Source organism: Chelonia mydas, chromosome 3 (assembly GCF_015237465.2).
Source record: "Chelonia mydas isolate rCheMyd1 chromosome 3, rCheMyd1.pri.v2, whole genome shotgun sequence".
Taxonomy (NCBI): domain Eukaryota; kingdom Metazoa; phylum Chordata; order Testudines; family Cheloniidae; genus Chelonia; species Chelonia mydas.
Window position 1 is genome coordinate 201,023,860 of NC_057851.1, and position 105,023 is coordinate 201,128,882.

At 51.0% G+C, this 105,023-nt stretch overlaps 4 protein-coding genes and 1 long non-coding RNA gene across 17 annotated transcripts; 2 read left to right on the forward strand and 3 right to left on the reverse strand.

Moving 5' to 3' along the window:
• The first annotated feature begins 4,658 nt into the window (after window positions 1-4,658).
• On the forward strand, window positions 4,659-11,373 carry LOC102929675 (transmembrane protein 121). Of its 2 annotated transcripts, none has more exons than XM_007058930.3 (2): window positions 4,659-4,806; window positions 7,997-11,373. In XM_007058930.3, the coding sequence occupies exon 2, from the start codon at window positions 7,998-8,000 to the stop codon at window positions 8,940-8,942; it is 945 nt and encodes a 314-aa protein (XP_007058992.1). In that variant the 5' UTR covers window positions 4,659-4,806; window position 7,997; the 3' UTR covers window positions 8,943-11,373. The 2 variants fall into 2 exon arrangements, with proteins under 2 accessions (XP_007058992.1, XP_043400112.1); XM_043544177.1 differs by lacking the exon at window positions 4,659-4,806 and adding an exon at window positions 4,979-5,073.
• A 14,578-nt stretch (window positions 11,374-25,951) lies between these two features.
• Window positions 25,952-52,104, reverse strand: RRP36 (ribosomal RNA processing 36). The gene is made up of 8 exons (XM_037896296.2): window positions 51,819-52,104; window positions 49,410-49,909; window positions 42,011-42,149; window positions 36,567-36,633; window positions 33,645-33,749; window positions 33,433-33,507; window positions 32,379-32,496; window positions 25,952-26,324 (listed from the first exon to the last, which is right to left on the reverse strand). Exons 2-8 carry the CDS (start codon window positions 49,876-49,878, stop codon window positions 26,185-26,187), a joined length of 1,113 nt encoding a protein of 370 aa, XP_037752224.1. The 5' UTR covers window positions 49,879-49,909; window positions 51,819-52,104; the 3' UTR covers window positions 25,952-26,184.
• A 745-nt stretch (window positions 52,105-52,849) lies between these two features.
• On the reverse strand, window positions 52,850-56,031 carry LOC114019317 (neuronal PAS domain-containing protein 4). The gene is made up of 4 exons (XM_037896291.2): window positions 55,805-56,031; window positions 55,212-55,321; window positions 54,507-54,648; window positions 52,850-53,837 (listed from the first exon to the last, which is right to left on the reverse strand). Exons 1-4 carry the CDS (start codon window positions 56,029-56,031, stop codon window positions 52,850-52,852), a joined length of 1,467 nt encoding a protein of 488 aa, XP_037752219.2.
• LOC122465276 lies at window positions 52,951-57,473 on the forward strand. The gene is made up of 2 exons (XR_006290002.1): window positions 52,951-53,070; window positions 55,765-57,473. It is a non-coding gene; the product is annotated as an uncharacterized LOC122465276 (long non-coding RNA).
• A 10,614-nt stretch (window positions 57,474-68,087) lies between these two features.
• KLHDC3 (kelch domain containing 3) lies at window positions 68,088-103,673 on the reverse strand. 12 transcript variants are annotated; one of them, XM_037896292.2, is made up of 12 exons: window positions 103,509-103,673; window positions 101,593-101,716; window positions 88,911-89,147; window positions 87,107-87,283; window positions 84,413-84,528; window positions 81,817-81,888; window positions 81,363-81,576; window positions 80,911-80,997; window positions 79,018-79,126; window positions 70,366-70,439; window positions 69,740-69,818; window positions 68,088-69,058 (listed from the first exon to the last, which is right to left on the reverse strand). In XM_037896292.2, exons 3-12 carry the CDS (start codon window positions 89,062-89,064, stop codon window positions 68,992-68,994), a joined length of 1,149 nt encoding a protein of 382 aa, XP_037752220.1. In that variant the 5' UTR covers window positions 89,065-89,147; window positions 101,593-101,716; window positions 103,509-103,673; the 3' UTR covers window positions 68,088-68,991. The 12 variants fall into 12 exon arrangements, 9 of the variants coding, with proteins under 9 accessions (XP_037752220.1, XP_043400117.1, XP_043400119.1 ...); XM_043544182.1 differs by having other exon boundaries at window positions 101,571-101,716; window positions 103,509-103,662; XM_043544180.1 differs by lacking the exon at window positions 68,088-69,058 and adding an exon at window positions 69,088-69,236 and having other exon boundaries at window positions 101,571-101,716; window positions 103,509-103,662.
• Between the last annotated feature and the right edge of the window lie 1,350 nt (window positions 103,674-105,023).

A 105,023-nucleotide genomic window follows, 5' to 3' on the forward strand; every position in this document is an offset into this window, starting at 1 on the left:
AATTTCAGACAATGCTACCACGGAGGTCCTGGACTGTAATCTTACCTAGCAGCTGAAATTTGGCCTCCAGCAATTCTCTTACCTTTCCCTATGTCACTGGTACCTACACGTACCACGACCACTGGCTCCTCCCCAACACTACACACAATCCCATTGTCTCAAGTGGTCTGCAACCTTTACACCCAGCAGGCAATTCACCAGGCGGTTCTCCCAGTCACCACAATCCCAGCTATCTGTATTTCTAATAATTGAATCCCCCATAAATATTACCTCTCTCTTCCTAATAACTGGGGTTCCCTCCCCCCGAGAGGTATCCTTAGTGCCAGCAGATACCATGACATCATCTGGAAGGAGGGTCCCAAATATGGGATTGTTTCCCTCTGCTCCAGCTGGATGTTCCCCTTCCCCGAGACTTTCATCCTCCTCAACAGCACAGAGGCTGTCAGACTGGGGGTGGGACCGCTCTGCTGTGTCCTGGAAAGTCTCCTCTATGTACCTCTCTCTGTCTCCCTGTGCTCCTCCAGTTCAGCCCCTCTGGTCTCCAGAGCTTGTACAGAGTCTCCGAAGGGTGTGAGCTCCTCGCACCGAATACACACACACACCACCTGCCCATAATCCACGCTGCATTCAGTGCAATTGACTGGCTAGCCCCACTCTGCTGCTGGACTTCTGCCTGCATTCCTTTTACTCCTGCAGCTTTCTTTGTTGGGTTGGTTGGTTTGGGGGATTTTTGGAGGGGGTGTTTATTGGCCTTAGAGAATGTTAATCAGGTGTATCTGGCTCTCTTGCTCCCTCTCTAACCTCCCTTGCAAACTTCCGTTTGCTGGGCCTCTTCGCTAGCTCCAATGTATCCGGAGAGCGCTCCGGAGGCAAAGGCAGTACAAACTCACACTCAGGGCGTCAAAAACTCATTCAACTGGCGTGACAAAGAACGTGAAGAGAAGTTTTTCAATTGCTTCCATCCCAATGCTGGGCATCTGGGTAACGAGCAAGAGGAATTGGAAATTCTCACTGATGAGAAGAAATCTGATACAGCTCACACCACTGAAACCTGGGGACAACTGGCATGATTGGAATGTTACAATCACTGGGTGTAAACTGCTCAGGAAGGACGGGAGGGGGTGGGGGAGACATTCTACACTGAAGGCATCATTACCTGCTTTAAAGTTATTGATAACTCAGAACCACAGGATCTTGAATGCACATGGGTCAATGTGCTAATGTACAAAGTCCAGGTAGGCGTGCTGGTGGGGATCTGTTGCAGACCTCTGAATCGCACCAGAGAGCAGAATTACTTATTCCTTCAGCAATGGTCTTTAATATCTGGAAAGAAAAGCTGTGTTGTTATGGGGGATTTCAGTTGGGAGACATATACGGGAGGTCTCAATAAAACATCAGTGAGTTTCTAAAAAGTATGGATGATAATTTCCTGACACAAAAGGTATTGCACCCAACACAAGGTTACTCTATTGTGGACCTAATTATGACAGATAAAGATGAATTGGAATCACTGGGCTGGAAGTTGGTGGTGCCTAGGAACCAGTGATCATGACCTGATTACATTCAGTATGCCGAACAAAGGACAGTGCCAACCAGTAATACACATATTGGGTACTTCAAAGGGCTAATTTCCCAGAGCTGAGGAAAATGATGAGTGAAACATCAGACAGAAAAATGCAAATTAAAATTGGGACTTCTTGAAGTGGAGACCATTAAGTGGCCAAAAAGCCATGATTCTACAGTCAAGAAAGAGCATAACTCTGGCTAAAAGCCCATCCTGAGTAAGTGCAAAAGTGAAGGCAGGAATTAGAAATTAAAAAGGAATACATAACAAATGGGAAAAGGGGTAAATAGATAGCAATCAGTATAAATTAGAAGTTATGAAGTGTAGAAAATTGATAAGGGAAACTGAAGCCATCAGGCAAAAATCCATGGCTTGCAGGGCTAAGGGCAATAAGAAGGAATTTTTAAGTATCTTAGGAACAACGGAACTCCAAGCAATGGTATAGGCCCATTACTAGATGGAGATGGTAATATTGTTAATAATGATGCAGAAAAGGAAGAAGTATTCAATAAATATTTCTGTTCTGTATCTGGAAAAAAACAGGATAATGTACTCTAATCACATGAGGCTGATGAAGTTCTTTCCAGCTCATTATCAGAAGGCCTGGATAACTTGCACCCAAGAGTCTTTAAAAAGTTGGCCAGGTTCTTTTCAGGTCAACTTTTATCTTAGACAATATTTCTTAAACCAGGACATTTTTTTATTCTTAACAACCAATGTATTAATTCACCCAGAATCACATTAGTAGAAAATCAACAGTTCTTCAACCAACTGTAGACACAACCCCCAATGTTCTAGGCATGAACAGAACACACCAACAGTAGTCTTGCAAGCAATTGTGATGTCCTAGCGATTAGGCTTAGCAGTTACAGCTTTATGTTCTCCCAGAGTGAGGAACTAGTGAGGAAAGAAAGCAGAAGAAATACAGCCTTACGCTGATACGAACACTGCACCGTTATTTTGGGACCAGCTCCGCTGAAGAGTTCAGAGGCATCCACCTAATTCAAAGACAAAAATGGCATCTCGAAAAGATGGGGGGCAGCATTTTGCCAAGCTATTCCACTGTCCCTCTAGTGTCAACTCTCGGATGCTAGAGGAGCTAAGCCAGCACCCCACACATGAAGAAATTGCCTCCTCACCTACTGTTGAGGAAGTGCAAAAAGTTATCAAACAAATGAAGTCAGGAAATTGCCAGGCAAAGACAACAAGCCAGTGGAAATTTTTCAACTTGCAGGCCCCCAAACGGTTAACTATCCGTATTAACTTATTAAAGATATCTGGGAAACTGAGAACATTCTCCTGGATGTCAAAGATGCAATCATAGTTACACTATACAAAAATAAAGGCAACAGATCTGACTGTGTATCTCCCTGCTCTCTGTAGATGGTAAATCCTTGCTCATATTTTACTCAATCGTCTTGTTGAAACATTATCTGAGAAGCTTCTACCAGAGAACCAAAGTGGTCCATGGGGCCCTACACAAGCCTATCACAACATGTCGTGTACTTCATCCAGTGCACTGAATGTCCCAGCAACAACTGCTCTTGGTTTCACCCACTGTGTGTGGGTGAAACCAGACAATTGCTGCGCTCTCCAAAGAAGTCACAAAGAAAAATGATAAAAAGACAAAAACACTGTCTCACCAGCATGGTGAACACTTTTCACAGAAAAAAGAAAAGGAGTACTTGTGGCACCTTAGAGACTAACCAGTTTATTTGAGCATGAGCTTTCGTGAGCTACAGCTCACTTCATTGGATGCATAGCATATCGTGGAAACTGCAGAAGACATTATATACACACACAGACGATGAAACAAAACTTCCTCCCACCCCACTCTCCTGCTGGTAACAGCTTATCTAAAGTGATCATCAAGTAGAGCCATTTCCAGCACAAATCCCAGCCCATCCCTCTTTGAAACCTCTCTTTATAATGCGCATGATAATCAAGGTGGGTCATTTCCAGCACTAATCCAGGTTTTCTCACACCCCCCCCACACCCCCCTCCAAAAACCACACACACAAACTTTTTTGTTTCATCGTCTCTGTGTGTATATAATGTCTTCTGCAGTTTCCACGATATGCTATGCATCCGATGAAGTGAGCTGTAGCTCAGGAAAGCTCATGCTCAAATAAACTGGTTAGTCTCTAAGGTGCCACAAGTCCTCCTTTTCTTTTTACGAATACAGACTAACACGGCTGCTACTCTGAAACTTTTCACAGAGGGATCACTCTAGACCTGACCTCTCAGTCTTCATCCTCCAAAGGAAACCTGCACAGCACCTTCAAATGACAAGCCTGGGAGCTTAAATTCGTAACTTTGCTAGCCACTAACAACCGTGGACTGAACAGGGACACCGGACGTATGGCTTACAACAATCTGTAACGCACTAAACACCCCCGCGCTTTTTTTTTTCTCCTTGACCGCTGTGGCAGGAGGGGTGTTAACCGGCCACTTCACCTTGAAAGGTCCCTTGAAATATGTGCTAACTACTTATGCCCAAGAAGCTGTTCCACCTTGTATTTAGCCGTGCCCTCTCCCCGGCCTGACGATGAGCTCTGGGCACGCTCCAGAGCCTGTCTCTCTTTCCAGCAGAAGTTGGTCCAGTAGAAGCCATTCCCTCCTCCACCTTGTCTCTCTGCGATCCTGGGACCCAGCTCACCGCTCCCCACGTCCCTGTCTGCAGGGGCGCGGGTGGGTGGGTGTGTCCGGAGGAGCAGGTGTCTGTCCTGGCGGCCAACCGGGAGCCAGGCAGCTGCCGCCAGACCCTGCGGCCCCAGGCGGGAACAGCTGCCCTGTGACCCTCTGCCCAGCGGCAGCGACCACGCCGCCGCCTCCCCGCGGCCCGCGCGCAGGAGGGGAGCGGAGCCCGGCGGGGGCCGCGCTGCAGGGCCGAGCGAGGGGCGCCTGGGACGGCGGCGAGCCCGGGCGCCGAGCTCCGCGGGGCCAGCGCGCAGGCAGCCGGGGAGGGCGCCGCCGGGCCGGGCCGCGCTGCAGCCGCAGCGCCGGGGCCGGGCATGGACCTGGCAGCGCCGCGGCCGCTCTCCCAGCCCCGGCTCGCCGCGCGCCCTGGCGTCCCGCTGCAGGGGGAGCCCGGGAGCCGCCGGCAGCTGCCCGCCCGCGCCCGGCCTCCGGCGGCTCGCAGGGGCCCGGAGCCGCGGGGAGCGCCCGGCTCCGGCCGCCCAGCCCGGGAGCAGGCGCTGGGCGCGCCGGGGAAGCAGCAGCTCGGCGGAGACCGGCGCTAGGTAAAGCCCCGCTCCGCGCTCGGCTCCCCCTTCCCAGCGGCCGGGGCTGAGGCCGGCACACGCCGGGGCCGGCTGGGAACCGCCCCCGATGCAGGAGGGCGAGGGGCTGGGGCTGGGGCAGACCTGAACCTGCTGCCGTGGCCTGGCAGGGCAGAGAGCCCCTAGCCTGCCCCCTGCACAGGGCAGAGGAACGGGGCCCTGGAGCCGGGGGGCCCTGGTGGATCGGCAGCCGTCTCCCCAGGGTGCCCCAGGGTGCCCGCTGCGTTGGTGGGTCTGGCTGGCGGCTGGCACTGCCTGGCTGGGCTGGCGACAGAGGAGGGCAGGCAGAGGGCACTGGCCCCTGCCCCGCTGTGGGTGCACCCGCGTGGGGGGGGATAGGGGGTTGTGTGAAGTCCTGTCCCACCTGGGCGACTTGGCACCGGCACAGCCGTGTCTCTCCTGGCCAGGGCAGTCCTGGGCCTGGTGGCGCTGGCGGCAGCTAGTGAGATGCCAGACGTCTGCAAGGGACTCGGCGCCTGTGCCCTGGCCAGTCTGCGCCAGCAGTGCGGGCCCAGGAGCCGGTGGGGCCTCACGGAGCCCTGGCCGAAGAGGCGGGCTGGTGCTCCAGGAGCTCTGCTCCACCCGCGGGGGTCTGGAGCACGGCTGTGGCTGGGCAGTCGGGGTTCAGTGGGGACAGGAGTGTGGCCATGGCCAGAGGAGAGTCATAGGATCAAGTGACATATTAGAGCTGGACAGCGTAGGACAGGCCCTATGGGCCATTCTCCAGGGCTGTGGCCAGGCAGGTTTGCAATGGCCCAGGCACTGGAGGGCTCCTGGCCCTATCCCTGGGAAGTCAATTCCCCAGGAGAAAGCCTCTCCGGGGCAGGGACTCTGTTTCTCCTCCTCTCACAGCCACAGCATATCTGCCCTTGCTGAGCTGAGCTGGACTAACTGAACTCTTAACCCTTTAGTCCCTGATCATGCTGTGGCTCTTCTCCGAATTCCCTCCGGCTGTCAGCATTTTTCTGGTAATGTGGTGCCCACAATGGAGGGCGCTGGGCCTGGCCCAGCTGCGCATTCAGGGGCCATCCCCTGCTCAGCAAGCTGCTGCCTCTGGGCCTGCAGCCCTCAGTCGCATTGCCATTTTCGCTGCCACGTTGCATTTCCGGCTGGGGTCTGCGCTGACGTCCACTGTGCCCCCCAGGGCTCTGCCTTTGCCTGACACTTCCCCGCCGGGTTCAGCTCCTCCAGAGGCAGCTGCTGGTGTTTAACCACGTCTCGGCTAACCCGGCTGGGAGCAGGCCTGCATGGCACCGTGGCCCCCATGCAGGAGGCCAGGGGGCTGCCCCAGCGGTGAGAATGAAGGGAAAGTATAAGGGGAGACACTAGTGTAAGCAAGGGCTTCGGCTCTCTCAGCCGCACTGTCTCCTAGGTTGGTTTCTCCCCATGGCGGGGGGTGGTTTAGCTTGTTCTCCCCAGCTGGGGCAGCTCCATCCATCCCAGCTGCGTCTCAGCTTGGTCATTTCTGCCCACAGTGTTAATCCTGCTGGGTCCCTCGGGCTCTTTTGTTCTGTCTTCATTGTTGATCACAGCTCCCTATTTAGTGTTACCTGCTGCTCACCGCTCACTTCCAGATCACGGGTGAAAATGCTAAATCAGTGTGGACCAAGCCCAGGCCCCTGCTGGGTCCCCCCCAACCCAGCCCATGCACTGGGGGATGTTCGTTTACCTCTGCAATCTGGACTGTGCCCCTTGGGTACATGCATTAGGCCACCGCCTTTACCGGCATGATCACATGCTATTTTTCTCTGGGCACAGGTGCTCAGCAGGATTTTAACTTGGGACTTTCAGGGCGCAGCCAGGGCGGAGTGTGGCTCAGCATGCTATGCCCATAGCCTCAGACTGCTCCAGGCTTAGTCACCAGCCATGTTGGTTAGCAGGGGGCTTCCGTGCCTCCACTGGGCCAAACACACTCCCCTCCTCCTCCTCCAGTCTCAGCCCTGGTGCTGGCTTCTCTCCAGGGCAGCTGCGGAGCAGCAGCAGTCAGGATCCTGGCTCTGCTCCTCCTCTTTTCCCCATGCAGCAAGCCGCAGCAGCTGCACCAGTGCCATGCCCAGGCCAGAAAGAGAGACAGAACCAGAGTGGTGGCATTCTCCCTGGTACCTGGGGAGGACACTACTCTGCACGGACGGAGGAGGAGGGGGGCATATCAGGCAACACTTCCCTGCCCCAGCAGTTGAGGAATCCAGAGCACTAAGCTAAAACACAGGGCCCAGATCGCAACACCCTGGATGTGAGGGTTGGTGCCCTGGCTGTTTGAGTCCTTGCTCTAGGTTTCTCTGTGCACAGCGTGAGAGGTCTGGGCACAGGAGGAATTTATCAAATCGAGGCCCTGGGATGTCACAAGGCAAAGTGACACTACAAGACATTTATCAAATAACGGGACCTCGCCCCTTCACATTCCCGCGTGTTACAGACTAGTGAAAGGTGCCCCTACGAGGGTCAGCGGGGACACAGAAACCTGGAGCAGTAACAGCTGCATCGGCACTAAGGGTGCCACAGGGTTTGTTTAAAGCAGAGTTTTGCATCATCTCCAAAGTTCACATACAGAGACATTGAAAACCAATTTGCCATTTCGTGATCACAGTCTCGACTTGAACAAAAATTTGATGATGGGCTCTTCATTGTAGCAAACGAAAGTCTAACAAGATGCAATGGCTGGAAATTGAAACTAGACAAATTCAGACTGGAAATAAGATTACATTTTAACCATGAGGGTAATTAACCATTGGCGCAATTTACCAAGGGTCATGGTGGATTCTCTGTCACTGGCAATTAGGGCTGTCAATTAATTGCAGTTAATGCAAGCAATTAACGCAAAACAAATTAACTAGATTTTAAAAATTAGTCATGATTAATAGCAGTTTTAATTGCACTGTGGGTTGGCAGGGGTATAATGGGGGGCACGAGGGGCCTGGCACAGGGATACTGTTGGGGGGGGGCAGAGGGGGACCTGGCACAGGCATGCTGGGGGGGGAGGCAGACCTCAGCAATGCAAAGCAGCACCCCGCCCCCTGCTGCCCACAGCTGACTGGGAGAGAGGTGGCAGGGAGGAACGTGCTGCCCACCAAGCCCGGGGAGATTTGAACAGAGCAGAGAGAGCCCTATAGCAAAGTAGCTGCCTGCCTGACCCATGTGTTCCTCCTTCCAGGATGGTTCCTCCACCGCCCGTCAACAAGCCCCATGTCTGCCTCTCCACCGTCCTCATCATGAGCAGCTTGGTGCTGATGGATGCTTACCTGGTGGAGCAGAACCAGGGCTCCCGGAAACTGGGCATCTGCCTCATGGTCTCGGTGGGCGACCTCTGCTTCCTGCTGGTGCTCCGGTACATGGCGGTCTGGGTCGGGGCCGAGGTGAGGACAGCCAAGCGCGGCTACGCCATGATCCTCTGGTTCCTTTACGTCTTTGTGTTGGAGATCAAGGTCTACTTTGTCTACCAGAACTACAAGGCTGACCGGAAGACCCTGGACCTTCTGGCACGCAAAGCCCTGACCCTGCTGTTGTCTGTCTGCATCCCAGCCCTCTATGTGCTGCTGGTAGCCACCGAGCATATGGACTACGTCCGGACCTTCAAGAAGAAGGAGGACCTCCGCAACCGCCTCTTCTGGGTCATCATTGACATGCTGGACGTGCTGGACATCCAGGCCAACCTGTGGGAGCCCCAGAAGAAAGGGCTGCCCCTCTGGGCCGAGGGCCTCATGTTCTTCTACTGCTACATTTTGCTCTTGACTCTCCCTTGCGTGTCCCTGTGCGAGATCAGCATGCAAGGGTTCAGCATCGTCCCGCACCGGATGATGCTCTACCCTATACTGAGCCTGCTCACCGTCAACATCGCCACCCTCTTCATCAGGGGGAGCAACATGGTCTTCTTCAGGGACGCCCGGGTCTCGGGCATCTTCATGGGCAAGAACGTGCTGGCCGTCGCGCTGAAGCTCTGTATGTTTGTGCAGTACCGGAAGCAGCTGCGCCACATGCCAGCAGGGTTCAGCGCTGAGCCGCAGCACAGCTCCATGCCCCAGCCCCAGCCTGCCCTGCAGCTGCTGAAATCCCAGAACCAGACGCCCGGCCCCAAGGCTCTGGGCCAGGGGAACACGTGACCTGAGGCGGGCACTGCAGACTGGAGCCTAACGATGGCAGAGTACTGGCACCTGCCGAGTTCCCGCCCAGTGCTGGTTCCTCCAGGCAGTCTGTGAGCGACCCCTCCTTGCTTTGCACGGACAAACTGACCAGCCATGTCCTCGCTGAGCACGGGGCTGGGGAACGGTCACTTCCGGGGCAGCATGGCATAGAACAGGGCCTTGGCACCACAGCCAACGGTAGCCAGCCCCCAAGGCCAACTTGCGGACCTTGTGGAGAGGCTATCGACGGGGAACAGGCAGTGCCAGGCAACAGGGTTGCTTCCCTGTATTCCTTCAATTGCAAGGGTGTCGCGGCACGATGGCTCTGTGGTGGGCCTGCTGGGAATGTCCTGGGGGGACACAATCTTCCTGCACTCCCTGCACCGTCTAACGGTGCCAAAGGGGGCACCCGTTCTGCCCACGATTGTTTCTCCTGGGTCCCTCTCTCTGCGTGCCCACACGTTCCGCCGTCCCCCTCCCACACACACACACATCGCTGCCTGTTCCCTCCTCGGGAGTGCAGGATTCCCCAGGGGAGTGGTGCCGGTGCCGCCCAGCTCCCAGCCCCAAGACGTCCAATGGGACTCACTGGCTTGTGGGCCTTCTTCATGAGCATCTTCCTTTTTCCAATAAATGAGAGTCCAAGCCCTGCAGCCTCCTGGCATCTGTGTGCAGCTGCTCCCTAATGCTGTTAGTATGGAGGCCAGTCGGGATGAGCATGAGTCCTGCTCTCTGTGAGGGCCGACAGAAGGCATGGGGGGTAGGTAGGATTATAGGACAACAAGAGCTGGCTCACTGTTAAGGTTGCACCATGGCTTCTGTTTGAATTTTCCATCCTCTCTGAAGCCTACGCCCCCAGTCAGATGGGCTTGGAAAGTGGTCTGCTAGTTCCAGGCCCAGGGGAGAATGTGGGGCACTTTTGGGGTCACTGGATCAAAGGGTGCCCAAGATACAGCCCTCCAAAATGATTGGTTTTGTAAGACCTCAATTTCTTATAACCCTTTGTTGCAGCTTAGGGACGGACGGGGCAGGTTTCTCACGGGGACCCCTCACTGAGATCTAGAGGCCGGCCCCAAGAACAAGCTCAGAAACCCAATTCAGAAAGAGTTCTTAGCCTGGATTTTTGGTTCTCCGAGCCGGTGTGGCAGATGGCAGTGCCTTCCCCAGGGATGGCCAGCACCGTGTGCAGTGCTAGAGGTTCTCTGCCAAAACAGCCTACCCTGGCCAGACAGGCACTGAACGAGGAGCCAGGAGACCCTGAGTTCAAGTCTGCTCTTGCACTGATTGCTACAAACATTCCTGTGTCTTTCACCACCCGGGCTAGTGACCAAGGTCTTGGACCCCCCCACTAGGGGAGGTACAACAACCAGTTGCTCCATTTTGCAGATTGGGTAACTGCAGGTTGAAGCTGGTCTCTGATATGGCAGACCCAAGTCTGATTCGCTAAGCCACGCTGCCTTCTGGAGAGAATCCAGGTGCTTGGCCAGCCTGTCTGACCCCTGCTGCGATCACTAGATATAAGCTTCCTCCTCCCCATTTCCCACAGCCAGCAGTAGGAACCAGGGTCCCTTCCAGAGGGGAACCAACACTAGCCACATGCTCGCTGAGTGAGCCAAATCCCTGGGCTTGGCGGTGCTGTCTGCACTGGGGGCTGCTCCGGCACACCCACCTCCACAGAGCTCCGAGACTCTGCAATAGGATCAGAGCACCTTACTTGTCCCTAACAGACACTTTCTGTGAGCTCAGCACATCCCAAAGCCGTACTCCTATTCAAACAGCCCCCCAAGCCCCTCATCGCAGCCTGGGCAGCAGCAATTGCCCAGGGAGCGCTGGCTGCTGGCAAGCAGAGATCAGTGTGGGGCCAGCTGCACAAGGGGCGAGCGGAGCAGTACGGCGGGGCCTGCAATGAGTTACTTCCAGGTTAGTCTCTGCTCCCAGAAGCACAATCCAGCAAGGTTCTGCCATCCATGCAGGGCAGCGCTGAGGGGGTGGCGCTGTGCCAGGCATGAAGTAGCACCCTAACTCTACACTCCCTGGCTGTCAGCACTTTGGGTGAGTCGGACTCCCACCTCCAGGCCTCCACTCTCTAACCCCGAAGTCCCGCATCTCGGGGGCCCCGCAGCGAGGCCATTACTGCAGCTCCACCTCAGGATGCTCTGAGTGAATGTCCTCTGGGACGATGCTCTGTCCCTGGAGCTGGGGAGCCCCAGGAGACCTGGAGAGACGCCAGCTCACCTAGAACCTCGGCCCCATGATGGCCATGGGATAAGTGGGCTTCTCTCACTGATCCTGACACAAAGGGAAAGGCCGAGGCTTCCGGGGCCTAGAGTCCTGATTTCCTGCGCCACCCCTGGCATGGGCTGCCCCTGCCACGGCTGTAGCAGTGGGCCCTGGGCTGGGGCGCCGGGCCCTGGGCTGGGGTGCCAGTCCCTGAAAAATGGGCTCCGTCCTCCCAAGCTTTTGCTACAGCTGCCACTGGCTCTTTCCCAAAGGTCCGGCACAGAGCTGCCTGCAGGCAGCCAGCAGGGCAGTGAATTTATGCCATGTTCTCCCCCTGCATGGCCGGGGTTAACGCACGGAGGTAAATTACTGCAGACGCTTGGAGCTGCCTGTTCTCTGTGCACACAGTGCCACAGGATCATGCCCACCATGTCCCCCCTGAGACACTCAGGAGAGCACCCACCGTCCCGCTGCTCCCGAGCACCCCAGCCCAGGAGCAAAACCTGATCTGGGGGGATTTCCCAGCACTGCTGTCCTCTGAGCAGAGCCGGCTTTGTCCTATGCAGAGGCCAGAGGGGCCGCATGAGCCCCAGGTGCAGCCGGTGTGGGAAGGATGCAAGGGAGAGACGCTCAGCAGCCCGGGAGATAACACCGCACAAGCAGCAACGCTGCAGGCCAGCCCCGAGCTAGCTGTGTCCTAAGCCAGGGCAGGGGATGCTGGTAGAGAAGAGGGGATAACGCTGGCCATGGCACAGGGGTGGGGGAGTGCTGGGACAGGAGGGGATGGGGGGGGGGAGCCAGTGGTGCAAGCAGGGCGGTCCGGTCCGTCCACCCCGCCATACCGGTAAGTAGGGTGACCAGATAGCAACTGTGACAAAATGGGACGAGGGTGGGGAGTAATAGGCACCTTTTTAAGAAAAAGTTCCAAAAAACGGGACTGTCCCTATAAAAACAGGGCATCTGGTCACCCTACCAGTAAGCTAATTATAGCTGGTACGTCGTACCGGACAGACACAGGAGGAGCAGAACGTGGGGCCACCGGGTGGCCCCATGCCGGTAGCGCCTCTGGCATGGCTGTACTGCCCCCAGCCCTTCCACGCAGCTGCATCTAGCGTCTCCTGTCTGGGGTCTGCAGGCAGCCCCGTCGGAGGACAGGGCTGGGGGCGGTACAGCCGTGCGGAAGCCCTGGCTCTGGGGCAGGAAAGCCGTGAGGGCGCTGGCTGTGGGAGGGGACGGACGTGGGGAGCCGGCTGTGGGGCAGGAAAGCCGTGAGGGCGCTGGCTGTGGGAGGGGACGGACGTGGGGAGCCGGCTGTGGGGCAGGAAAGCCGTGAGGGCGCTGGCTGTGGGAGGGGACGGACGTGGGGAGCCGGCTGTGGGGCAGGAAAGCCGTCAGGGCGCTGGCTGTGGGAGGGGATGGACGTGGGGAGCTGGCTCTGGGGCAGGAAAGCTGTCAGGGTGCTGGCTGTGGGAGGAGATGGCGTGTGGGACACTGGCTATTCAGAGATTCCAAGGCCCCGAAGGGACCATTCCTTGTGGCCATGTAGTCTGACCTCCTGTAGAGCGCAGGCCAGGGACCTGCCCCCTGAAAAATTCCTAGAACAGATAGAAAAACAGCCAGCCTTGATTTGACGATTGTCAGTGATGGAGAATCCCCACAATCCTTGGTACATTTTTCCAGTGCTTAATTACTCTGACTGTTAAAAATGTACGCCTTATTTCCAGTCTCAGTCTGTCTAGCTTCAATTTGCTTCAGACATTGTCTCGAGTTATGCCTTTCCCTGCTAGATTGAAGAGCCCATTGTTAAAATATTTGTTAGCCATGTAGGTACTTATAGACTGCCATCAGGTCACCCCTTCACCCTCTCTTTGTTTAATTAAATAGATTGAGCTCCTTGAGTCTATCATTGTACCGCATGCTTTTAAATCCTTTAATCATTTTTTAATATTCTCTGACCCCTCTCCAATTTATCAGCACCCTTACTGAACTGTAAGTATCAGAACTGGACACCGGATTCCAGCAGCGGTCACACCAGTGCCAGACAGAGATAAAACAACCTCTCTGCTCCTACGCAGGATTCCCGTCTATGCATCCCCGGCTCCCGTTGGCTCTTTTGGCCAGAGCGTCACGCAAGGAGTTCATGGTCAGCTGATTACCCACCCCCACATCTTTTTCAGAGTCGCAGCTTCCCAGGATAGAGGCCCCTATCCTGGAAGTGTGGCCGGCGTTCTTTGCTCTCTGAGACAAACATTTACATTTAACCATATTAAAACCCCTCTTGTTCGCTTGCACCCTTTTACCAAGCAATCTAGTCACTCAGAATCAGTGACCTTCCTCTTCATTATTTACCCCTCCCCCAATTTTTGTGTCATCACTTTATCAGTGATGATTTTATATTTTCTTTCAGGTCCTTAACAAAGTTGTTAAATAGCCTAGGGCCAAAGAACTGCCCCCTGCAGGACCCCACTGGAAACGCACCCGCTCAATGACAATTCCCTATTTACAGTTACATTATGAGACCTATCAGTTAGCCAGTTTTTAATCCATTTAATGTGTGGCTGCCACGGGGTTCACTGCTCACTGCTGGTGCACCTCCTTACGGCTCATGTGGGGATTACCTCACCGCCGGTCGGATACCCTTTCCTGTGGTCGCTCAGCCCGTTGTCTCAGTCTCACGCTCCAGAGCTCTGGGTCGTCGTCTTCTTTGTGCCTCGGCTGCTCCCTCTTTGTGGCTTAGCCCTCCAGCCAGATCGCTATAGGCCTTCCCTTCTGGGGTGTGTCAAAGGCTCTCTGGACAAGCTGTCTCTCTGCTGTTCCAGGCAGGCCTCCAGTCTACATCCAAGGCTGTGCCATTTCCCCAGTGGATGGTAGGGGAATGCGGGCCTGCCCTCTGCTGTGGGCTCCAGCCCAGGGACCCAATGCTCCACCACACATTTTAACAGCTGCCGCCAATTCCCCTTTTAACCAGGCTGATTTTTAACAAGCACAACCCTCTTTATCAGTTGTAGGGTTGTGGCTCTTTGGGCATCTAGCAAGGTGTTCTTAAACAACTCCCAATTCTCATTCACATCTTTCTGAGTAAACTCTTCCTCCCAGCTGATTTGGCTCATAATTGTTTCCAGCTTTGTGAAACTGGCCCTATTAAAGCACCAAGTATAAGAACCTAAGAACGGCCTTACTGGGTCAGACCAATGGTCCATCTAGCCCAGTATCCTGTCTTCCAACTGTGGCCAGTGCCAGGTGCTTCAGAGGGAATGAACAGAACAGCAAATATCAAGTGATCCATCCCGTCATCCACTCCCAGCTTCTGTCAGTTGGATGTTTATGGACACATATATCATGGGGTTGCATCCCTGACTATCTTGGCTAATAACCATTGATGGACCTATCCTCCATGAGATGGACCTATCTTTTGTATATGTCCCTGGTCTGGACTTTATTCTGCTTGCACATTATAAAAGTGATCAATTCATGATCACTTGTACCTAAAATACCATTAACTTTTAATTCTATGTTCAGTTCCTCTTTCCCTGTCCCAAAGTCTAATATAGAACTCCCCCATGTTGGCTGCACCACTTTTTGAATTAGGAAATTGTCATCTGTAATGTTTAGAAATTCCAAGGATGTTTGAGTGCTGTGAGCAGGAGACCCCCCAGCATATATCACTCAAATTGAAGTCCCCCATGATGACACAGACTTCCCCCCCCTACACATTATACAGAGGTGCGTGAGCAGCCAGTCATTCTGTTCCCTAGTGTGATTTGTTGGGCTGTAGCAGGCACTGACTAATACCCCATCTTGTGCTTTATCTGTTAGGACTTTGATCCATAAGCATTCAAGGTCATTTTCTTCTGAGTTATCAGTGATTTGGAACAGGTAATACCATTCTGGACAGAGTGCCACACCCCCTTCCCTTTTGCCCACTCGATCCTTCCTAACTAGGTTATAACCATTGATTTTAACATTCCAATCATGCAAATCATCCCACCCGGTTTCATTAATCCCAACTAGATTGAATTTATGCTCATAAATGAGCAATCCAATTCCTCATTTGTTACCCAGGCTCCTAGCATTAGTGTATTGGCAATTAAATAATTCCTTCTCTTCCTGTCCTTTGGTATCTTGATTCATTTTCTTCTCAACATCTCTGTTTTGTGCTAACTCAGTCCTCATATCTTCCATCTTTTTACCCTCCCCTTTTGCTATTAGGTTTTTTTTTTGCTATTAGTTTTGCTATGAGGAGATTGTTCCCCCTACTATTGAGGTGGAGGCCATCCAAACTATGCAACCCCCTTTCCCCATAGAAGGTGGACCAATGTTGCACAAAACCCAAACCCTCCACCCTACACCACTTTCCTAGCCAGCAATTTGCTTCCAGAATATTCTGTCTTCCTTTGTTCATGGGAATGGAAGGATCTCAGAAGGTTGCTTGGACATTCTTCTTCAGCATGCTTCCAATTTCCCTGAAGTCATCTGTTATCTGTGAGATATCGTGCGATGCAGTGGCATTAGTGCCAATATGAACCATCACTAATGGATCCTTGCCTGTACACTTCATGAGCCTATCCAGTCTTAGAGTGACAGCTCATGTCTTGGCTCTGAGAAGGAGGCATACTGTCCTGTTGTCTGCCTGTCACTTGCAGAATGTTCTTTCCATTCTTCTGAGTATTGAATCTCCAACAAGGATTGTCTGTCTTCCATGGATGGTTGGAGAATTCTTTGCGGGTAAGCTTGCTTTTCTTACACGTTGGGCTGAGCTGCCATCTGCATACGTGACCTGTACATCTCTTTGTTCCCCTTGGACCTGCTGGATCTTGAGAGGCATCTTCCATAGTTTCCACTTTGAAACCCGATATTGTTTGAAACTCCTAGCTGTGTGGAATTCCTCCTGCTTCTCTTCTCTCTGCTGGCCCCAGTTTGCCCATCCTCACCTTTCTCCATCTGTACAGAAAGCCACTGTGACCTCTTCCTCTGCCAGTTACAAACTGCCAGGCCTCCTGTCTAACTCCCTAGCTCACCCATTTCTTGGTGGTCAGCTCAATTCTTCATTGAATTTGGGGTACTGGTGTTTCCTAAATCTGATTGTCTAGAAGCTCCTCTAGAAGCTCTCTGATTCTTAGCAGTGTCTCAGCTTGCCCCTCCAGTCCAAGAATCTTCTGCTCCAGCACGGTCACCGACTTGCACTTCATGCCCAGGAAAACCCTCCTGGCTTCAGGCAGGAAAGAGAACATGGCACTTTCGCTGCAGGTCACCACCACTGTTCCATTTCTGGCTATCTTTTTATCACACGTAGAGCTGAACCTGGAAGGAAAGCCTCTCCCACGCCAAACGCCCTCAGTATCTCCCGTTAGCTGCCTCTGTTTGTGGCTCTTGAGTTCACCTCACAAGTGACTTTTTATACCCAGTCGTTGCTGCTTAGCTGAGCTCAGCTCCGCCTCTCACCACCAGGGAGTGATTAACCACTCCCGAGACTTCAAACGGTGCAGCTCATCAAAGCTCCCAGGGCTAGAGCTTTGGGGTCTTCAGCAACCTATGGATCAAGGGGAGCTGGCTCTGGGAGGGGATGGCGTGTATGGTGTTGGCTGTGGGTCAGCGATGCTGTCAGGGTGCTGGCTCCGGGAGGGGCACTGGCTGTGGGAGGGGGCTGCTCTCAGAGGTTGCAGGGTGGTAGCAGGTTTGATGTGGTTCAGTTTCCTTGTGACACACCCAGGGTATTTTCAGTGTCGGCACGGCATGCCCACACAGCCCGGGGCCTCAGCCATATGACGTGCAAGAAGCCCAGCTAGGATCCCACCAAGTCCACCTCTCTCGGGGGTCTCTGCTACCTGCTCAGCACACTCCGTTTTTCTCTGCCGGCTGGGCCCTGTCCGTTCCCTGGGGGACTGCTTAGCCCACCAGGCCTGGATGGCATGGCCCAGTTCCTGGCCATTAACCCTCCTCGGGGTCAGATGCTCTACAATGCCAAGGGGCTTCAGAGCCAGTGCCCACTGAAGGCAGCTTCTCTGCTAGTTCTCTGCTAAATCCCCCATCATCCCATGAACAACCATCCCCATCTGGGCTGCTGTCATGGATCCGCAGCATCGGTGCTACGGCCCCAGCTTTGGAACAGTCTCTAGGAGGAACCCCTGCGGTGTGCCAGACCCACTAGGGTCTCGCTCTTCCTCCAGGTGAGCCACGTGGCTTTACCTCCTCCTTAGACAAGACCACCGGGCCTACAGCACCCTGCTTCACAGCATGAGCTCCATTCAGCAAGACCAGCTGAGACAGACCCTGCGGGAGACGTGTCCGCTCTGCAGGGATTCATTCATCTCACCAAGCATTTCTGGTGAGACTCACGCAGCATTGTCAAAACTGTCGGGTTTATTTGTTAACTGGAACATAGCATAGGAAGTCCTTAGGGTAGTCCAGAGAAGCAAAGGCTAAAGCATAGGTCATTCTGGTTAGCCCAGAGCTCAGCCAAGCTGTAGGGAGCCCCTGGCTCAAGCTATGTCTGTCCCTCTGTCTGACCTCCGACCTCCTCTATCAGACTCCAGGCGAAAGCCCTGACTCCTTCCAGCAGCCATCTCTTGTCCCCCACCTCACACCTTCCCACTCCTTGCTCTCCAGCTCGGGATTATTGCTCAGCCTCCCTGCTGAGCGGTGGGGAGATCCAAATCCTTCTGGGTCACTGGTTGCGGAGTGTCAATGTCTGGGCAATTGGATTTGCTGTTGTCTTTTCAAATGCTCCATTGATCTGGGGACCAAGCCCCAGACAGCTAGGTGACACCTATCCCCATGTCTCAGCCTGCGCTGGGAGCAAACAGCCCCTTCCCACCACTGTGTAACAGTGTGGCATATAAGGGAAACGGGGGCACAAACAGAACTCATAAAAATATTCCCACTTTACCAGAGCCCCCTTGGGCCAGGTGTCAGCATTAACCCTTTGTGCAGGGTCCGGTACTTACACATCCATAAGTCATCTCATCAGCAGCTTTGCTATCGCTGCCCAACCTCCCGCCAGGGCTCTGGGCAGGTCCCAAGCCCCAGAGACACAGGTCACAGGAGCTGGAAATGCAGCCTCCACAGCTCTTCCACTGGCTCCCTGCCACATCCTGGGAAGATCCTGCCAGACTCCAGCTTCGAGCTGGGCCAGGCCTTGGGGAGATGCTCAGTAACATGAATCGCCACTCACTGAAGTACCATTCCCTGCAGCCCATGGCTCAGTCCCAGAGCCTTCCCCCCTCCCACCCTACCCATCTTCTGCTGACCACTGGGTCTGCTGAGCTCTCACACCCCTGGGCTGCTTGTTCCCTGGTTAGCTGTTTCCATGGAGATGCAGTCTGGTTAGCAGGAGACCCAGTTCTCTCTCTCATGCAGCCATCTAGCCTGAGATCTCGAGGTCTGTACTGCAGGAGGATCAGAGCCAGCCTGAGTAGGAGGCATTGCACCCCTGGCTTGCAGCTCAGGCCAGCCCTCGTCTCTCCAGGCTGGCAGGGCTGGAGCGCAAACAGAGAGAAGCAGCAGCAGGTGCCCGAGGCAGAGCCACACGAGCTTCATCCATCTCACCAATTAGCCACTCACTCGTGAGTGGAATACAAAGCACAGCGTCGCTGCACACTGACAGAGTGATGGGGGAGCCCAGCCTCGGTGCTGTTAACCCTATCCCTGGCACATGTGGAGCAGCCCACCTCTGTCCTCACTGCAGAGGGGAGGCATGTGGCAGGGTGCATGCAAGGGGGCTGCCCACTGGTAATTCACTAGTGAAACGGGTGCACACAACCCCCACACCAGCGGCTCTGCAGCTGGGGCAGAACAGGCCCATACGCATCGCACTAGCAGACCTTCCAAGAGCTCGGAAGGGACTCGCACTGCTGCTCTGGGCAGGGGCTCCTCAGGGGCAGCTTTCAGCCCAGCTGTTCCCCTGCTCAGCCAGCCGTGCCGCCATCCCCTGCCCCTGGGCACAGCGCCCAACTCCCACAGAGCCGTCCCCGCTCCAGCCTAGTGCTGCTGGTGATGCGGTGCTGGGCCAGGCCCTCGACGATGGACATGCCCCCAGGCGGCAGTGACGCATGCCAACGCTGGGTGCTGGGGTACCCTCAGAACCGCAGCTTTCATTGAAAAGGAGGAGTCTGTTTCTAGCCCTCCTAGCTGGGAAGGAAAGCTTGAAACCATCCTCCCCTTCCTCCCTCCCCAACACGCTCCAAAGCAGAAGGCAAATCAAAGCCCCCAGTTTACCGTGCTTTCACATCTCCTGACACTGAAGGCCAGCTCCAGCTGGCTGGGGCTCGCTCAGGCATCTGGAATTCTTAGGGATGCCAACGGCATGTGACCAAAGCAAAACCCGAATCCCCTCTGCAGCTGGCACTGCACCACCCATTGGACCGGGGGCCTGGCCCAGCCGACTCTGCTGGAGGCAGAGCAGCCAAGAGGGCAAAGGGCCACAGGTGTCTGGCACACTCCCTGCCAGGGTAGGACCTTTCAGCTGGAGAAGGGATCCCTCAAGGGCTGGAAGGAAGGAAATGGGCGGGGGCAGATTGAATTAGTCAGGCCTCATTTAGCAGGGAAAGGAGCTGGTGCAGGAAAGAAGGGGCTCTCCCTCAGCTGGAATAAAGAGGGCAGCCCCTCACCCGACCCGTCCTGCTTCCCCACCCCGGCCCTGCATGACTGGCTGAGCTGGCAAACGCTGCTGGGGTGCATGTCACTAAGAAGCGGCTGCATGAGGCTGGATGTGGGGCTTCAGATCAGGGCTGCAGGAGTGGAAGAGTGCAGTGCTGGGCAGGTCAGGCCTGTGGTGCATTAAGGGAGCTGTGTGAGGCTCACGCGTTAGTCTCCCGGGGACAGCCCAGGGCTCGGCCCTCAACCGTGCCCTTGGGATCCCTATTGGGACACTTACCTTTATGGCTGTAGCCCTGTGATGGTCTTTGCCCATAGGGAGCATTGCCTAGTGGTCAGGGGCTTAGTCCCTTCAACATACAGGGGGTGGGGTGAGGGGCAGTTTTGGTCATGGAGCCTGCCACTTCCTACCACCCTGCTATTGCCCGAAGTTCCCAGTCTAACAGCAGAGGGGCGTCAACTCACCACATGGCACCCCTTCGTGGCCAGGCATGGTGTGGTAGCTCTCTCCCTCTTGGGGCAATGGCTGCCTCCTCTTGGGCCTTGGACCTTCGGCCAGGTCATTTCCCAGTCTCTCCCCTTCAGGGCCAGTCCTAACCACAGCTGGGGAATCAGCACTGACTGGGGGACCTTTGGGCAGCTGTGGATAGGGGAGATCCTGCCTTCCCTCAGCCCTTTTCTCAGGTATGTGAGTTGCAGAACTTTTGTCTTCACTGGCCTGCCCACAGGTGAGCTGTTCTGCTCCCTTTTAACTCCTCCTCCAGCCAGTACATCTCCTGCGAGTGCGGTGGGGCAGGGCTGAGCCCAGAGCAGCTCCTGCAGCCCCCCCAAGATAGAACCTGGGGAGCCAGGATGATCCAATTGCTCCCCCCACTCCCTGGAGCAAAGGTCAGCATTTTGGTGAGCTTTTCTGGCTCTGCTGAATTTGGAAGGCATACGGCTGGAGAGACCAGTACCAGCACATAAGCCGGGGGTTGTGTCCTTCATAGCGTTCAACCACCTCAAGGGGGTGCAGTAGGTAAGAAGCTTGAATGGGTTCCCCAGGAAGTAATATCAGAGAGCGCCCATGGCCCATTTCACAGTGAGACCCGCCTTTTTATGATGGACTATGCCTGTTCCCATGTGGCTTGAGGAGAGTAGTGGGTGTTCCTCTCCGTTTGCGTCCTGGGACAAGACAGCGCCCAGTCCCACGGCTGAAGCATTGCTCTGTAAAATGAATTCTCCTGTGGAGCTGGGACTGCCCAGGACAGGCTCTTTACCCAGGAGTTATTTCACTGTCTGCGAGCCCCCAAACCTGTCTGACTTGCTTCTTTATGGTGGGCAAAGGCATGCTTTGAGGGCTTGGACTTCCCTAAAGCATAGCCCAGATAGGTAGTTTCTTTCTTCCCAGTCTTGCACTATGCTGGGTTTGCCGCTAGCCCAGGCTACCGCAGGGACCAAAGAATGTGTGTGACGTGCTTTAGACCTTCCTGCCCGCTGATTTGGCTCATGACTGCATGGGTGAACCTGTCCCTTTTAAAGCACCATGTATCTATATTACCGGTTTGGCCTTTATTCTATAGGCACATTATAAATGTAATGTATTGATTACTTATACCGAAGATACCCTTAGCTCTGCAAGAGAGGCTTTGATTCTATTTTCTAGCTGGCGCACCATCCACAGATTGCAGAACCTCTCTGCTCGGGGGAAGGGTGGGTCAAAAAGAACCCAGCTGTGCTGTCACATTTCAAGTGGTGTTTCTGTGGCTGGTGGTTAGAAAAACCCTCTCTTTTTCCTGTAAGCTGAGCAGGTTTGCTCTGGAGAGTGCACAAAACCTTTGTTGTGTCATTTGGAAAAGCACAAATGCAGGTTGTTTTCTGGCTAGGACTTTTGTTAGAAAGCAATTAAACACGCCTCTGTTTGAACGGCCTCCAATTGCTAATATTTAACGCTCGGGTAGCCCGCACTTTCATTTGCTATAGTTACAGCCACGTCAGTCAGTGGGAAACAAGACAACCCCCGCTGCCACCCAAACCTGCTGGCGTGAATGTTGTAGCCACTGAAGCTGAGCAGTCCATCAAATGGGATTTACAACTGGACCAGCACTCCCCGACCTGCCCAAGCAGTCAAATATTCTGCACTGCAGAGCTAGTGCCTCCTAAAACAAGCTGAGCGGCCCAGAGAGGTTCCTGTGCAGTATGTCTCAACAAACCCCCCCTGCGAGGTTTCTAGGCCAGCTCCCCCCAGCTGTGGCCTGCCAGCAGAGCATTAGAACAATGTTAAGAAATGAATTAAACCTGCTTCACGCAGCCATTGTCCCCAGTCTTAAATCTCAGAAGCCACTTGTTCACGTCCCCTCCTATCCTGCCTCCAAACCCACCCCTGGCCCCAAACCACATGGGCAAAACGTTAGGAGCAATAGACGTGGGGAGACCTTCCTGATGAGCGGAGAGGCGCTGGGATCCCCAGGACACATGATTAGCTGGAGGGGGCAGGGCAGAGCCAGTAGAGTTCTGGAGGACAGGAAGTGGGTTTAGTCAGTAAAATTCAGAAAGGAGTGTGAGAAAAGACAGCTGGAAGTGGGAGTCGGGCAGCCCCAGGGCAGCAGGGTTAAGCACCCAAGCGTGTGGGGGTTCTGCTGTGCCAGGAGAACAGGGGGTTACTCACATCAGGGGAAGGAAGTAGCAGTGCCAGCACCGAGGGAATTAAATGCCCAGGAGGAATATCAGATAGTGCCAGGGCAGCAGGGGTTAAATGCCCAGGGGTGGGTGGGGTTGTTGCACAGTGCCTGGGCAGTGGGAGTTTAATGCCTGTGGAGGGGGTTGGGGTGCCAGGGCAGTGAGGGTTAAACATGTGTGTGTGTGTGTGTGTGGGGGGGGGGGGTTATCAAGCAGGGCCAGTGTAGTGGGGATTAAACACTGGCGGCAGGAGGTTAGGCATGGAAGTGGCAGCTGGAATGGCCCTGGGCTCAGGGTTAGGGGCATTCCTGTGGACAGGAACTGCAGACTCTGTAGAGAGGAGAGGGGGCAGCAGATCTCTGGCCATGCCTCCCCTCGCACTGCAGGAGGCATCACAGCAGGAGAACCACTCAGGGTGTTTCATTCCTGCAGTGGTGCCATGGCTGGCTCTTTGGAATTACAGGTTTACACACCTGCCTTCAGGGGGCAGTCAGATCATACGGACTCTCAACTTCCAGCCCTCAAGCTGGTGAAGATCACACTGAAAACACGTACTAGCGCGCTGAACTTGGTCTCCCCCCTTGAGCTCCTAGGGTGGCAACTTCAAATCTTACGACGGGACTTTAAACATCAGCATGAACTACCTGACCATTTCAGCTAAAGGAACAGGGCCAAGGGCTTGGAGTGGAGGAACTTGCAGCGGCTGCAGCTAAGGCAACGCACAAGGGAGAAGAACAAAGACAGAGGAGGGGGCGAGAAACACCAGAAAGAGCAGTGATCCCCAAAGACCAGTGTATTTTCTCACTGGGTGACGCTGGAGGTAACAGGAAGGCAGTGAAAAAGCAATACTCATGGTGCAGCTATAGTTACACCACTGCTAAGGGGCAAAAAGGCTTGTTTCTATTCTTTCTAAAATCTACATACCTAGTCACACTGGCTAGAAACAGGGGCTGAGGAAGAGCGTGGGGCAGGGGAGGATAAGATTGGAGCTCATCAGTACTGAGATTCCCAGTTTCAGAGTCCACACGTCAAAAAGGGCATGAGGAACTGAACCAAATTCATAAGAGCAACCAGGATGACTTGAGATATGGAAAACCGGCCTCCTAGTAAGAGACTAGTTTAGTTTGCCCCAGAGAATGCTGAGGTGATTTGATCACCTGGGGAAAGATTTCTGGTAGCAAGGGGCTCTTTACTATGGCAAAGGCAGCACACGATCAATGTCTGGGAGCTGCAGCCAGACAAATTCAGACTAGAAATGTGAAGCTGTTTTTATAAATGGGAGTGTCCTCATGTTATTTTGCTCACAGCTGGAAGGGAGAGGTGGAAGGCTGGATTATTGGACAGCCTGAGGCTTCTTACCTTAGAACTGGTATTACTGGGAAGGCCTTGGTGCCTTCTAGTGTCCAGCAGTAGTCAAATATTTCAAATGTGCAGCCTAGACCATTCTTTTGGGTCTACACTGTGGTACATTCTCCTATGGCTCCTCGGGGGGGTGGGGAAGGGACACACAAAATGTCATTTAGCCTTGGGGAAAGCGCACTGGACTGTAAACCAGGTGACGATGAATTCAGCTTGCCTCTTCCACTGGCTGCTGGTGCTTCTATGTACCTGTCAGTCCTCATTATTGACCAAGGCCTCATACCCGGGAGGAGACAACTACCCTTCCTCTTATCTGACAGAGAAGGTAAGAGAGGTTGCACAAGATCACCACAGCACGGACTAAAATCCAAGACTCATCCACTTACACTACTTTTCAGACTGAATGTGCAAACAGAGTGCTTGGGCAGCCTGTCTGTAATCACTAGACCACACTATGCCCCCCATGTCAGGAATAGATCAAAGGAGTCGCGATTCCCACTATTCTCCTGCTGTCTAGAAAAACACTGTGTACCCAATTGTTAAAGGTGCGTTCACTCGAAGGGTAGAGGGCTGTAGCCTAACTGCGTGCCTGTGTGGGTGCACGCAATCCCCACTGCTGATGCAGGGAAGTAGGCTGTTATGGCTCCATGAGACAAAACGTTGGTTTTACCAGTATTTTGAAAGTTAAAGCAAAATTTGTTTCAAATAGAATTCTGCATCCTCTCCAAACTCGACCCCCCCAAAGTCAGATTGTACTGGCACTTCTTACGTCACGGGCCTGAGCCAACGTCACCTCTAGCAAAGCCAGCAATAGAACCCAGCTCCCCCCACGTACCAACACCAACCCTTCGCCACGCTGAAAGAGTGGGCCACCCCTCTGTGCTTGGCAACGCTGTCGGTGCAACAGGGCTGCTCCAGCACCACCACGTCTACCCCCCGCTGAGACCCAGCTGGCCTGGCCAAGCAACCAGTGGCCTACGATGGAATTTCTGTGTAGCAAAGGCGGAAGGGCACTGCCGCTAGAGAAGGGATGGTGCCATACTTAAGGAAATGGCCTGGGACCCAGGACAGCCAGGTTCCATCCAGGGCTCTGGGATGTAGGGCACGTGACTTACAGCACAACCTTAGGAGGTGGCAGCTCATTTTTAACTTATGTGATGTAGATAGTTTCAGCAACACTAGCGATGCACAGAAAGCTGGAGGGGTCCTGAAGGTAGCTGAAGCTGCCACAGAATCTCCACCATCTTTCACTCAAGTCCTGGGGAATGCAGGGGGAGTTTGCTGCAGGATTCAGGCCATAAAGACAGCCATATAGGGTCAAACCAATGGTCCAGCTAGCCTGTATCCTGTCTCTGGCTGTGGCCCATGCCAAATGCTTCAGAGGCAATGAACAGAACAGGGCAATTTTCAACTCGTTCATCTCCTGTCATCCAGTCCCAGCTTCTGGCTGTCAGAGGTTTAGCGACACCCAGAGCAGGGGGTTGTATCTCTGACCATCTTGGCTACTAGCCACTGATAGACCTAGCCTCTGTAACTTAATCTAATTCTTTTTTTAAACCCAGTAATACTTTTGGTCTTCACAACATCCCCTGGCAACGAGTTCCACAGGGTGACTGTGCACTGAGTGCACTACTTCCTTGTTTGTTTGAAACCTGCTGCCTATTAATTTCATTGGGTGACCCCTGGTTCGTGTGTAAACAACACTTCCTTATTCACTTTCTCCACTTCATTCATGATTTCATAAGCTTGCTATGAAGTGAGACTGTACTTGCAATTTTGCCGTAGCCCAGTTGATTTTTTCCACCCTGTAATAAGTGTTCCATTAGAATTTGTGACTTACCCTTTTCTCCCTACTGGCTGAAGTTACATTAAGACAACGTGGTGGTGTTACAGAAGTCAACGATGACCACAGGAAAGAGCACCAGCTCTGGGGTGCATAAGTAAGGCAGGATCAATTGATCATGATCGGCATGATTCTTCATTCTGGTTTTTCCCCTTGTGTCCCTGCAAAGCCCCCTCCAATTCTACGGATTGTGTCTACTGCAAAGTGGAGGCGTGCTTGCCTGAAGCACAGAGCTCCCCTTATTGGACTCCCCTGATGTACGGACGCAGAATTATAGATAAGGTTTGACCTTTATGGAAGATTCGAGGTGGCCTTGTGCAGGAATGGGTCAGAATTTTATTTTGCTCAGACTCTGACTGTCTAGATGGATGGACACAGTCCTTGGTTCCGATGCTAAAGAGATACAGGACAGACTTGAGCCAGTCAGGAAGTGGGGCTGCTGGCTGTGGCCACAATCCAAGGCCCAGCTGCCCATCGGAAGTGGCTAAAATCCCACCATCAGATATCCACCACTCAAAGAGCTGGTTGCTGACCCCACCCACCCAGAAGTCACATGTCCTTCCGGAAGGGCAGTCTGCGCTTGTCCTTAACGGCGTTCCTCTTCCGCTTCTTGCTTAGGAAGCTCTCCAGTTTCCCGCTCCCCTTCAGCGCTTTGTACTTCTCAGCCAGCTCCAATTTCCACTTCTCAGCTGTGCAATGCCAAAGAACAAGGAGGTTTATACTCCAAACCAGCACAGCCCTCTCAGGACCTGCTTCTGCTCTGCCCTATCCGCCTGCAGCCCATTCCCTAACCCTGGCCAATGGCTCCACCCTCTCGTCTTCCACCTCCCTTGTGACAACATGCTTCTTCCAGGCAGCCCATGGTCCGCCTGCCACTCCATCTATACACAACAGTGCTGGACACATGCAAAATCCAGGAGCAAGGTGCTGCCCCCACTTGGCCACCACCCTCCTCCCACCCGCTTGGGCTTACACTGTTCTTAGTAATACTACAATTATGCCCAGATGCCCCAGCTGACACCAGGGCCCCACTGTGCCAGGCACTGTACATACACAAACTGAAAGACAGGCCCTGCCCCAAAGAGCTCGCCATCTGAATAACTGACTACTAGCCCCATGGTACAGGTGGGGAATTGAGGCACAGCAACATGAAGAGGCACAGGCAGTCAGTGACAGAGCAGGGAGCTGAGCCAGGCCTCCTGAATCCCAGTCAAGGGCCTCATCTATGAGCTCTGCCTTCCTCTCTCAGGCCTATGGTTCAGGAACCGTGAATAACATTTTTAAAAGCACCTTATGCCCCATTGACTTGGAATGAGGTTCAGGCTCTTAAGTGTCTCGGTCACTTTGGAAGGGTTCACCCATTGGTCTTCCCCTGTCTAACGTGCTTAGCACAAGGGGAGTGCTAGGGAAGGCCAAAAGACAGTTATCTTTTTCTGTAACTGGGGTTCTTCGAGATGTGTTGCTCATGTCCATTCAACCTAGCTGTGGGCGTGCTTTCCACATGCACCGGTGCTGGAAGTTTTTCTCTCAGCAGTATCCATAGGAGACCGGCTCTGGCGCCCCCTGGAGTGGCGCGCATATGCCACGGCATATAGGGCGCTGCTGGCCCCCCTCCACCCTCAGTTCCTTCTTGCCAGAAACTCCAACAGTGGGGAAGGAGGGCAGGTTGTGGAATGGACATGAGCAACACATCTCTAAGAACACCAGTTATGGAAGAGGTAACTGTCTTTTCTTCTTCGAGTGATTGCTCACGTCCATTCAACTTAGGTGACTCCAAGCAGTACCCATGGAGGCTGGGGAGGGGTTCACGGACACGTACATTGCAACACAGCTCTGCCGAACCCACCGCCGTCCCTGGCTGAGTGATGGCGTAGTGGGCCGTGAACATGTGCACCAAGGATGTAGCGGCTCGACAGATGTCCTTGATCGGGAAGCGTGCCAAGAAGGTTGCCAAAGATGCCTGCGCTCTCGTTGAGTGAGCTCTGACAATCAGCCGCAGTGGGGCTCCTGCTAGCTCGTAACAAGCCCTTATGCAAGAGGTAATCCAGTTAGAAAACCTCTGCATGGACACCGGGAGGCCCTTCATCCTATCAGCTGTAGAGATGAAAAGTCGAGTCGACTTACGGAAAGCCTTTGTCCGATCTAGGTAGAAAGCCAGGACACTTCTTATGTTGAAAGCGTGGAGGCGCCTCTCTTCCCTCGTCTCACGGGGCTTAGGGCAGAATACCGGAAGGAAGATGTCCTGGCTCATGTTGGAAAAGTAGGCACCACCTTGGGAAGGAAGGCCGGGTGGGGCCAGAGCTGGACCTTGCCCTTATAAAAGACCGTGTACTGCGGTTCTGAGGTCAGGGCTCGCAGCCCCAAGACTCCCCTCGCCGACATCACTGCCACCAGGAGAGTGACCTTCCACGATAGGTGAGACAGGGAGCACGAGTTCAAAAACTCAAAGGGCGGGCCGGTGAGCCTGGACAGAACCAAGTTGAGATCACACTGAGGGGCCGGGGACCAAACTTGAGGAAAAAGTCTCTCGAGACCTCTGACTGTCATGTCATGGGAGAACACCGTCTGCCCCTGGACAGGCAGATAAAAGGCGGAGATGGCCGCCAGAGGCACCCTGATAGAGAAGTGTGCCAGGCCCTGATTCCTCAAATGAAACAGGTAGTCCAAGATCGACTGCATCAAAGAATGCGAGGGGGAAATGCCCCGTTCAGCTGCCCAGTGGGAGAACCTTGTCCACTTTGCCAGGTAACTGTCTAGTTGAGGGCTTTCTACTCTCGAGGACGACCTCCTGTACCCCTTCTGAACAGGCCCTTTCCTCAGGGTTCAGCCACGCAGTGAGTATCGTTGCGGGAATGGTGACGACCTTTTCTAGATGGTGCCTGGACTGGGAGTAGACAGTCGCCAGCCATTGCTGCAGGGGTCACATCCAGAGCCTGGTATTGCACAAGACACATGTGCACGCTGCCATGTGACCTAGGAGGCGCAGGCAAACCCTGGCCATAGTCAGGGGAAACGTGGAGACTTCTGCGATGAGGTCGGCTATTGCCCTGAACTTCTCCAGTGACAGGAACGCTGTGGCAGAGGTTGAGTCGAGCACCACTCCGATGAACTCTATTCTCTGTACTGGAACTAACGTGGATTTTCTGTTGTTCACCAATAGGCTGAGGCGACGGCACGTGGCCAGCAGCACCGCAACGTCTCCTTAGACCTGGAGATGCCCTTGACGAGCCAGTCGTTGAGGTACGGGTAGGTCTGGATACCCCAACATCTGAGATAAGCCGCCACCACCGACATGCACTTGGTAAATACCCACGGTGCTGTTGCTAGGCCAAACGGACCTACCGTGAAGCGGAGGAAGCGTCTGTCTCTCTCGAAGATGGCGATGTGAAAGTACACATCTTTCAGATCGAGGGCGGCGTACCAATCTCCCGGATCCAGGGAGGGGACGATGGAGGCCAGGGAGACCAAGCGGAACTTCAGTTTTGCTAAGTAGTGGTTCAAGCCCCGCAGGTCTCATATGGGCCGCAGACCGCCCTTGGCGATTAAAAAAATATCGGGAATAGAACCCCTTGTTCTTGTACTCCACAGGAACTACCTCCACCGCACCCAGCTGTAGTAGACCCTCTAGCTCCTGCACGAGAAGACTCTCATGAGAAGGGTCCCTGAAGAGGGTTGGGGAGAGTGGCGGGAAGGGGGTAGAAAGTAACTGAAGGGTGTAACCCTGCGCCACTGAATTGAGGACCCATTGTTCTGATGTTATAGATACCCACACAGGGAGGAAAGAAGAAAGGCGGTTGGTAAACGGGAGGAAGGATCCAGAGAACGGTCTGGTAGATCGCCCTCGGGTGTACCCTCAAAACGGGTGCCTGCCCATCTGCTTACTGCAGGTCGAGCCCGCCTGGGATGTAGACTGGGGTTGGTGGCCAGGGCGCCTCTTGTAGCCCCTGCATCTTTTGTGGGGGGGCTCCTCGTGAGGGTGGCTCCCCTGGCTCTGAGGCTGCTGCGACTTAAACCGCTTGTGGGAGGAATGTGGACAGTGTACAGGCCCAGTGTTCTTAGGGTCGTGCGGGAATCTTTCAGGCCCTGGAGTTTAATGTCCGTCTGTTCTGCGAACAGGGCGTGCCCGTCGAAAGGGAGATCTTGCATTGACTGCTGAGCCTCCAAGGAAAGACCAGAGAGGAGCAGCCAAGAAGCCCTGGGCAACAAGATGGCCAATGCCATGGTATGGGCGCGAGTGTCCGCAGCATCCAATGCCGCCTGGAGAGCTGCTCTGGCCGCTGCCAAGCCTTCATCCAAAATCATCCAGAACGCCTTCCTAGAAGCCTCAGGAAGGGCGCTCTCGAACTTGGTCATGGCCTGCCACATATTAAAATCATAGCGGCCTAGGAGGGCCTGATGGTTGGCCACCCGCAAATGTAGACTGGAGGACGAATAAACTTTACGCCCAAACAATTCTAGTCTCCTTGAGTCTTTATTCTTGGGAATAGCCCCCGGTTGATCCCGTCTCTCCCTGTGGTTGACTGCCTCTACCACTAGAGAATTGGGAGCAGGGTGGAAATAAAGGTACCCATGGCCCTTGGATAGCAGAAAGTACTTGCACTCCACCCTCTTGGGGATCAGAGGCAAGGAGGAGGGGGTTTGCTAATTTTCACGACCTCCTCATGTAGGGGCAAAGCTACCCTGGGTGGGGCTGCAGGGTAGAGAACATCAAAGAGTGAGTCTGTGGGCTCCTCTAACTCCTCTGCCTGGAGGGCCAGGTTGGTGGCAACCCTCTAACAGCTCCTGATGCGCCTTAGCATCATCCTGGGGAACTGGTGGAAGGGGCCCCCACTATAGCCTCACCTGGTGACAAGGAAGAGGAAGCCAGTACCAAGGGGTCCGACCAGAGGTGGTCCGACGGCTCGCTCGTTCACCTCCTCCTGTGCCCGTGGTGTGTCTGCAGCCGAGGCCTCTTGAACTGGAGGGAGGCAGCTGGTCTCTCTGAAGCTCCAGATACCGAGGGCTGAGTGAACCCCCATGGGTACCACTGTGCCAGCCACGGAGTCTGAGGCCATGGGGCCGGCTGGGTGCCATAGATGTAGTCTGCACCATAGGTATCGGAGCTTGTCCCGCAGCTAGGGAACCTCGCTCTGAACCCAAGCTAGAGCCCAAGCAGTCACTCCCCTCTGACCAAGACTGTGCTGAGTGGTGATTCTGTCCTCATCGGTAACGGCTGCTCCTCCAGGAGTTGGATCTGGCTGACCTCGACGAGTGCCTGGACTGGCGCCTCGGTGATCGGCAATCTACACCTCACGCTTGATGAGTGGTACTGGGATGTGGAGTGGGATTGGGAACTAGAGCGGGTTTGGCGTCATAAAGATGCAGCCGCATGCGGTGATACTCCCCTGAGGGATCGGTGATGGTCCGGAGAACGGTACCGTCGGTCCCTCGACCTGTCCCTGGAGCAGTACCGGTGCCACAGAGATTACACGAGCCGTGCCTTGAGCCTCTCTGCCCTTGGCTGAGGTCCAGATGGGACTGCAAAGCTTCTACCTATTGCAGCCAGAAGCATGTCGGCTGCGAGAGGGTGACCGTTGGCGGGACATTCCCCGTGATGGGGAGCACTGCTGGAAAGGTGGAAACTGTGGTGGTCCCAACACGGGTTTACCCCGGGACCCTGCAGGGGCCGAAGTGGGTGGCACCGTGAGGAACATCATCTCTTGCACTGCTTGCAGGGCCTCCGGCATGGACAGCACCTGGAGCTGACGAGGACCTGTCGCAATCTGGGGTAGCCGGAGAGGAGCAGGCTGGGCTACACTGCTCAACCAGAGCTGGGGTCCGGGATCCCCAAGGGGGTGAAGAGGTGCCCAAGACAGGGCCTTGGTCCACCCCAGACTTGTCCTTTCCCTTGTGGGGAGCTGGAGACCTTCGTCGCCCCGTCTTCCTAGGCTTCTTGGCTGGAGCCACGGAAGAGGACTGGTGCCGACTCGCAGACGGTACTGGCAGGGCGCTACGCACTGAGGTCACGGTGCTTGAGGCCAAATCGGAGCGCTGCTCCAGCACTGGGGTAAGGGCAGACTCCACAAGGAATGTTTTCAAGTGAATGTCACATTCCTTCTTCGTCCTAGGCTCAAAGGACTTACAGATTCTGCACGTATCACTAATGTGACCTTCGCCCAAGCACCATAAACAACTGTTATGTGGATTGCGAATGGGGCATGGGCCTTTTACAGCGATCACAGGGCTTAAAGCGTGGGGACCAGGGCATGCCCCGTTCGGGACCTTCTAAGTCTCTAACAAATAGGGAAACTAAAACTAGAGGGAAATTATATACAATAATATACAAAAGGTAATTGGGTTTGACCAAACGAGAAGCAACAGCGCTAGCTGAAGCAGCAGCAGTTCCACTCATCGTCACTGGCAGCAAGAAGGAATGGAGGGTGGAGGGGGCCAACAGCGCCAGTCCTCTTCGGATACTGCTGAGGGAAAAACTTCCAGCACCGGTGCATGTGGTGAGCACACACACCGAAGTTGAGAGGACATGAGCAATCACTCGAAGGAGAACGCTTGTTCTAGCTGCTGACAGATTTGCCCCACCTATGCTACTGCCCCCACCAGCATTGGGGGATCTGGTGTGATGGCTATTTATTGAATGAGGTATTTCAATCTGCTCATTATAGGTGCAGGGACCACACATTAATGGCAAACTGTCAGCAACAGGTCCATTTCCTGGTGTAAACAGAGCAGCAGCATCCTAAACTTACATTTCTTTAGGTAGAAGGGCTTCCTTCCTAGCTGGGCCTGCTCCCTCTGTGCTCTCTTCAAGGCCAGCTCCTTCTCTCTCTGCCTCTGCCGTTCCTTCTGAGCCTCCTCCTGCTGTGTCTGGGAAGCAAAAACAGGAACATGTCATGGACCGTCTAGGCCAGGGGTCTGAAACATAAGGCCCATGGGGCTATTTCCTGCGGCCCGCCAAGCTCAGTGCCGCGCTGCCTCCCGCCCACCTCTGGGCCAGCGGTGGCCAAGATTGCCCTCTCTGGCACTGTGAGCCCCGCGCTGCTCCCAGCACCACGCTTCCAGGCACTGCCCCCCACAGCTCCCATTGGCCGGGAACGGGGAACCGCAGCCAATGGGAGCTTTGGGGGAGGTACCTGGAGGAGCGGCAAAAGCAGCACACTCAGCCCTGTGCCCCCCCTCCCCCAGGGGCAGCAGGGACGTGGTTCCGGCTGCTTCCCGGAGCGGAGCAGAGCAGAGCAGAGCAGGGCCAGGGCAGGCAGGGAGCCTGCCCTGGCCCCAATGCGTGCTGCTGCCACCCGGGAGCCGCTCTAGGTAGGCGGCGCCGGGCCGGAGCCCGCACCCCTCCTGCACCCAAACTCCCTGCCCTAAGCCCCCTGCCGCATCCCACACCCCTCCTGCACCCCAACCCCCTGCCCTGAGCCTCCTGCTGCACCCCACACCCCTCCCTGGGGGCAGGGAGGGGGCAGAGTTGGGGTGGGGACTTTGGGGAAGGGGTTGGAATGGGGGCAGGGAAGGGGTGGGAAGAGGCAGGGCAGGGGTGGGGCCTCATGGAAGGGGTGGATTGGGGGCGGGGCTGGGGGCAGTAAGGTGCCGGGGGTGTCAGTGATGCAGCCCTCGGGCCAATGCACTAGTCCTCATGTGGCCTTTGTGGTCATTTGAGTTTGAGACCCCTGGTCTAGACCATGCTCAGGGCAGACCTCCTGTCTCATTAGCCACACTGGAGTCTTACATGTTGTTCAGTCTCAGCTCCCTCCCACCCATGGGAGCAGTGAGCTGAAGCTGGTACCCAAGACACTAACTCACCATGCGCTTTAGGAGCTGCTGCAGTTTCTCCCGCTGCTCCACATTCTGGCTTTTCTTCAACTGCTTCTGAACTATCTACAGGAGAGAGCAATACCCAGTGAGTCCCGCTGCATGTCATTCTTTCCCTCTGAGGCCGGCATGATGGGGCCCTGCAGAAGATGCCTCACTGAAGCAGGCTTTTCTGACCCAACACAAGCAAAGGACAGTGTCACCTCTTTTTCCCTCTTCTTGAGACCGTTCAGGAAACTGTATGTCTTCTCAAATATTTCTGGATTGTACTCCCCAGACAGGTCATCAAAGCGGGGGTCTCTCTGCACCTGCATAGAATGGAGGGGAAGAGGGGGGATTAGAGCCAAGAGCAGAACTAATGCCTGAATGCAGCTTGGTTGTTCTCCCTAACTCAGCCTAGTCCTATCTCCTGTATCTAGGGCTCTTGTCGCACACTATTTAACATTTTCATCAATAATCTGGAAGAAAACATAAAAATCAATGATAAAGTTTGCAGATACAAAAATTAGGGAAGTGGTAAATAATGAAGAGGGCAGATCACTGTTAAAAAGCAATCTGGATCACTTTATAAGCTGGGAACAAGCAAACTACGTATATTTTAATATGGCCAAATGTAAAGTCATACATCTAGCAACAAAGAATGCAGGCCATACCTACAGGATGCGGGCCTCTAAAGTAGTGACTCTGAAAATGAGTTGGGGGTCATGGACAGATAATCAGCTGTGGCAAATGCAATCCTAGGATGAATCAGGTGAGGCATTTCCCATATAGAGATAGAGAAGTATTAATGCCATAGTACAAGGCATTAGTCAGACCTCATTTGGAATTCTGGTCACCCACATTCAAGAAAGATGAATTCAAACTGCGGCAGGTGAGGAGAAGAGCTACTAGGATGATTGGGAATGGAGGGCCTGTCTTGCGAAAGGAGACAAGGGATAGGATTACCCTCTATAAATACATCAGGAAAGTGAAGAGCTATTTAAGCTAAAAAACATATTGGCACACGCACAAATGGGGATAAACTAGTCATGAACAAGTTCAGGCTAGAAATTAGATTTCGAACCATCAGTAGAGTGAGGTTCCGGAACAGCATCCCAATAAGAACTGATGGGGCAAAATACTTAGTTAGATTTAAGAGAGCGAGACAAATTTAGGAGTGTGATTGTATAAGGGGGTTGCTTGTGATTGTTGGGGGGGAGGCTTGGCAGCCCTGGGGGTCCGTTCTGATTTTCCTAAAATCCCATGCTTCAGGGCATCAGCTGGTCACCTGCAGCAGGCAGAAAGAGATTTTTCTCTACTCTCACTTTTTTTTGGTCTTTTTGTCTCCTTCCACTGCAGCATCAGAGAAGACCACAGCTGGAGATGGGACACTGGATGCAATGAGCTAGTGCTCTGAGGTGGCTCCAAGCATTCTCTCTCTCAGTTGCTTGGCTGGTTAGTTCTTGCTCATATCTTCAGGGTCTAACTGATCGCTATACCTGTGGTCAGGAAGGAATTTTCCCCCAGCACAGATTGACAGTGACCTTCGGGGTTTTCACCTGTCTCTGCAGTGTAGGGTGTGGGTCACTGGCTGGGACTATCCGGGTGCATCTTACTTACCATTTTCCTACCACTGTGGGGGCTTCAGGCACTGGGGTACCTCAGACCCTCCTGTTCTCTGCCTGTGGCACCTAATAGTCTAGTCTCCTGTGGGCTGTAACACTTTGGTCCAATTTCAGTTGTTGGGTTTAGCATGGGTGTGTTTCACGGTGTAGGAGGCCTGCGATAGACAGGAGATCAGATGAGATGATGTGGTGATCCCTTCTGGCCTTAAACTCTGACCTCCCAGTGCAACACTGTGGCCAAAGGGGCTAACACAATCCTGGGATGTATAAACAGGAGAATTTGAGTAGGAGCAGACAGTTTATTTTACCTCTGTGTTTGGCACTGGTGCAACCACTGCTGGAATCCCATGTCCAGTTCTGGTGCCCACAGTTCAAGAAGAATGTTGATAAACTGGAGAGGGGTCAGAGAAGAGCCACGAGAATGTTTAAAGGATTAAGCTTCTCTTTGTTAAATGAAATAGATTGAGCTTCTGGAGCCTATCACTATAAGGCATGTTTTCTAATCATTCTTGTGGCTCTTCTCTGACTCCTCTTCAATTTGGCAACATCCTTACTGAATTGTAGGCACCAGAACTGAACACAGTATTCCAGCAGTGGTCACACCAGTGCCAAACACAGAGATAAAATTACCTCTGGTTCCACTCAAGATTCCCATTTGTGCAACCCAGGATCCCATTAGTCCTTTTGGTCACTGCATCACACAGGGAGCTCACGTTCAGCTGATTACCCACCACGATCCCCACATCTCTTTTCAGAGTCACAGCTTCCCAGGATAGAGGATGGGGAGCCTCTAAAGTATGCCCTATGTTCTGTGTTCCTAGATGCATACGTTAGCCACAGTAAAATGCATAGTTTGCTTGTGCCCAGCTTACCAAGCAATCCAGATCACTCCGAATCAGTGACCTGTCCTCTTCATTATTTACAACTCCCCCAGTTTCTGTGTCCTCTGCAAACTTTATCAGTGGTGACTTTATGTTTTCTTCCAGGTCATTAATAAAGATTTTAAATAGCCTAGGGCCAAGAATCAATCCCTGTGGGACCCCACTAGAAACACAGCCACTCGATTCCCTGCTCTCAATTATATTTTGAGACCTATCAGTCAGTCAGAGTCTCCACCACTGGCAATTTTAAAATCACGATTGGATGTTTTTCCAAATGACCAGCTCTAGTTCAAACAGGAACTCATCCAGGGCAATCCTATGGCCTAATGCAGGAGGTCAGATTAGATGATCAGTGGTCCCTTCTGGCCTTGCAATCTATAAATCTAGGACTAGCTGGAGAGCGCCATTTCCACCATATATGCACTGGCAGCACCAAACTCTTCTGTATTCACACAGGGTCGCTCCTCACAGCCTGCTCCTTGACTGCCTCAAAAATCTGAGGGTCCATACCCTTCCCCGAGACCGCCTTCTGGGTCTCATTCCCTTCAACAGTCCATTTATACGGTCTCTGCCACACGTATCTTGTGTTCCTCATCAGCCTCCACAGGAACCGACTGCTAACCTGGGAAAGAGCACTTACCATCTTTTTAACAGAGACCACTTGTCGTAGAAAGGGGACCGGTTTCTTGGCAGAAATCTCCAATGGCCTGAGAGAAAAACATATGTTAGAGAAAGGAGAAAGAAGTCTGGCCAGGTCAGACTCTGACTGCTGACAGTTTGCTACCACTCAGCACACAGAAAGACCACTGCTTCTCCAGTCACCCAGAACAATCACCGAAAAGTGGGGAGGTCTGCTCTGTGCAGTCCATTCACCACCCGTACCTCTCACAGACACATGCCTTGAGACCACCATCCTATGAGCCAGGGCAGGAGAACTCCCCACACTACGTTTTCCAGAGCTTTGTCCAGGCTAGTTTTAAAATATTTCCTAAGTAATGGAGTTTTTATAGCTTCCCGAGGAACAATGCGGAATAATTTATTATTCAATCACCTGACAGTCTCCTTTGCTTAATTTCATCCCATTATACCTGTACACACATTAAATAATCCCTCTCCCTCCCTGGTGTTCTCGGCCCAATACTATTCAATATTTATCAATGAAGATGATTACAAAAATCACTGCTGGTAAAGTTCGCAGATAACAGACAAATCGGTGGAGTGGTAAATAGAGACAGATAGGTCAGTTCTACAAAGCTATCTGGAAGGCTTGGACAGCTGGGCTCACTAGATCATGCCTTTTTAATACAGCCAAATGCAAGGTCAGACATTTAGGAACCATGGGAGTACGTCATACTTACAGGATGAAGGTCTGTATCCTGGAAAGAGACTCTGAAAAGGATTTAGGGGCCATGGTGGAAACTGAACATGAACTCCCAGTGCGATGCCGTGGCTAAAAGTGCTATCACAATCCTTGGATAGAAAACAGGGGAATACAGAGTAGAAGCAGGGTGTGGTAGTATTACCACTGATGAGACTGTTACTGGATACTGTGTCCAGTTCTGGAGTCCACACCTTAAAAAGGATGTTAAATCAGAGAGGGTTCAGAAAAAAGCCACAAGGATGCATCAAAGTCTGGAAAACCTGCCCTATAGTTAGAAACTAAAGGAGCTCAATCTATTTAGTTAAGAGGTGACTTGATCACTATCTGCAAGAACCTATATGGAAAGAAGAGTTGATAGTATAGGGTTTTTTAACCTAGCAGACAAAGGCAGAACAAGATTCAATAGCTCAAGACTGTAGCTAGATAAATTCAGACTAGAGATAAGGTGCATTTTTAACAGGGAGGGTAAGCTACCACTGGAACAACTTACTAAGAGATGTGATAGAATCTCCATCACTTGAAGTCTTTAAAACAAGACCGAATGTCTTTCTAAAACAACATGCTCTAGCTCAATCATAAGTTACGGGCCTGACGCAAGAATCATTGGGTGAGGTTCTCTGGCCTGTGCTATACACGTCAGACTAGATTATCATAATGGTCCCTTTTCGTCTGAGCATTTATAAAAGTATTTGTAGACTTGTGGTCCCTCGCTCCCTTAGCCTTAGTTGACCAGATATTAATTTAAGCACACACAGCTGCTATAACCAGTGTTCATAAATACATTCCTCCAGACTCTCACCTTTTCTACTGCTTTCCTCTAAATTCCCATCTTTCTGGTAATGAAGTGCCTAGAACTGTATTAGACATTCTAAATCCCACCAGAACTGTAGAGAGGACCACTGCCTCCCACCCAGTATAACTGGATTCAAAAAAGAATTAGATACGTTCATGGAGGATAGCTTCATCAATAGCTATTAGCCAAGATGGTCAGAGATGCAACCACATGCTCTGAGTATCTATAAATCTCTGACTGCCAGAAACTGCCAGGGGTGGATCACTCAATAAATTGCCTTATTCTGTTCATTCCCTCTGAAACACCTGGCACCTATGTCAGATCACAGGATACTGGGCTGCAAGGACCCACTATGGCCATTCTTATATTTTCCCTGCTACTCACCTTTGTGTATGCAGTCCAAAACCACAGTGGCTGATTTTGCTGCCATACCACGTTAAACGGTCATGTCTCATTAGCCATGCACTATCACCCCAACACGTTTTCCTCATTACTGCTTACCAGGGATTTTGGATTATCTTTTCCAAAATCAATCACATTTTGATGTTTTCTGATACAGTAACTCCTCACTTAAAGTGTTCCCGGTTAACGTTGTTATGTTTCCGATCAGTTAGGGAACACGCTCGTTTAAAGTTGTGCAATGCTCCACTATTACGTTGTTTGGCTGCCTGCTTTCTCCACAGCTGGCAGCCTCCCTACGCCTCCCCCCCGACTCCCCACAGCACCTCCCGCCTGCCCAGACCCCGCAGATCAGCGCCTTCCCCCGCCCCCTCCATCCCACTGCCTCCTGCCCGCCGCAATCAGCTGGCTTGCAGCATTTAGGAGTCAGGAGTGGGGGGAGGAGCGAGGACTCAGCAGGCAGGTTCCCCCTCCTTCCTGTCTCCTGAACACCACAAACTAGCTAATTGCCCCGGGCAGGAGGGAAGGGGAAGGAGCTTGAGAAGTACAGGGGGATGAGGTGGGGGGGAAAAGAGGTGGGTCAAGGATGGGGGCTTGGGGGAAGGGGTGGAGTGGGCGGGCTGAGGGTTGAGCCCCCCGCCCCTGGTGCTTGCAGAGTAGGGGAAGCTGCCACTGCTGCTGCCCAACGTGCTTCTCCTAGCCTACAGCACCTTCAGCCTCCTTGTCTGCCTCATCTCCAGTGCCAGTGGGCTGTGCCTGTGTAGGGTAAGGCAGGGGCACCTCCCAACAAATGATTGAAGCTGGCTTGCAAATCCTGAGTGATGATGATCCTGAGAGGGAACGCAGCTCCGAAGTGATTAGGGGAGTTGATCATCTAATATCATAGAATATCAGGGTTGGGAGGGACCTCAGGAGGTCATCTAGTCTAACCCCCTGCTCAAAGCAAGACCAATCCCCAATTTTTTCCCCAGATCCCTAAATGGCCCCCTCAAGGATTGAACTCACAACCTTGGGTTAGCAGGCCAATGCTTGACTTGCTATAAAGAAATTTACCAAGAAAAAAAAAGGAAAGCAAAACAACAATCTCTAGATGTGTTTTTTCGAGTTCAGAAAGCTCAGCAAGAGGAGCAGCCGGACAATCCACCCTCTGACTCCACCACCTCAACCAAGCTTCATACTCAGCAACGATGATTGTAGTATTAAATTGCTTGTTTAAAATGGTTTAAAATGTATATAATGCCTTTTGTCTGGCAAAAAAAATTTCCCTGGAACCTAACCCCCCTATTTACATTAATTCTTATGAGGAAACTGGATTCGCTTAACGTGGTTTCACTTAAAGTCGCATTTTTCAGGAACATAACTACAATGTTAAGTGAGGAGTTACTGTAGTTTTTCAAACCACCTTTGCTCCCTCTGTATCACTTCTGTCCTCACTGGTATTTGAGGTTCTCCCCAATTCAGTAGCATCAGCAAGCGACACGAGTGCTGTTTAGTCTCTCTGAAGATGTTTGTAAATTAGATTGGACATTTCCCAATCCCAGCAGCATCTCTCACTGGACACCTCCCCTCAATTCATACATTGACATGTACCATTATCCTTTGACAGAAATTGGAAAGAGTGTAAACAATCGTTGCATGCCACAGTAAGGTCAGATTTTGAGACACTGCATCAAATGCTTTCCTGAAATCCAAATATGACAACATTCAGCAGTGAAACTAACAAGTCAGGTCAATTTTGCTTTGCTGCAGCTCAGACAGTACTTTCTCCCAAAAAGCAGAGGCAGGATTTGGAGCTATTCACAAGAAGAGAGGATGCAAATAATGGGGGATGCATGAAGAAAAGAGTAGCAGTCCCTGCAGCCCTGGACAGACAGGAGGCTTACAGGCATGTGGGGGGTGAAGGGAGAGGACAGAGTAAATGATCTCCCTGCTGGAAGAGAGGACATCCCCCATCTGGCATCTATCAAATTCAGACATTCCCTAGCCATAGGCAATACAAGAGAGGAAGCCCCCACGCACAGTCCCATGACAGTACCCTACTAGGAGCACCAGCACTATCCCCACATCCAGCAGCTGGGCTCCTCACCATGGTGTTGCCCCAGCAGCTCCCTGGAGATCCCCACCCTTTCTCTCTACTACACATTTTTCAAGCCCTGCTCAGTGCATTTCTTTGTATTTCCGTGACAGGTAATTTGGCAGGGGCTGCTGCCCTTTGAACAAGTGCGCAGCACTTCATTGTACAGTGCTCCACTGAAATCAACAGACCTCTGACGGATTTCCCTGGCAACACCGTAGGGAACCTTAGGAAGGTTCCTTTCAAAACACAAACATACCAAGGGACTTTAGCAGCCTGGGGGCTTTTGTATGAAGCATTCCTCAAAAGGCTTTCGAGCGTTAGCAATAACTAGAGATAAATACCCCATAATAGCAGAGGCACAGATGTTTTATGAGGGGTACTGGATTGTCTTTAAAGCTCCAAGATCCTCAGGTAGAAGGCAAAACAGAAATACAAAATATTCTCACCATCCCTGTAAGGGGGAAGAGAGGTTTTCATCTGAGGTTTAGAACTAGATGAAAGAATGCTGATAAAACAGAGCGGGGAGACAGTCTGTTTGAATCATCTTGGAAATGACACTTACGCGGACTGAAAATTGGCTTCAGGACCACGAATAAAGGGTAATGACACATGGCAATGTATAAAGCTGGGGCGAGATGTCTGGTGAGGGACTGTAGTAATCTGTTTAGGTCTTGTCTTATTTCATATCTCCATTAATCATCACATTGATGACACCCCAGAATATATTCAACTGAGCGGAGCTGTGAATACAAGTGCTGACAAATATGGACAGAAATTAACAAGAGGAAATTCAACTTGGAAAAAATGCAGCTGTGAGAGGCTGCAGAGAGGAAAAAGCAATTTTCAGCTACATCTGGCCACACAGCAGGAGGGATAGCCCCTCTTTAGATAGCTCTGACTGTAGTTGGAATAATGTGCTCAGCTGTGGGCACCTCATTACCAGAAAGATATTGGCAAGCTGGAAGGAGTTCAGAAAACCATAAGGAGAATGGTTCAGTGACCAGAGGGATTAAGTTAAGATTTAAAGAGAACTATGGACAGCTCAGAAGAGACAACAAAAGGTGTGCGTGGGAAGTGTTAAAAGCATCTCTCAATCTGAGGGGCTGCAAAGCACCTGCAGTAAGGATAGCAAAGACGAAGGCAGGAGGAGCGTCTCAGCAGGAAGTGTTGGTTATGAACTAAGAGCTATCCTCAACGCTTTTGCTTAGTGGCACTTTGGAAATTCAAAGTCATGGATGGCAAGTGGCAAAGGGATGGACCATTCCCAAAGGAAACATTATGACAAAGGATCTCTGTTGTGTGCCATGCTAGAGGGTCTGATCTACCCGCCTGGCACAGAAGACACTCTGAGGGGTGCTCATCATGCTTGCACTGGATGAGGCAGCACATACATACACTTCTGTCTGCAGAGAAAGGGCTCTGGAACATCTTTACCGCTGTTTGCTGGGCCGTTGCTTTGTCCTAGGTTTTGTATGGTTCACTGGCTTCTTCCCACTAGTCATCTGCTGATATGCTTTGGTTCCAACACTGTTCCGCAGCTGCAGCAGTTCCTCGAAAGACAGTAAGGATAGTTCTGGGAAAGAGAAAACAAAAAGGGACTCTCAGTCTCTCAATTGCCAGACACACACTTCTGCGTTTACACCTGATGTGCTGGAATCCCCCTGTACAAGGGATACAGGGGCAGCTGAGGTGCCTCCACTCACAAAACACTTCCCCCCCGAGCTCAGGGACAGCCAGCAAGTCAGACTGTCTTCCTTGGTTTCTCCCTCACAGCCACCCCATGAAGCATTACCACTCCCTCCCAGTGCAGAGACTGTGAAGACCCCCTCCTTAGCTTCTCCCTCCCAGATCATCAGAGGGCCCAGGAGGCCACTCCAAGGTTTTCATCTGGTCATCAAAGCACACAAGAGGCATTCAGACCTTCTTCCAGTGGGCTCCGTATTAACTGCATTGCCAGCCTCTGACGTGTCAACCACCCCATCCTGACCCTGGCTGCAGTGAGACTCCCCAAATCCTAGTTCCCTCCTTGCAGGGTTACACGCAGCTCATTTCTCACACTGCTCTGGAGTCTTTTTACACAGGAAATCATTTACCTTTGCATCCAAAGATTGCTCAGAAGGGTTAGTGAAAAGCTGTCAAGTTCATTTCATCTCAGAGTCATAGAGTTTAAGGCCAGAAAAGACCAATACATCACCTAGTCTGACCTCCTGTCTATCACAGCCCACCACACACCACCCAGTCACCCCCATACCAAGCCCAGAACCGCTCCCTATTGCTCATTTTCTAGGACTTCTTCTACTATAGGTTTAAGTGTCCCAGGTGATGTAGCCTCACAATATTCCAGAGGCTAACACACTGCACTGAGACATGTTCTCCTGATACTCAGCCCTAATGTCCCCTTTCTTTTAGGGATATAACATGAACTCTGGTTTATTTAAAAAAAGAGAGTCATGATTTCAGGTCCTACCCCTACCAGATATCCACTCAGTGTGTTTTTACAAACAAACACGTTTCTCTCTCTCCCCCCAGCTGCTGTATAAGAGACCCACACAAACAAGGGAAACTTCAAAAATGACTAGAGTGCACGTAAATGCACACAGTATGAAAACAAAACCAAGAAAAACACAAATCTCTCTCTAGTATCCTTTACTGGCAGTGATTTTACATGTTACTTGCAACCACAGCATGTAAAACTTTCAGACAGATATGTGAATTTCAAGTAGATGGTATGCCTGTTAGCCCATTACCTCTAGTTACACCCCCAAACAGTTCCTCTTCCTCCTGTTTACACCTCTAGAATAGTCAAGACATTTACCCTCCCCTTAGTAGTGCTAGACATATACAGCCCCTTGAATTCTTCATGATATTAAGTGTCTGGAACGAACAATATTTCTGATGTGATCTGGCCAGTGCAATCACCACCCTGCGCATGACACAAAGCCTCTGAACATGCAGCCCAAACAGTACATTCCATGCTCAGATTGTCACATTCGATCAGACCACTGGCCCATCAAGTCAGTTATCGTGCCCTTGGCAACCACCTTCTGCTTCAGAAAGCAAAAAAAACCTAACAAAGCTGGTCAACTGCATGCAAATTCCTGCCTGACCCCATTAACAGAGGATGCCCTGACACAGAAGATTCAATTACTTTAAGTGTCTTTATTGAAGTTTATCTTGATCATCACTACAAAAGGGTTTTTTTTTTCTTCTTCTTCTCTCCTGCTGGTAATACCTCACCTTAATTGATCACTCTCGTTATAGTGTATATGGTAACACCCATTGTTTCATGTTCTCTGTATGTATAAATATCTTCTTACTATATGTTCCATTCTATGCATCCGATGAAGTGGGCTGTCGCCCACAAAAGCTCAAATAAATTTGTTAGTCTCTAAGGTGCCACAAGTCCTCCTGTTCTTTTTACTGAAGTAAAATTTCTTTACCTAATCAAAGTTCAGGGCAACTGCACATGTATTTCTCTGTCATAATCCAGCAAGGGCATCCACTCCAGGCTCTCAGCCCCTCAGCAGTCACTTCCCTTCAGCAGAGACCCACCTCCCTTCCCCACCTAACCAGAGGTTTTCCAGGTTGTACAGGAGTTCCCCAGGAAGTCAGACCTCCTGCTTTGCTTTCTCCTCAGAGGCTATAAACAGTGTAATTTCCCAGTTATAACATACCACGCAGTAGAGCCGTGCAGTGGGACTGGGAAATGCACCAGAACATAATGGGTCTTCTCAGACAGCAAACAAATGCTGCAGACCCTGTCCGACCTACTTGTCCAAACCTGCCAGACTCCCGGCCCTTTGCAGTCCTTAAAGAACTCCATGCTAGCAGTTCCCTGCATGTTCCCCCAGCATTCCACGTGGCTTCATGGGCCGCACCATACCCCTGCCACTCCATGCCAGGAGGCTGCAAGAAAAAACACGGATTCTCATGCACTGACCTGTGAGAACCATGGCAGGTGAATGAGTAGCCACAAGGAACTACATTTGTGCACTGAAATGGATAGAAATGTTTGCTACCTTTCCAATTTCACAGTCCCATTCTGTTAATTTATGTTTAAAGTTTATATTGCATTGCCTGGTTTTTTGCACAGGTTTTCCTGCCCTGATTATGCCACTCAATACATTTCTGTTTTTTTAAATAAAATGATCTTTATTAGTTCACAACACACATCACTGGATGCACAGTGGTACTTAAAGCACACAGTACTTATAAATGAGCAGTCATTTATAAAATGTATGACAAGCACCTCTTAATTCATAGCTTCAGTACACACAGCGTTACAGTTACACATGGACAGCAAGTACTACACAATTCCTAGCAGCACCCAAAGCTTCAGGCCCACAGAACAGTCCAGTCCAGAACGCTAATGTGGCTGATGGTTAAAATGATCTTTCAAAGCCTCCCTCAACCACACACTTCCACACTGAGCTCTCACAACAGCACTTGTGTCCGGCTGTTCAAACTTAGACAGCCGCTCCACCTCAGCCCTCCACCCTGCTGGCAGCTTCTCCGCCTCTGCACCACAGATATTATGCAGGACACAACAGGCAGCTATAACCATCCCATTTTTTTCTCTCGCTGAAGTCCAATCTAGTGAATAAACAAATGCCCGTGTCCTTTCAATCTACCGAAAGCACATTTATCAGTCATTCTGCACCTGCTCAGCCAGTAGCTGAATCTTTCTTTGGTGCTGTTGAGGTGGCCAGTGTACGGCTTCTGAGCCAGGGAGTAAGTGGTAGGCTGGGAACCCCAAAATCACTACTGGTATTTCCATATTGTCAATAGTAGTCTGATGGTTGGGAAAGAATCCTGCTGCTTGTAACTTTCTGAACAATCCCGTGTTCTTAAAGATGTCAGGGGCATGCACCTTCCCTGACCAGCCCATATGGATATCGGTGAAGCGTCTCTAGTGATCCACCAACATTTGCATAACCACAGGAAAGCAGGCCTTTCTGTTGATGTACTCTATGGCAAGGAGGGCTGGGGCCAAAATAGGAATCAGCATGCCGTCTTTCATCTTACTGCAGTTTGGGAACCCCCTTTCTACAAAGCCATCCACTACATCCTGTCCATTGTCCAGAGTCACTGTCTTGCATAGCAAGAGATGATTCATGGCCCTACATACTTGCAAGAATCTGGCCCGCACTGTGGGTTTCAAACTCCAAAATGATTTCCTGCTGACCAGTAAGCAACCTGGCATTGCAAGCTTCCAGAATGTGATCACCACTTGCTTCTCAGCTGTCAGTATAGCTTTCATTCTGATGTTACTGCACTGGATGGTTGGGGCAACCACGGCAACCAGATGCAGGAATGTGGCCTTTTGCATCCAAAGGTTTTGTAGCCACTGCTTGTCATCCCAATCCTGCATTACGATGCAATCTCATCAGTTAGTGCTTGTTTCTTGTGCCCAAAAGCAGCGCTCCACCATCTGCAGCTGTTCTGTGACAATCACCACCTTGAACTGTTTTTCGCTATGTCCCTTAGCAATTTGTCCTCAAAGGAATGGCCTCATTATCCAAGAGCAATACCCAAGTTAGACGCCAACTACAACACACAGATCCAGTTGCTGGGAAAGGTGAAGGTTCTGGGACTCCTAGCAGGGTACAACTGGGTTTTTTAAAAAGAATTAGACACATTCCTGGAGGGTAGGTCCATCAGTGGCTATTAGCCAAGATGGTCAGGGATACAATCCCATGCTCCAGGTATCCCTAAATCTCTGACTTCTAAAAGCTGGGACTGGATGACACTATATGGATCACTCAATATATTTTCCCTGTTCTGTTCACTCCCACTGACCACTGTCAGAAGACAGGATACTGGGCTAGATGGTCACTGGTCTCACCCAGTATGGCCATTCGCCTTAGGAGTGACCATAACTCTATATAAGTTCACAAACTCCCACTGTGTTCTGTGCACTCAAGCACCACAAAGCCTTTTTAAGCTGTTACTTCTCATATCTAACCATCATTACAGTTCTATCACACCAGTTCTTTTATCATCTCACTGCCTTACAAATTCTAGGACACCTGACAATCTGCCTCTCCCCCACCCACTCCCAGCCAAGAAGGTGTTTTCAGTATTTGTTGTATTTCAGTGGATCTGGTTTTGGGAGGTTAGGTGGAAGAAGTGGATTTTACATTTCAGTTGGAAGGTGAGAGATGAAGAGGTCATTCTGATTTTGGCTACTTGCTGTTCACTAACGCCCCTAAATATCTTGACATCACTGCTTTCCAGGTTTCTACCTTGCACTGAACATCTGTGTGTTCACATTCCTTTTCTTTTGGCCACCTTTCTAATCTCTCTAGAGCCCTCTCTATTATTTATCTTCATTATGTTCATACCACGTCCTAGTTCAATATCATCTGAATTTCATTTATGTGCTCTCCATTCCCTCCTTCAGATCCATTAATAAGTGTGTTTAATAAAACCTAACACCTGTCCCTGCAGAACTCATTAAACACCTCCCTAACTCAGTTTGTTACTATGTATAATTAAGCTTGGTTTGTGGTGAATCAGCTAGCCTTTAATCCATGCAATAGCGTCGGACCTTATCCAGTGTCATTTTGGGGGGTTTGATTTCATGAGGATGCAGATCCTATAATTGTGCATTCAGGCAGTAACTCAGATGCAAATTTAAGCAGCTGCTTTAGAAAATTTGGTTCTGAATACAAATATCAGATATCACATCTGTATCATTCCTATTGCCCACTAATATAGTAAAGTAATGTGAGGCATTATTTTTTCTTTATAAATCCTCCATGCTGCTTCTTGCTCACAGCTCTATGATACCCTGAATCAGGGGTGTTAAGCATTGTGTGAGAAAGGCTAATTCCATTTTTAATTGTTGGCAGGGGTATGCATTTAAGACTAAATACTACCCTCAATTCACAGTGAGAATTCTGCTGATGTCAATGGGAACTTCATAGAATCCTAGGGCTAGAAGGGACCACAATGGTCATCTAGTGACTTCCTGCCAAGATGCAGAACTTGGTGCAGACATGAAGAGTAGAATTTGGCTTTTGTCATAAGTAAACTTAGTTATCTATATTTGTTGCCTGTTTGGTTCTTGTTGCATTCAGCATCACTCAGAAGAAAATATGTTCATCTTTAGCACCAACACTCCCACCCTCCCCACCTTCCTTCCTAATTCCTCTTTACGTTCCTTCTGCCTTCTACATCTTCTTCCCTGCAGCACAATTCTTCACAATTCCACAACCCCACTGGCTTTGCTCCCCTCCTATTCTCTTCACTGCATCTACTAAAATGATCAGTAACAGAACAGTTAATGCTGACATTTCCTAGGTTCATAGATTCCAAGGCCAGAAGGGACCATCAGGATCATACAGTCTGATCTCCAGTATAACGCAAGCCATAGAACTCCCCCAAAATAATTCCTAGAGCAGACCTTATAGAGGCCTATCGTCAAGCTTTAGTGTTAACACGCCAATTAAATAAATGGGCAACAGAGACGTTCACAAATCACAAAGCTACTGTTTCAGGCTCAAGAAGGCAAAACTGCATCTGCTTATCCCTGGTTCACATTTGGAAGGTTATTATCAAAACTGAGCAGGCTCCAAGCTTTCTTTTGTTTTTTTAATTAAAACTTATTCTTCACAATCTAAATATACCATGCAGCCCCAAGTACATCATGGGGGCTCTCTGTTTGACACCACTGACCCACGTTTTACAGGTTATTTTCCTTTACTATTTGTCCCATTATCTCACTCAAGACTTAAATTAGATATATGGGTGGCATTTGCCAGGAGCCTTTTTGAAGGCTGAGATCATATTTGCGTACACCACCCCAATCCTTTGGAACCGTCCTAGTTTTCACAGTTCATTAGCTAATCCACACTGGAAGACTTCACAGACATCAACTATGGTTCTCAGGCACTTGGTGGCAGAACGTCAGCTACTGTCCCATGTCCTTGATAAACTGACTGCACATGGAAATTAAATAAACGCAGAAATCTTTGGGTGTTTCATTCTACAGATTTATCTGAGCTCTACCTAAAGAGCTCAGATAAAATCATAAGCCATCCCCCCATCCCAAATTCAACTCATGAGGTTGGTGTGGGTGGGGAGGAAAGACAAATAGTGAATTAGGAGCTCACACTTTGCACACGACTATCAAACTGCTTATTATTTCAGCTCCAATCTATCCTCAGGTCAATGTGGCAAGATTCTCTACAAAAGACTCTCCAAGGTTTTATCCAGTTTTAAGTGACTCAGATAATAAGGTTTCCAATGTTTCCCTTAGGCTACATCCTTAAAGATTCTACATCATTAGAACATAGGTCCTGGTATCCAGCCTAACGGTTTATCCATTCTACAGATCTTTACCAAGTTTATAATCAGGTTGTAACAGTTTACTCCACAGTTTGACCATGCTGGGGAGCTGGGCTGTAACGGGCCTGTCAGGCTATAACTGGGTTGTAACAAGAAGTGTCTACTGTAGACAGGCTGGTCTGACCAGCTCTGTGCAACTGGATTAGCCAGTCATCCTATTTCCCAGGTCTCTGTTCCCAAGGATATCTCAATATACCATACAGCAACTGAAAACACATCCACATCCTCTACCCAGGCACCAGTTGGTGAGGCAGCATGAAACGCACGTACCTCGCAAGGTGCAAAGCGTCAACAGGCTAACATGAAATTATGCCAACAAAAATATAGCTGTGTGAATGCCCTGAACCATGGTAGCTGTACTTGTGAGATAGGAGCACATCAAAGAGAAAAGCGGGAGTCAGCATGGAAAGAAGATCTCAGAACCGCTGATGGGTCACATTGAAACACAGTTTATTAAACACTTCCCATTATCAGTGTTTACCTCTCTTTGTGTCACTCTCTGGGGTAGTTTTGCATTTTGAGCTGTCTTTTCCCCCAGCACGTGGCTCTTCATCACTGCTGCCAGAGGTTCTGCTACCTGTCTTGTCATCATCATCATCATCCTCTGAGAAGTCCTCTAGATCACTGTAATCGCTATTGCCATCGCTGTCCTCAGAGTCCTCACTGACAGCTCCCTGGTCAGTGACACTCTCTCCTTGCAGGAGCCGAGGCTTTTTAGTGTCATGATTGCACTCTCCAGAAATGCCCGCTATGCTACTTGAACTCTCCAGTGGTTGCTTCTGAGCAGTGACAAGCTTAGCATCAAGGATGGTGTCTTGAGCGCTTTCTTCCACAGTCTCTATGGCTGGTGCTTTCCTTTTGCCTTGCATCCCCCGAGACACTCCTTTTCCAAAGGAGGAAACATTCTTTCTGAGGCTGTTCCCAGGTCTGTCCTGGCGTGGCCACATCATGAGGCTTTCACTGCTTCCACACAGCCTCCAACTGCAATAAACAATCAGTTTTACAAAAAAACATAAGAGCAGCAATACTGGGTAAGACCAAAGATCCATCTAGCCCAGCATCCTGTCTTCCGACAGCAGCCAATGCCATGTGCCCCAGAAGGAATGAACAGAACAGGGAATCCTCAAGTGATCAATCCCCCGTTGCCCAATCCCAGCGTCTCGCAAACAGAGGCTAGGGACACCCTAGCCTACCCATCCCTACCCATCCTGGCTAATAGCCATTGATGGAGACCTATCCTCCAGGAACTTATAAGTTCTTTTTTGAACGCTGTTATAGTCTTGGCCTTCACAACATCCTCTGGCAAACAGTTCCACAGGTTGACTTTGCGTTGTGTGAAGAAATACTTCCTTTTGTTTTAAATCTGCTGCTAATTAATTTCATTTGGTGACCCCTAGTTCTTGTGTTATGAGGAGTAAATAACACATCCTCATTTACTTTCTCCACACAAGTCATGATTTTATAGACTTCAATCATATCCCCCCTTAGTCGTCTCTTTTCTAAGCTGAAAAGTCACAGTTTTATTAATCTCTCCTCATACGGAAACAATTCTATACCCTTAATCATTTTTGTTGCCCTTTTCTGAAACTTTTCCAATTCCAATAGATCTTTTTTGAGATGGGGCGACCACTTCTGCACGCAGTATTCAAGATGTGGGCGTACCATGGATTTATATAGAGGCAATACGATATTTTCTGTCTTATTATCTATTCCTTTCTTAATGATGCACAACATGCTGTTTGCTTTTTTGACAGCTGCTGCACACTGAATGGATGTTTTCAGAGAACTATCCACAGTGACTCCAAGACCTCTTTCTTGAGAGGTAACTGCTAACTTAGATAATATATATTTGAGATTATGTTTTCCAATGCACATTACTTTGCATTTATCAACACTGAATTTCATCTGCCATTTTGTTGCCCTGTCACCCAGTTTTGTGAGATCCTGTTGTAGCTCTTCACAGTCTGCTTGGGGCTTAATTATCTTGAGTAGTTTTGTATGATCTGCAAATTTTGCCACCTCATTGTTTACCCCTCTTTCCAGATCATTTATGAACATGTTGAATAGCACTGGTCCCAGTACAGACCCCTTGGGGACACCGCTATTTACCTCTCTCCATTCTGAAAACTGGCCGTTTATTCCTACCCTTTGTTTCCTATCTTTTAAGCAGTTACTGATCCATGAGAGGACCTTCCCTCTTATCCTATGACAGCTTACTTTGCTTCAGAGCCTTTGGTGAGGGACTTCGTTAAAGGCTTTCTGAAAATCTAAGGACACTATATCCCCCTTGTCCACATGCCTGTTGACCCCCTCAAAGAATTCTAGGAGACTGGCGAGGCGTGATTTCCTTTTGCAAAAACCATGTCGGCTTTTCCACCAACTTACGCTCGTCACAGTGCTGTTGTTGCCCTGTTGTTCCCAGGGCATTACAGAGGCAAGGTGAGATCGTATCTTTTATTGGACCAACTTACATGAAAAATAATACCGCCCCCCACGCCCCCTTGCCTCTCTGCCAGCCAGTGCCGCTGATCGGCCCCCCGCTTGCAACCCTTTGGGATGCTCCCGCAGCGGCTCCGGCTGCCGCCGAGGACGAGCGGAAGGCGCACTGCGGACCGCCCGCAGCTCGGTTGCGACGCGGCCGCCCATCAAGGGCCGCGGCCGGCCGGCCGGCCGGCAGCCGCCCTCCCGCCGGCTCGGGACAGGCCCCGAGCACGCTGCAGGGGCCGGCCCGTGGCGTGCGGGAGGAGCCCGACCGGCCGGGGCTCTGCGGCGGGACCGAACGCCTCCCGCTCCCGGAGCGCGCTCAGGGCCCGGCGCGAGCGTCCCGACCACCGGCCGCGGGTGGGGAGGGCGCTCGCTCTCGGGGACAGTAACCCCGGCCGAAACTCACCCCAGGAGGCTCCGGGCGCCTCCGCACGCTAGCTAGGCTCCACGCGGCCCGACCAGGCCCCGCCTCGCCTCCAGGCAACCGGCCCCGGCGTGGCGTCACAGAGGGCGGCGAGCGAGACGGCTTCGCGCATGCGCGGGCGGGAAGCCAGGCGCTGGGCAGGGCCGGGGAGGTGCGCATGCGCGGCGGGGCGCGACGCGTGGGCGCGAGAGGCGCGAGGGAGCGGCGCGCGCTGCGAGGCCCGTTGTGTGGCGGCCCCCTCAGGCACGTCCCTTCCCGCGCACACACACAGCCACACGCAGGCCGGGATCTCGGGCTTTATTCACAGCGCTGGGCTCCACGTACAGACCCCGCAGCACCACGGCGGTGACGGGCGGGGCTCTGAGCTGGGCCAGGGCCAGCCCCCCGTGCGTCCGGGGGCAGCCAGGCCGAGGAGTTCTCCTTCCCCGTCCCCTCCTCCCCCCGGCTGCGGGCAATGGCTGGCGCCTTCGGGGAGCGCCCGCCATTGGCGGGGTGATGCACAGCCCCAGGGACGAGAGGGTCCATCGCTTCCCTGCCGTGGCGATCAATGGAGGTGGCTCCTGCGACTGCTGAAGGCCTCATGGTGGAGCTGGCGGAGCAGGAGCCTCTGGCGGGAATGTACAGCCCTCGTCTGCCACGAGTCCAGTCTGGTTCCCTGAGGTCCTGCCCCACTGTGTGTGAGAACAGGGGCAGTGAACGTGATGCTACACCCATCCATTGGCTGTTCTCCAGGCAGTAGAGACAAGGGCCATGTTTGGTTCAGAGAACGGAGGGTTTTTTTCCTCGTTAAGTCATAGCTTTTCTTCCACTTATCCCCCTCCACAGAATGAAGGGAAGAAACTACATCACAGTGAAGTGGGAAAAACAGATAACACTGTCTTCTCTCCTCCACCTCTAGTGCTACTTCTGAGAGAAGGTGCAGAAGAAGCCGAGTCTGCAAAGCAACTGGAGAGTAGAAGAGAGTGCGGAGACGGGTTTCCACCTCTGGCATTGAAACGCAGCCCAGGGCCTCCTTATTTTGCTGCAGTGCTCCATGGAGTCTCATTGAGATCTCCATCCCATAGGGACACTGGTGCACAGGAGTCAAATGACGCAGAGGTGGTCAAAGGCTGTAGGAAGAGGCACTGATCTGGACAGGTGACTGTTGGAGACATGGGTATCTGGAATGGAGGGCCATCCTGCGAGTCAGAGTCTGAAGGCAAGATAGCGGGTGATGACCCCAGTGCAGTGGTGGGTGAGTTTGGACCCCCAGTCTCCAGCAGATTGTTTAAGATACTGGTAATGATGTCTTCATCTAAACAGGGCTCTGCTAGGCAAGCCACTGTTCCAGAGTTGCCCCAGCCCTGTCCTGACCCCAGTTGGCTGTCAGCAATGGGTCGCTCAGACCACAGTGGGACATTAGGAGTCTCTGGTTGCACTTGCTTTGTGTATTGAGATAGGCTTTCAGCCAGGGAGTGGATCTGCTCAGCCAACACACTGATTGCCCATCTCTCTGTCTCAGAGGACGGGAACACTGCAGGAGACACGCCTGGGGACTGCCCTGCTACAGGGACCGGACAAGCATGAATAGAAGGGCTGCTGCCAGGAGAAAGGGGAACTTCTGGGGAACAGAGCACACAAGGACTGGAGAAGGGCTGGCTGTAGGGTGACTTGTAAACACTGAAAGGGCAGGACAGATTCCTCTGCCCATCGGGTAGGATAGAGCACCCAGTCTCCTGGGAGGGTAACCCAGCCCCTACAGTGGGAGCAGGGAAGCAGGTGGTGAAGGAAGGTTGTAGGGAAGTTGGCAGCATCTCCTCCTGATGGGCATTAGGGAACTGGCAGGGACTATAGTTGGGTACCCCATGGTTAGGCATTACTGTCTCCTGTGGAAAGGGATTTAGCGTTCTTGGCAGTGTCTTGTGCTCTTTTTCTCTGGCATAGTGCCTTGGACTCAGGGCAGCTGCAGAGATGGCTCCATGCCATGGATTCTGGCCCTGGAGATACTGAGCTTCTTCCTCACTGTAGAAAACAAAAAATGTGTCAGGGACTGAAGTAAGCATTGAAAGAGACCTCCCTATTCACCCACAGCCTGAAGGGGGTCAACAAGGTCTTAGGACCATGTGGGTCAGGAGTCCTAACTGCCCACCTCTTGGTGAAGTACCAATCCCTGAGGATGCAGTCTATCCCTGTAGGGTTCTGGAGGCCCAGCATCAGCCTTCCAGCAGCTTACCCAGAAAGGAGGAGCTTCCAGGGCAGTCTAATGGCCCCTGCCCTCAGAGACCCCTCCAGCTGGCAGCCACCACTATCAGGACCATGACACTAATACAACGTTACTGATACTGATTTTGGCCTGTAGCAGTCACCATGCTTAATCTAGTTGTTTCTGTCACACTCTCGTGCTCTTCCCTCCATCTATAACTCCACTCTGCCCTCCAGATCTCTGCCCTTCTCCATTATCCCACACTCACCATGAATTTAATCTTTGAGGTATCTGGTGATCATCTTCTGTCTGACAGTAACATTAATCTGATTTCCACTGCACTCATCATGCTCAATCTACCAGCTCTACAGGGCGGGGTTTGGTTCTGCTCTATGTTCTATTAAGTGCCCAGTACACTGAGCCTTAAACAAGTCAGGAGCAGGTGGTATCTCCTTAGGGAATAGCCCAGGAAGGACAAGGAGTTGTACCTGAGGCTGAAGTTGGTGCAGGTGATGATCTCTTTTCCTCTCTCATACTCCTTTGATGCTATGATTTGCACCCATGCCCAGCTCAGGTCTTTGCAGAGCAGGCGAACCACTAAGTGCTGATTGCACCTCCCAGTGTCACACACTGAAATCACAAACACAGAGTGATCAGGGCTCCCACCATGGCAGTACACAGCACCATGTCCTGTTCCCCTGGCAGGGTCACAGGCCCCAATGTCATCCCCAAGCGCGGGAATGTAGTGGACAGAGCCAAGCAGGGCTTCTGAGTACTTGAGAAGGAGCTTGGTTTGGCCCAAAGAAAGAGCCCTAACAGCATATGAGTCAAATTATGTTATACTCATGGCAGTGGAAAATACAAGGGTCCCAAGAGCCGAGGTACAGTGATGGCAGGCACAGTACAAATGCACTCATTATGTGAGAGCAGAGCAAGCTGCTGGCCCAGAACCCAATGGCTGCTCCTTCCTTAGCTCATTTCTGGTAAGAATCACAGAAGTGGATTTTGAAGAGGGATTTGATGGCAGAGAGCAGTGGCCTTGCTGACAGGCTCAAGGAGAGCGCTCCATGGGAGGGGCTTGGAAGATTAGGTCAATGTTAGTTGTAACATAAAACAGGGTGAACTCTGCTGCCTTTCAGAACCTGCAAAAGAATCTCTCTCATTCCCCCCATACGTAGAGGCTTGGCACTTACTCAGGCTCTCATGTTGGGCAGCTGCTGATGCAACATCTGCAGGATGTAAGAGGCTGTACCAAGACTGACCAATCAGCTCCTCCCTCCGATAGCCAAGATGATAAATGACACTGAGGAAGAACAGAAAGGAGCAGCATCTGAGACAACACATTTCTTGGAGATGCTTCTCATATGGGGAAGGGACAGGTAGAGGGTGTTGGCTAGGGGAAAGGACAGGCTCTCTAATGTGAGGATAAAGGGAAAGAGATGGGGAAAACTTGCCCACTCCCAGCGTTTTGGGGTACACAGAGGGATAATCTGGTCCTTTCCTTGTTGCTGGTGGGGGCAGGAAGGAGCAAGTGGCAACAGACCCTCTCCCCAGTGGTACTGGGTTAGGGGAAGAGGCATGCAGGATGTGGGGTGTCTATACTTGCAATGTTTGCATATCTGTTTGGTGTGCTGGCAGTGAGCATCCCAGTGAGTGAGACCTGGCTCCAGTACTCCGGAGCATGGATTGTGGCTGCCAACAGTGCCCTGGAGTGCAATTGTAATCTGAACTTTCGTGCTCTCCCAGGGATTCAGTCAAGACCATGCTAAGAGCAGCCATTCCTCACCTCTCTGTGACATCAGTGACCTTCATATCTAGTGTGTGCTGGCTCTGGAACAGGGCATCATAAGAAATGCCATCCCTGTAGTCAGACAGTTGCATGATGGGAGTGCAAAAGCCAAGGAATGTTAAGATGGAGGAGGAGGTCGTCCCATCCAGAGCGAGGAATCGGCCCCTCACAGCCACAGCCCGATTCCCTCCATATCTCACTCGGAAGGACCTGGATGTGCGCATTTCACTGACAAACACAATTTCTGCAGCAACAAAAAGTCATTGTGTAAATTGTCAGCATCTTCTCCTAGGAAGTGAGCAGCTGCTAGATCGATGGGACAGACTGCTTGATCCGCGTCTACCTCTGGTGAGGAAACTATCCAATATACCACACTGACTTTGCAGTGGGGGAGCTTGGAGGGGAAGCCCTACCCATCCCTGGAGAAGTTACTCCTGGCAGCAAGAAACTGAATCGGGAGTAATCGTACCACATATCTCAGTGATGTGCAGTCTAGATGTACTGCCTCAGTCAGTACTCATATGGGATGAACCCTGGGTAAGACATGCTTCCTGTCCTCTCCCTCCTTAGGCAGGATTGTAAACTAAGCATTCTGCCTCACCTCCATGTGAAAGCAGTTTAGAAATGGCACTGACCCCAGGGATCTTATAGGAGTCTCTTGGGCATTTCCCAGTGACTTATGGGAGATTGATCTCTCCTTCCATAATTCTCCAAGGCAACCATGAAGTACCCCAACAAGACCTTTGAAATCACCCACAAGGAACTGCTAGCGGGAGCTGTATTGTGGGATAAGTAGCCAGAAGGCAGTGCAGCTGAAATGATTTAGAGCAGCCCTGATGTGGGTACATAGTGGATGTGCAAGGATTTTAAAAATGATTCAGCATGGACACATTAAGACACGTGGATTCTGGTTCAAGAGTGGACCTACCCCAGTATTCTTGGCAGATAAAATGTACTTGGGCCACTGACAGGTACCTGCGACCTTCACTCCAGCATCTCCAGGCCTGGGTGGCAATTATTTGGATTGATTTATCTGTTTAAAGACTGTCCTTCGGAAGGGGGTTTTCGCATAGGTCACCAGAGCACAGGCTGGTGCATGGACTAATCCCCCACCACACAGCGTTATGTACACTCCTGCCTCGAGCCCCATGAATAACCCAGCTGTCCCCCATGCCATGTATATCCTGATTTGAGTCCTGCGTGCGCGTACCAGTGCCTGGCTGCTCCTGAGCGGAGTGGAGCTTCTCCTGCACAGCCTCGTGTGCTGAGCCATCTAGTAGGTCGAAGATTGAGTCTCCTTGGGCTAGCAGCTCCACCTGGTAGGAAAGGGCAAAAAGAGACTTTATTAGTACAGACACAGACTGGCTCACACTGGGCCTGGTGCCACTGGGGTACTTATTTATGTATCACATATCTAATACCATAATACCATAGTCACAGCCAAGATTAGAACTCTAGAGCTCCTGTCTCCCAGTCCTGTCCCTGGGCCACTAGACCATAGGCACAGTGGTTTTGAATGCCCTGTAAGAAGTGGACAGAGGAGCAGAGATCTCAGCGGGAAGCTATTTCAAGACTTCATGTGAAAGAGGATCAGAACATGGGCCAGACTTTCAGCAGCAGACAGTGTCTCGTTAACAATGTCCCTAGAGCATATGCTATGAAGCAAGTTTCCATTAAAAAAAATAAATAAATAAAAACAGGTTCCTCCAACCAACACAGGTAGGAGACAACTACAACTGACCTTGAGAAACAGAACAAGGAGAAGGGATGGGTCTGACATTCCCTTGGTGAATGAGAGCAGTGAATGACTGCTGAGTTCATAAGCACAGCCTCTCACTCATTCATTCCTTACCTCACCCTCACTCTCCCACTATTAAAACCAGGGAACCCCCAGAGACTAACGCAAATAGCTGGATGTATAAAGAAAACCAGACAGCAGCTAAACTGAAGCAGAGGAGCAGTCACCACACCTATGCAGCAGATGGAGCTGCCACCTCAACGCATGCAGCTCATAAGCAAAAACAGCTGCTGCCAGAGTCCTTGGCTTCAGCCATTAACAGCCGGCAAGGACGATGGGGATGGGGCAGGCAACAGAGCCCAGATGGAGAGATTCCAGGTGGAGCAGTGGGTGCCTAGCACCTGTAACCATGTTGTGGATTGTCACTATCAGGATAACCGTGCTGTTAGCCAGTTAGCGTTGATCACCACTGGCCCAGGTTCTCATTATCCTAAACCAGCCCTGAACAAAAGCCAAGCCAGTTGGTGTGTCCTGGTATGTGGTGTGGCGCTGCACATGAACAGTAACAGCCTTGTGATGGGAGCAGCCACCCCCGCAGTCTGTAGCTCTGCAGAGGACTTGCTAACCTGCCACTGGGGAGTGGGAACAGAGTGGGCTGGTGCCTTATACCTGCAACAACGTGAGCTTACCACAGAGAAGCCCAGGAGATGGGCCACATTCTCAGAGATGTAGGCCAGTTTGCCATCTGCAGAGAGAGCAATGATGAACCCCGGCAACGAGGACAGCAGCTCCAGATCTGGCATTGTGGCAGAAGCACGTTCAGATGAGCCTGCAAAACCAAAAGAGCAGCATAGAGCTTCCACAGCAGCTCCTTCTGAGGGGGAGGGGCAAGAACATCAACTCGCCAAGAGAGAGGTGCCACCTGTTGGGTCGCCAAGGGAACTCCGTTCCTTTCACGTGCTTTGCGGCTTCCAGGCCTTTTGCCAGACTAGTGTCGTTATTTCTATTATGGTAGTGCCCAGAGGCCCCAGTCAGCAGCAGGGCCTTGTAGCGCTGGTGCGGCACATGCACACAGAGTTAGACGCAGTCTGTGCCCTGAAGACAGACAGAGTGGGTGTAACGCAAACAGGGAGGGACAGGTAACAAGTAACGGTGATGGAAGCACCTCTGATGGTGTGAATGTCCTGAGTGCCAGGGTTCCCCACTTTCCATAGGAGGCTGCTCCGGGTGGCCAGACCCATCAGGCTGCAGAAGCCTTTCCTGACATTGTATTCCATTGACCCTGGTTGCACCCCCTTGAAGCCCACCCTCCTTGAGATGTCCAGCCTTTAACACGGTGGTTGTTACACCGTGGCTTTTGTTGCACTTGTCTGAAGAAAGCCACCCTCAAACTGAGGGAACCTTTCTGGCAATGAGGGGCTCAGAACTGAACATGCTATTCCTGGTGTAGTCATGCCAGAGCAAGAGGCATAGTCATCTTGCTTGCTCTGCAATGTGATGACTCTGCAAATGTAGCCCTTGGGGAGGAAGAGATGGGAACCAGAAAGCAGTTTGGACATGGAGATTGCTCCCACGAACCATGGCACACCCCTTGTCAGAGTGTGGTATGGGGAGCAGCTGTTATGCACAGTATGGCTCTGCCTACCTGAAGCAGGTATGAGACCTAATGAAGTGGGAGTCTCTGGGAGTTAGAGATCAGCTCTGCAACCAGCTGGGAGTGCAGAAACTCAAGAGCAGGGACTACTTCTGTCTGGCTGTGAATAGGATAACTGCAGGGCTGGATATTTACCTGGAGGAAAGAGCTGTGTCCCACGGATTTGGAGACAGACCAAAGCCATGGTGTGGAGGTATGACAGCCGCTCCTTCTCCTGTGCTGAGATGGGCAGCAGGGAGCGCAGGGTCTGTAGCTCAGCATTGATCTGATCCCGACGAGCCTTAGAGGCACCCTTTGTCGACCTGCAGAGAAGCAGAGTCCGTTAGAAATTGTGAGGAAGGTGGGAGTCCCTGCTCCAGGGGAGGTGCCCTGAGGAAGGGAAAAGGGTATAATTCATTTGTTTCCCAACGCAGATGTTACTCCAGCTGAAGAGGAAAATTGCAGCAGTTTCCACTCCATGACTTCCATTGAAAAGCTACCAGGTGATGGGGAAATCTGCATCAGGTTGGACTTGGACATTCCCATCACCTGATATAACACACAATGCCCCATTCTGAGTATCTGATATGCACACAAGTCAGGGAATTCTAAGCCATGGTTCCCATGACAACCATAAGCAGTTGCTCAGGACAAAGCATCAAGTTGTGCAAGGGATCACTGCTGTGGCAACCAAAGGTCCCCTCTGGGTCCAGGCTTCTCCCAACTCAGAATTGAGTCTCTAAGGTGCCACTAGTACTCCTTTTCTTTTTTCAGAATTTAGGATGCACTAACTCTGATTTTTGCATTTAATGCAAAGCAAATGATGAGAAGTGTGGACTACAGGCAGATACCACGAACCTGCCCAGAGCACATCCCCTTTAGCCCCACCGCCTTCCCCCAAGGTGAGCACTGCAGCAAATGGCCACGAGGTGGCATCCCAGCCACATGCAGCCCTAGAACCACATGAAGGCTCCAGATGGGAACAGGAGCAGGGAGATTCGTGATACCAGGCTGTGGTATGGCTTGAATCACCAACCCGAGGAAAGGAGAGTTTAGAAGCAAGGGGTCTGAAGCAGTACAAGCAGGAAAGGCTGCAGCCACTCAGTGGGGCCTTCCTGCAAGTTCCCTGCTCTCTGGGGCCACAGTGCTGCCTGCAGTGCTGGCATAGTGCATGTCCCTAGGCATGGGTTCATCTCCCTGCTGAGCGGTGGGCTCCAGCCATATCACCACATCACTCATGGGCCAGCCTGTGGCAGGTGATGAAGTCATGGGGGGAGGGATAGCTCAGTGGTTTGAGCATTGGCCTGCTAAACTCAGGGATGTGAGTTTAATCCTTGAGGGGGCCATTTTGGGATCTGGGGCAAAAATTGGGGATTGGTCCTGCTTTGAGCAGGGGGTTGGACTAGATGACCTCCTGAGGTCCCTTCCAACCCTGATATTCTATGTTTCAGCTATGCCTTGCCGTGCATTTCATTTCGTGTCTGTAGCTCTGCCCCAGCAGATAAAGCAATTGCTTTACAAAAGCATTTGAACAGTCTGAGCCTGGAATGGTGTTATGAACCATTGACCCCTCCATTCACTGGGATGCCCCGTGATTACCTGGCCCCAAAATAAATTGAGGGGTGCTCAATACAGGCCAGTTCCCCTCCTGATTCAGATCCCCACACCAATCCCTGCCCTTGGAGAGAAGGGCTAAATCTAATGGATCCTGGGAAAAGTTTGCTGGTATTGCTATACCCGACAAACTGTCCTAGCTTCTAGTGGCAAAGGGCTTTTGTCACATAGCTTAGTCTGGTTTACTGAGTAAAGTGAGCTATCCCAGGGCACGTCTTCACTGGAAGGGCTTTAACATGGCTTGTGTAGTCACAGCACAGCGCTGGGAGAGAGGTCTCCCAGCACTCTAAAAAAACCCACCTCCACGAGGGGCGTAGCTACCAGCGCTGGTGCACTGTCTACACGGGCACTTTACAGCGCTGAAACTTGCAGCGCTCAGGGGGGTGTTTTTTCACACCCCTGAGCGAGAAAGTTGCAGTGGTGTGAAGTGCTAGTGTAGATAAGCCCCCAGTCAAAGGAGTTTTATGCCACTGTGTCTATACCAGGGCTTTGCCCAGCATAGAAATGTTGCCACAAAAATCCCACCCCTAACCACCACTGCTGCACCAGCAAAAGCCTCTAGTTTAGTCCTGTCCTAAGAGGAGTGTGGCTCAGAGCAAGCCAGCTTGAGGAGGAGCTCCCAGGCCAAGCCTGCCTGGCTACGCTGGACACAGAGGAACAATACACTTGGCAGAACATTCTGGAGAAGCAAGTAGGAGATTGCGGGGGAGATGGGGACACAATTCTCTAGATACACGGAGGTTGGCTTTGGTTCTAGGAACACAAATAGAGCCATAGGCTGCCGCAGGACCTTTGTGTCATGAATGGTTTGGTAGCTCTGCCCTCTCCATATGGGTATGAAAGAGGAGAGAAAGATCCATCTACAACCTGGGGAAAGAGCCCAAGCAGCGAGACCTTCCCTCGAGACTCCAAAGGGGCAGGACACTGGGGCCAGGCACAAGAACTAATGCCCTTTAACTTGGCCCACAGAGAGTCAGTCAGTCTCTCCTCAGTCCATAACTCCTACTTGCCTCCCCAGCCCCCTCACTGCTCTCCCCAAGCCCTTCTTCGCCTAACTGCTAACACCCTAGTTCTCTGTGCCTGAGCTCAGATACAGTCCAAGCCTCATTTCATAGCCCCGAGCTCTCTCCAGCCCTTCACTCACGTCCCTCTGGGTCACATGTAGGGCTAAGGGAGCAGGGCAGGAGGAAGCTGGCCAAGGGTGATGAGGATCAGAGAGTCTAGAGGATCAGAGAGTGCAGTAAAGAGTGCCAACATCCAGACCCACAGTGTGTAATGGGACAGCACGTCCATCCAGGCAAAGGAGAGAAGAGGGAGCAGGATGGTCTCTAACCTGAATGGCTTTGAAGCGCTGGGCTCCATCCCACTCCTCCCTCGGGGGTGGCTCATCTCCTTCCTCAGCGGCCTGCTGCAGTGGTCGCAGAAGATAGTCATTGTCCTGGCCTGCATGAAGACATGGTCACATCAGAGGAGCAGGGCTGGGGACAGTTTGCTCCCTCTGGAGAGCAGCACTGGGGAGAGAAGCCAAGCCTGGGTTGCTGTTGGGGGGAAGGAGCAGCCCTTTTTGGTCTCTGTCCCTGAAGCCTGGCTCCAGATGGCATGGAAGGATCCAACAGCAGGAGACATTCCCCCATGCAGCAGGAAGCTGCCCCAGAGCTGGCTCTACTTTTAGGGGGTCACCGACACACCAACTCCCCACTGGGTGTAGGGAGAGGCCTGGGCTCTGGCAGGACCCCATGGGATAAGGGGAGGCAGAACCCCTGCACACATAACTGGGGCTCAGAGCCCCACTAATGGGATGTCCGAATCTGGCAAAGTGCCTCTTACCTCCTTCCCCTCTGGCTCAGTCTGAACCCGCTGACCCCCTCCTACACTGGCCCTCCTTTTGTATTCCCCCTCCTGGGGCGAATGGGGGCCTGAGCCAGGCCAAACAGGATAAAATTACCTCTTGTGACGCAATTCTAAACAGCTCTGGGCTATTTTTAGAAAGCAGTCTTCTAAAAATAACCCTCCACAGCCTGGCTGCAATCTGATAGGGGAAGCAATAAAAGGAAGCCTGGCTCTTTAAAACAAACCTGTCAGCTCAGCAGGAGAGGGAGGGGTGGGGCACTGGAAAGAGAGGTCAGTCAGTTGCCCCCCCACTCGCTGCTGTCCTGGTGTGTTGAAGGCATTGCAGGCAGTCTCCCCTGTCATCTGTCTCATCTGGACCCACCATACATAAGACCCAAGATGGGCCCAGCCAGTCAATTCAGCCCAATACACTTCACTGACATCTGCAAAATGTGTGAAACACACTAAGCCTGGGGATTGCTGTGGGAGCAGACTCTGGCATGCCAGCTGCAGCCCCCTGCTTGGGGTTTAATCCAGCTGTCCCTTGCTGTTCCCAGTTTGGGGTAAGCTGGTCTGCAGTGTAAGGCTGTCCCCTTTCTCCCAGTGTCTCTCCCATTGGGGAACCAGCAGCAGCTGCATCATCTCCTGCTGGAGAACTGGCACCTGTGACTGGAGCCTTCCTGCTGGCCCGTACTCCCATTGTGGGTTGTCACTCACCATTTCCCCAGTGGAGAACAGATCTGCCACTGGTAGCAATGGCACCCCCCCACACACACCAATCACCCAGAGAAATAGGTGCCAAAACAGCTCAGAAATGTTCCCAGAGCACTGCTGCCTAATGACAGCTTTGCTCTGTGGCACTGCACAGGGCAAAGGAATCAGGCTCCTACACCCTGTCAACTGCAGCACAAGCCCCAGGGTACCCAGTGGCTAGTGCCAGCTGAAAGCAGGGGGCTAAAAGTGGCACATGAAGGCATCACTCCAAACCGGTTTGTGGCAGAGAATGAAGGTGATAAAATATACGACTTTTAGCTCCCACTGCCCCATGCCCACACCCAGCTCTGCCCTTGCAGGATGCTCACAAAGGGCACTGACCCATATTCCAGCACACTGGGAGGCTTAAGTCAACGATGGAGACACTACAGTACTCCCTGTCTGCAGAGATAATGGCACAGGAGCTTATGATACGGGGCTTATCGGAGCAGGTTGAAGACAGTAATTGCCAGAACCACTGACAGTCTCTGTGATCCCACCACTCTATGTAATTCACAACTGGAACTGCCTCACCCACCTCAAGCGTGGCACCCAGACGTTATTAATAGTACATGGCAGCACCGCACCAGGGCTTAGGACATGGAGAGAAGGATGAGCCCAAATTCAGTTGTAACTACAGGGGGACATACTTGAATTGAAATCTGGCCAGGACACCTAGATTAACTCCTCAACACTTACAAAGTCCCATGGGATCTTTACTAGCTAGGCATGCTCAGGGCCTCCGCTTTATATTTCATGGGATAGACAGCACCCTTGCAGCTTTCTGCAGCACTGGCTTCAGGAAAGTCTTAGTCACCATCCCCTGGATTTTCCCTAGGTCTCCCATGCACAGTCCTGCCCTGTGGGAGAGCTGGTCAGATCAGAGCCGGAAGAGGTCTGGGTGCATTTGGGAAACACCGCCATTTATTGGGCCTTAGCCATGTGCCCCTTCGAAAGCCAGCACTAACAGCTGGTTTTAGGCTAGTCTGGCTCTGGTATGTTTGAAGTGCCTGTTGCCATGGCACCACCATGCCTTAGAAAGGTAGAGATCTACCTTGACTTGCCTCCTCTGGAGCAAGATGGGGAGGGTGAAATGAAGATGGGTGGGAGAGGGAGACAGGGTCTGCAAGAGGGGGAGACGTATTGCCATGAACTACCGCACTTGAAATCCCCATTCCTGTAATGCCAGCCAGGGGGAGAGGAAATGTATTTGCGGGGTTTTCACTGCACTGGAGGCCAGCTCCTCTCCCAGGCTTTGTCTGTCCTGCTGTTCTTGAGGCACCTGGCTCTAGGCCTCCTTCCCCCCATGTGTCCCAGAGAAGAGTGACCCTGGGGCCAGCTCCAGGGGCTCATCTCTCCAGCTGTATGCATTGCAGTTGCTGTGCTGTTCTCCAGGCAGCCATCACATCTGGGCCACCCTGTGCCCTGGGTTCAAGCCAGACCCCAGCACTGGCTCCCCAACCCCGTGGAGCAGCGCAGCAGCACGTGCTGGAATCCAGTTGACTTTCCTCAGGGAGAAGCTGGGGAATGGGTGCAGGCAGGTCCCAGGAGGGCAGGAAAGATGGGAGGCAAAGGGCCAGCGCCTCAAGCCAAGAACTAGGGTTTTCAGGGTGAAATGATGAATTCTGGGACATCTTGGGGAAATGCCTAATTCCCCAGAGATGGAGTCTGAGCCGCCGGGACACTGAGTGAGATGCAAGTGCCAGTTCACACCTCTCAGAGCTGCTGTCTCAGGCTCTCTGCAGACTCAGGCAGGCAGTCCTGCAGTGGTTACGCTCAGGTCACTTTCATGATGTTCTCTTCACATCATAGAGGCCAGAAACTTATATTTAAAATGGACACAGATTCTGGAGCCCAAAACTGCAGCAACACCCCAGCCCTGTGGTATTCTAGCCCTGGCCATTAGGAACCGACCCTTTAGTGCCTACCTCAAGCTACTTGGAGCAGGGGTTAAAGGGAGTGGCAGGGGCAGAGCGGGATTGCTCCTACCGTCTAGGTTCTAGAGCTTTGTGCAGCCAGGCAGTATAATGTGAAGGGTCTCCTGTGGCGGGTCCCTCCTTCCCTGCAGTTGATTTCACAGCTCACTAGCAGCAAGTCTCTTAGTGTGCAGTTTAAAGGATGCCCTCTCTTCTGTGCCATTGTTCCTAGTTACTCCTCCTTCCCCCAACACTCCCCTGACCAGTTTCTCCCTCTCCTTGGCATCTAGACCCTTTAGGTGACTTATCACATCCCCCGTCAGCATCTGCTAGAAAGCCAGCCCCATTTCCTCACTCCCAGACTAGATAGCCCCAGTTCATCTAGCAGTGGGAGAAACTCCAGGCCGCAGCCAGCCAGCTCCAACACAAGAGCATGTGCAGCTCGAGCTGACGGAGCCCCCACCAGCTGCCCACTCTGAGTCACACAGAGTGCACCTGTGGGGGAGGAGGAGCAAACTGCCCCGAGGGCAAATGAGAGAGGAGAGGAAATGAAATGAACAGGGAAAGGAGAGGCAGTAAGATGTGCCAGGGCAGAATGAGCAGCAAACAGGATGGAAAGAACTGCACCTGCTTGCCAGTCTATTAGGAAGGACTCTGGCAAAGCAACTGAGACCCACTATGCTATTGGTGAGGACGCCAGGCTAGCTTCTCCCATGGTCCTTCCTTAGAACCAAACCCAAAGCGTTACCACCACACACTGTATTTCACTGGCTTGGCAAGATACTTTGAGATGCCAGGCTCCATCCTCCTCTTCTCTCCCCCATAGCAAATGCACCCATCTACACTCTTCTTCTGAGAGACATCCCACCAGGCTTTGTATTCAGTTACTTCAGTACGGAATACTGCTCCCCTTCCACTGTGAGGCATCACCACTATCTGAATGAAAGCTCCTCTCCCTACCCCAAATCTGCCCACCAAGTCCTGTCAGCATTGAACCCAGATGGGTGGTAGCTGTGTCTCCATAAGTGGGAGCTGCTGGATCATGGTATTTCTTCCTGCAGAGCACCCTGGCTCCAGCCCTGTCCTCCTTATACCAACAGCTGGGCTCCAGCATCCAGCTTTGCTCACACTTGGCCTGGCAGGATCTTTACAGATTTCAGGACCAGAAGTGGCAAAGAGTCCTGTGGCACCTTATAGACTAACAGACATATTGGAGCATGAGCTTTCGTGGGTGAATACCCACTTCGTCGGATACCCACGAAAGCTCATGCTCCAATACATCTATTAGTCTATAAGGTGCCGCAGGACTCTTAGTCTGGATCTGTAAAAGCGGCAAACACGGCTACCCCTCTGAAGCAGGACTAGAAGGGATCATCAGAGTCATCTAGTCTGATCGCCTCCATAACACAGGCCAGAAAACCTCACAGAGTGACACCTGCCTCAAGCCCACTAATGCATGGTTGAGTCTGGTATGTCTTTTAACCAGACATCACATCTCCATTTAAAGACGGCAAGTGATGGAGAATGTAGAGGTGCCTTCCTCAGCTGCCCCAATGGTTAATGACCTTGACAATCACCTCCCGCTTTGGCTCCAAGCTGCTAAAGTCACAGCAGCAGTCCCTTTGCTCACCATATGCTCCCTCACAGATGAGGGCTGCTGGGAGTCCTTGCCCAGGACACAGCAAGCACAGTCCAGGCTTATGGACATATCCTCCCCGCAGAGCTGGAAATCTCATCCAGGACGCTCCTGCACTGCCCTCCAGGCTGCAGTCCGACTTCTCCCTCACCAGCCTCACTCTTCTCCACCTGCCCACGCTTTCGCCAGCCCAGCTAATGGGACTGCTTCCTTCTTTTGCTCACAGGTCCGAGAGGCACTCCTCTTTGTGGCTGCTTTCTCCTTCATGTTGGGAAGCTGTTTCCTTAAGGGACTGGATGACCTCAGTGCAGTGACAGGAGAAGGTGGAAAGGAAAGAGCAGCTTCTCTTCCCCTGTAATGTTCACCACCACTTTCACACACATGCTACTAGCATCAGCAGGACCGCAGGGACTCCTCCGTGGCCCTCTCTGCCTGTAGTGACTAAGTCAGCTTGTGTCCTCAGCCAGATCCCCTCAGCTGAATCTTGACAGCCCCCTCTCTCCAGTTCCCTTCTGTTTGCCTTTGCCAACCCCAACTCCTGGTCCAGTTCTGACCCTGAACTCTTTCTTCATACTCCTCCTGGGTCCACAGACTTCTCATTCTTAACACAACTCCCATGAGCCAGGGCCTCAGCCCCACCTTTGCTGCTCCCCTCTTGCCTTCACTATGACAACTCCCTTCTCTATGGCAGCCTAAGGATGCTACTATTGCTACCTTCTCATGTGTATGTAGAAGCACCCCTCCCCCTAGCAAATCCTTTCCCCACCCCACTCCTATCAGGGGACAGTGCAAAGTAATTTTTAAAGCCCTCATCTCCTTCCCCAACCCAACTAGCACAGACCTCTTCTCTGCCCCTCATCTTCTCACTGGGAGAGCTTTCTCTGCAGCTCCTGCCATGTGGATCAGCTCCTTTGTCCCTCCTCACTCTTCAAGTCTACCTGAAAACCTTACACTTGCTTGTAATCCTCTCTTCACTGATCAGCAGCCTCATTAAGGCAGATTCTTTACTGGCCACAAAGGCCTTTCAGTGTGCTGTGTCTTACCTCATATCATGCCAGCTCAAGAATTACTCCCCACCCCCACACCCCAGGGACTGCAATGGCCCCAGCAGTCCCTTCCCCAAAGAGTGATTCTGCCCAGACATACCAGACAATGCAGGGTTGAGCTTGTTTTAAATATTTATAGAAATCAAAACTGCTGTTTTACACCTGGAGTTGGGCTGTGGCACCCCAACCCCGAGGCCAGCCCCTCTCCCGTCAGGCACAGATCAGTCTATTCCACTCAAGCTTGTGTGCAAATGTAAAATGTGGAGAAGCCCCTCTCTGCCTGCCCTGACAGGTTGGGATCTTCATTCTCAGCACCCCTCTTCCAGCTGAGACCATGGCACCAGCAGGAGTCCCTGCCACCATAAGGCATTGCTGGACTAGCAGATGTAGGTCCCAGGGGTCTCTCTGGACATTCCCTGTGGTGGGTGAACCCTGCCAAGTTTGGAGTGTGCAGGACTAGGCCCACATGCCAGCAGCGGCCATAGGGGGTTGTGCAAGAGAAGCTGGCCTAGAAACAGTCAGTTCAGCCACTGGGGTTGGTGATAAGGGCACTGAGAGTGGCTGGGCAGGGAGGACAGTAGAGCCATGCAGAGTTTGTGCTGCTCCAGCTAGTAATCCTGGAGAGGTGAAGCACACGCTGCTCCTGCAGCCAGCTAGTACTGAGCATTTGTGAATCCGGTGGGGCTGCACAGGGAGGTGCAGCAGAGAGAAACAGGCTGCTGTTGCCAGCAATGAGAGTAGAAACAATTGGCTTCTTCCTCCTTGGAGCCTGCTACCCCCTTCTGCCTGCACACTGACCTGTGCCAAGTTCCTGCCAGGGACACAGGTGAGAACAGTATGATGAGGGCACAAGGAGGCAGGTGACAGGAGGAACAACAAATCCTTTGGGGAAGAACTTGTAGCACAAGGTCCTTCCCTGAAGAGGCTAAAAATCCATGCAGACACATTGAGATGGCAGCTAGGTCTGCAAAGCGGGAAAGAGGGCAAGGACAGGCAGAGAGGGGACTGGGTGGCAGGATTATCCGTGGGAGGAAAGGATGGGACGGCTGATGTTGCTGTTTGTCGTCATTGCCGTAAGCTCCCATCTGCAAAAAACAAGATGCCTTAGAAAGAGACCGAGGTTTCCAGCTTCCTCATCTGGTGCCAGCCCTCATCCCCACCAGGTCTGTGTCCTGGGCATTGCGCGCCCCCTCAGTTTGGCCCTGGTGGAACACCAATAGATGCATACAGTAGCCCGAGTCCCAAATCAGTCTCACTGCTGGCCTGCAGGATAGAAAAGCAGTTCCCCTTCACCAATGCTAAGAAGCTCCCAAACCCCACTCTACCCAGATGTGGATGGTGGGGCCCCAAACGTGATCAGCTGGGGGATTACACCTTATTTATTAAAGAGTGGTTCTTTTTTATTAAAGCTGGGGTTGTTCATGGGCGTGTGTGCAAACTGCTGAATGAGGGAGCTGGGCATGGGGGGCTCCAAAGAATCCCCATCAGGAGTGCGTTTGGCAAGCCAAGAGGTGGGCAGAGAGGGGGAGGTAGGGCATTAGGGGCCTGGGTGGGAGTGTGGCCCAAGGATCTGAGGGCAGAGTGTCCACCCCCATCAGTGTGTGTGACACCTTCCCAGAGCTTCCAACAGTGCTATTGCCCAGCTAGCAGACCCCATGGGTGAGGCTCCCTGACCAGCTTCCACCTACAGCTGCTTGGGTCTGGGAGCCTGGGACAGGAATGCTAAGAGGCCAGCTGTCAGAGAGCCGGAGGAGCAGCATCCCTACCTGATGTCATGTGGGAGGCAGGACTGGTCCAGGCTGTGCTGAATCACTGCCAGCTTACACAGTGTCTTCAGACTAGGGCCTATGGAGAGAAGGGCACACCAGGTGTTAGTGCCGCCAACATCCAGGAGAGAGATGGAATTGCTCTTGCTTGGGGGAAGGGGGAAAGGGCAGGCACCAGCTCAGAGTCCAGATAAACTACCATAGGCAGCAGCCACATGGGTGTGGACGGCAAAGATCTCTTAGGCTATTTGTGCAGCCTGAGGCAGGCAAACCAGAGGCTGCACCTGCGTGGAGGAGGGCCTGCTTGGTGTGAACCAGTATAGCTAGAGACAGAGCAGCTGCAGCCTTGCTCCAGGGCCTGGACTTTTAAGACTGAGCACCTGCAGGTCAGCTCCTATGTCTGTATTTAGGCTGCTAGAAGTAGGAGGAAGGTTTCTGGAGTGCAGAGCCCTCTGTGACTCCAGCGGGAGCTGTAGGAAGCACTGCACTTTTGAAGTCAGGCCACTTATTTAGGGGCCTCAATCTGGCCATAGGAGCTAGCCTTCAGGTCCCAGGGTTGAGAGACCTGGCCAGAGGGTAGCCCTGGGGCAGGAGGACACAGCCATGGTGAGGAGATGCTCACGTACTGAAGTCCAGGATGTAGAGGTCCGAGTGATCCATCAGGTCAAATTCGTCCCCCATTCCCTCCTCCGGAGATGGGCTGTGGGAGCCAATCAGAACAGTCAGTAACTGCAGCAGTGCTCCTCATGTGGGCTTGATGTTGCTCTGATTCTGGGGGTTAGGGAGGGACCCTAGGTCCAACCAAGATATGAGGGACTGTACAGCAGAGCTGAGCTACCAGGGGCATGGGCTCAGCCCCTACAGCCTTCCCCACAGATCCTTGGCAGTTAGCTTCCACCACCGCCACTCTACTGAGGGGAGCCATATCCTGGCACCACTCTCTCTGCCCCCAGCCTCCTGGATTGCCTCCACCCCCTTCAACAGTCATTCCTTCCCATGGCTTCTGATTAGGGCTCAACTGGCTCCCTTCCCATTTCTATCTCAGAGGTTCCCCTAAGACAGCTTTGCCTCCTTCTCCCACATTAGGGGCCCTGAAGGTTTCATCCTTAGTAGCCCTCCCCTCCCACCTTCTTCGGGTGACCACCTGGATTCCCATCCCCTCTATGCCAATGACACCTATGCCTCTCCCTGCTCTATTCAGTCCTGTACCTGCAATTATCTCTTAGCTGGCTGGCTGCCCACTCAATCATCCAGGCAAAAAAGCAACACCTCTTTCCTAGAAACCTGTTCTTCCTCTCCCCATCACAGCCAAGAACGCTACCCCCTCCCAGTTAATAGGAGGCTTCCAGCCTCCAGCTTACATTAGACTGCTCAGTTATTCAGGCCGAGTGCCAGATCCTGCTGGTTCTTCCTCCATCTCATCTTGGAAATCTGGCCCGCTTCCCCCTTGCCCAGGCTTTGTCATCTGCTGCAGCCCTCTCCTCTCTGGCCTCCCAGCTCCCTTTCAAGTCTGGCCCAAGAACTGCAGGGAGAATCATCTTCTCCATTCGCTATTTCTAGCCTATCACTCTCCCAGGCCTGCACTGACCTCAGTCTGCATCATTCAGACTCCTCATTTCCTGCCCTCAGAGCTCTGCTCCTGCCTACAGCTCCCCCACTACCCTGCTCTAACCCCATTGCATGGACCTCCCCTCCACTTCACTTCCTCCAGTTAGAACCGGACTCTTAATAGAGATTTAAGGTGCATGAGAAAGACGTGTCTGTAACAAAGTCACTCCTGCTTCCCCCACAACCCCAGATCAGAGGCCTCATCCTTGCGCATCCACATGCAGAGCCCTCTCTCATTTCAAGTGCAAGAGGATCTGGCAGGAGCCTGTTCTTACACAGTGCTGTGAACATGGCTGGCCCTTTGCAAGTTGCCACACTCTAGAGCTCAGAGCACACACACACAAGCCTGTGCCCCATAATGGCCCAGGACAGGAGCCACCTTCAAGCTGCTGGAGACCAGACAGCTCTCATCTGAGGGAGGAGAAACCCAAGCATGCTGGGAAGGGGACACTGGGCTGGCACAGAATACAGATTTGTGTGCACAAGCATCTGCCCAGCCTTCTTCAGCTTCTCCCCTTCCCTAACAAGCCAGGCTCCTTGTGCTGCCCCCACAGCAGGCGGGGCCGGATGTTCCAGCACCAGCTGGAAAACTCATTACCGCAGAAGGCCAGAGACACCTAGCAGGCAGCTGACTCGGGAGCAAGACAGAAAGAATGGAATCCGGGGCTGATGTCAGGTCACTCAAGAGCAGCAGCATTTCTAGGGCCTTCTCTGCAGACAAAGTGTGCTAGGAAACTTGGGTAGTGGCAGCTTTAAGGAGACATTGCTGCTGTGGGAGGCAGGCTTCCAACACAGGTTTCTCTGGAAGAACAGTTAAGCAGCCAGGAATTTTAAAAGGCCACACTGAGGAGACCAGCCAGCCTCTGCTTAACCCCAGAGCAGAACAATGGTGGGAGTAGTTGGTGCTGCATAGGCCAGCCCTTCACAGACCATGGGCCTGCTCCCATCCCAGTCAAGTGAGCGGATGTAGACTGAAGGAGCAGAACGGGTACTGGAATGGAGTGCAGTGAGAAGCAAGAAGAAAGTGCCAGTCACACTGGCTCTAGGACAGGATTATTTACTCCCTTTCCATGAGGCACAGCACATTTCAAGACAGTCCAAGTACACGTCATTAAAGCACTTAGAACAGTGGTCCTTTAAACAGACGCAACCTTAGCAGAGCTGCTGTTCACTCAGCTACAGCAGTGAGGAAATGGGCAAGGGCTGGGGAAAGAAAAAGCAGTAAGAGTAAAATTTAAAAGGAGAGGCCAAGGTCAAAACTAACCTAGACTAGGAAAAATTAACAGATGCTGATCATCAAGGGCTGGGAAACACCTTTCAGGGAGAACATCGGGGCATTCTTCCACCACCCCACATACCTACAAGGGCTAGTACCCAACCCTCACATACTCTTCAGGGAGGGTCCTGTCTTCTTAGATGTCTTGAGGGCCTGCCACGTTTTTGGAACATATGCAATCAACTGGAGAACTGGGAGACTTCATAAGCTTGCTGCTTGTTTGTGGTGTGCAGCTGAGTCACTGGGTCTCCATTTCCATTCCTTGAGCTGCAGAGACTTTGCGGGTAACAAGTAAACATTTTCTTTTTCTGCAAGTCACAGGACAGAGAGCACTGACCCTCCTGGGGATGAAACCAGCACATGCAGAGAGCCAGACAATTTCAGAGGTAGAAGGGCTGCTCCTGTAGCACTCTCAAACACAGCTCCCTAATATTCTCCCCAAAGAAAGGTGCTTTTGGTGCAAGACAAAGGCTCCAGATTGCTACAGGCCAGTGAAAAGAGCAGCTGCTGAGCTAGTAGCTACCAGGACTTCTGCAGAGCCCATGAGAGGGATGCCCCTCCCACTGCAATTCTGTAGCTACCAATTGCTAGTGCCCATCATCTTAGGGAAAATGCTTAAAAACGAACAGCTAGATTCTGCAGACTCTAGTGAAATGTGTGACACCCCTGCTTAAGTAGCTAAGTGCCAATGCTCCTCATGCAGAGATCAGCCCTTGGCCTGGCCCGCTCCTCCCCAGGAACGGCATTGCTTGGCTTCAGCTCAGAACCTCCCCAAGTTCTTCATTAGAAAACATGAAGGCACATTTGCGATGAAGGTTTGCAGCATACTGAAACGTGCATAAGCAGGGCCCTGCTGCCCTTCCCAAGATTCCCTGGCCGCTCTTAGCGAGTCACTTTTATAGTGCCTTTATCACTTTCTGGGTGTTAAACAGCTTCTCTTCCTGGTTACAAGCTATTTCAAGAAGCATTTCAGCTGCTCCATTCATATCCCAAAAGGGGGAAGCTGGACAAAGTTATAAGAAACTGACAAAAGGTAATTAGGCTGGAAATGCTCATACAGCCTTAATCAGGGGGGCACTGTAAGCGTCAGTCAGAAATACTTCATCTCCATTCTAAAACGGACACAGCTCAACAAGTTCAGAGGCCTGACTGGTTAAAGGAATGGTACCAAGTGATCTCTGTACCACTCCTTTCAAGCCAGTCCCAACTAATTTGGAACCTGAAGTTGTTGCCATCTGATGGCTGTTCTGTGACCTGTGAAAGGAGTTCCAATTTCAGGCTAGCTCCTAGCAGACTGGCACCCTCTGGTGCATTCCCAGTAGAGACGCCAAGACCTACATGAGCCAGAATGACTTGAATCCCTTCTCCCAACTGGCAAGAGGCACATTAATGCAGGACACACTGTCCCTGCCAATCTGTCCTCTGAATAAGTACAGCACAATCTCCATGGTGGAAAGCTATTATCAGATGTTAAAAATTGTACATAAGAGTCTGAGTTCACTCACAAGTCCCACTCTAGCATGGAATGGGATAGTTTAAAGTGACACAGATGGAACTTTCAGATCTCAGCTGGCAGACGAGCATCAGTGGCGACTTCTCACTCAGGTTCTGCCCGTCTCAAGCCTTTGTGCATGAGGATCAGAGGGCTGGTAAGGGACCCAAGGCAGAGGAGACACAGAATGTGGAGGCAGACAACCTCCCCAGTCCTTACTCCAGCACCAGGGGGCAGCCTTACCACCCTGCTGCCATGAGTGATCAGTGCAGCAGCCACATTGGCAGAGACAGTACCTGTTGCTGATGGGTCCCATCTGTCTTAGCTCAGGAAAGAGCCCTTTAATCCCACCACGGTGTAGCGGTTTCATAGCCAGGATAATCTAATCTTATCTCACATCCACGTCACAGGAAACCCTAATGCATCCCTTATCTTTCAGAGGGACAGCCAGCAGGCCCCATGTCTGCTGAATTATCACCACACACTGAGGGGGCTAAGGGAAGCCCGAGTTCAAGGCCAGGAGAGCAGCTAAGGGATGAGAGTCAGTGTGAACAGCTCCCAGGAAAGGGAGTCTCAGGACACATCCTCATCCACTATCAGCCAGACACCAGCAAAGCTTCCTGCTTCAGGCCCCATCTCCCACGGGGCCAGCACTCTGAGCTGCTTCCAACACGCTTGGACAGATTGGGCAGAGTGGAAGCTGCAGAAAGGGAGGGCTCTGAGGCAGCAGCAGCAACTGGTTGAGCGGGGGCTCCTGGATGGAAAAGCAGGGGCATCCAAGCTCATTTGGAAGCCCTGGGTTCCTTACCAGATTCCTTTTCAAGTTACACATTGTATATTCCATGCGAAAGAGACCTCACTCCTAAACACACGAGAGTCAGGAAACACACAGCCTAAGACAAGGATGCTTCCCCCTTTGAAGGGTCCAGCAGAGTTCTCCTGTCCCCCTTAGGTACACATAAGCACCCTGTAACGGAACATTTACGGAAGACCACCCCTCCACTCACCTCCAAGGTCCTTGGGGTGCTGTAACGTTATATTGGAGGGAATCTGATCTGGCCATATTGTAATCCCTGTGACCCAGAGGCAGAGCTAAGAGGGAACTCTGCCTGAGCTCTGCACTGTTCATGGGGTAGCCACAATACTACACTGACACATTTTACTTGGAGAGACCCTGGTTAAAAGTATTAGTGCTGTGGCTGCAGTGTGCAGAACTGGCTTCAGGCAGGAATGCCATGGGATCATGTCTGGCAGCACTGGGGTAGGTAGAAACTCACAGGCTGGCTCAGACTTAGGAGCCTCACATCTGCCAGTGGCAGGGCTGGGAGATGCAGAGAAGAGAAACTCACAGCCTGGTCCATCCTCTCTGCCCCGGGATCCCGAGCCCCACAAGCCTCAAGGCAGGCTACAGCTAGGACTCTGATGAATGCAGTGTGGGAGGGAATTGATGTATGTGGGCGAGACATGTCTGAGATCTGAGGGGACACTGCATTTCCATGTAGCGTTTGGGGCAGGCTGGGTTGGAAAGAGCACAGACTGAAGGTCTCTGGATGGAGTGTAGGAATGCATTTGGACCACATTGCACCAGATACACAGACTGCCTAGCCCAGCTTCTAAAGGACTCCTCCAAGAGCCTTTAGCACTTAGACAATGAGGCAGCTGCCACAGCAGGGAGAAAACAGTTCCTTTGGATGGGACAGGCAGAATAGAGGGGGGCCTCACTTTCCCTTCACCAGGAGCCAGCCGCTTCTGCCACGCAGCTGGCCAGGGGCTGCCTGCTGTTATTGTTTCAGTTCTCCTCTTTAATCCCTTCCTCTGTGCTGAAATTTTATCTCTGCTCTTTCTCCCCACTTCCTGGTGACCTGCAGCCTCCAGCAGACAATCCAGACTATAGGGAGCTCTCCATTTACAAGGACTTCCTGGAAAACTTCTTATCAAGCCAGCCAGCCAGCTCCAGAACACACCTGATAACTGCCTGCAGGAAGTGAACCAGCCCCTCCCAGGCTAGCTAGCCCCCTCCCCAGCTCTGAGAGAGGCCCAGCAATCCTGATCTGCTGCAGCTCCTACTCGCTACCAAAGTTCAGTTTGAAGAACCCGTGTTGCTTGCAAGCAATGTGAAATGGTTGATTTGAAGAACCCATGTTGCTTGAGAGAATGTGAAATGGTTGATTCTCAACGTGTCTTAAGACAGCAGCTTCCAATCTGCTCAACGTAAACTGTGACAATAGAGACAAGACTGCAGGAATGCATGCTGTTAGGCTGGCCCTTCTGCCGAAGCCAAGCGCCTTCAGAGAAGAGCCTTGCTGCCTACAGGAGGCACCAAGCAGACTTTCTACCCCTACCCAACCTGCTCATTCAGCTCTCAGTGGACTCGCTAATCCCGGACCATTGCTTTGAAAAGCACCCCCAGCGTCACTTTCCCACTCTCCAACTTTGGAGTTCAACTGGAATCCTTCAGGAACTTTCACCTGAGGCTAAGACCCATCCTCCAGCCCCACACCTATCCCAAGGGTTACACCAAAGCCTGTACAGACTGACACTGAAGTCCTTGCCTGGTCTCCGCCACCCATCAGTGCCCAAGGGCTCTCAGCAAGCCATGCCAAGGGCCCTGGGAGAGCCCCAGCCCAGAGGTGTTTGATCCACTTCAGGCTGATGAAAGGATAAAAGGCGTTTCAAGCATCTGAACTAACATATGGTTGACACTTGGAGCAGATTTGCAAACAGGCTACACAGCCATAATCTGTCACTGCCAAGAGTTCAGAGAGCAGAGGGTCTGAGGAGGTGCTGGGGCATTTCCTTGCTTTTAGCAGCTGCTAAGTCTCTTGGCCAGATCCAGCTGCTCTGCATCCTGATGGGGTCACTGCCAGTGTTTGACAACTAAATCCCTAACTCCGGGCCCCCCATTAGCAAATGAAAACTTCAGCCAGATGCACTTTTGCAAGGGCTGCACAGGAATTGCCACCCAGCTGTAGTTCAGTGCCCCGCCATACAGCCATTGTGATCACATGGAGGGGTTCACAAGCAGCTCTAGTGACCAGGAGTTCCATATTCATTCCCTGCTAATAGACAGGCCGCTACCTTCAGCAGCAGGGGCAAGGAGGGGCAGAAGTGATGTGCTCAGCAAGGGATACTTAGGTCTTGGAGGTTTACAACAGATGGACAGACTAGGTTCCACAGCAACACTTTACAACATCACCTTTCCTCCCATAACCCCTTTCACTCAGGGCTCTCCTGTGCTTTACAGCTGTGGTGCACACCACCTGCCTTCCCAAAAGGTTAGTTCATTACCCTTATTTTACTGAAGAAATGGAGGCATGGTGAGGTAAGAGTGAGTCAGTGACAGGCCTGTACTAGGACCCAGAAGTTGTGACTTCCAGTACTCTGCTGACCACTAGACCATGCTTTGAGAGCGGACAAAGGGAGAAAGTGTGTCCTTTTGCTTCTGAGTGATGTACAAAGATGCTTGGAATTTTTTCTCCCCTCTTTGGAGAAGGAGATGACCTGGAACTTGTCACCACTTCTCAGAGAGGTCAGACTAGATGATCATGGTGCTCCCTTCTGGCCCTAAAGTCTATGAGAGGCCATTAACACAGAGACAATGACCACAGGGCACCAAGGTGCCCTGTATCCACATGGAGGAAACCTTGGGGGCAATTTCAACTTTGCAGTTGCAGCAGAATGGGAAGGAATCTGCTTTTCTTTGTTCCAAGTGCATGTTGCCAAGGCCAGACCCAGCAAGAATGCAGTACTGGGATATCATCTGCATGGTGCCAAGGGCAGAAAGTCTCACATGAACTGATCCAATAGATACTAGTGGGGAGGGAGGAGTCAGGGCTTGGCACATACCGATGAGGATTCAGTCCTCATCCTTCCACTAAAGGCTACAGAGCCTCTTGGTGCTTTGGCCAGACAGACCTACCTTGGGGGCACCTGAGTATGGCGGGGGGCGGGGGAGGAGGGAGGAATAGCACAGTGCTAGCTGAGGGGTTCCATGGGGGATAGCACAGTGCTGGTGCCTTAGTACGAGTTAGAGGAATCGGGTGGGTTTTAAACACTGGCAGATACAAAGAAGCTCCTTGCAGAGGTGCTTGGTCAGCGAGAGTCACGTGGGGGATAAGAAGTTAAAAAGGTGGTTCACTTAACTGGCCAATTCCTTGCTTTTAAGGATGTAACTGGACAGGTTGACACGCAAGCAAGCAAACTGATTTCACAGTGTTTGTTGGTAGAAGAGTCCTTGTTTATGTCATAGGACAGTGTAATATGGGGTGTGACTATGTGGAGGAGGGGTGAGCAGGGAGGGAGTGTATGGGGGGAGACAGGGAAGATCCTAGCAGGTAGAGAAGATCTCCATTCTGATAAGCCATCTATGGCTCAAAGTTCAAACAGAATCTTGGTGTGATGAGCCAAAGATGTGTGTTAGCGCAGAGATCTTCTTTGCCCAGGCCCAGAACCCCACAACACATACATTAACAACCCCTGCTCGAGACGAGGGAGCAGTCACAGGCAGGTGGGGTGTGGAAATGAAGGGGACGCTCAGTTGTCCGGGGATACAAGAGAGGTTTGGAGGGCCACCTATGCCACCTCTACTCACATTCTCCTTGTTCAGTCTCCTCCCAGACAATGCCCCAGTCTGATAAACCACCTCTTGTCAGCCTCCTCAGGGCATCTGAACCTTAACACCAACAGTGACTGAAGACAACCAACCTTTTGCCTCTGTTCAAAAGTCCTGAGTTATCTGGCTGAGATGTGCAATCCCCATGGGGCTAGGAAGGAGGATGGCTTCATTTAATCCCTTTTATGTGAAGAAAGAGGAACTAACTGCAGCCTGGGATTGAAGGGAATCCAGGGGAAACAACTCAAAGCAGGAACCCTCCACCAGGGTGCCCCTGACCCAGTACTCACCTGGTGCCCCCAAATAGGATGATCTTGTCCCCCACTCTACAGCAGCACTGCCTGCGGCGAGGGCATGGCCCTTTCCCCTTGGGGTCGATCTTCTTCCAGGAAAAAGATACTGAGGAAAAACCCACAAGTCTGTCACAGGAAAAGGAGACCGGGCCCAGGGCTCAGCACAGAGACTGAGCAAACCCCGAACAGCCCGAGTTACAAATATTTACAAGCCCAAGTCGTAGGCAGACTACCAAGTGTTAAACAATACAGTGCATCAAACACAGGGATCTGCCATGCTGGTCCCAGAACTCTACCAGATGTAAAGAGCAGCCTCCCCATGCCCCCTCCCACCATGAAAAGAGGAGCATTCCTCTGTGGACACTGCATTCAGAAGGCCTTTATTCCAGGTGCAGAGGGAAGGTTCTCATTGAGCTCAAACACAATTTCTGGGAGTCAGCACAGCGTGACCAGCATTGTGGAGTCTCTTGAGGATAGTGCATCAAAGTCACGTACATGCTCTCCATCAGTACTGGACCCGAGGAAGATCTGAGCTTATCCACCCAGCCTGCCAAACTCACCTTTGGTGATTCAGGCAGGAAAAACAACTTTCAGCCCCTTTCCCCTCCCATGTGAAGCAACAGAATGCTATATCCAGCAGAAACAAAGCCAGTCTCTCTACACAGGCCCAAGCTGTTTTGGTTCAGAACTGCAGGGATGGGCTTGGTTCATGTTTGCCAGAGAACAGGCTCCGGCTGCATTTGGAAATGGGGGTGGGAAGATGATCATGAGCAAGAGACTGGCCACCATCCCTTCCCGGTCCGTCTTTCTCCTGAAACAACTCTTCAGCATCTTCTCTTGAAGGGTGCACATGGATGCACTGCCACCTGCTGACAGCTGCCCTGAGTGCAGAGCCATTCCCAAAGAGTGACACATATGCCCATTTGAAGAGAGGGCAGCTGTGACAAGGGACTGCTGAACAGGAGACTGAAGGCTGCAGAGTCCCCATTTAATAGGATAGCAAGGACAAACAGCTTTGAATGGATGTTTTGCTGGGGCTCCTGAAAATGTCGAACCCATTCAAGAAATTGCAGATATTAACCCTGTTCAGCAGCACACTCATTAGCCCACAGATCTGTCTCTGAGGAAAGCAGACTGAGCGTTACTATCCCCCAGACAAGCACTTAGCACTTCTATAGGCCTTCAAGTGCTCCAAGCACTTAGCAAATATTAATCCAGCCTCATGATTCCCCAGGAGGTAGGACAGCATCATCCTTTTCTACAGATGGGGGACGTGAGACACACTGCAGAGATTTGCCCATAGTCATGGGCTGACCTCTACTTCCTGGCTCTCTTCCTCTTGGTCCGCAGAATTAAGTCTTTTGGTATCAAAGTAGCAGGGGGCTGGGGTGTTAGGAGGGGTCAGGCTAGAGTTCAAAGTGAATGGCTTCCCCCTGCTGAAGCCAGGATCTCCCCCATGTTCCACACTCTCTAGGGGAACCCACCACTTTTCCTTAGCTTCCTTGCTGAAGTTTCCTTCTTTAGATTATCTAGTTTCTGGACAGAGTGCAGCGTACTGCCACAGAGGGTGAATCAGACTTCTCTTTTCTAGCTGGAAGTGCATGTCTGCATTACTTCACTTGTTTCCAGCAAAGCGATTTGAAGCCAGCACTATGAAAAAGTCACAAGCTGATTTACACTAGCAATGTCAAAGAATGGCATTTCACTGCCAGATCATTGATAGTGTGTATCTATGTATTTGTGTGTGGGTATTCACAAGCTCTTTGGGGCCTGGACAGCGTCTTCCAGGATGAGTGTATCACATCCAGCATAAGGGGGCTCTGATCACAACCAACAACCTTGGGCACTATCACACTACAAATAAAGTGAGAAAAGTTTGAGTCTAAATACCTGGATCAAATTTCCAGAGATCATGGAAATGTCTGTTCAAACGTGCATTGTAGCCACCAAATATATATAACTCCCCATTGTAGCCAACTGCAGGGAGCAAGGAGAAACATCAGCACACACAGGACAGAACCAAGCTTGTGCCAGCCTCCCAACAGCCACAAATATAAAGGAAAGAGGTCCCAGTTACTTCCCTTCCAACATGCCCTCTTCACGTTTGAGGCAGCATGCGCGGTTCTTCACCTGCACAGGATTACATCATGCATCTGCTTTCCAGCAGGACACACGTGTCATTGTGCATCCCCTGCCATCCCCCCTTCTACCCAGAGAACTAGACACTCCTTTCACTCTCCTAGCAGACCAGGAAGGCTGCGCACACCTCTACTTCTTCCCATTTGGCCTAAGGAGTCCTAAGCCCTTCCTTGCCCCATGTTCCCTGGAGTGAGACAACTCACATGCCGAGTGGCTCCTCCTGCCTTCAGGGAGCAATGGAGTAGGAGGGGAGTCCAGCCAGGAGTTTGTTTCAGTGTCAAACACTTTAATTCGGTTACAGTAGATCTCATTGTTGGAGTGAAAGGGCCCAAAGCGATCTGCTCTGCCACCAAATACATACATCTTTGTCCCAATGATGGTGGCCGAGTGGAAGTCTCTCCAGCGAGCTGGTGTGCCCTGGAACAACACAGGCTCCTAGTAAGTAAAGCCAGTGAAAATGCAGATTACCCCAGGAGATGATTTAACTGGGATTGGGTGGCCCAGTTTAGAGATGAGCAGCCAGCCCACAGAGAACTTACGCTCCTGCAGGTTCCAACCAAGTGAGACAGAAGTGACACAGCAGGTATATGCAATATCCCTGAAGGGTAGCAGAGGTGAAGGGTTCGACATGGGCCAAAGGGATAAACAGACACTGACCTTCGCTGAGATTAGAGTCCACATCATGTTGCTGGTATCCAACTTGTGGATGTCATTTGAGAAGCAGTCAGCCTGGAAGAGAGCCCAATTACCCAATCGTTAGGCAGACCAGGACCTCATGGCCTTCAGGACACTAACATGGCCTAGAGACCTGGAATATCCTCTGGAAACTGGAAGTCCACTGACTCACGTCTGATGTAAAACTCATTCGGTGCACAGGATGGACAGCTTCTGGGAATGAGGCAACTGCCCAGGATTTCTTATCCCCTATCATTCAGCAGGTGGACCCAGGCCTTGTTTACTGGACATCATTCACAGCCCATACTGGATTTGGAACAACTATTAATTGCCTCCTGGGCTTTTCTCTGGTGCTCATCACCATAATATCAGAGTGCTTTGCAAACCAGAGAGTCTCCAGCCAATAGCTGCACAACTATTCACTACTTTTGGGTGCCCAGCTCGAAATGCCTACCGCTAGATTTTTCAGAGATGCTAAGCACCCACAGCTCCCACACAGTTCAAATGGCAGTTTTGAGTGCTCAGCACTTCTGAAAGTCAGGTCCCCACTGTCTGTGAAAATCCTAGTGAGAGCAATATGTCCACTGCCACATGGGAAATCTGTGGCAAAGCTTGTTTCTCCTGGGTCCCAGACCAGTTCCTTAAGTACAAGGGTATCCTAGCTCTTCCTGCAACTCCATAGCTCATTCAGTATCACATTCTAACTTTTGCTACAAGTGAGGCAACGATTTTAAGACAATAGGCTCATTCACTGTCCATCCTGTGCAATGAGGAGGAAAAGGTCCTGCAGACAAGAGATAGTGATCACATAGTTAAAGACTGCATCATAATGCACATGCACAAACGGGCAGAACCAAAGTAGCCCAGGCAACATTAATTCTGGCAATTCCTAATGTAAGTGCTTAACTTCATGACACTAATGGGCTTTGTATGTAATTTCGTAGGAGTTTTATAAACAGAGACCCACAAGTTCCATATGCAACTGTAGTGACCCCTACACATAGATCATTAGCCGGTTTGAATCCAGGATCATCAGATCCACTGCATAATCCTCTAGCTCAAAGGGCTGGACTAACTCTGCTAGCTAGTAGCAGTAAGAAAAGGAGTACACGGCTGTTACTCTGAAACCTAGTAGCAGTAGCAAGCTGTTATCTAACTGGCCAGCCTTTACAGTGGGGGAAGAAAACACATTTGCTAGCATTACACATAGCCAAGCATATACAGTTGGCATACTCATTCTGAGCAGCAGTGTGTCTAAGTAATCAAGACTTGTGTCCAACATGAAATACCTGGTTGCTATTTCCAGTTCTGCCAGAAGTGAGCTCATGCAATCTCATCTGTAAAATGGGGGAGGGGCCAAGGGGAGAATCATACTTGCCTACCTCCAAGGGTAGAAGTATGAGAACTTGCTAAACAAGGACAGAACTACTGTTAGCCAAAACAAGATGAATACAATTGTGCTAGTCTAGGAGCCAGAGGACCTGCACAACTGCCCTTAGGCTAACAGTACTTCGATATTCTCCTGGGGAACTCAGCAAGGCTTGGGGCATATCTGTGGCAGACAGAACGTTCAGAGAGTTAAGCTGCACAGAATAAGTTCTACTGTACAAATACAAATGGCAATTTTCCATGGCTCGAATCTTGGCCAAATCGAAGTGGATTTTCACAGGGTATCTTTCCCTTTGACCCTAGAACAGATGTCAATTTAGAGACTTGGCTCCAAACCTTTGAGCTGCTCAATTTGTTGTCAAGAACAAGCTAATTGTTTTTGCTTATTCCCCCCCCACCCCGAAATATTCCACATGACGCACAGACCAAGCCTAAAACATTTCAGCTGTAACTCCTGAAATTTGGCCAAGTTATCAGGAACTAAAACAAGGGGATTATGCTGGAAAGTGTTCAGCACAGTGGTGCTGGAACATTTGTAGCAGTGGAGGTGCTGAAAGTCAGCTCCCTTACCCCTGTCCTCCCGCCCCGCCTCCACACTGACGCTGGGAGCAGGGGACCCGGAGAGCGGTAAGGGGGCCGAGGTCACAGGTGGGGGCAGGCATGGGGCCAGGAGCAGAGCCCTGGGCAGGGGCCAGCAGCCGGGACCCCACATGTGGGCCAAGAGCAGACCCCCAGCCCTGGGGCCAGGCCCTGGGACTGGAGCCCCTACTGAGCGGGGAGCCAGGCATGGGGCCAGCAGCTAGGGAGCAGGACCGGTGGCCAGGGCCCCAGGAGCAGAGCCCCGGGCATGAAGCCAGCAGCTGAGACCTGAGCCCCAGGTGAGATGAGGTGAGGGGCTGGGGAATGGAGTATGGGCAGAGGCCCGGGATCAGGGCATAGGCGCACGAAGCACCCCCAGGTTTTACGCACAGAGCCAGTGGCTGGGGAGTGGGGCCAGTGCCCCCGCATAAAACTGCAGCACACCCTACTTCTCACGCTTATGGTTCAGCGGTCTTAAATATGGGTGTTCCTCTGTTGTGCCAGTAGTAGTATTCTGGTTACCAGGACAAGCTGTTAGAGAGTAGGGGGTTCCTCAGGTGTTGCCAGACTTCTCCAGACAGACAGACACGTTATGCCAGAGACCACCTACCAGCTGCTCATAGCCTCCGAAGATATACATGGTCTTTCCGAGGACACAAGCCGAGTGCCCATCTCTCGCTCCTGGGACCATTCCAGAGACCTTGGGCGTGAACCATTTGTGATTGTCTAAAATACAGAGACAATGGATGTTAAGAGCAGACACCAAACAGCAGACTTGGGGATGGGAGGCTGAATGGGAACAGTTCTTAGGAGGACATCCTTCCAAGGAAATAAAGGCCACCACCTCCCAAAGGAGGAAGCCATCCCCTTCCCCCTACGTCCATGCCAAAGACTGGAACTGTTGATATTGTACATGGGCCATCCGCCATGAGTGCTGGTGGGAAGCTCTCTAAGGCCAGGCCACCTGCCAGGGCTTCCACAGACAGGGGTCTTGTGGGACCTAAATTCTGTGGCAAGGCCTGCCGATTCCTGTGACAGTGATGCTGAATTCTGCAGCCATTCCGAATATGTTTTTAACAACCCGAGTACCCCCAGTCAGCACAGTACCCCTTAGGGAGCCTTTAATTTTCTATTGATGTAAAGCTCATTTGAGCAGCTCCTCAATTGTGCAGTTGCATATTTTCAGTCACCAGGCTGCACAGAACTTTGTAGTAACAGTAAGCATGGGGGCAGCATTTGAGATGCTGGCTGCCTTAGGTGGCTGAAGTATGCAGCACTCTAGAACCTTCTCAGAGGGTCAAAGGCATTTCCCACTTGCTTGCGTCAGTGGATTTACTCCAAGAGCCACTGTCATGAGCAAGGGAGCCCCTCTCCCTGAATTATCTGCTCTTTCCATCATTACAGTACTTGTCCCCCTCCTGTTCACCCTTCCTCACTTGCACCTTTTCCCATCCCTCCAGAGTTTCCACCTTGCTGCCCCTCTGTTCTCCTTTCCCACAAGTCCACCTGCCCCAGTCATTTTATTCAGCTCTCTCTCTGTGAAGTGCTCCTTGGTCTGCAAGCTTTGGGGACTGACTCCATTCAGGGGAGTCTCCATGCCCAGTTAAACACATTCTCCATGCAGAGCAATGTGAAACGGAGCCAGTGAGAGTCACTGCCAATCTCATGCAGGCACCTGTCCCGGGACCCCACTGACAAGCACAGATAAGCCTTGGAGCAGCAGGAGATCCCCTCAGTGCTGCTAGCAGCCAGCAGCAGTGCTTATTTCAGGAAGTGGCAAAATTGGGATCTGCTCAACATTCTCCAAGAAACAAGAACTTCTCTGAACTTGGCCTCCAGCCATAGTTATCTGCCCAGACTCCAGCTGGAGCTGAATGAAGGGGCCTGCTGGAAGGTCAGTGAAAGCACTACAGAGACAGTAAGCAGAAAGGGAAAGTGAGCATTGCTCCCACCAGAATTCCAGCCATGCTTGGGGCCACTTCCAAAGCCAGTCATGTGATATCATAAAAAGCCCAGCCAAGAACAATATCAGAAATCAGAGATAGAGACACTTAGGACACCTGATCTAGTCCACACCTGCACCCCCACTCGTCAGAGCAGGCCTATACCCTGCAGCAGTCCTCAGGGCTTTGTGCAATCTAAAGTGACTCACCCAATGGGGCTTCCATCACTTCCTCTGCATGAAGCAGGATTAGCAGTGCCCACTTTCCAGGCTTGGAGAGGAACTGGCACATGTGCATGGAAGACTGGGCAGGGTTTTGGACTAGGACAGAAGCCTGGGGCCTTTCCATCAGTTTTCACTTAACACTACTCCTAAACGGCTTTAGCCAGCAGCTGCATAGGGCCAGCTGCCTCAGGCCCTTTGTGTCTGCAATGGTTTGCTAGGGCTGCCCTCTCCAGCTGGGCTTGTCAGAAGAGAGAGAGCTCCAACAGCAGCCTAAGTAAAGAGCCCATGCAGCAAGCCATTCCCTCCAGACCTCAAAAGGGGTAGGCAACTAATATCCCTCTAATTTCACCCCGAGAGCCTATTTCTCTTCGGTCCGTGAATCCTACTTGCCTCCACATCCCCTTTGCCATTCTTCTGAAATCTCTCTTCACCTATTCCCTGATGCCCTAGTTCTGATCTGCCCCACCAGCTGCAAGTCACCCAACACCCATCAAGCCCACTCAGATCCCTTCATTGCTTCCTCACTGTGCTGAAGTGCCTCTTCCTTACCTTCCAGGCTCCACCCAGCTCTGACCAGACCTGCTTACTGCCGCCCCCCCTCTTACTCACTACAACTTCTGTATCCTGTTCCTGCTTTTGTCTTTGCTCCCACATGGCATTAAGGGCTGCACAGAAGAACAGCTTCCCTCTCCTGGAGCATCCACCCTCTTCAAGAGCTCACTCGCCCTCAAACTTTTTCCAGCAATCGTTATGCAGAGTTGTTTTTCACAAGAAGGAAGAACTATGATTTTAGTTAAGACAAAAGGGAACTCAAAGCATTCAAGAGTCTAATTAATTCTAATTTCCCATTAGAAAAGAGCTAAATAGCTGTCATTCCTAGTTCAAAAGCAACACAGAGTCAAACATGCAAATACATCCAATGCTGCTAAGCTAGCCAGAGATCCCATCTCTCACATGCTCCAAGTAAAAGGCAGTTTCCCAGCCTCTTGCAGTGTTTCTCTAAAGAGCAAACCGCAGCCATCACTTCATGGGGACACCTACTGGGGGAGCACAACACTACTGCCATGAAACCATGGGGAGGGCAGTATTGTCTCCAAGAGCACTCAAGGTGGGGAAGGGCGAAAATCTGGCACTTACTGACATCAAAGGCGTAGAGAACATTGCAGGCTCCCTCAGTGTCGTTACGGCCTCCCCATATGTAGATGGTATCGTCAATCAGCACAGCTGAATGCCCATACCTCATATAGGGCACCTCCCTCACGTGGTCCCGGCTGTTTGTCCACACTGGCGGCAGCTTGGTCCAGCGCAGAGACACTGAAAGCAGAAGCCCCAGATTGTTACTTTGCTGGCTTGCCCAGTTCACACCAGGTGTCAGGCTGCCACACAAGTGAACCTATGGAGTGAGCATGCATATATGTGGATAGAACCACTAGCAGTTATTCTGCAGCTCATTGTGGGGGTACTCTGGTAAGCAAGTAAAAAGCCTTAATTGAATTTGAACAGCAGTAGCTACAGATAACACTAATATGAAATCCTCTGTAGATACTGTTGGGTCTGCTGGCCCACCAGGGAGTATCCGAGGACGTTGCAGAGAAGCTGAGTGATTTCTCTGCATCAGATTTCATCACGCAGGGTGTCAGAGGAGACAACTACTCCAGCCAATTCTATTCAGGTAATAGACGCGTGACACTATCAGACAGATGTCAGAGAGTAAGGTCTGGAGAGACTAATCAGTTGAAGAACAGCATAGCCCCTCGGATCAGATGGTATATTCAAGGATTCTAAAGGAATTTAAGAATGAAGTTACTGTACCTACGTTTAGCGGAGTTCCTTGGAATTTTACCTGTTACTGAGGCTAGATTCACTGGTCTATCAGGTGAAATGATTAGATATAGAATTACCATGAGCAGGAAGAGGGGGAGAGAAGTGACATGACAACATATGAGACCACAGTTCTTTAGATAAGTCAAGGCTAGAGACATTTGTATGGAACCTCAGATGGACCCAACAAAGCTAGGTGAATGGGCAGCATAAAATTCACTGAAGGCAAATGCAAGGTAATAGTCATTGGAAGGAATAATTTGAACTACTCTTGGACATTACTGGTTCTAAGTTGTGGGACTCTCAAAATCTCTATGCTATGTGCAGCAACCAGAAGAGCAGACAAGATGTCAGGATGCATAAGGAATGAAACAGAAAGTAACACAGATTATAATGCCACCATATAAATCAATGCCACAGCCTACCATCTCCTAGCATACTGTTTTCAGTTCTGTTCTCAGTGGAGGGGAGGTTAGACATTGATAAGGAAAGTGATTAGAGGCACAAACACTTTCACATGAAGAGAGATTCCTAAGATTGGGATTGTTTAGAAAGGAAGCAAATAATGTACAAGATGTGACAACATCCAAAACAACAAATGGCATAGGAAAAAGGAAACCAGGCGCTTCTATCTACCTTTTCATAATAAGAGGAAAACAAGGGGACATTCAGTGAAATTGAAAAGCAACAAAGCAATATATTTAGAAAATTGCTACTAGGAAATATTTTTACATAGCACCCACTTAGCCTGTGGCACTCATTGCCACAAGGGGTCATTGAGGTCAAGAGCTGAGCAGGAGTTAAAAAACCATACATGTATATGAATAATGAAAACATCCATATTCCATTAGACAGGATAAAAGGGTTTGGATTTTTATATAGAAAGGGTTAAGAACCCTCTTGCTTCAGTGCTATGTGTTTTATAGGGGAGAAGACTGCAATTCACAAGGATCAGTGCTCTCCAAGCTGAGCACCAGTGGTGCGCATGTCTCATATTTGACCTGCATACTGCAGCAACAGTCAAGAGAAATGAGAGTTTGACAATATAACCTGATAACTGAGGCATGGGAATTCCAGCCTCTGCCAGCCCACGACAGCCGCAAGGATGGAGTGCTCTTACCTGCATTAAATACGTGGACATCAATCTGCCGCAGAGTCTCATAGTCTTCACCAGAACAATACCCGCCAAAGGAATATACTTTATGGCCAACAGCCACAGCAGCGTGGTTCACTCTCCGAGGCCCACCTTCCAAGTGCACAGTCCACCGTAACATTCCCTTCTGTGAATGATCTATCCTTCAAAGCTAGAGGGCGCTACAGACTCATGCCCATAGGGCTGGGCTGAAGCCATTTAATTCTGCAACAGAGACAGAATGCAATGCTCAGAAGATAGATCACCACTCTCAATGTCTCCCCATGCTCCGTGTATGCCAGCTACGAAGGAAACACTTCTCTCAAGCCAACAGCTTTCCCACCGGAGAAGATTTTAAATATCTGTTTAGAACATCCATACAAAGGGTCTTCCCACCCTTGCTTGGTATGGGGGTATTTGTGACTACGTCTGCTGTATCTACTATGAGGGGATCTTAAAGGGAGCCTGCAGGCTAGCTGCTTCTGGAGAAAGGAACCTGGGGCAGGATGGAGCTATTTCAGACACTACAGAATGTGGCAAAAGCAGGACAGTTCATGTCAGCCTCAGTGACACCAGGGGTTTAGATAGCTCAGGGGATGCAGAACCTTTCCTCTGTGGTCCCAAGTCCAAAACCAGGATACCAACCAACGTGAGGTCTCCCACAAGTACCGGGCCCAATCCACAATATGTGCTGGATGGTTCCTCTAAAGATTACATTGCCCAAGGAAGTAACAGTGCATGCTGGTGGCAAAGTTTATTTCCCCAACTTCCTCCTCTTAGTCAGTGCATCTTGAAGCCTGCCCAGAACAGACTACATGCCTCTGTCACTACAGCACCTTCTTCCCCTTACCCACAGCACACAGAGCGAGTAGCACAGTATGTACAAATTAACTGCAGTAAAAAAAAAAAAAAAAAAAAGTCACCAAGAGGCAGAAAATGTAAAGAACTAAGCCCTTAACTCCACCACACGATGCAGTGTGTATTGTTCATAACCTCTTGGGCTCACAAGGTGTTTTAAGCTATGTATTTGCCAGACTGGCAGCCCCTTCCCTCTCCCGATCACAGTGCAATGGGAGAGACTCAAGGAGCAGAGAAGCCCCATGGGAGGTCCTTGCTCAACCTGTATTGGGAATTTCTGATCGTATCTTTTGATTAGCTCATATTTTCACTCACACTGAGCCCAAGGCTACAATGGGGAAAAGGAAGGCAGGGGAGGAAGAGAGAATTACAGATAGCATTTACTTCCATCTCCAACCAGCCTGGTACCCACTGCTAGGAGAACCACAGTAAGTTAAAGCAGCAGCCCATGGCCCTTCTACGGCAAGTCAGAGCATGCTATGAATTTGTACAGCACACGTCAGAAGCGTTTGGCAAACCCCCAAGAAGCGCACACAGAGGCAATTTTTCCATTCACTTTATTTTCTTCCTCTTCAAATTGAGCAAACGCACCAGCTCTTGCATTTATATGGTCCCCATCACCATCATAGGCAAGTATCACATTGTTTATTCTCAACACCCCATGAAGTAGGAAAGTGGAACTATCCCCTGTTTTATGACCAGGGAATGGAGGCTCTGGGCAAGCTGTTTAACTTTTTAAGTCACAGGTGGTGTGTGGCAGTTTGAGGATTGAAACAGGCTAGGTTTCCAACTTCAGCCACTTTTGTAGCCCTGTTTAATAGTGACTAGAAACCCTACTTCCACCCCATTCTGCCTTAACAAAAGCGAGGCAGAAGGGACTCTGCTTGAGGGTGACTTTTGAAGTTTGACAAGAGAAAGCATAGGAAGTTTCAGCCACAAGATGTTTTCAGAAAGTTTGAGCAGTAATACATTGGAAACTGCTCCATAACCTTAAGCACAGAGGAGGCTAACAGTCAGCTATTACACAAAGGCACGAGAACGCTACACAAGAAAAGCAAGAAGAGCAATAACCACCACCATTAAATTAACACCAATAGTAGTTAGAGACTTTAGCCATTTTTCTCTTCCTGTTATCGCTGGTAACTTGGCCCTCCACAAGTTAATAAGCCAACAAAATTCACTCCAGAGTATTTCCCCAGCAGAGCAGCAGTCTGAGAACTAGTTCTCCACCCGAACCCAAGCTGTAGGCAACACTCCAAGCCATAGGCAACACTCCAAGCCATTTCTGGAACAATTCCAAACTTCACCTACATCAACAGTTTTTCTTCTCACCAGCCAACTCCCATTGTATAAGCGCCCCACAAAAGCTACAGAACATCCCTCAGGGAGCTGCCATGGTGACTTCTAGGGTCACCATTAGACTAGTTGGTGATTTCAAGTCTAGCCATTCAACAGTCACAGAGCTGAGAGTGGCTTAGCCCACTTCCTAGGGGACTGACAGCCATGTCACAATCGGATTGACCTTATTAGAAGCCAAGGATTTAACAGGTCAGTTGCTGCAGGACATGCACCCATAACCATCTTGTGCCTGGCTAAAGAGAGGAAGCCTCATGTCTCCCTGCTGCTGGGAGCAGGCTCTTGCATCTCTCTCAGCTGAGCAGAAGAAAGGTGGGAAAAGATAAGTTCCAAAAGCATGGAAATCTGAATTCTCCCATTGGATATTATAGCTTGGTTGACATGCAAGGCAGGGACCCACTTATTAGCAGCAAACATGTAAACCTCCTCTCCTGAGGTACTCATAACACCTTCGGAACCTTCTCCTTGCAACTGGATCCAAGCTGGGCTGAGGTTGGACAGGTTGAACAGACTCAATGGAGCCATCTGAGTTAGCCAAGTACATGGGGATGGGGAACACACTTTCTGCTTTAAGAACTCTTCGGCTTTTTTTCCCCCCCACTGACCCATCACCAAAGCAGCTGTTTCAAGCTGCTCAGTCAGTTGGTAGCCTCCTAAACAATGTGACTCTTCCTCATTGAAAGTATTAAAAGCGTAAAGTCTGTGTTCGCACTTATGCGGAGACATGCTGTCCAGTGCTGTAGAAAGGAGAGCCTCAGACTCAACCGTCTCTGCTTTCAGTAATCTGGTGATAACTTCATGGGAGAGCACAGTGAACGCTTTCACACAGCCCAAAATCTTAAGAAAGCAACTGTGAGCTGAGCTGCTACAGTTAAACCAGAATATGCCAGCAGGCAGGATTCGGTGCAAAAGCACAGCCACAGTTAAGTGAAAAAGGAAGAGTAGCACCTGTCACTTTAATCTTGTGGTACAGATACATTAACACCCCACCCCCAACACACCCCCATGGCGGCGAGAGTCACAGCCCTGGTCAACTCACCGGGGGCAGGGCCAGCTCCAGGCCCCAGCTTTCCAAGCAGGTGCTTGGGGCGGCATTTTGAACGGGGCGGCAGTCCGTGTCCCGCGGTGGCAATTCAGCGGCAGCTCCGCCGCTCTTCCCACCGCAGCGGCTTTCGGCAACAGCTCCACCACTGTTGCGGCAGCGGCAGTTCGGCGGTGACTGCTTGGGGTGGCAAAATTGGTAGAGCCACCCCTGACTGGGGGTTTCGCACGATGGGGCTCCAGATAGCAGTGTAGACATTCCCACTCAGGCTGCAGCCCAGGCTTTGAAACCCAGTGAGGTTTCAAAGACTGGGCTCCAGACTGAGCCTGAATGTCTACACTGCTATTTTCAGCCCTTCAGCACAAATCAGCCAACCCAGGCTCTGAGACTTGCTGCCAATGGCGGGGGGGGGGGGGGGGGGGGGGCGCGGCAGAGTAGATGGACCTTAGTTATACTTCTGCGCAAAGAAGCTCCGCCTCACAGATTTCTCCTTTTTTCGCCTCCTTTTTTCCTTTAAAAAGTAAGGTAAATGCAAGAGAGGTAGATAACCTAGACACACAAGCCTGCCACAGCACATGTGCTGCAGCCAAGAATGTATGAAAAGTATGCCCTTACAGAGACCATATTAGGCTGCAAGTGAAGCTACTGAACTCTCCTCAGCCTGCCTGGCACATTGTACAGTAGCAAAGGCAGAAAGAGGATGGCTTCTGGAGCTGCATTTGACAGCGCAGTATGTTCTCCATACACCCACAGCCCTAAAGCTTGTTGTTTTGTTAAGCATAGCTGATTGGTAATGAATTCTTAAAGCCATATTAAGCAGTAAGCACCAATCTACAGCATCTGTTAATTCTTTATCCCTTACAAGGCCATAGCAAGTCTTGCTGTTGCCTGTAAAGTTTTATATTTTGTCAGGTTTGTTAATCATTCAACATAAAGTTGCACTTTGAACCTTTTTGAATAATGAAACGTATGGCATTTTAAAAGTGGGTTCTATTGCAGACACAGAAGCTTTCAGTAGAAGAACATTTTCAGTCTTTTAGAGGACTGATGATTCCAGAAAATGCAGTTGCATTTTCTGGCACATGAATTTAAAAAAAGTTTGTGTAGTGGGTGGTGTTTGGGAGGATTCTGTCCTAGACAGACCCAATCAGGGACTAGAATTAGGCCACTACAAACTGCTTTTGAAAATCCCACCTACACTATTTATACGTGAAGCCCTAACTCATCCTGATGCAAGTTTCAAGTCACACAGGACAAAGTTTTCAAACACATCCCTAAAAAGTAGAGACCTACATCAAAGCAAAGTCAATAAGAGTTGGGTGTTCATCACCTTTGAAAAGAAATCAGGCCATTTGGATTACGTGACTAACTTTAGGCACCCATATTTGAAAGTGTTCATCTAAGTTTGTAACAAAAATATAATAACTATTAACACACAATATGAATGACAATGAAACATATCTGTATTTTATATCTTTACAAACAGAACCAAGCGTACATATCATGGTTAAGTATTAATTCATTTTCAAGCCTCTCACCTCTTTACACATCCATTTCTATTAAATACAAGATCTTTTCAAGACCTCAACATAGAAGATTAAACAATTATACCGTTAGCAATACACAACATGGCTTCTAATTTGCATAATCAACATTCATAAAAGTACAAGGAAGAGCAAGGAATGAACCAGGGGATTATCTCCACTCTCACCTTCACCTCCAGGCCAGCCAAAGAGCTGTTGCAAAACCCATCTTCCTTTTCTTCCACTGTCTCCATCACTCCCTTCTAGATCCCGCAGTGGCTGCCTGTCTTTTGCCACACTGTATTCAAACTGCTTGGCCTCCCCTTCCATGTGGGGCATAACCTCATCCCTTCCTCTCATTACCTACTCCTCCCTTGATCTCCTCCACCTGCTCTCTGCTTCCCTACCTTCTTTTATGCTTGAACCTCTTCTATTTCTTGTCCACCAAGCATCCTCTTTCACCTCATATGCCTCCTTAAAACCCACTTCTCATGTGCTGCCTCCCATCCAGATCTCCTTCACCATCTTTTATCTGACTGGCTCTCCTCCCCATATAGCCTACACATGAAAATCAAATTCAGTGGTTTGGAGCAGGCACTTGACCTCTCATAGGTTTGCACATGTAGCAGCAAACTTCACAGGTACCTGTTACTTCATGGGTAATATTACAGTAAAGAAGGGCCAAAGTAAAGTTCCATTTCTAAGTTTTAGTTTCTAGTATTAAGTTACTAGTTAAAATATTTTAGTTAGGAATAATATTTATACCACCTTTCAAGAGATTTTCTAAGTCATGCATGTTCCACTGTTCCTGTGAAGATATTTCACATGAAGGAATAAGTTCACAATCTTAATATTAATAAAAAAAAATTCTCAGGCATATAGCTTTAAGTGTTAAGAATTTTTCAGAGAGCATTAAGAGGTCACAATTTCTAACTTTCACTAAACCTTCTCTTTCATATTTTGTTAGGATTGAATCACTTTTTGGTCATTTGAATTGCTTAGACACAGTACACCATCATCACTCCACAGTTTAACAGATTCCCTGTCTTTGGGAGGGAGAAACATTGACTGGATGACATTGCAATGAATGCTTGGTTTCTTTATGGTGTTGGATCATATTAAAGAAGTTCTGTATTAAAATCACATATGAGTTTGATTCCCCATAGTTTAAATTCCAGGGTATTAATAATTAAGAGGTCTCTTGGGTTTTGGTACTGTTTCTCTCCCTCTATGTGTGAAACTTGCAAGCTGCTAATTGTGTTAGTACATTCTAAGACAGAGTCTGTTCTCAAAGCAATTCTTTGTAACAACAACTACTCACACAGAGAGAGACTCAAAGCAATACTCTGTAACAACAGAAACAGCACCCAGAGACTCCCTGCCCTTTTGCTGTATTCATCTCGCTCTGTTAACAATTGTGATTAAAATAGAGATAGAGGATGTATGCTTGGTGTGGATAATAACTGAATGATCAGGGAGGTGCCAGCCTAAGAATCCAGTGTCCATCAGCTGAAGAAGGCCTGAAGTGGAAATAACGAGAGGACCCCCGGAGGGCAGACTGGAATCCACCCAACAGGCTCAAGAATGGGAGAACGAAAGAACAAGATAACATCTGGCAGCACGGAGCCATCAGGAATGTGCCATCTGCTGATTGATTCAGCAGCAGCATGATGAAGCAATTCCCAGACTGGCACAGGAAGAAATTCCTATAAAAATGGACTCTAGAAAGTGAGAACTTTGGGGTCTGATTCTGCAAACCAACTTCCAGGAGCATCAGATGACCATCTGACAAGACCCTGCTCCCTCCTCACGTCTAGGCCACCTGGCCAGTGGCTTGGCATGAGCAACTCTATGGCTGGTAACTGTGATAACAACCTTGCAGAACCTGTGCGTGTGTGTGTGTATGAATGAATGAGTGAATAAATATGAAATTGAATGGACTGGTATAGCTATAACTAACTGCTTACTATGATTCTTTCTGTATTCACAATAAATGTGGCATTTTGCCTTTTCCCCTTTAATAAGATCCTGCTGGTTTTAATTTATTGGTAGAACAATGGAAATACCTGACTAAGGAGACGTATATCAAAAACACCTGCCCATAAGTTTTCCAAAATGTACAGAATTGTATACAGACTTCCTCGGGGATCTTTCGTTAGAGACTGGCAGCAAAACAATTAGCAGTATGAAACTACTTCCACGTGGACATATTGACAGCTATTTACTTTAAAGATGAGACAACTAAGAAGGTACACAGAAGATCTAGAACAATTAATGGTATAGATAAGGTAGATCAGGCTATTCTATTTGCCCTATTCTTCCACTCTAATACAACTGTGAAGTTAAAAGGTCGCAAATTCAAAACCGAGCAAAGGAAATACTTTTCCACACAGTGCAAGTTAATTTTCTGGCAGTGAGCTCCACTAGCTATCACTGAGGCCAAAAGCTTAGGAGGATTCAAAAATGGATTAACTTTTGTATAGCTAATGAGACTATCCTGAATTACAACACTAAGGATTAAACAAGGATAAAGTTTGGAAGGGATACCAGCCCTGGAGCATCAGGGCTTAAACCAGTCACTCACTGCCAGGAGGTCAGATACTTCCCTATGAGCAGGTTATTCCATAAACTGCTACTACAGCACTCCTTTCCTCTTCCTATGAAGCTCCTCGCACTGACCACTGGTGGTGTCCTACCACAGGCTGATAATGATCTGATTCGGCATGGCAATTAAAATGTTCTGTGTAATTTATGCTCTCCTTGGTCATATTCCTAGTTCTTTGTAAGGGACAAGGAGATTAATTCAAAAGAGTTAATAAAAGATTAGCAAGAATGAACTGCTGGTATTTAATGAAAATGCACAAAATCCTTCTTCTGTTCCACAGAAGCTCTTTGGAGCTGACATACTGGCCACATAGGTTTTACTTTAATTGCTGAAGGGATACAAGTGTTAGTTATTTGATGCAAGAGTAGCAAGGGGCAGCCCAATGACAGTATGCAAAGAGCCCATCATCACCGCCAGGGTGGCAGGTGGGCATGGCACTCAGCCATAATGGAAGTTTCTCTAAGGACAATCAGCAGAGAAAATGATAGTATTTAGATACTCATCATTGAGAAGAATGGGACAACTCACTCCTGAGAGCCAGTAACATTTAGATAGTAACTTGTGACTAGAAGGGTTACAAGCTTCCCCTCCCCCCCAAAGGAAAGCTACATTCTGTAGAAAATAGGAGTCTTTAATCCTTAGAATACAGAACGTGTATGGCTATTTCTACCATCCCTGACTATAGAGCTGTTTAAAGCATATGCATAACTCAGAGAACCAGTCCTCAATCAAGTTGTGACAGCCTAGCAAAGTTGTGTGTCCTTGCACAGGACTACAATTACAGCTATAAATTACATCAGAAAAGTATGTTCTGAAACAGCAATAGCTATTTGACCAAATTGGTCACAATTAGCCCATGCACCAGTTCTCAAGTTTGACTCTATAAAACTGGTGTTATTAGGAGTGAACAAAAATGGCTGCACTTTTTGCAAAAGTAAGAAATTTCATGTTTTCACTGCTGGAATGAGAGCATGCTGCTGAGCTGGCTCGCCAACCTGTGCGCCAAGGAAATGGACGCTAAAGCCATTTCTAGCAAGTGCTCAGATTTGTCTGATTGCACAGATCCAGCTCTCCCCCCGCTTAATCCCCAAACCAGATGGGAAGACCCAGCAAGAAGCAGTCTGGATTTCCCAAGCCCCACCCTGCTAAGGACTCCCCAGGCAGCAGGGAATCTGCACCGGCTGTCTCTGTTAAAGTGCCTGAAGGAGAGAAAGTCCCTACCGTGCTACTGCCTTAGTCCTCAGCGCTCCGTGTCCCGAGATGTGCCAGCCACAAGGTTTAATAGCACTTAAAATAGCCCCAGCCAGCTTGAAGCAGTCCATATAGACTGTTCTATTTCAGGCACATCCAACTTACAGTTAGATCCAGCCACAGAGTAATCCAGCTTCTACACTCACTCCTGACATTTACGCACTGCTTTGGCTATTTGTTCCAAGGCAGCAGGAAAGACAGGGACTGTGTCTACATAAGTGTATTTACTGGCTTTTTCAGCACAAACCCAGTTACACTAGATTTGGTTACAATGGTGCTGTTAAACAGCCACTAAATTTGCTAACACAAATACAAGCCTTGAGGCTTGTTCAAGACACCAGGTACCTCTTGAAGCTCATCACTTCAGAGAGCAGAAACTCACCCAGGTTTACCTGCAGGCAGATATCATCACTGCCCCTGTTTATATCTCATTTCCCATCTCCTGCCATTATTCTGTTTAGCTTTTGTGCCAGATAATATCAATTCCCATGATGCTTCTTTCTTTGCTTTGTCCCACAAATGCATCTGCACTTTCTTCCAGGATCCCCTTATGCCTAGAATGTCTCCCAACTTTCCACATCACACAAATTCCCTCTCCCCAAAAACCCAGTTCTTCCCCAGTCTCTGCAGCACAGTCACTATCTCACACCAACCTAACATCTACATAAGTAGACCTCAAACAGAGGACACACACAAGGTGTACCCTGGGAAAACAAGCAGCCTCATTCACCATTTTATGCAAACCTCCCTTCCTCCCACCTGAAGTCCTCTCTCCCTGTATCATGTCACATCACACTTCATCCTGATTGTCAAATCTTCAGTAGAGACTATTTCCTTGTTTTCTATAAGACACAACGCATGGCTAAAAATGTTGCTACAACAAAGGTCACCACATAACCGTTGGGTCACCTCACCTGGGCTAGAGAAGCGACGGCAGGAGATTTAAAAACAAGTATTTTAGTTGGATTAACTTCAACTTGGATGAAAGATTTCAGCAGCTAATACTGTGTACACACCTCGCCACACCCTCTGCAGGCAGATCATCCAAGTATCTCCAGACAGCATCATCTTGTGATCTGGACAAAGTACTGGGAGCCTGAAGATGCTGAGTTCCAAATCACAGCTCTGACAGTGATTCCCTGAGAGCCCTTGGGCACTTCCCTTCTTCTCTGCATCCATTTTCCCTTCTATAAAATGGAACAATACTGACCTTCCCCATGGAGTGGGGGCTGAGAGAGTTAATGGTTATGAAGTGCTTTTGGGATTAGTACTAAAGTTACAGTTATACCAGTATCCCCTGAATAATGACCACAGACATTACGCCATCTCCATAGCCTCCTGAACAGATACTGAACCTCCTGCACAATGCAGGCTACACCCCAGCTTTTCTGCCCATCTCATTACAAACTTCCCTATGTAATTCCTTCTCTTTTCCAGTATCTCCAGCAATCATCAGAAGAGGTTACCACATATAGGACATAAGTCCCCTCCCCCAGATTCCCAGGATACCCCATGAAGTCTTATTTGCTGTTTGTTCAGAGCTCTCAGGGAATCTCTGAGGGCAGCTGTGACATGCATAAGATACTCAGGACTCCCACAGAAACCTGCTATAAACAGAAATGATGATACCACACAAGGCAACTGAATTGCTCTGGAGGAAAAAAAACACCTCTCTCAAACCAAGGACATGTCTAACCAGAGTGACTGGGAGTGAGGGTTTGCCAAACACCTGTTCAATCTCAATGCACCCCATTCACCTCCCAAAACCTCACTAAATCCATAATTAGAACTCACTCCCCTATACACAACTAGTACTTAGCAACATACAGAGAAACAGGATCACTAGGTCTCGCTGCGGGGGCTTCCCCACTCAGCCTGAGCGAGAGGATCCAACTGGAAAAATTAATCACAGAACCCCAGTGAAGACATCCGGGCAACAGTGAGGTGGGGAGCAGGGGAGGTTGCACTTAATCCCTCGGGATTCATCAGAATTGAGTTTTTTGTGGAGGTGGGGGGGCGATTTTATTTGATGTTTCAGGTCACTGACACTAAAACATTTCAATGAGTGTCTGATCATAATAAGGTACATACTTATACTTAACAACATTTAGCAGCACATTGTATATTGACCATACATTATTTTATTTTAAGCACCACCCTTTCCCTTCCCCCTCACCACCAAGCCATTTAAACATAACCTTAATGTGATACATGTGTATCTTTAACCACTGATATTAACTTTATTGGGATGCTGAATATTTCTAGAAGGGGAGGTGTTTCAGGAGCTAGAAAATATAGGAAATTAGAGGAAGGGTGGATTGCAATTCAGTTGTTGTGATCTGTTGTTCCTATAAACAAACTGATTACGCTAGAATGTTATTAGTGCAAATGCTGGACTATCACCTGGAAAGAGACCTGAAATTATCAGCTACCACAGAGTCTTTGCAGAAAGTTTTCTATCAGTAGCCTGGCAGAGGGCAAAGGTCAGAGTGGGGTCTTACTGCAAGATAGCAGCAACCATGTGCTTTTAGAGTGGAAAGTAAATCCCTCAGCATTGGGTAGGCCCTGCCATGAAGAGAAACCCCCACAACCTCCCTGCATGGTGACTAATACATCTGCCACACAAGCTCAGGAAGCTATTCTGAGAAGGCTAGACTCAGATGTTCATGGAGTTTTCCATATAAGCCCTATGTCAGTCCACCCCATGGGGGCCAGTGCAGGACTGGTCCCTATGGAAGTATGTACTTAGTCCTAGTTTTAAGTGATGGGGTTACCTCCACTTTCCTTAGGAGACTGTTCTCCAGTCAGATACATCTCAGACTTGTCTATACTTACGGCTAGATCGGCACTTCTGCAACCGATGCAGTGGTGTCGATTTAGCAGATCAGGTGAAGACCCACTAAGTCAATGACAGAGTGCTCTCCCATCAACTCCTGTACTCCAGCTCCTCGAGAAGAGTAAGGTAAGTCAGCGGGAGAGCGTCTCCCATACAGCGGTGTCTACACCATGCTGTGTGTAAGTCGACCTAAGTTACATCAACTTCAGTTATGTAACTTACGTAACTGAAGTAGTGTAACTTAGGTCGATTTACAGCTGTAGTGTAGAACAGCCCTCACTCTCCAGAAGTCTTTCCTGAGATTCAGCCCACATTTGTTTCTTGATTTCAATCCACATTGCCAGGAACAAGCAATCTGCTAGGAGCCTATGACATATACTATCTTGCCTATGAGATGTCTGTGTAAGGACAGACTGAGGATCCTTCTGGATGCCTCTGAAAGTGGGAGCCATCAAAGATGAAGAAAGATGTTTAGTTTGGAAGAGAGGAGATTAAGGGGGAGACATGAAATACTTGAAAGGCTGCCATGGGGGGAAAAAAAAAGATGGAGAAAAGCTGTTCTCTCTTGCCACAGCGGGCAGGACAAGAGGCAATGGGTTCAAACAGATTTAGATTAAATCTCAGGAAACACTAACTGTAAGAAGAGACTGCCTAGGGAGATTGTGGAAGCTCCATCCCTGGAGGTTTTCAAAAGGAGGCTGGAGCCATCTGTCTTGGATGGTTTAGACACAACAACTCCTGCTTCTTGGCAGGGGGCTAGACTAGAGTAGATGACCCTGGCGGTCCTTTCTAACCCTATGATTCTAAGAACAGAAATTCAAGTTAAATAGTCATTTCTTGGCTCTGCCCTTTTAGATAAAGCTCCACTAGAAGGGGTGAAGAGGAACATTATGTCCCGGTGTGGCAGCAATGTGTGTTTTCCATTAGGGAAGAGGAAGGTAACACCTTGCCCCACCCCCCCAAGTCCTGTTGCTACAAGAGGCCCAGCTACTGGGGTCCACCAAGTTTTGTTACAAACCGTACAAAAGAGCTTCCATAAGCACCAATCAGAAGACCTTTCAATCCATTTGCCAAGGCACATGCACTTCTCATTTCAGGACAGGGGACACAGCGAGGAGACACTGACCTCCACTGAGGCACATATCAAGCATTTATGATCCAGGAGATAAACACTGACCGAGGTGAAGTGAAGAACAAACCTTGGTAACAGAAACTGAAACGAAAGGCCGATCCCCATGAGTTACAGGCATTTTGAATGTCTCCATCAGAAACACCAGTCTCACCATCACAGCCATGGATTTCAGAAGTGGGACGATTTTCCCTCTGAAACCAACAGGAAAGACGAAGTCAGAGGGTCTGGGCACTTGCTGAAGCCAGCCATGGAAGTCAAATTGGATTCTTTCATTTTCAAGAAACAAAACCTCAGGCCACACCTTTACCCTACAGAGGGTCATCAAATAAGTAAAACCCACGAACTGGAGAGAGAGGTTTATCCATTCTAGTAACTAAGGACGCAATTTTCAGAAATACCCAAGTGACCAAGGAGCACAAGACCCTGAAACTAAACACAATCACTTAGGGGCTTTTGAAAATAAGTCACTCCCCTATGGGCATCATTTACATAGACTTGTGTTTAATTTTCCAACCCAGACCTCTATGGGCCCCTTCTCAGGTTAGATACCACGTATGAGACGAGCCACTTCCCCAGACCAGCTCCTACTGCCCACCGGACAAGCTCACCATTCCCTGCCACACCATAACCTCTCCCACACACCCACCAGCCATTACCATGCCCCAAGGCCAGGCATACCAATGTTTGCTGCCATCACCTAGAGCCCAGTGACAGGCTACATCAGAATGGAGCCTCAGAAAGCTGCCCCAGAGCAATCCAGCCTGCCTGGCACCACACAAACACTTGCTCTGCTCCGAATTGCAATGCAGCAGACACATGGCACAGAGGAACCGGCTCTCTGCCTGCCCCTCTCCTGCAGCAAGGCACCAGCTCTCCGCCCCAATCCCCCAAGGGCCACCCGCCCCACGCAGGGCACCAGCTCCCCGCCCGCCCCCCCCCACAGGGCACCTGCCCCCCCAGGGCACCTGCCCGCCCCCAGGGCACTGGCTCCCCGCCTGCCCCCTCCCTCACAGGGCACCTGCCCCCCCCAAGGAACTGGCTCCCCGCCTGCCCCCCCCCATAGGGCACCTGCCCCCCGCAGGGAACTGGCTCCCCAGCCTGCCCCCCCCCACAGGGCACCTGCCCCCCGCAGGGAACTGGCTCCCCCCCTGCCCCCCCCCACAGGGCACCTGCCCCCCGCAGGGAACTGGCTCCCCACCTGCCCCCCCCCACCGGGCACCTGCCCCCCGCAGGGAACTGGCTCCCCACCTGCCCCCCCCCACAGGGCACCTGCACCCCGCAGGGAACTGGCTCCCCACCTGCCCCCCCCCCCACAGGGCACCTGCCCCCCGCAGGGAACTGGCTCCCCACCTGCCCCCCCCCCACAGGGCACCTGCCCCCCGCAGGGAACTGGCTCCCCACCTGCCCCCCCCCCACAGAGCACCTGCCCCCCGCAGGGAACTGGCTCCCCACCTGCCCCCCCCCCACAGGGCACCTGCCCCCCGCAGGGAACTGGCTCCCCACCTGCCCCCCCCCACAGGGCACCTGCCCCCCGCAGGGAACTGGCTCCCCACCTGCCCCCCCCGCACAGGGCACCTGCCCCCCGCAGGGAACTGGCTCCCCACCTGCCCCACAGGGCACCTGCCCCCCGCAGGGAACTGGCTCCCCACCTGCCCCCCCCGCACAGGGCACCTGCCCCCCGCAGGGAACTGGCTCCCCACCTGCCCCCCCCCCCACAGGGCACCTGCCCCCCGCAGGGAACTGGCTCCCCACCTGCCCCCCCCCCACAGGGCACCTGCCCCCCCCCACAGGGCACAGGCTCCCCGCCCGCCCCCCCACACAGGGCACCTGCCCCCCCCCCCACACACAGGGCACTCGCTCCCCGCCCGCCCGCCCGCCCGCAGACACACACAGGGCACCGGCTCCCCGCCCACCCGACACCTTCTCCCTCAGCGCTCACACCCAGCGGGCACCAGCTCCTCCCAGCCCCGCCCCCCACTCTACCTGCCGGGCCCGCGCGGCCCGCGACGCACGGGGGCGGGGCTGCTCCGCGCGGCTCCGGTTTAACGGCCGAGCTGCCACCTGCCAAGAGCCAGCAGCACCGCACGCAGGGGCTCGGGCCTAGTGCGCGTGCGCACAGCGCACGCCGCGCGGCAGCCTGGGACTTGTAGTCCTGCGAGGGGGGGAGAGAGAGAGAAAGAGAGAGCGCGAGCTCGGTAGGGGGTCCTCCCCCGCCCGGCTCAGTGCAGGCTGCCCCCCACTGCTCCTCCCCTGCTCCCACCCCGCCAATGCATCTGCCCCCCAGCCCTACCCCCCACCCCGCCCAATGCCCCTCCCCTCACTTCCCCCGGTCCCACCCCATTCATCCCGCCACCAATGCCCCCTTCCTCCCCTCGACTTTACCCACAGTATCTTCCAGCGTACTGCCCCATACGCCGGCCCACCTCGTCCTGTGCCGGCACTTGGCACCCCCCCCCCCCCATACACCACACTGTCCTCCCACCCCCGCCACGCCCCCGGGCATGCACAACATTGCACAGGGTTAGAAAGAGGACTGGATCCTTTTTTCTGATGAGATTACAAGTGTGGTTGACAAAGGTTTACTGTGACGACATAATATATTTCTTTTTCTGTATGGCATATGATTTAATACCACATGATATTCTGATTAAAAAATCAGTGTTACATAACTCAGTGTAGCACCTGTTTAATGGGTTAAATACAGACCGAAAGATCTCCAAAAAGTAACTGTAAACAGGGAATCAGCATCCAGTGGTGTGTTTCTAGTGCGAACCCAGGGGGATCTGTTCTTGTCTCTGTGCTAGTTAATGTCTGTGTCAATGATTTAGAAGAAAATAAATAAAATAAATAAATAAAAGCATTTCTGGTAAAGTTTGCACATAACACAAAAATGGTGAAGAGGTAAATAATGTTAAGGACAGGCTGGTTCTATGGAGTGATCTGGGTAGCTTAATGAGCTGTGCTCACTTGAACACCACAAGATTTAGTACAGGTTTCAGAGTAACAGCCGTGTTAGTCTGTATTCGTAAAAAGAAAAGGAGTACTTGTGGCACCTTAGAGACTAACCAGTTTATTTGAGCATGAGCTTTCGTGAGCTACAGCTCACTTCATCGGATGCATAGCATATCGTGGAAACTGCAGAAGACGATATCTCATACGATATATCATACGAAAGCTCATGCTCAAATAAACTGGTTAGTCTCTAAGGTGCCACAAGTACTCCTTTTCTTTTTAAGATTTAGTACAGTTAAACACAAGGTCATACAGTTATGAACAAAGACTGTAGGTCATAGAATATCAGGGTTGGAAGGGACCGCAGGAGGTCATCTAGTCCAACCCGCTGCTCAAAGCAGGACCAGTCCCCAATTTTTGCCCCAGATCCCTAAATGGCCCCCTCAAGAATTGAACTCGCAACCCTGGGTTTAGCAGGCCAATGCTCAAACCACTGAGCTATCCCTCCCCTGAAAGGTTACCCTTACAGAGTAGGGGACAGTATCC

Coding starts and splice junctions, on each gene's coding strand:
- LOC102929675 (XM_007058930.3), top strand. CDS start 7,998: ATGGTTCCTCCACCGCCCGTCAACAAGCCCCATGTCTGCCTCTCCACC.
- RRP36 (XM_037896296.2), bottom strand. CDS start 49,878: ATGATGTGGCCACGCCAGGACAGACCTGGGAACAGCCTCAGAAAGAAT. Junction 33,750..36,566: donor TGGTCTCTGTTAAAAAGATG/GTAAGTGCTCTT, acceptor CATTCTATGCAG/GTGCAGAGAGACCCCCGCTT. Junction 26,325..32,378: donor GCCCTTCTACCTAAAGAAAT/GTAAGTTTAGGA, acceptor GGCATTGCACAG/CTGAGAAGTGGAAATTGGAG.
- LOC114019317 (XM_037896291.2), bottom strand. CDS start 56,031: ATGCGCACATCCAGGTCCTTCCGAGTGAGATATGGAGGGAATCGGGCT. Junction 55,322..55,804: donor GTCACTGATGTCACAGAGAG/GTGAGGAATGGC, acceptor GTTCTTCCTCAG/TGTCATTTATCATCTTGGCT. Junction 53,838..54,506: donor TGCACCAACTTCAGCCTCAG/GTACAACTCCTT, acceptor TGTTTTCTACAG/TGAGGAAGAAGCTCAGTATC.
- KLHDC3 (XM_043544180.1), bottom strand. CDS start 89,064: ATGTTACGGTGGACTGTGCACTTGGAAGGTGGGCCTCGGAGAGTGAAC. Junction 84,529..87,106: donor TCTCTACGCCTTTGATGTCA/GTAAGTGCCAGA, acceptor TCTGTATTTTAG/ACAATCACAAATGGTTCACG. Junction 79,127..80,910: donor TCTCTGGAAATTTGATCCAG/GTATTTAGACTC, acceptor GTTTTTCCTCAG/TATCTTTTTCCTGGAAGAAG.